We start from the raw sequence: 144,179 nt of genomic DNA on the forward strand, positions 1-144,179 counted from the left end.
TTGTTTTATACAAAACCAGTTTAGTCATTTTGTGTAAATTTGTCTTACGTTTTAACTGTTTTCTCTGTTGTAGTCTGTTTTTTTTCTGTTTTGCTAATTGTATAATAATAATAATAATAATAATAAGCTTTATTTAACCAGATTAAAAGCCCATCAAGATCAAACCCTCTTTTAAAAAAGTGACCTGGCCAAGAAAGGCAGCAGCACACATCATAAAGGACAGTTTAACATCATCAGGAGAACAATAGAAACAAATAAAATATAAAGCAACATAAAGAAAACCAATCAGTTTTGTCACACTAACAATACGAGGTCTGTCAATAAAGTAAGGGTCCTTTTTATTTTTTCAAAAACTATATGGATTTCATTCATATGTTTTTACGTCAGACATGCTTGAACCCTCGTGCGCATGCGTGAGTTTTTCCACGCCTGTCGGTGACGTCATTCGCCTGTGAGCACTCCTTGTGGGAGGAGTTGTCCAGCCCCTCGTCAGAATTCCTTTGTCTGAGAAGTTGCTGAGAGACTGGCGCTTTGTTTGATCAAAATTTTTTCTAAACCTGTGAGACACATCGAAGTGGACACGGTTCGAAAAATTAAGCTGGTTTTCAGTGAAAATTTTAACGGCTGATGAGAGATTTTGAGGTGATTCTGTCGCTTTAAGGACTTCCCACGGAGCGAGACGTCGCTCAGCGCTCTCAGCCGCCGTCGTCAGCCTGTTCAAGCTGAAAACCTCCACATTTCAGGCTCTATTGATCCAGGACGTCGTGAGAGAACAGAGAAGTTTCAGAAGAAGTCGGTTTCAGCATTTTATCCGGATATTCCACTGTTAAAGGAGATTTTTTTTAATGAAAGACGTGCGGACGGATCCGCGCGTCGGGACGCAGCCGACGCGGTGCGGCGGCACAGGAAAAACACCTCTGTTGAAAGCCTTAAGGACAAGTTGGAACATGTCCTGCCTGTTAAACAATTTCTCATATACTCACTCCACTGAAAGCCATCAAAAGCCGCCTGGATTTTACAAATGGTTATCAACACGGAGGTGTTTTTCCTTTGCCGCCGCACCGCGCCGGCTGCGTCCCGACGCGCGGATCCGTCCACACGTCTTTCATTAAAAAAATCTCCTTTAACAATGGAATATCCGGATAAAATGCTGAAACCGACTTCTTCTGAAACTTCTCTGTTCTCTCACGACGTCCTGGATCAATAGAGCCTGAAATGTGGAGGTTTTCAGCTTGAACAGGCTGACGACGGCGGATGAGAGCACAGCGCGACGTCTCGCACCGTGGGAAGTCCTTAAAGCGACAGAATCACCTCAAAATCTCTCATCAGCCGTTAAAATTTTCACTGAAAACCAACTTAATTTTTCGAACCGTGTCCACTTCGATGTGTCTCACAGGTTTAGAAAAAAGTTTGATCAAACAACGCGCCAGTCTCTCAGCAACTTCTCAGACAAAGGAATTCCGACGAGGGGCTGGACGACTCCTCCCACAAGGAGTGCTCACAGGCGAATGACGTCACCGACAGGTGTGGAAAAACTCACGCATGCGCACGAGGGTTCAAGCATGTCTGACGTAAAAACATATGAATGAAATCCATATAGTTTTTGAAAAAAATAAGGACCGTTACTTTATTGACAGCCCTCGTATATAAGATCAAACAATTTAAGATTTAGAAACATCGGCATTGTGCAGAAGAATTCCGGTCGTGGAAGACAGAAATCAACCAGATAGTTTGAACTCTGATTGGAGGACACTTTGAGCTCTGATTGGAGGACAGTCTGAGCTCAGATTGGAGGACACTTTGAGCTCTGATTGGAGGACACTTTGAGCTCAGATTGGAGGACACTTTGAGCTCAGATTGGAGGACACTTTGAGCTCTGATTGGAGGACACTTTGAGCTCTGATTGGAGGACATTTTGAGCTCAGATTGAAGGACAGTTTGAGCTCTGATTGGAGGACACTTTGAGCTCTGATTGGAGGACATTTTGAGCTCTGATTGAAGGACACTTTGAGCTCTGATTGGAGGATAGTTTGAGCTCAGATTGGAGGACACTTTGAGCTCTGATTGGAGGACACTTTGAGCTCTGATTGGAGGACAGTCTGAGCTCAGATTGGAGGACACTTTGAGCTCTGATTGGAGGACACTTTGAGCTCAGATTGGAGGACACTTTGAGCTCAGATTGGAGGACACTTTGAGCTCTGATTGGAGGACACTTTGAGCTCTGATTGGAGGACATTTTGAGCTCAGATTGAAGGACAGTTTGAGCTCTGATTGGAGGACACTTTGAGCTCTGATTGGAGGACATTTTGAGCTCTGATTGAAGGACACTTTGAGCTCTGATTGGAGGACACTTGGAGCTCTGATTGGAGGATAGTTTGAGCTCAGATTGGAGGACACTTTGAGCTCTGATTGGAGGACACTTTGAGCTCTGATTGGAGGACAGTCTGAGCTCAGATTGGAGGACACTTTGAGCTCAGATTGGAGGACATTTTGAGCTCTGATTGGAGGACACTTTGAGCTCTGATTGGAGGGCACTTTGAGCTCTGATTGGAGGACACTTTGAGCTCAGATTGAAGGACAGTTTGAGCTCTGATTGGAGGACAGTTTGAGCTCTGATTGGAGGACACTTTGAGCTCTGATTGGAGGACACTTTGAGCTCAGATTGGAGGATAGTTTGAGCTCTGATTGGAGGGCACTTTGAGCTCTGATTGGAGGACATTTTGAGCTCAGATTGAAGGACAGTTTGAGCTCTGATTGGAGGACAGTTTGAGCTCTGATTGGAGGACACTTTGAGCTCTGATTGGAGGACACTTTGAGCTCAGATTGGAGGATAGTTTGAGCTCTGATTGGAGGACACTTTGAGCTCTGATTGGAGGACACTTTGAGCTCTGATTGGAGGACACTTTGAGCTCTGATTGGAGGGCACTTTGAGCTCTGATTAGAGGACACTTTGGGCTTTGATTGGAGGGCAGTTTCCAATCAGAGGGAGTAGAGAAAGTGAAAGCTTTGTTTCCAGTTTCCGGTGTCACAGACTGAATGGTCCTCCCTAAAAATCGGTCTGCCCTGCATTCACTGCGCATACATACTTAGCCGCGGTTCACCGATTATCACCTCGTTTCTGCTTCAGACTGCCTCCAGTCATCGTCTATCTCAAGGACAGATATCTGAAGCTTTTATACAACAATCTTTTCCTCATAAATTCAATAAAAGACAGAGGAAACGATCAGAGCCAAGCTGCTGGTGCTGCTTTCACTGCGCCTCCGTCATTTCAAAGCGTCAGTAGCGACTCACTGATTATCACCTCTTTTCTGCTTAAAACTTATTTTAGGATGATTTAAGAGGTTTTACTTGGTCATGGTTAATAATCACATTATTCCCTTTGATCACTTTGGGGGTAGAGAGTCAGACTCAGAGGGTGTCAGCGCGGGCGGCTACCCGACAACCGTAGCGGCTGGACCTGCAATGCAGACTCCCAAACAAGGCTTTGGTGTAAAAGAAATCTTAGTCTTTATTCTAGGCTTAGGTTCGGTGCACAGGCAATCAAGCAGCAGAGCAGAGGTACAAACAGGATCAGGCATAAACATTAGGGGTCTCCAATTGGTTCAAAATGCTGCAGCCAGACTTTTGACACAAAGCAGAAAGTTTGACCACATTACACCCATTTTGGCATCTCTTCACTGGTTCTGCTACTAGTCTATAAAATTGTTTACGGACTGGCACCTCCCTACCTAGCTGACCTAATTAAACCTTACGTACTGGCCCGGGCTTTGCATTCTCAGGGTGCAGGACTACTTAGTGTCCCTAAGGTGAATAAAAAGTCTGCGGGTCACAGAGCTTTCTCTTATTGTGCCCCTGTTCTGTGGAATGATCTCCCTGTGTCAATAAAACAATCAGATTCTGTGGAGACTTTCAAGTCCAGACTTAAGATGCACTTATTTTCTCTAATTTCCTGCTTTTAAACTCAGATAAAACTGAAGTTATTGTACTTGGCCCCACAAATCTTAGAAACATGGTGTCTAACCAGATCCTTACTCTGGATGGCATTACCCTGACCTCTAGTAATACTGTGAGAAATCTTGGAGTCATTTTTGATCAGGATATGTCCTTCAATGCGCATATTAAGCAAATATGTAGGACTGCTTTTTTGCATTTGCGCAATATCTGTAAAATTACAAAGGTCTTGTCTCAGAGTGATGCTGAAAAACTAATTCATGCATTTATTTCCTCTAGGCTGGACTATTGTAATTCATTATTATCAGGTTGTCCTAAAAGTTCCCTGAAAAGACTTCAGTTAATTCAAAATGCTGCAGCTAGAGTACTGACAGGGACTAGAAGGAGAGAGCATATCTCACCCATATTGGCCTCTCTTCATTGGCTTCCTGTTAATTCTAGAATAGAATTTAAAATTCTTCTTCTTACTTATAAGGTTTTGAATAATCAGGTCCCATCTTATCTTAGGGACCTCATAGTACCATATCACCCCAATAGAGCGCTTCGCTCTCAGACTGCAGGCTTACTTGTAGTTCCTAGGGTTTGTAAGAGTAGAATGGGAGGCAGAGCCTTCAGCTTTCAGGGTCCTCTCCTGTGGAACCAGCTCCCAATTCAGATCAGGGAGACAGACACCCTCTCTACTTTTAAGATTAGGCTTAAAACTTTCCTTTTTGCTAAAGCTTATAGTTAGGGCTGGATCAGGTGACCCTGAACCATCCCTTAGTTATGCTGCTATAGACTTAGACTGCTGGGGGGTTCCCATGATGCACTGAGTGTTTCTTTCTCTTTTTGCTCTGTATGCACCACTCTGCATTTAATCATTAGTGATCGATCTCTGCTCCCCTCCACAGCATGTCTTTTTCCTGGTTCTCTCCCTCAGCCCCAACCAGTCCCAGCAGAAGACTGCCCCTCCCTGAGCCTGGTTCTGCTGGAGGTTTCTTCCTGTTAAAAGGGAGTTTTTCCTTGCCACTGTCGCCAAGTGCTTGCTCACAGGGGGTTGTTTTGACCGTTGGGGTTTTTACGTAATTATTGTATGGCCTTGCCTTACAATATAAAGTGCCTTGGGGCAACTGTTTGTTGTGATTTGGCGCTATATAAATAAATTTGATTTGATTTATTTTCCCTTTCATATGTCTTGCATACTGGCATAGTTTTGTTTTACACTTTTTACTCTTTTAATTCATTTTATTAGTAAACTGAGCGTGCCGCGGCCTCAACTTTACCTAAATTCTGGGTCGTTTAGTGAAGTTTAGGGCTAGTGGCCGGCGATCACCTTAGTATTTCTTCTGTTTTTCTTGTTGTTTAATGCTGACAAATTATACTGTTTGTTGTCTTTCTGATGCCTGATTCTGTTTTTTTCCTCTCTGTTTAAGGTGCAGCTCCATCCAGAGATGGGTGTGGTATTTGTGCTGGAGACCCTCCTGTCCTGTGCACCAACAGCATTTCCTGTATATTCGTTTTTGTGAATTGTTCTGTAATTTATGTCTGTAGCATGGCCCAAGCAGAGGGTCACCCCTTTGAGTCTGGTCTGCTTGAGGTTTCTTCCTCAGAGGGAGTTTTTCTTACTGCTGTTACTCTGGGGGTTAGTAAGGTTAGACCTTACTTGTGTGAAGCGCCTTGAGGAAACTCTGTTCTGATTTGGTGCTATATAAATGAAAATAAATTGAAATTGAAAATTGAAATTGTCGTCAAGGAATACAGAGCAAAAGACGGTACATGGCAAGGCAAGAAATCAGGACTAAATACAAAGGCTGGGATGTGTGCACGAAGTGACAACAAACTGGCGCTGGTGTGGTGACTGGGAGGAGATAAAAGAAGCAGGAGTTAACAAGGTGCACATGAGGTGAACGATTGAGAAAGGAGGTGTGGCGAGTGAACAAAGATAATGCATGGTGCAAGAAGGTGAGGAGGGACAACACAAAGTGGAGTGAGGTAATATACAAGATGCGTGACCAGGTGCCAAGAATGTGAGTGGATGGAAATACTAATCAGACTGAATCAAAGTGAGGTACAAAGACATAATGGCAGGCAGGTGCAGTGGAGTGAGAACATAATCAGAGGGGCGTGAGGTGAGGGAAACAGGAAACTAGGAGAAAACAGAGACCAAGGGCAGAATACAATATTACTATGAATCGGAATGAACTGAGTATGAACATGAGGACAGAAAAAAAAAACACTAGGACAAAACTAAGCTGGAACTGATGAAGAAAACAAAGTGGCTAAACAAACTATAAATAAAACAGAGACCGTGATTAACAAAACCCGACACTAAAGCAGAACAGATAATATAACAAATGAGAAGAACAAAATAAACAAGTGATAAACAATGAAAACACAAACTGGCTGAACAAAACAAGAACAATGGACAATGGCGAAAGTATGAAAAGAAACAAAGAAACAAAACAAAATATAACCGAGAATAAACACACAATGAAGACAAACAACTAATAAATCAAAGCTGGGGCAAACGATGGGCAAAAGAAGGAGGGAACAAAAGAGCCAAAACCCTAATCAGGGCCAAAACGTGACAGAGTCAGATTCAGATGAGCTGCTGTGGTCCCAAATGACAGTGAAGGCAGGGCGGATCAATTTTAGTGGGGGACTGTTCAGTCTACTACACCAGTACACGGACGCACAAGATGTGATTCTAGCACAAAGCATAACAGCTTTCAGATTTTAATCTTTTATTGCTTATTTATGTTCAATTTATCGAGATTTTATCAGTCGTTGCCACCCATTTTGTACTTGTTTTATGTAAAGGACCACAATGGAAAAAAGTGTTTTGACTTTTTTGTGTTATCCCTGAAATTCCATTGTAATTTATAATATATGCAAATGCTTTATCAAATTGTATATTATTGTGCGACTTATGTGGAATTTCTAAATAATTTGCTGTGAATGGAGAGCTGCTTTATTTTGAAGGGGGACTGTCGGTGATGCGCGCAGACATGACGTCAGCTTGACGCACTCGGTGCAGTCGCGGACAGACGCGCGCTCTGGAACAATCGCAGGTCGGCGGATTGGCGCGAGGATGGATCCAAAAAATGCTCAGTAACGGGAGCAGCGGACAGACCGGGACCGGGGCGGGGAGCTGCTCGGTCCAGCTGCCGGCTATGGAGAGACCCAGGCCGGGGACGGTGACGGTGTCCGCGGTGAGCCTGGTTCTCAGCTCGCTGTCCCTCCTGCTGCTGGTCACCGCCATCAGCACCGACCACTGGTACGAGACCGACACCCGGCGCCACAAGGACAACTGCGACCGCTACGGCTCCGACTCCAACGACCAGAAGAACCGGGAGATGCCCATCTACCATCTGCCGCTGGTGGACACGGGCCACCGGGACGTGGCGCTGATGAAGCCGGTTCATGTGGGCAGCAGAGAGGAGGAGCTTCTGGAGAACTGGCGGGCGATCCTGGGGATGGGAATCCTGGAGACGGAGTGCGGCAGGCCGCTGTTCTCCACGCACTCCGGCCTGTGGAGCAAGTGCTACTTCAAGGGCAAGGACCGGGACATCGACAAGCTGATCGACCGCGGTGAGCCCGCCCCCAAACAAACAAACAAACAAACAAACTAAAACAATAACAACATAAATCAACAAACACCACATCAGTATTTAGTCTGTAACAATAAGGACCGGGACATCGACAAGCTGATCGACCGCGGTGAGCCCGCCCCCAAACAAACAAACAAACAAACAAACAAACTAAAACAATAACAACATAAATCAACAAACACCACATCAGTATTTAGTCTGTAACAATAAGGACCGGGACATCGACAAGCTGATCGACCGCGGTGAGCCCGCCCCCAAACAAACAAACAAACAAACAAACTAAAACAATAACAACATAAATCAACAAACACCACATCAGTATTTAGTCTGTAACAATAAGGACCGGGACATCGACAAGCTGATCGACCGCGGTGAGCCCGCCCCCAAACAAACAAACAAAAACAATAACAACATAAATCAACAAACACCACATCAGTATTTAGTCTGTAACAATAAGGACCGGGACATCGACAAGCTGATCGACCGCGGTGAGCCCGCCCCCAAACAAACAAACAAACAAAAACAATAACAACATAAATCAACAAACACCACATCAGTATTTAGTCTGTAACAATAACGACCGGGACATTGACAAGCTGATCAACCGCGGTGAGCCCGCCCCCAAACATACAAACAAACAAACAAACAAAAACAATAACAACATAAATCAACAAACACCACATCAGTATTTAGTCTGTAACAATAAGGACCGGGACATCGACAAGCTGATCGACCGCGGTGAGCCCGCCCCCAAACAAACAAACAAACAAACACACAAACAAAAACAATAACAACATAAATCAACAAACACCACATCAGTATTTAGTCTGTAACAATAAGGACCGGGACATCGACAAGCTGATCGACCGCGGTGAGCCCGCCCCCAAACATACAAACAAACAAACAAACAAAAACAATAACAACATAAATCAACAAACACCACATCAGTATTTAGTCTGTAACAATAAGGACCGGGACATCGACAAGCTGATCGACCGCGGTGAGCCCGCCCCCAAACAAACAAACAAACAAACAAAAACAATAACAACATAAATCAACAAACACCACATCAGTATTTAGTCTGTAACAATAAGGACCGGGACATCGACAAGCTGATCGACCGCGGTGAGCCCGCCCCCAAACAAACAAACAAACAAACTAAAACAATAACAACATAAATCAACAAACACCACATCAGTATTTAGTCTGTAACAATAAGGACCGGGACATCGACAAGCTGATCGACCGCGGTGAGCCCGCCCCCAAACAAACAAACAAACAAACTAAAACAATAACAACATAAATCAACAAACACCACATCAGTATTTAGTCTGTAACAATAAGGACCGGGACATCGACAAGCTGATCGACCGCGGTGAGCCCGCCCCCAAACAAACAAACAAACAAACAAACTAAAACAATAACAACATAAATCAACAAACACCACATCAGTATTTAGTCTGTAACAATAAGGACCGGGACATCGACAAGCTGATCGACCGCGGTGAGCCCGCCCCCAAACATACAAACAAACAAACAAACTAAAACAATAACAACATAAATCAACAAGCACCACATCAGTATTTAGTCTGTAACAATAAGGACCGGGATATCGACAAGCTGATCGACCGCGGTGAGCCCGCCCCCAAACAAACAAACAAACAAACAAAAACAATAACATAAATCAACAAACACCACATCAGTATTTAGTCTGTAACAATAAGGACCGGGACATCGACAAGCTGATCGACCGCGGTGAGCCCGCCCCCAAACAAACAAACAAACAAAAACAATAACAACATAAATCAACAAACACCACATCAGTATTTAGTCTGTAACAATAAGGACCGGGACATCGACAAGCTGATCGACCGCGGTGAGCCCGCCCCCAAACAAACAAACAAACAAACAAACTAAACAATAACAACATAAATCAACAAGCACCACATCAGTATTTAGTCTGTAACAATAAGGACCGGGACATCGACAAGCTGATCGACCGCGGTGAGCCCGCCCCCAAACATACAAACAAACAAAAACAATAATAACATAAATCAACAAACACCACATCAGTATTTAGTCTGTAACAATAAGGACCGGGACATCGACAAGCTGATCGACCGCGGTGAGCCCGCCCCCAAACAAACAAACAAACAAACAAACTAAAACAATAACAACATAAATCAACAAACACCACATCAGTATTTAGTCTGTAACAATAAGGACCGGGACATCGACAAGCTGATCGACCGCGGTGAGCCCGCCCCCAAACAAACAAACAAAAACAATAACAACATAAATCAACAAACACCACATCAGTATTTAGTCTGTAACAATAAGGACCGGGACATCGACAAGCTGATCGACCGCGGTGAGCCCGCCCCCAAACAAACAAACAAACAAAAACAATAACAACATAAATCAACAAACACCACATCAGTATTTAGTCTGTAACAATAACGACCGGGACATTGACAAGCTGATCAACCGCGGTGAGCCCGCCCCCAAACATACAAACAAACAAACAAACAAAAACAATAACAACATAAATCAACAAACACCACATCAGTATTTAGTCTGTAACAATAAGGACCGGGACATCGACAAGCTGATCGACCGCGGTGAGCCCGCCCCCAAACAAACAAACAAACAAACACACAAACAAAAACAATAACAACATAAATCAACAAACACCACATCAGTATTTAGTCTGTAACAATAAGGACCGGGACATCGACAAGCTGATCGACCGCGGTGAGCCCGCCCCCAAACATACAAACAAACAAACAAACAAAAACAATAACAACATAAATCAACAAACACCACATCAGTATTTAGTCTGTAACAATAAGGACCGGGACATCGACAAGCTGATCGACCGCGGTGAGCCCGCCCCCAAACAAACAAACAAACAAACAAAAACAATAACAACATAAATCAACAAACACCACATCAGTATTTAGTCTGTAACAATAAGGACCGGGACATCGACAAGCTGATCGACCGCGGTGAGCCCGCCCCCAAACAAACAAACAAACAAACTAAAACAATAACAACATAAATCAACAAACACCACATCAGTATTTAGTCTGTAACAATAAGGACCGGGACATCGACAAGCTGATCGACCGCGGTGAGCCCGCCCCCAAACAAACAAACAAACAAACTAAAACAATAACAACATAAATCAACAAACACCACATCAGTATTTAGTCTGTAACAATAAGGACCGGGACATCGACAAGCTGATCGACCGCGGTGAGCCCGCCCCCAAACAAACAAACAAACAAACAAACTAAAACAATAACAACATAAATCAACAAACACCACATCAGTATTTAGTCTGTAACAATAAGGACCGGGACATCGACAAGCTGATCGACCGCGGTGAGCCCGCCCCCAAACATACAAACAAACAAACAAACTAAAACAATAACAACATAAATCAACAAGCACCACATCAGTATTTAGTCTGTAACAATAAGGACCGGGATATCGACAAGCTGATCGACCGCGGTGAGCCCGCCCCCAAACAAACAAACAAACAAACAAAAACAATAACATAAATCAACAAACACCACATCAGTATTTAGTCTGTAACAATAAGGACCGGGACATCGACAAGCTGATCGACCGCGGTGAGCCCGCCCCCAAACAAACAAACAAACAAAAACAATAACAACATAAATCAACAAACACCACATCAGTATTTAGTCTGTAACAATAAGGACCGGGACATCGACAAGCTGATCGACCGCGGTGAGCCCGCCCCCAAACAAACAAACAAACAAACAAACTAAAACAATAACAACATAAATCAACAAGCACCACATCAGTATTTAGTCTGTAACAATAAGGACCGGGACATCGACAAGCTGATCGACCGCGGTGAGCCCGCCCCCAAACATACAAACAAACAAAAACAATAATAACATAAATCAACAAACACCACATCAGTATTTAGTCTGTAACAATAAGGACCGGGACATCGACAAGCTGATCGACCGCGGTGAGCCCGCCCCCAAACATACAAACAAACAAACAAACAAAAACAATAACAACATAAATCAACAAACACCACATCAGTATTTAGTCTGTAACAATAAGGACCGGGACATCGACAAGCTGATCGACCGCGGTGAGCCCGCCCCCAAACAAACAAACAAACAAAAACAACAACATAAATCAACAAACACCACATCAGTATTTACTCTGTAACAATAAGGACCGGGACATCGACAGGCTGATCGACCGCGGTGAGCCCGCCCCCAAACAAACAAACAAACAAAAACAATAACAACATAAATCAACAAACACCACATCAGTATTTAGTCTGTAACAATAAGGACCGGGACATCGACAAGCTGATCGACCGCGGTGAGCCCGCCCCCAAACAAACAAACAAACAAACAAACAAAAACAACAACATAAATCAACAAACACCACATCAGTATTTAGTCTGTAACAACAAGGACTGGGACATCGACAAGCTGATCAACAGCGGTGAGCCCGCCCCCAAACAAACAAACCAACAAAAACAATAACAACATAAATCAACAAACACCACATCAGTATTTAGTCTGTAACAATAAGGACCGGGACATCGACAAGCTGATCGACCGCGGTGAGCCCGCCCCCAAACATACAAACAAACAAACAAACAAACTAAAACAATAACAACATAAATCAACAAGCACCACATCAGTATTTAGTCTGTAACAATAAGGACCGGGACATCGACAAGCTGATCGACCGCGGTGAGCCCGCCCCCAAACATACAAACAAACAAACTAAAACAATAACAACATAAATCAACAAACACCACATCAGTATTTAGTCTGTAACAATAAGGACCGGGACATCGACAAGCTGATCGACCGCGGTGAGCCCGCCCCCAAACAAACAAACAAACAAAAACAATAACAACATAAATCAACAAACACCACATCAGTATTTAGTCTGTAACAATAAGGACCGGGACATCGACAAGCTGATCGACCGCGGTGAGCCCGCCCCCAAACAAACAAACAAACAAACAAAAACAACAACATAAATCAACAAACACCACATCAGTATTTAGTCTGTAACAACAAGGACCGGGACATCGACAAGCTGATCAACCGCGGTGAGCCCGCCCCCAAACATACAAACAAACAAACAAACAAAAACAATAACAACATAAATCAACAAACACCACATCAGTATTTAGTCTGTAACAATAAGGACCGGGACATTGACAAGCTGATCGACCGCGGTGAGCCCGCCCCCAAACATACAAACAAACAAACAAACTAAAACAATAACAACATAAATCAACAAACACCACATCAGTATTTAGTCTGTAACAATAAGGACCGGGACATCGACAAGCTGATCGACCGCGGTGAGCCCGCCCCCAAACATACAAACAAACAAACAAACTAAAACAATAACAACATAAATCAACAAACACCACATCAGTATTTAGTCTGTAACAATAAGGACCGGGACATCGACAAGCTGATCGACCGCGGTGAGCCCGCCCCCAAACAAACAAACAAACAAAAACAATAACAACATAAATCAACAAACACCACATCAGTATTTAGTCTGTAACAATAAGGACCGGGACATCGACAAGCTGATCGACCGCGGTGAGCCCGCCCCCAAACATACAAACAAACTAAAACAATAACAACATAAATCAACAAACACCACATCAGTATTTAGTCTGTAACAATAAGGACCGGGACATCGACAAGCTGATCGACCGCGGTGAGCCCGCCCCCAACCAAACAAACAAACAAAAACAACAACATAAATCAACAAACACCACATCAGTATTTAGTCTGTAACAATAAGGACCGGGACATCGACAAGCTGATCGACCGCGGTGAGCCCGCCCCCAAACAAACAAACAAACAAAAACAGCAACATAAATCAACAAACACCACATCAGTATTTAGTCTGTAACAATAAGGACCGGGACATTGACAAGCTGATCGACCGCGGTGAGCCCGCCCCCAAACATACAAACAAACAAACAAACAAAAACAATAACAACATAAATCAACAAACACCACATCAGTATTTAGTCTGTAACAATAAGGACCGGGACATCGACAAGCTGATCGACCGCGGTGAGCCCGCCCCCAAACAAACAAACAAACAAAAACAATAACAACATAAATCAACAAACACCACATCAGTATTTAGTCTGTAACAATAAGGACCGGGACATCGACAAGCTGATCGACCGCGGTGAGCCCGCCCCCAAACAAACTAAAACAATAACAACATAAATCAACAAACACCACATCAGTATTTAGTCTGTAACAATAAGGACCGGGACATCGACAAGCTGATCGACCGCGGTGAGCCCGCCCCCCAAACAAACAAACAAACAAACTAAAACAATAACAACATAAATCAACAAACACCACATCAGTATTTAGTCTGTAACAATAAGGACCGGGACATCGACAAGCTGATCGACCGCGGTGAGCCCGCCCCCAAACAAACAAACAAACTAAAACAATAACAACATAAATCAACAAACACCACATCAGTATTTAGTCTGTAACAATAAGGACCGGGACATCGACAAGCTGATCGACCGCGGTGAGCCCGCCCCCAAACAAACAAACAAACAAACAAACCAAACAATAACAACATAAATCAACAAACACCACATCAGTATTTAGTCTGTAACAATAAGGACCGGGACATCGACAAGCTGATCGACCGCGGTGAGCCCGCCCCCAAACATACAAACAAACAAACAAACTAAAACAATAACAACATAAATCAACAAGCACCACATCAGTATTTAGTCTGTAACAATAAGGACCGGGATATCGACAAGCTGATCGACCGCGGTGAGCCCGCCCCCAAACAAACAAACAAACAAACAAAAACAATAACATAAATCAACAAACACCACATCAGTATTTAGTCTGTAACAATAAGGACCGGGACATCGACAAGCTGATCGACCGCGGTGAGCCCGCCCCCAAACAAACAAACAAACAAAAACAATAACAACATAAATCAACAAACACCACATCAGTATTTAGTCTGTAACAATAAGGACCGGGACATCGACAAGCTGATCGACCGCGGTGAGCCCGCCCCCAAACAAACAAACAAACAAACAACTAAAACAATAACAACATAAATCAACAAGCACCACATCAGTATTTAGTCTGTAACAATAAGGACCGGGACATCAACAAGCTGATCGACCGCGGTGAGCCCGCCCCCAAACAAACAAACAAACAAACAAAAACAATAATAACATAAATCAACAAACACCACATCAGTATTTAGTCTGTAACAATAAGGACCGGGACATCGACAAGCTGATCGACCGCGGTGAGCCCGCCCCCCAAACATACAAACAAACAAAAACAACAACATAAATCAACAAACACCACATCAGTATTTAGTCTGTAACAATAAGGACCGGGACATCGACAAGCTGATCGACCGCGGTGAGCCCGCCCCCAAACATACAAACAAACAAACAAACAAAAACAATAACAACATAAATCAACAAACACCACATCAGTATTTAGTCTGTAACAATAAGGACCGGGACATCGACAAGCTGATCGACCGCGGTGAGCCCGCCCCCAAACAAACAAACAAACAAAAACAACAACATAAATCAACAAACACCACATCAGTATTTACTCTGTAACAATAAGGACCGGGACATCGACAGGCTGATCGACCGCGGTGAGCCCGCCCCCAAACAAACAAACAAACAAAAACAATAACAACATAAATCAACAAACACCACATCAGTATTTAGTCTGTAACAATAAGGACCGGGACATCGACAAGCTGATCGACCGCGGTGAGCCCGCCCCCAAACAAACAAACAAACAAACAAACAAAAACAACAACATAAATCAACAAACACCACATCAGTATTTAGTCTGTAACAACAAGGACCGGGACATCGACAAGCTGATCAACAGCGGTGAGCCCGCCCCCAAACAAACAAACAAACAAACTAAAACAATAACAACATAAATCAACAAACACCACATCAGTATTTAGTCTGTAACAATAAGGACCGGGACATCGACAAGCTGATCGACCGCGGTGAGCCCGCCCCCAAACAAACAAACAAACAAACTAAAACAATAACAACATAAATCAACAAACACCACATCAGTATTTAGTCTGTAACAATAAGGACCGGGACATCGACAAGCTGATCGACCGCGGTGAGCCCGCCCCCAAACAAACAAACAAACTAAAACAATAACAACATAAATCAACAAACACCACATCAGTATTTAGTCTGTAACAATAAGGACCGGGACATCGACAAGCTGATCGACCGCGGTGAGCCCGCCCCCAAACAAACAAACAAACAAACAAACTAAAACAATAACAACATAAATCAACAAACACCACATCAGTATTTAGTCTGTAACAATAAGGACCGGGACATCGACAAGCTGATCGACCGCGGTGAGCCCGCCCCCAAACATACAAACAAACAAACAAACTAAAACAATAACAACATAAATCAACAAGCACCACATCAGTATTTAGTCTGTAACAATAAGGACCGGGATATCGACAAGCTGATCGACCGCGGTGAGCCCGCCCCCAAACAAACAAACAAACAAACAAAAACAATAACATAAATCAACAAACACCACATCAGTATTTAGTCTGTAACAATAAGGACCGGGACATCGACAAGCTGATCGACCGCGGTGAGCCCGCCCCCAAACAAACAAACAAACAAAAACAATAACAACATAAATCAACAAACACCACATCAGTATTTAGTCTGTAACAATAAGGACCGGGACATCGACAAGCTGATCGACCGCGGTGAGCCCGCCCCCAAACAAACAAACAAACAAACAAACTAAAACAATAACAACATAAATCAACAAGCACCACATCAGTATTTAGTCTGTAACAATAAGGACCGGGACATCAACAAGCTGATCGACCGCGGTGAGCCCGCCCCCAAACAAACAAACAAACAAACAAAAACAATAATAACATAAATCAACAAACACCACATCAGTATTTAGTCTGTAACAATAAGGACCGGGACATCGACAAGCTGATCGACCGCGGTGAGCCCGCCCCCAAACATACAAACAAACAAAAACAACAACATAAATCAACAAACACCACATCAGTATTTAGTCTGTAACAATAAGGACCGGGACATCGACAAGCTGATCGACCGCGGTGAGCCCGCCCCCAAACATACAAACAAACAAACAAACAAAAACAATAACAACATAAATCAACAAACACCACATCAGTATTTAGTCTGTAACAATAAGGACCGGGACATCGACAAGCTGATCGACCGCGGTGAGCCCGCCCCCAAACAAACAAACAAACAAAAACAACAACATAAATCAACAAACACCACATCAGTATTTACTCTGTAACAATAAGGACCGGGACATCGACAGGCTGATCGACCGCGGTGAGCCCGCCCCCAAACAAACAAACAAACAAAAACAATAACAACATAAATCAACAAACACCACATCAGTATTTAGTCTGTAACAATAAGGACCGGGACATCGACAAGCTGATCGACCGCGGTGAGCCCGCCCCCAAACAAACAAACAAACAAACAAACAAAAACAACAACATAAATCAACAAACACCACATCAGTATTTAGTCTGTAACAACAAGGACCGGGACATCGACAAGCTGATCAACAGCGGTGAGCCCGCCCCCAAACAAACAAACCAACAAAAACAATAACAACATAAATCAACAAACACCACATCAGTATTTAGTCTGTAACAATAAGGACCGGGACATCGACAAGCTGATCGACCGCGGTGAGCCCGCCCCCAAACATACAAACAAACAAACAAACAAACTAAAACAATAACAACATAAATCAACAAGCACCACATCAGTATTTAGTCTGTAACAATAAGGACCGGGACATCGACAAGCTGATCGACCGCGGTGAGCCCGCCCCCAAACATACAAACAAACAAACTAAAACAATAACAACATAAATCAACAAACACCACATCAGTATTTAGTCTGTAACAATAAGGACCGGGACATCGACAAGCTGATCGACCGCGGTGAGCCCGCCCCCAAACAAACAAACAAACAAAAACAATAACAACATAAATCAACAAACACCACATCAGTATTTAGTCTGTAACAATAAGGACCGGGACATCGACAAGCTGATCGACCGCGGTGAGCCCGCCCCCAAACAAACAAACAAACAAACAAAAACAACAACATAAATCAACAAACACCACATCAGTATTTAGTCTGTAACAACAAGGACCGGGACATCGACAAGCTGATCAACCGCGGTGAGCCCGCCCCCAAACATACAAACAAACAAACAAACAAACAAAAACAATAACAACATAAATCAACAAACACCACATCAGTATTTAGTCTGTAACAATAAGGACCGGGACATTGACAAGCTGATCGACCGCGGTGAGCCCGCCCCCAAACATACAAACAAACAAACAAACTAAAACAATAACAACATAAATCAACAAACACCACATCAGTATTTAGTCTGTAACAATAAGGACCGGGACATCGACAAGCTGATCGACCGCGGTGAGCCCGCCCCCAAACATACAAACAAACAAACAAACTAAAACAATAACAACATAAATCAACAAACACCACATCAGTATTTAGTCTGTAACAATAAGGACCGGGACATCGACAAGCTGATCGACCGCGGTGAGCCCGCCCCCAAACAAACAAACAAACAAAAACAATAACAACATAAATCAACAAACACCACATCAGTATTTAGTCTGTAACAATAAGGACCGGGACATCGACAAGCTGATCGACCGCGGTGAGCCCGCCCCCAAACATACAAACAAACTAAAACAATAACAACATAAATCAACAAACACCACATCAGTATTTAGTCTGTAACAATAAGGACCGGGACATCGACAAGCTGATCGACCGCGGTGAGCCCGCCCCCAACCAAACAAACAAACAAAAACAACAACATAAATCAACAAACACCACATCAGTATTTAGTCTGTAACAATAAGGACCGGGACATCGACAAGCTGATCGACCGCGGTGAGCCCGCCCCCAAACAAACAAACAAACAAAAACAGCAACATAAATCAACAAACACCACATCAGTATTTAGTCTGTAACAATAAGGACCGGGACATTGACAAGCTGATCGACCGCGGTGAGCCCGCCCCCAAACAAACAAACAAACAAAAACAATAACAACATAAATCAACAAACACCACATCAGTATTTAGTCTGTAACAATAAGGACCGGGACATCGACAAGCTGATCGACCGCGGTGAGCCCGCCCCCAAACAAACAAACAAACAAACAAAAACAATAACAACATAAATCAACAAACACCACATCAGTATTTAGTCTGTAACAATAAGGACCGGGACATCGACAAGCTGATCGACCGCGGTGAGCCCGCCCCCAAACAAACAAACAAACAAACAAACTAAAACAATAACAACATAAATCAACAAACACCACATCAGTATTTAGTCTGTAACAATAAGGACCGGGACATCGACAAGCTGATCGACCGCGGTGAGCCCGCCCCCAAACAAACAAACAAACAAACAAACTAAAACAATAACAACATAAATCAACAAACACCACATCAGTATTTAGTCTGTAACAATAAGGACCGGGACATCGACAAGCTGATCGACCGCGGTGAGCCCGCCCCCAAACATACAAACAAACAAACAAACTAAAACAATAACAACATAAATCAACAAGCACCACATCAGTATTTAGTCTGTAACAATAAGGACCGGGATATCGACAAGCTGATCGACCGCGGTGAGCCCGCCCCCAAACAAACAAACAAACAAACAAAAACAATAACATAAATCAACAAACACCACATCAGTATTTAGTCTGTAACAATAAGGACCGGGACATCGACAAGCTGATCGACCGCGGTGAGCCCGCCCCCAAACAAACAAACAAAAACAATAACAACATAAATCAACAAACACCACATCAGTATTTAGTCTGTAACAATAAGGACCGGGACATCGACAAGCTGATCGACCGCGGTGAGCCCGCCCCCAAACATACAAACAAACAAACAAACTAAAACAATAACAACATAAATCAACAAACACCACATCAGTATTTAGTCTGTAACAATAAGGACCGGGACATCGACAAGCTGATCGACCGCGGTGAGCCCGCCCCCAACCAAACAAACAAACAAAAACAACAACATAAATCAACAAACACCACATCAGTATTTAGTCTGTAACAATAACGACCGGGACATTGACAAGCTGATCGACCGCGGTGAGCCCGCCCCCAAACAAACAAACAAACAAAAACAATAACAACATAAATCAACAAACACCACATCAGTATTTAGTCTGTAACAATAAGGACCGGGACATCGACAAGCTGATCGACCGCGGTGAGCCCGCCCCCAAACAAACAAACAAACTAACAAAAACAATAACAACATAAATCAACAAACACCACATCAGTATTTAGTCTGTAACAATAAGGACCGGGACATCGACAAGCTGATCGACCGCGGTGAGCCCGCCCCCAAACAAACAAACAAACAAACTAAAACAATAACAACATAAATCAACAAACACCACATCAGTATTTAGTCTGTAACAATAAGGACCGGGACATCGACAAGCTGATCGACCGCGGTGAGCCCGCCCCCAAACAAACAAACAAACAAACAAACTAAAACAATAACAACATAAATCAACAAACACCACATCAGTATTTAGTCTGTAACAATAAGGACCGGGACATCGACAAGCTGATCGACCGCGGTGAGCCCGCCCCCAAACATACAAACAAACAAACAAACTAAAACAATAACAACATAAATCAACAAGCACCACATCAGTATTTAGTCTGTAACAATAAGGACCGGGATATCGACAAGCTGATCGACCGCGGTGAGCCCGCCCCCAAACAAACAAACAAACAAACAAAAACAATAACATAAATCAACAAACACCACATCAGTATTTAGTCTGTAACAATAAGGACCGGGACATCGACAAGCTGATCGACCGTGGTGAGCCCGCCCCCAAACAAACAAACAAACAAACAAAAACAATAACAACATAAATCAACAAACACCACATCAGTATTTAGTCTGTAACAATAAGGACCGGGACATCGACAAGCTGATCGACCGCGGTGAGCCCGCCCCCAAACATACAAACAAACAAACAAAAACAATAACAACATAAATCAACAAACACCACATCAGTATTTAGTCTGTAACAATAAGGACCGGGACATCGACAAGCTGATCGACCGCGGTGAGCCCGCCCCCAAACAAACAAACAAACAAACAAAAACAATAACAACATAAATCAACAAACACCACATCAGTATTTAGTCTGTAACAATAAGGACCGGGACATCGACAAGCTGATCGACCGCGGTGAGCCTGCCCCCAAACAAGCAAACACACAAACAAAAACAATAACAACATAAATCAACAAACACCACATCAGTATTTAGTCTGTAATAATAAGGACCGGGACATCGACAAGCTGATCGACCGCGGTGAGCCCGCCCCCAAACATACAAACAAACAAACAAACTAAAACAATAACAACATAAATCAACAAGCACCACATCAGTATTTAGTCTGTAACAATAAGGACCGGGACATCGACAAGCTGATCGACCGCGGTGAGCCCGCCCCCAAACATACAAACAAACAAAAACAACAACATAAATCAACAAACACCACATCAGTATTTAGTCTGTAACAATAAGGACCGGGACATCGACAAGCTGATCGACCGCGGTGAGCCCGCCCCCAAACAAACAAACAAACAAACAAAAACAATAACAACATAAATCAACAAACACCACATCAGTATTTAGTCTGTAACAATAAGGACCGGGACATCGACATGCTGATCGACCGCGGTGAGCCCTCCCCCAAACAAACAAACAAACAAGAACAACAACATAAATCAACAAACACCAGATCAATATTCGGCTGCTGTCACACCACAGCACACATGCACTGAGCTTTACAACAACATTTAAATTTTTTCTTCAAAACTCTGAGCCGCTCTGAGTGTCCTAGCTAAAAACAGCTAAAGATCTGCAACGCATTAACAGCAAATACTAACGCTCTTTTCCCACCCAAATGTGCCTAAAGTCTCTTTCTGAGAACGCTGATATAATTTTCTTTCCCGTCTATCTGGTTGTGCTTTCTTCATAAATCCTGCTCAAATGGCAAACCAGCGGCGAATCCAGATGGAAAGAGGGCGTGGTGGGACGCAGCCTCCCACAACACCCCAAGATTAAAGTTCCACTTTTGAAGACATTTTTTCCTGATACTACTGTCTATAATAATAATAATAATTTTAACAACTAAAATGTTTAGAAAGAATTTAATAGTTACATTTTTAAACAATGCAGGTTATACGAGGTCTGTTAGAAAAGTATCCAACCTTTTTATTTTTTTCAAAAACCTGATGGATTTGAATCACATGTGCTTGCATGAGCCAACCTTGAACCTTTGTGCGCATGCGTGATTTTTTTCACGCCTATTGATTGCGTCAGTTGCTGGTAAGCAGCCTTTGTGTGAGGTGTGTGTCGTGCGTTCAGCGTTTTTTTTTTTTCATTCCAAGGAAATTGTTATATGGCTGGGGGGGCCTGGCTGCCTTTTTGTTTCTGTCTTTTGTTTTTCCTTCCAGGTGGCTTGCATTTGGGACTGAGTGGCTGTGTAGCTGAGTTTATCAGGACCTCACCCTGATCACCTGCGGCTGATCACCTGCGGCTCGTCAGGACTCACAGCTGTGGTGCATCTTCATGGATTGGAACATGGTGGCATTTAAGACTGGAGTACACAGTGTGTATTTGCCAGAGACTCGACCTTGTGACCAGACGGGTGAGATCGTCGTCTCGGGAGCCATCTCATCATCAGTGGATGCAGAGAACGTCCAGGTTTGATGCATGGTCTGTGAAAGAGGAGGGGGTGAGGTCTCACGCTCGTCAGCACACTTCCTGAGGTACGTTAGATTTTGTGACTAACATTTATACAGTCAGTAAATGTGGTGTCCCTCACACCTTTATTATATTGAGCTGTATGTAGTCGTTTAATCAGCTTCCACTGCTGTGGAGTTTTGTGAACTGGATGTTCCATGCCTGCAGGGTGGGAAGCTGATTAGTAATTAAGCCAGGAGGTGTTTGCTGTTTGTACATCCTTTGAGCGTTCTCTCTGTGTGTTGAGTGTGGACTCACATAATGATTCCTTCTTTCACAGACTCGGTTTGTCGCGGCCACCTGGGGGGTGTCGGCGGGGTCCTTGGGTCCGAACCAGTTCTGGCTCCGGACCGTTGGCGCTGCTGGGAGCGCACCGCAATCCACCACGCCAGACCGCGCACTTTTATATTTTTCACATCACTGTTATGTTCATTAAACTCTGTCATCCTTTGTACCGTGCTCTGCTTATTTTATACTGGGTCCTTCAAACGCTGGTCGGTTCTCCGGGCTGCGTCCGACACATAACAGAAATGGTGGAATGACTATCCATCGTGTGACTATCCAAGAAATTGTGGAAGAGGTGAGCATGTCACAACATGTCCTGTGAGGCTTAAACACAGAGGCGCTTTTGTTCCGCCATCAGCTTCGTGCTGAAGCCATCGGCATGAATTTTGCTGCAACTCTTTCGTGGCAAAATCTTCTGTCACAGTGGAATGTGCCGAAAAAGTGCTGATGTCCACCTCTTCCACAATTTCTCGGATAGTCACACGACGGTCCCACATCACCACAGCGTTCACTTTGGAAATGATCTGGTCATTTCAGCATGTTGATGGCCGCCCAGAGCGCGGCTCACTCTCCACCGTTGTGCGGACATCTTTAAACCGGTTGTACCGCTCCTTAATCTGTGTGATGCCCAGAGGATCGTCACCGAAAGCCGTCTGAATAATCCGAATGGTTTTCACCTGGCTGTCGCCCAGTTTCTGGCAAAATCTGATGCGGCGCTGCTCCAGTTGTTCCGTCTTTTTCCTTGAAATGAAAATCCGCAGAGAGCTCTACACACGTCCCACACAAAGGCTGCTTACCAGAAAATGATGCAATCGACAGGCGTGAAAAAAATCACACATGCGCACGAAGGTTCAAGGTTGGCTCATGCAAACACACGTGATTCAAATCCATCAGGTTTTTGAAAAAATAAAAATGTCGGATACTTTTCTAACAGACCTTGTAAATGGTCATTTTTTTTCCATTACAGTGCTGTCAACAGTTAAATATGAGGTCAAGAAAGACAAAATTTATTTCATTTTTTATAAAACAAGTATTTATAGATAAATAGATCGATAAACACTTTATTAATCCCAAAGGAAATTACAAAAACACACATATTAAAAGTACATATAAAAAGCAGTAATAAATAATACAGCACAATTAAAATCAAGGTAAAAGTAAAAGGAGTTTAAGGCACTGCATGGGTCATTTCCCGTGTAACAGTTTATCTTCCCCTCTGGATATCTTACCCTGGGGGGTGGGGGGAAGATATCCATGGTAGGGTAAGAGATCTTCCCCCCACCCCGATATCTTACCAAAACATGTACGCATACACTGTATTTATAATCATTAATATTTTTAGTTTTTTTCTTTGTTTCCAACTGTTATAATAAAATGATTAACTATCACTTGAATCAGATTATCTTAAAATCAATTATATGCTATAAAATTGTATCAAAATATTTCGTACCATACATATTTTTATCTGTATAGTAATAAGATTTTACATTAGTACTAGCAGAATATAGTTATATGATTACAAATAGATAAAACTTAATCATAAGTAAAATGTTCATTACAGCAAACTATTTCTGTCATACTAGGTCTTGAAAAACTAACAAATGTATCATTTCTTTATTATCATACTGTCAGTATCATAAGAAGTAAAGTGATTTTTGCATGGTGGAGAAGAATCTGTTCCAGGGACGTCACTCTTTTGAATACATTTGATCTTCACTTATTGTGAGGTCATGTAGTTTCTGTGTAGTTCAACACCAGTTAGGACTCTAAAGTTTGACTCGTTCTTCATGCTACTAAAACCTGAAACCCCTTTGCTGTATTATTTAGTGGATAAAAATGATTTGAACACATCTTTATTAATTCTTACCCGTCGAGCTGCTCATCCAGTGAAAATCACACTGTTTCAAATAATAAGATTAGTCAATTTCATGCTACATTTATATTATTCTGTTGATTCCTGTCTGACTTTTTTATATTTATATTTATGACCTAGTTTGTACAAAAGAGAGTTGAGAAAGGTGGCAGACATTATAGGCCCCTCTTTTTCATTATGTTTCTTAAACATGTTTCTTTGCATACTATTGTGTGTGTGTGTGTGTGTGTGTGTGTGTGTGTGTGTGTGTGTGTGTGTGTGTGTGTGTGTGTGTGTGTGTGTGTGTGTGTGTGTGTGTGTGTGTGTGTGTGTGTGTGTGTGTGTGTGCGTGCGTGCGTGCGTGCATGTGTGTGTGTTTGGAGTATTTTCCATCACATCACATTTCTGGTTGTCAGTCAGGTCCATATGTTTGTAGAGTATATTTGGAAGGGGGACTTAAAGATACTTCAGAATAGGAAATGTTACTACTGTAGATATTTCTCTGTAGGCTGTCAGTTGTCCAGGTGGTTTCCATAGTAGAGAAGCTTGAATCTTCGACTGGACTGGGTTGCTTGACGCGAGGACGTTTCGCTTCAAATCGCAGAAGCTTCCTCAGCTAAAATTCTTGCTCTGGTAGTCTGACTTCTGTCTTGACTCTTGTAGAGAAGAATAATCAAGAAGCCACAAAAACTGGAGTTTTAAACCTAACCAGACCCCTCCTACCGAGAGGCAGATTGCTATAGGCTGGTGACTAAACAATAGCTCCAATTAGCACCTATTGTGCTCTAGTTAGCACCCTGTTAATGACAGGGCAGCTGTCCCTCCTAATGATGGACGCCTCTCCTGATGGCTCCCTTGACGACTCTCCTGATGACTGGAATGACTCATTACCATGAACAAAAGACTGAAACTGCTTTGACCTGAGTACCTCATTGTAAACAGGGGACAAAGTGTGTCTCAGACCCCCTCCCCGGTTAAGGCTGGGTTTCAACTGTTTCACATAGAATGCATCCTTGACCCCTCTCTCAAACCATTTCTTCTCTCTGGCTAAGATTTTAACTTCCTTGTCCTCAAACGTGTGGTTAGTGTCTTTATGGTGGAGATGAACTGCAGACTGAGGTCCACTGGCGCACTCTCTGCGGTGCTGGTATAGCCTTTTGTGTAACGGCTGCTTAGTCTCACCTATGTAGTGTTTGTTACAGTTTTCCTGACATCTGATAGAATACACTACATTGCTCTGTTTGTAACTAGGGATCCTGTCCTTAGGGTGAACTAATTTCTGTCTCAAGGTGTTAACCAGTTTAAAGTAAACTGGGATTTTGTGCTGTCTGAAGATCCTCTGTAGTTTTTCCCCTACTCCTGCTAAATAAGGGAGAGACACTCCTCTTCTTCTTGTCTCCTGTCTATCTGGTCTCTTTGTTCTCTGGGACTTCTGCACTTTGTCCAGGGACCATCGTGGGTACCCACATACTGTGAGGGCTTTCCGGACCAGTTGTTGTTCTTTAGCCCTTCCCTCTGCAGTTGTGGACACCTGTAGGGCTCTGTGTTGAAGAGTCCTGATCACCCCGAGCTTGTGTTCAAGGGGGTGGTTTGAGCCAAAGAACAGATATTGGTCAGTGTGAGTAAAAAGTAAGGAGTGGCAAATCAGGACGTTTCACAACCTATTAGTGCAGAAAAGGCGTACTTTCAGTGGGAGTAGTTTTAAAGATACACCCAGACAAATTAGTGACAACAGGGAAAATTAGGTAAAGATTCTCTCCGACAGGGTTCTTACACAGACAGAAAAGGATGTGCTCGCTAAAGGACTAAATTTCTCACTGACCCCTAAACATATACCGACAGTAGATTACATCACTGCAGTAGAGTCAGCCATTAAACATAACAGTTTGTCAGAGTCAGAAGCTGGGGTCCTCCGACTAAGAGTCACAGCAGTGCTGAACAGACAGCCTCCTCCGTCCAACATCACAGCAGAAGAACAAAAAGCTTTGGCAGCACTGCAGAAGGACCAAAGCATCCTTATCCTGCCAGCGGATAAAGGCAGATGCAGAGTGGTCCTGAACACATCAGACTATGAGGCCAAGATCAACAACTTGCTCAGTGACTCCGAGGCCAAGATCAACAACTTGCTCAGTGACTCCAACACATACGAACGTCTGAAGAGAGACCCCACGAGCGGGAGGAGCAGCGGCTCGACTCCGAGCTCCTCCCGAGTGACCGAGCTCCTCACCCTATCTCTAAGGGAGTGCCCAGCCACCCTGCGGAGGAAACTCATCTCGGCCGCTTGTACTCGCGATCTTGTTCTTTCTGTCATGAGCCAAATCTCATGACCATAGGTGAGGATCGGAACGTAGCTCGATCGGTAAATCGAGAGCTTTGCCCCCCTACTCAGCTCTCTCTTCACCACGACGGTCCGATACAGCGACCGCATCACGGCAGATGCTGCACCGATCCGTCTATCGATCTCACGCTCCATCCGTCCCTCACTCATGAACAAGACCCCGAGATACTTAAACTCCTCCACTTGGCAAGGACACTCCACCGACCTGAAGAGGGCAAAGCACCTTTTTCCGGTTGAGAACCATGGCCTCGGATTTGGAGGTGCTGATTTTCATCCCGGACGCTTCACACTCAGGTGCAAACCGCCCCAGTGCACGCTGAAGGTCCTGATCTGACAAAGCCAACAGGACCACATCGTCCGCAAACAGCAGAGACGAGATTCTGTGGTTCCCAAACCAGACCCCCTCTACACCCTGGCTGCACCTAGAAATTCTGCCCATAAAAATAATGAACAGAACCGGTGACAAAGGGCAGCCCTGGCGGAGGCCAATGTGCACTGGAAACAGGTTTGACTTACTACCGGCAATGCGAACCAAACTCCTGCTGCGTTCGTACAGAGACCGGATAGCGCTTAGCAAAGGACCCCGGACCCCGTACTCCCGGATCACTCCCCACAGGGTGCCCCGAGGGACACGGTCGAACGCCTTCTCCAGATCCACAAAACACATGTGGACTGGTTGGGCAAACTCCCATGAACCCTCGAGCACCCGATGGAGCGTGTAGAGCTGGTCCAGTGTGCCGCGACCAGGACGGAAACCACACTGCTCCTCCTGAATCCGAGGTTCGACCATCGGTCGAATTCTCCTCTCCAGTACTCTAGAATAGACCTTACCGGGGAGGCTGAGGAGTGTGATCCCCCTATAGTTGGAACACACCTTCTGGTCCCCCTTCTTAAACAGAGGGACCACCACCCCGGTCTGCTAATCCAGAGGCACTGTCCCCGATCGCCACGCAATGTTGCAGAGGCGTGTCAGCCAAGACAGCCCCACAACATCCAGAGACTTAAGGTAATCAGGACGGATTTCATCCACCCCAGGAGCCTTGCCACCGAGGAGCTTTCTAACCACCTCGGTGACTTCGGCCTGGGTAATGGATGAGTCTGCCTCTGAGTCCCCAGTCTCTGCTTCCTCTTCGGAAGACGTGACGATGGGATTGGGGAGATCCTCGAAGTACTCCTTCCACTGGACAAATAGGTGCACTACTGCTGCTCCTTCCTCCTTTGAAGTACTCCTTCGAAGGAGGAAGGAGCAGCAGTAACACACAAATAAATTATTTAAAAAAAATTACATTGTGATTTCCGGATTTTTTTTTTTTTTTTTTTTTTAGATTATGTCTCTCACAGGGGACATGCACCTAAGATGAAAATTTCAGACCCCTTTCTAAGTGGGAGAACTTGCAAAACCGCAGGGTGTTCAAATACTTATTTTCCTCACGGTAAATTAGATCTCTGCAATGCTTACCATCTTGTTCGGATCAGAGAAGGAGATAAGTGGAAAACAGCGTTCAATACACCCTCTAGACATTATGAATATTTAGTGATGCCATTTGGTCTCACCAAGCTGTGTTTCAAAAATTTGGTTAACGATGTACTGTGCAACTATTTGAATAAGTTTGTTTTTGTCTATTTGGATGATATCTTGATTTTCTCACCTGATCTGGAGTCTCACATCAAACATGTCCGCAACGTACGTCAGACGCTGCTAAGCCACAGCCTGTTTGTTAAAGCTGAAAAATGTGACTTTCTGTTATGTGTCGGACGCAGCTTGGAGAACCGACCAGCGTTTGAAGGACCCAGTATGAAATAAGCAGAGCACGGTACAAAGGCTAACTGAATTTAATACATAACAGTGATACAAAAAATAACAAAAGAAAGTGCGGTCTGGCGTGGTGCGCTCCCAGCAGCGCTAACGGTCCGGAGCCAGAAGCTGTTCGGACCCAAGGACCCCGCCGACACCCCCCAGGTGGCCGCAACAAACCGAGTCTGTGAAAGAAGGAACCATTATGTGAGTCCACACTCTACACACAGAGAGAACACTTAAAGGTGTACAAACAGCAAACACTTCCTGGCTTGATTACTAATCAGCTTCCCAACCTGCAGGCATGGAACATCCAGTTCACAAAACTCCACTGCAGTGGAAGCCGATACATGACTAACATACAGCTCAATATAATAAGGTGTGAGGGACACCACATTTACTGACTGTATAAATGTTAGTCACAAAATCTAACGTACCTCAGGAAGTGTGCTGACGAGCGTGAGACCTCACCCCCTCCTCTTTCACAGACCGTGCATCAAACCCTGGATGTTCTCTGCATCCACTGATGATGAGATGGCTCCCGAGACGACGATCTCACCCGTCTGGTCACAAGGTCGAGTCTCTGGCAAATACACACTGTATACTCCAGTCTTAAATGCCACCATGTTCCAATCCATATAGATGCACCTCAGCTGTGAGTCCTGACGAGCCGCAGGTGATCAGGGTGAGGTCCTGATAACCTCAGCAACACAGCCACTCAGTCCCAAATGCAAGCCACCTGGAAGGAAAAACAAAAGACAGAAACAAAAAGGCAGCCAGGCCCCCCAGCCATACAACAGTACCCCACCCTCACGGGAAGCCTCCCGGCGACCACACAAACCTGACCCAGGAGAAACACCCCCCTCCAGGGACCATGGCTGGAAACCGCATCTGCATTCGTCTTTCAACAGAATGGTTGATGTCCTCTCCTATGGCTGCATCCTTGCCTTTGTTTCAGTCAGTCACTTAGCACAGGTGTGGCCAGGAGTTCTTAAACCTGTGCGGTCAGCCTTTATCCAACCATGTGCGGTCATTAGTCATAAAACAAAAAAGACAAACACAAACAACCAAACCCCCCCCCCCCCCCCCCCCTCCCCAGGGGACCGTCCTATCAAACCCCGGGATGAGGAGAAAAGAAAAACCCCAAACTTAAGCTTACAAATAAAAGTGCTAAAACACCCCCCCCCCCCCCAAACGACATGTAGGGACCAACACCCCCCAGAGGACTTCCCGCCAGCTCCAGGAGTAATAACCACAGCCGAGGTCCCTCTGGGATCCAACGTCACCCACGGGGACTCCCAGCGCCTCCCAGAGGACCACTCGTCAACCCCAGGAGACGCCTCCCCTCACGACCAACGGACCCAGCCCCGGCCGTCTATGGCTAGATGGACCCACAGCCCTTTCCCCCCCAGAGGACACCACAGTCAAACCCTGAGGGCGGAAACTGGGGGGAAAACACCCCCCCCCCCCAGGTGCAGAGGTTACCTGGGAAACGCCCAGCATAACCACACTGCACCACTCCAGCAACGCCGACACTACGGCTCACACGGCTGGAGCCAGAGGAGAAGAGAGGGAACAAAAAGAAAATACCCCAAACCCCCCCTCCCCTCCCGGGTGCAGAGGTTACCTGGGAAACGCCCAGCACAACCTAACTGCACCACTCCAGCAACGCCGACACTACGGCTCACACGGCTGGAGTCAGAGGAGAAGAGAGGGCATAACAAAAAACAAAACAAAAAAAAGAAAGAAAAAACAACAACCCAAATACCCCCCCCCCCGTGACCCCCCAGGGGACCGTCCCATCAAACCCTGGGAGGTGAAACTGAAAAAAAAAAATAAAAAGAAAGACTAACAGACTGACATAAGGTTGCTCGGGTCCTTTTTTTTTTTTTTTTTTTTTTGGCAGAACTGCAGGGTCACGACCCCAGACACTAAATAGTGAAAAACAAAAAATAAAATCCCACACAAAAACCAACTCAAAAAACACCCACACAAAATGAACTAACACAAAACAAACAAGTGATTTATACCGTCAAGCTCCAACAAATGGAACACACCTGTTCCAACTTAAGAGCTTGACGGTAATGTGACTCAGTCACCAAAAGAGGGAGCCAAAGTGCTAAAAATGAAAAACCCCCTTTGGTAACTGAGAAAACAAACTCATGCTGCCTTTCTGTGAGCAGCACACAACCAAAAATGTGATTCAACTAAATAACACCGGAGCTGACACAACAGACGCAGTAGCTATCATTACCCGGGGAAACGGGGCTACGACTGTAACACAGGAAGCACCGCGACCCGTGCCACAGAGCTCCGCCGTGCGTGTTCACCCATTACAGACTCACTCCTGCAGCTCCCGTTCAAACCTCTTATTCGGTCGAAGTGCGACGCGAAGCCGTCGCCAGTCACACTCCACCACGACCCACGGATAAGGCACACACAGGAACACGGCTGCAAGAGAGCACGAATCATTATTCAGTAATGGGTTCTCAAACACGCACCATCCGGGCGGAGAGCACCCGCAACTGATCCGGATAACTTCTGAACGTCTGCTGCCGCCTTCCCGGCGCTTTACCGTCTCTGCTACTGCTGGGTCCATGATGTTAGGCCAGAGACTACTGTTATGTGTCGGACGCAGCTCGGAGAACCGACCAGCGTTTGAAGGACCCAGTATGAAATAAGCAGAGCACGGTACAAAGGCTAACTGAATTTAATACATAACAGTGATACAAAAAATAACAAAAGAAAGTGCGGTCTGGCGTGGTGCGCTCCCAGCAGCGCTAACGGTCCGGAGCCAGAAGCTGTTCGGACCCAAGGACCCCGCCGACACCCCCCAGGTGGCCGCAACAAACCGAGTCTGTGAAAGAAGGAACCATTATGTGAGTCCACACTCTACACACAGAGAGAACACTTAAAGGTGTACAAACAGCAAACACTTCCTGGCTTGATTACTAATCAGCTTCCCAACCTGCAGGCATGGAACATCCAGTTCACAAAACTCCACTGCAGTGGAAGCCGATACATGACTAACATACAGCTCAATATAATAAGGTGTGAGGGACACCACATTTACTGACTGTATAAATGTTAGTCACAAAATCTAACGTACCTCAGGAAGTGTGCTGACGAGCGTGAGACCTCACCCCCTCCTCTTTCACAGACCGTGCATCAAACCCTGGACGTTCTCTGCATCCACTGATGATGAGATGGCTCCCGAGACGACGATCTCACCCGTCTGGTCACAAGGTCGAGTCTCTGGCAAATACACACTGTATACTCCAGTCTTAAATGCCACCATGTTCCAATCCATATAGATGCACCTCAGCTGTGAGTCCTGACGAGCCGCAGGTGATCAGGGTGAGGTCCTGATAACCTCAGCAACACAGCCACTCAGTCCCAAATGCAAGCCACCTGGAAGGAAAAACAAAAGACAGAAACAAAAAGGCAGCCAGGCCCCCCAGCCATACAACAACTTTCATCAACCTTCCGTTTCTTTCTTGGGGTTTGTGATTGCAGAAGGGGAAATTAAAATGGATCCTGCCAAGGTGGCTGCAGTACGTGATTGGCCTGTCCCATCTTCCCGTAAGGAGGTCCAAAAATTCCTGGGCTTTGCCAATTTTTACCGCACATTCATTTGAAATTTCAATTCCGTTGCAGCTCCACTTCATGACGCCACATCATCCACCCGGTCGTTTGCCTGGACGCCAGAGTGCGATGAAGCTTTCAGGGTCTTAAAGAATTGCTTTACTGCAGCCCCCGTGCTGCTACTCCCTGACCCCACCCGACAGTTTGTGGTTCAGGTAGACGCTTCCTACATTGGGGTGGCTGCGGTACTGTCACAACGAAGTGCCAAAGACAATAGGCTGCATCCGTGCACCTATTTGTCCAAGAAATTGATACCCGCTGAGCGTAATTACAGCATCGGGAACCACGAGCTGTTGGTGGTAAAAGTGGCCTTGGACGAGTGGCACCACTGGCTGGAGGGGGCACAAACACCTCTTCTGGTTTATACCGACCACAAAAGGAGGTGGGTAGCGGTGGGGGTACTGTCAGTTTGAGTTTTGTTAGTTTTTTGGGGGATTTTTCTGCTTGGGTCTGTCTCTCTGTTTCTCTTGTCTCTCTCGTCTTTCTCTTGGTTCTTGGTGATGGGTGTTTCTCTCTCTCTCTGGCCACGCCCTGCTTCTGATGCTTTCCGTGTGCACCTGTTTCTGATTCGCTGATTACCACCTGGGGTTTTATAAGCTCAGTGGGTGGTTTTGTCCTTCGCCAGTTTGTCGTGCCTTATGCCCTCATTCCAGCTCTGTACCTGTGTTCTTGTTCCTGCCTGCCTCATAGTGTGTACCTGACCTCCTGCTTGTTGCTTTGACAATGCCATTTACCCTGATGATTTCTGTACTGCTGCTTTTGTTGGACTGCCTACTTGTGTACCAACCATTGCTATCCTCTTCAGAAAAGTTTACTAAAAACCAGAGCTGTCCACTGGAGCCGTGCATTTGTGTCCCACCATTCCTGAGCATCCCGCCTGTCAGAATCATAGATTAACGTCGGGTAACGTTGTATTGTGAGTGTGTGGCTTCCAGTTACGTTGAGTACCATCGTGTTGCCTTGACTTGTGCTGAACCCACTTAATTTCTGCGTCAAGCACAGGACGCAGAAAAAGTTAGGGTTAGGGTTTCCGGATTTTTTTTTTTTTTTTTTTTAGATTATCACTGATGAACTCTTCCCATCTGCTCAAAGTGATGTTCATCAGTGAAATCACCTGCTGGAGTTGGTGGTTACAAAGAAAACCTGCACCCTCTTGGCCCTTTCTGGAATCAGTTTCAAATCAAATCAATTTTATTTATATAGCGCCAAATCACAACAAACAGTTGCCCCAAGGAGCTTTATATTGTAAGGCAATGCCATACAATAATTACGGAAAAACCCCAACGGTCAAAACGACTCCCTGTGAGCAAGCACTTGGCAACAGTGGGAAGGAAAAACTCCCTTTTAACAGGAAGAAACCTCCAGCAGAACCAGGCTCAGGGAGGGGCAGTCTTCTGCTGGGACTGGTTGGGGCTGAGGGAGAGAACCAGGAAAAAGACATGCTGTGGAGGGGAGCAGAGATCAATCACTAATGATTAAATGCAGAGTGGTGCATACAGAGCAAAAAGAGAAAGAAACACTCAGTGCATCATGGGAACTCCCCAGCAGTCTAAGTCTATAGCAGCATAACTAAGGGATGGTTCAGGGTCACCTGATCCAGCCCTAACTATAAGCTTCTTCAAAAAGGAAAGTTTTAAGCCTAATCTTAAAAGTAGAGAGGGTGTCTGTCTCCCTGATCCGAATTGGGAGCTGGTTCCACAGGAGAGGAGCCTGAAAGCTGAAGGCTCTGCCTCCCATTCTACTCTTACAAACCCTAGGAACTACAAGTAAGCCTGCAGTCTGAGAGCAAAGCGCTCTATTGGGGTGATATGGTACTATGAGGTCCCTAAGATAAGATGGGACCTGATTATTCAAAACCTTATAAGTAAGAAGAAGAATTTTAAATTCTATTCTAGAATTAACAGGAAGCCAATGAAGAGAGGCCAATATGGGTGAGATATGCTCTCTCCTTCTAGTCCCCGTCAGTACTCTAGCTGCAGCATTTTGAATTTAGGACAACCTGATAATAATGAATTACAATAGGCCAGCCTAGAGGAAATAAATGCATGAATTAGTTTTTCAGCATCACTCTGAGACAAGACCTTTCTAATTTTAGAGATATTGCGCAAATGCAAAAAAGCAGTCCTACATATTTGTTTAATATGCGCATTGAATGACATATCCTGGTCAAAAATGACTCCAAGATTTCTCACAGTATTACTAGAGGTCAGGGTAATGCCATCCAGAGTAAGGATCTGGTTAGACACCATGTTTCTAAGATTTGTGGGGCCAAGTACAATAACTTCAGTTTTATCTGAGTTTAAAAGCAGGAAATTAGAGGTCATCCATGTCTTTATGTCTGTAAGACAATCCTGCAGTTTAGCTAGTTGGTGTGTGTCCTCTGGCTTCATGGATAGATAAAGCTGGGTATCATCTGCGTAACAATGAAAATTTAAGCAATGCTGTCTAATAATACTGCCTAAGGGAAGCATGTATAAAGTGAATAAAATTGGTCCTAGCACAGAACCTTGTGGAACTCCATAATGGTGTCATAGTTGGCATAGGTGGCATAGTGTCATAGTTTGACACCTATACTCTCGAGGGTCTCCCAGCTCAGCAGCACAGGACCTCAGGAGCTGTGGACAGATCCGGTCTGGACCTGCAGCTTTCCGAGGATGGAGACGTTGCAGCTCCTTAATCACCTGGTCTGCCATGATAGAGGGAGGAGTCGAGACGGGTGTGGCAGTCACTTGTGAGGGCAAGAGAGAGGCACATGGAGGAGAAGCAGGACAAAGGTGGTCAGAGGAGCCAGATAGAGACTGTGGGAGCAAGCAGGTTGGTCAGGGAGGAACTGAACCGGTTAAAAAAAAAAGAGTTCAGCAGCAGAGCAGACTGTCACGAGCACCACTAGCTTAGCTTATGACTAGCTAAAAGTGTATGCTTCTTGTTTTGGCCGAACAACTTTCCACAGTTTCTGGGGATTCTGTGTTAGTATGCGCCTGCGGCCAACGTGCTTGATGAATTCCTGTGCAAAAGTAGTTCCCAGATAATTCTAAATTAATTTTTAAATTTACCAGTAATAAAATTATGAAGATAACTGAATTTTTAAGAGTGGCTGTAATATATATTTACGAAATGTATATATATATATATATATATATATATATATAAATAAATAATTAATTTATATAGCGCCAATTCATGATGAAATCATCTCAAGGCACTTCACACAACATAAAAAAACCTGAATTAAAAATTTAAAACACAATAAAAAAACGACCATAAAAGAATACAAGAATAAATCACATCATAACACTAATGATAAAACAGGGAAAACAAATGAGTCTTTAAACGTGACTTAAAAGTCTCCACAGTATCCAACTGCCGAATGTGTGCCGGGAGATCGTTCCACAGAGCTGGGGAACGGTAGGATATATATATATATATGCATACATCAGAAATTGTATTTTTTTTTTTTTTAAATAGAGGATTGCTTCCTTTGGTATCTCAGACCTCTGAGTGGATTTCCAGTGTGGCTGGCAGCTGGAGGTCAAAGGTAACAAGCCTTTAAAACATGAATCACAAAGTTGTTCATAAAAAATTATATAAATATAAATATTATATACATCAATTTTGCCATCATAGATGATCCAATGGACTGTAGGAGCATTGAGGAGTGATTTTTGGATTTGCAGCTGTTTGAGTTGGGGTGAACATTGCTGCGACAGCCTCTAGTTCAGCTTGGGTGATCACAGATGCCTTTTTGTCAAAGTCATATCAACTCTGACCTTTTGTCTCCTCAGGGATTGCAGATCGCTGCACAGCTGTCAAGTATCATTTCTCACAACCAATCAGACTGAGGAACATCCCTTTGAACTTGACCCGGACCATCCAGCAGGACGAATGGCATCTGCTGCGTGAGTACAGATGGGTTCCTCATCGACTGAAGTAATCTGTGGTTTCTCATTTTAACACATTCCCAGTCCCCCCTCTGCTGGAGTATTCCCTGGTTGAGTTCTCCTCTGACGGAGTATACCCTGGTTTAGTTCCCCTCTGATGGAGTATTAACTGGTTTAGTTCCCCTCTGAGGGAGTATACCCTGGTTTAATTCCCCTCTGATGGAGTATTAACTGGTTTAGTTCCCCTCTGAGGGAGTATACCCTGGTTTAATTCCCCTCTGATGGAGTATTAACTGGTTTAGTTCCCCTCTGAGGGAGTATACCATGGTTTAATTCCCCTCTGATGGAGTATTAACTGGTTTAGTTCCCCTCTGAGGGAGTATACCCTGGTTTAATTCCCCTCTGATGGAGTATTAACTGGTTTAGTTCCCCTCTGATGGAGTATTAACTGGTTTAGTTCCCCTCTGAGGGAGTATACCCTGGTTTAATTCCCCTCTGATGGAGTATTAACTGGTTTAGTTCCCCTCTGATGGAGTATTAGTTGATTTAGTTCTTTGATGGAGTATTAACTGGTTTCCTTCTCTGATGGAGTATTAGCAGGCTTAATTCCCTGCTGATGGAGTATTCCTTGGTCGAGTTCCCCTCTGATGGAGTATTAACTGGTTTAGTTCTCTGATGGAGCATTCCCTGGTTTAGTTCCCCTCTGATGGAGTATTAACTGGTTAAGTTCTCTGATGGAGTATTCTCTAGTTTAGTTCCTCTGTGATGGAGTATTAACTGTTTAGTTCTCTGATGGAGTATTCCCTGCTTTAGTTCTTTGATGGCATATTAACTGGTTTACTTCCCCTCTGATGGAGTATTAACTGGTTTTGTTCTCTAATGGAGTATTAACAGTTTTAGTTCTGGAGTATTAACTGGTTTTGTTCTCTGATGGAGTATTAACGGGTTCAATTGTCCGATGGAGTATTAACTGGTTTAGTTCTGGAGTATTAACTTGTTTCATTCTCTGATGGAGTAGTAACTGGTTTAATTCTCTGATGGAGTATTAACTGGCTTAATTCTTTGATGGAGTATTAACTGGTTTAGTTCTCTGATGGAGTATTCCCTAGTTTAGTTCAGTTCTGATGAAATATTCCCTAGTTTAGTTCTCTGATAAAGTATTAGCTGGTTTCGTTCTCTGATGGAGTATTCCCTGATTTAATTCCCATCTGATGGCATATTAACTGGTTTAGTTCCCCTCTGATGGAGTATTAACTAGCTTAGTTCTTTGATGGAGTATTAACTGATTTCATTCTCTGATGGAGTATTCCCTGGTTTAGTTCCCCTCTGATGGAGTATCAACTGGTTTAGTTCTTTGATGGAGTATTAACTGGTTTAATTCTCCACTGACAGAGTATTCCCTGGTTGAGTTCCCCTCTGATGAAGTATTAACTGGTTTAGTCCTCTGATGGAGTATTCCCTAGTTTAGTTCGGTTCTGATGAAATATTCCCTGGTTTAGTTCTCTGATAGAGTATTAACTGGTTTCATTCTTTGATGGAGTAGTCCCTGGTTTAATTCCCCTCTGATGGAGTATTAACAGGTTTAGTTCCCCTCTGATGGAGTATAAACTGGTTTAGTTCTCTGATTTAGTATTCCCTGGTTTAGTTCAGGTCTGATGGAGTATTCCCTGGTTTAGTTTCCCTCTGATGAAGTATTAACTGCTTTAGTTCTCTGATGGAGTATTAACTGGTTTACTTCCCCTCTGATGGAGTATTCCCTGTTTTAGTTCCCCGCTGATGGAGTATTAACTGGTTTAGTTCTCTGATTGAGTATTCCCTGGTTTAGTTCAGGTCTGATGGAGTATTCCCTGGTTTAGTTTCCCTCTGATGAAGTATTAACTGCTTTAGTTCTCTGATGGAGTATTAACTGGTTTACTTCCCCTCTGATGGAGTATTAACTGGTTTTGTTCTCTGATGGAGTATTCCCTGGTTTAGTTCAGGTCTGATGGAGTATTCCTTGGTTGAGTTCCCCTCTGAGGGAGTATACCATGGTTTAATTCCCCTCTGATGGAGTATTAACTGGTTTACTTCCCCTCTGATGGAGTATTAACTGGTTTTGTTCTCTAATGGAGTATTAACTGGTTTAGTTGTGGAGTATTAACTGGTTTCTTTCTCTGATGGAGTAGTAACTGGTTTAATTCTCTGATGGGGTATTAACTGGCTTAATTCTTTGATGGAGTATTAACTGGTTTCATTCTCTGATGGAGTATTACCTGGTTTAGTTTCCCTCTGATGAAGTATTAACTGGTTTAGTTCTCTGATGGAGTATTCCCTAGAATCCATTCAGGACTCGATACACATTAGTGGAAATACTCTGGATTTGGTTCTCACACATGGTATTGCTGTCACAAATACTGACATCATGCTTCTTGCATCAGTGGTCTCTGATCACTCACTTATTAAGTTTACAGTTTTGCTGCTGTGTTTAGTGGAACAACAACCTTATTTATCACTATGGCGATGCATCAACTCCTCAACTACGACTGAACTCGAAGCTAGACTGCCTGATGTCTTAGCTTCACATTTGGAAAATACCCAGTCAGTAGACGGTCTTGTGGATAGTTTAAGCTCAGTGCTCAAAACTACACTCGACATGATTGCTCAACCTATATTAAAACCACGACCCCCAAGACACAGTCACCTTGGTTCAGTGACTACTTGCGTGGTCTCAAGCATAAGGCTAGAGGTCTAGAACGGAAATGGCATAGTTTGAAATTAGACGTATTCCACCTTCATCGTGTGATGCTATCTTAGACTATAAGCATGCACTACTGGCTACAAAGCGGACCTATTACTCTGATTTGATCAATAAAAACAACCATAACTCAAAGTGTTGTGAAAGTGTCGTGACACGGACCCACAACAGGGGGCGTAAATGAACGGACAATGGATAAGCCAAAAGTAACAATTTAATGTTGTGAATCACACAACGACGTACAGACAATAACAATATAGTGACTGTCAATCATACACCAGGTGACATGTGGGCAGGCTCGACGATAGAAGACGCCTGGCGAGAGAAGAGCCAGATCCACACAGCTTCCACTGCCAACGGAGCTGAAGAACACCGGAGCCGCCAAGCCCTGCGCCCCAGGTGGCCGCTGTCTTCAGCAGTCAGACGCGGTACTGCTGGCAGAGAACAGAGACAGTCCTGATGAGTGTGAGGTCGCACACTCAGTAATCCCACAGTCTGTATTCAGTTAGGATGGAGCACCTCCACCTCCAATCACACACTCGTGCAGCTCCTGTCTAACCACTTATCTGGTTGGGGTGTGAAGCGAAGCCGTCGCTGATCACACCAAACGCCAATCCCACAGATAAGGACACACCGCAGGAAAATGGCTGCAAAGAAGTTCAGATTATTACTCAATGTTTTGAGTCAGCAGAGAAAATTACCTGATTGGTAGTTGATTTCTCGGCGAGGAGGTGGAGTCGCAGTCCGGCCTTTATGGAGATGGTGATGAGTTGGCTGAGTGACAGCTGGTGCTGATGAAGAGTGACAGCTGTCACTCCCAGTGGCTCCGGAAGCTCACACTCCAAGCAGGGCGCCATCTGGTGGTGGTGGGCCAGCAGTACCTCCTCTTCAGCTGGCCCACACAACACAAAGTTCTTGTTCAACACAGTGGCAGCACTTATTCATGGACAACCACCTGTAGTTCAAGAAGACAGGTTAAACATATCCCAGCATGCCTTAACCCAGCCACTACACCCTGCTATTGAGGTGGGCGCCGTTACTTAGGTATTACCTAGATTTACAGAATTTGATAGTATCTCACTAGACATGCTGACAAAACTTGTAACGTCTACAAAAAGCACAACCTGCTTATTTGATCCTATACCAACAAAACTGTTTAAGGACCTGTGGCCCACTCTTGGGCCGACTGTGCTGGAAATTATTAATCTCTTATTAACCTCTGGATCTGTTCCTAAATGTTTCAAATCTGCAGTCATTAAACCATTACTTAAGAAACCTAATCTTGACCCTAGTGTATTGAAAATCTATCGGCCGATATCAAATCTATCATTTTGCTCTAAAATTCTGGAAAAGGTTGTGGACAGCTTGTGGACCACCTTACTGAGAATAATCTTTTTGAGCCACTGCAGTCTGCATTTAGAAAATATCATTCCACAGAGACGGCTCTCACTAAAGTGGTGAATGATATTCTGCTGGCAATGGATTCGGACACTACTACGGTTGTGGTGCTGTTAGATCTCAGTGCTGCATTTGATATTGTGGATCATCATATTCTACTTGATAGGCTGGAGAATCATTTTGGGATTACTGGGAGTGCCCTTGCATGGTTGACATCATACTTGACCGGTCGTTCTCACTGTGTTTTGTACAATAACACTACTTCTAACATTAGTGACATGAAATTTGGGGTCCCGCAGGGGTCCATCTTAGGCCCCCTGCTTTTCTCCTTTTATGTAGCACCCCTTGGGCACATATTGCGGCGTTTTGGGATTACCTTTCACTGCTCTGCTGATGATACTCAGTTATACATGCCGATAACTGCTGGTAATCTCGTTCACATAAAATCCTTAGAAGATTGCCTTGCATCACTGAGAAGCTGGATGTCTAGAAACGTCCTACTTTTAAACTATGATAAGACTGAAATGATGGTTCTTGGTCCAGTGAGACATCAGCATCAATTTCACCAGTTAACGCTTAGCCTAGGCTTGTGTGTCATACATCACACTGACAAAGTGAGAACCTTGTGGTAATTTTTGATCCTACACTGTCCTTTGACCTCCACATTAGAAATATTACTAGGACTGCTTTCTTTCACCTGTGAAATATAGCGAAGATTCGTCCCATCCTGTCTATGGCTGATGCTGAGACTCTGATCTATGTGTTTGTCTCTTCTAGATTGGACTACTGCAATGTTCTGTTTTCTGGTTTACTGCAGTCCAGTATTAGACGTCTCCAGTTGGTTCAAAATGCTGCTGCCAGACTTTTGACACGAAGCAGAAAGTTTGACCACATTACATCCATTTTGGCGTCTCTTCACTGGCTTCCTGTCCCTGTGAGATCAGATTTTAAGGTTCTGCTACGAGCCTACAAAATTGTTCACAGACTGGCACATCCCTACCTAGCTGACCTAATTAAACCCTGCGTACCGGCCCGGGCTTTACGTTCTCAGGGTGCAGGACTACTTTGTGTCCCTAGGGTGAATAAGAAGTCTGTGGGTCACAGAGCTTTCTCTTATCGTGCCCCTGTTCTGTGGAATGATCTCTCTGCATCAATAAAACAGTCAGATTCTGTAGAGACTTTCAAGTCCAGACTTAAGACGCACTTATTTTCCCTTTCGTATGGTGAGCATACTGACATAGTATGTTTCTATGCTTTTTACTCTTTGAAATTCATTATATTAGTAAACGGGGTGTACCGTGGCCTCAACTTTATCTAAATTCTGGGTCTTTTTGTCAGTGTTGAGTTTTGTATTATCAGGGTTTTGGTTTGTTTATTCTCTTGCTGGGATTTTTCTGCTTAGGTCTGTCTGTCTCTGTTTCTCTTGTCTCTCTCGTCTTTCTCTCGGTTCTTGGTGATGGGTGTTTCTCTCCCTCTCTGGCCACGCCCTGCTTCTGGTGCTTTCCGTGTGCACCTGTTCCTGATTCACTGATTACCACCTGGGGTTTTATAAGCTCACTTGTCCTTTGCCAGTTTGTCGTACCATGTGCCCTCATTCCAGCTCTGTATCTGTGTTCTTGTTCCTGCCTGCCTCATAGTGTGTACCTGACCTCCTGCCTGTTGCTTTGACCACGCCATTGAGCATGATGATTGCTGCTTTTGTTGCTGCTGCTTTTGTTGGACTGCCTTCTCATGTACCAACCACTGCTATCCTCTTCAGTAAAGTTTACTAAAAAACAGAGATGTCTGCTGTAGCCGTGCATTTGTGTCCTACCATTCCTGAGCATCCTGCCTGTCAGTAGAAACTGGCCAACGATGGACACAGCCGGCTCTGACCCGTTTCTGTTAGGATTCTTGTCTAGTTTGGTGTTCCCATGTCTTTAAATCTGTTTATCTGTCTGTCTTGTCTCCTCTTCTTTAGTTCTGCATTGTAGTTCCTGTTTTTGCCTTTTCACTCACCCTGCAGTCTAGTCTCTCCTCAGGTGTTTGCTTCTGTGTCTTTAGTGTCAATTGTGTCTGAGTCTTGTGTCACTTTGTATCTGCCTCCACGTCATGTTTATGTACTCGTATATTCTGATTCTTTGCTGCCCCCTGGTTCTAGTTAATTATTACATCCCTGTGTCAGTTTCTGTTTCATCCATATTCATGTATGGCCTGTTCCTCTGCTGCCCGCTGGTATCTTAGTTTAATCATTACATCACTTCAGTTTGGTTCCAGCTGTGTTGAATTTACTCATCAGACCTTTTGTACTGAGTCTCACCTGTGTTTGTGTTTCTTGGGGGTTCATTGTTTGTCTTTGTCTACATTAGCTGTTAGCTGGGGACTGATTCAAACATTCTGAGGACGTTCTCACAACCTTACAAAACCAGTGACATTCATGACCTTGTGAAAACCACAGGGTAACGTTATGATAACAGCTGTTAGCTGGGTGGTGACCACGAGAGGGCCCTGTTGCATGTTTGTGAAACTGAATAAAGCTGAAAGCCCACATGACACACACATCGATTGTGTCATGACGCCACCAGATGTGGGAATTGCACGTTCATGAGCCGGGATGTCAAGAGGCCCTTCCTCCTCCTCTCATGAAGGTGTGACTTGTTTTTGTGCATTTTTTTTGTGCACTTTCGAGCCAGCCATCCACCATCTTTGTACTCCTCATAGAAGCTGTGTGATGACGTGAGCAATGTCAGTGTCCAATTGGAATTGGTTCCGTCACATGGTTTTCCAAAATCTAATTGTAGGGCAGATTCACCTCACGTGACACACCAAAGATTGTTTTTAGGAGTGATGTGTTACTAGTTGGCCCATTGAATAGCCCCCTGGCTGCTCCAATGCGCCCTGCCCCATTACGCACAGCGAAAGTGAAAGTAAGCAGACAGAGAGCCTCTCATACAATCTCACATGCTCAAACAGTGTGTGAGTGTCAGGATTGCTTGACTAGTTTTCCTGTGAATGTTACTGGATAAGCCTGTGGCAAGCTCTATCGCTCCGGTGTAAAGCACTCTTTACCACATCAATGGAGCGAGGGGGAGGGACCGCTCCTCAAACTGAATGAGCCTCGAAGTGTGAATGTTGCTTTCAGAGCAGGAGAGAACAAACACACACTCAACTTCATAGTAGAAGTTTGTGATGTGACCTTTGTGTAAAAGCAGACAGAAATTGCTTTGAGATGAAGACAAACAAAACGCATAGACCATTTTGTATGTATTGTTCAAAATGGGCATTTGTGTTTATTGTTTGAACCTTTTTGTTGTACAGTCTTTCACACAAGAGCCCAAATTACCTTTATAAAGTGTCAAAACAGTTGTTTATTATAGTTTGCTGTGTGTTTTGAATAAATGTGTGTGGAAAATTATTTTCCGCTTTACTTTTTCCTTTCTTATTTCTGATTGTAAACCTTTATTACACTTATAAAACACTATAGCATATATATTCTGAAAGTACAGGTTGTCCTGAAAAAAAACAAAAAAACAGACATAAAACTTGATTGTGGGATGCAGAGAGAGCTGTTAACAGCAATAATAAAACATTTATGTCAGGCGAGTGAACTGTCCAAAAAATGCCCTCAGACACCAGAGGGCTAATAAAATCTTTTTGTTTAGTTCCAGATTTCTAAACTCTATCTTCCTGTTGGCTCTTCACAGAATAGTCCTTTATTGATCATCTCCTCACTGCTTGTCACTGGTTGCTATAGATACATCATTTTATATAACAGTGCAGAGAAAGCAGAGGTTAGTAGGAGGTGGTTGCCATGGAAATATTTTGTGTGTACTTCATCTCAGTCACTGCATTACCGTTTGTGTGTGTGTGTGTTGGTGTGTGTGTTGGTGTGCACAGACCTGCGTAGGATCACGGCGGGCTTCCTGGGCATGGCGGCAGCTGTCCTGCTGTGCGGCAGCATCGTGGCGTCAGTGGGGTTTTTCTGGGAAGAAAGTCTGACGCAGCACGTGTCCGGTCTCCTCTTCCTCATGGCAGGTAATACACAAGTGTGTGGCTGTATGTGTGTGTTTCTGCATGTGCGTGCATGTGTTTGTCTGCGTGTGTGTGTGTCTGTATGTGCATATGTGTGTGTTTCTGCATGTGTGTGTCTCTACATGTGCATGTGTGTGCATGTATATGTGCAAATGTGCATGTGTTTGTGTGTGTGTGTTTCTGTGCGTGTGTGTATCTGTGTTTGTTTCTGCATGTGTGTGTGTTTCTGCATATGTGTGTGCTTCTGTGTGTGTGTTTCTGCATGTATGTATTTGTTTCTGTGTGTGTGTTTCTGCATGTGTGTATTTGGTCTGTGTGTGTTTCTGCATGTATGTATTTGTTTCTGTGTGTTTCTGCATGTGTGTATTTGTTTCTGTGTGTTTCTGCATGTGTGTATTTGTTTCTGTGTGTGTGTTTCTGCATGTGTGTATTTGGTCTGTGTGTGTTTCTGCATGTATGTATTTGTTTCTGTGTGTTTCTGCATGTGTGTATTTGTTTCTGTGTGTGTTTTTCTGCATGTATGTATTTGTTTCTGTGTGTTTCTGCATGTGTGTATTTGTTTCTGTGTGTGTGTTTCTGCATGTATGTATTTGTTTCTGTGTGTGTGTTTCTGCATGTGTGTATTTGTTTCTGTGTGTGTTTCTGCATATGTGTGTGCTTCTGTGTATTTATTTCTGTGTGTTTGTTTCTACATGTGTGTGTTTCTGCATGTGTGTATTTGTTTCTGTGTGTGTGTTTCTGCGTGTGTGTGTGTGCTTCTGTGTGTGTTTCTGCATGTGTGTATTTGTTTCTGTGTGTGTGTTTCTGCATATGTGTGTGTGCTTCTGTGTGTGTGTTTCTGCATGTGTGTATTTGTTTCTGTGTGTTTGTTTCTGCATGTGTGTATTTTTTCTGTGTGTGTTTCTGCATGTGTGTATTTGTTTCTGTGTGTGTGTTTCTGCGTGTGTGTATTTGTTTCTGTGTGTGTTTCTGCATGTGTGTATTTGTTCTGTGTGTGTTTCTGCATGTATGTATTTGTTTCTGTGTGTGTGTTTCTGCATGTGTGTGTGCTTCTGTGTGTGTGTGTTTCTGCATGTATGTATTTGTTTCTGTGTGTGTGTTTCTGCATATGTGTGTGTGTTTCTGTGTGTGTGTGTTTCTGCATGTATGTATTTGTTTCTGTGTTTGTTTCTGCATGTGTGTATTTGTTTCTGTGTTTGTTTCTGCATGTGTGTATTTGTTCTGTGTGTGTGTTTCTGCATGTGTGTATTTGTTTCTGTGTGTGTGTTTCTGCATATGTGTGTGTGTTTCTGCGTGTGTGTATTTGTTTCTGTGTGTGTTTCTGCATGTGTATTTGTTCTGTGTGTGTGTGTGTTTCTGCATGTGTGTATTTGTTTTTGTGTGTGTTTCTGCATGTGTGTATTTTTTCTGTGTGTTTCTGCATGTGTGTATTTTTTCTTGTGTGTTTCTGCATGTGTGTATTTGTTTCTTTGTGTGTTTCTGCATGTGTGTATTTTTTCTGTGTGTTTCTGCATGTGTGTATTTTTTGTGTGTGTGTTTCTGCATGTGTGTATTTGGTCTGTGTGTGTTTCTGCATGTATGTATTTGTTTCTGTGTGTTTCTGCATGTGTGTATTTGTTTCTGTGTGTTTCTGCATGTGTGTATTTGTTTCTGTGTGTGTGTTTCTGCATGTGTGTATTTGGTCTGTGTGTGTTTCTGCATGTATGTATTTGTTTCTGTGTGTTTCTGCATGTGTGTATTTGTTTCTGTGTGTGTGTTTCTGCATGTATGTATTTGTTTCTGTGTGTGTGTTTCTGCATGTGTGTATTTGTTTCTGTGTGTGTTTCTGCATATGTGTGTGCTTCTGTGTGTTTGTTTCTGCATGTGTGTATTTATTTCTGTGTGTTTGTTTCTGCATGTGTGTATTTATTTCTGTGTGTTTGTTTCTACATGTGTGTGTTTCTGCATGTGTGTATTTGTTTCTGTGTGTGTGTTTCTGCGTGTGTGTGTGTGTGCTTCTGTGTGTGTTTCTGCATGTGTGTATTTGTTTCTGTGTGTGTGTTTCTGCATATGTGTGTGTGCTTCTGTGTATGTGTTTCTGCATGTGTGTATTTGTTTCTGTGTGTTTGTTTCTGCATGTGTGTATTTTTTCTGTGTGTGTTTCTGCATGTGTGTATTTGTTTCTGTGTGTGTGTTTCTGCGTGTGTGTATTTGTTCTGTGTGTGTTTCTGCATGTATGTATTTGTTTCTGTGTGTGTGTTTCTGCATATGTGTGTGTGCTTCTGTGTGTGTGTGTTTCTGCATGTATGTATTTGTTTCTGTGTGTGTGTTTCTGCATATGTGTGTGTGTTTCTGTGTGTGTGTGTTTCTGCATGTATGTATTTGTTTCTGTGTTTGTTTCTGCATGTGTGTATTTGTTTCTGTGTTTGTTTCTGCATGTGTGTATTTGTTCTGTGTGTGTGTTTCTGCATGTGTGTATTTGTTTCTGTGTGTGTGTTTCTGCATATGTGTGTGTGTTTCTGCGTGTGTGTATTTGTTTCTGTGTGTGTTTCTGCATGTGTATTTGTTCTGTGTGTGTGTGTGTTTCTGCATGTGTGTATTTGTTTTTGTGTGTGTTTCTGCATGTGTGTATTTTTTCTGTGTGTTTCTGCATGTGTGTATTTTTTCTGTGTGTGTTTCTGCATGTGTGTATTTGTTTCTTTGTGTGTTTCTGCATGTGTGTATTTTTTCTGTGTGTTTCTGCATGTGTGTATTTTTTGTGTGTGTGTTTCTGCATGTGTGTATTTTTTGTGTGTGTGTTTCTGCATGTGTGTATTTGTTTCTGTGTGTTTCTGCATGTGTGTATTTTTTCTGTGTGTTTCTGCATGTGTGTATTTGTTTCTGTGTGTGTTTCTGCATGTGTGTATTTTTTGTGTGTGTGTTTCTGCATGTGTGTATTTGTTTCTGTGTGTGTTTCTGCATGTGTGTATTTTTTCTGTGTGTGTGTTTGCATGTGTGTATTTGTTCTGTGTGTGTGTGTTTCTGCATGTGTGTATTTGTTTCTGTGTGTGTGTTGCTGCATATGTGTGTGTGCTTCTGTGTGTTTGTTTCTGCATGTGTGTATTTGTTTCTTTGTGTGTTTCTGCATGTGTGTATTTGTTTCTGTGTGTGTTTCTGCATGTGTGTATTTGTTTTTGTGTGTGTTTCTGCATGTGTGTATTTGTTCTGTGTGTGTGTTTCTGCATGTGTGTATTTGTTCTGTGTGTGTGTTTCTGCATGTATGTATTTATTCTCTCTGTGTGTGTTTCTGCATGTATGTATTTATTCTCTCTGTGTGTGTTTCTGCATGTGTGTATTTATTCTCTGTGTGTGTGTTTCTGCATGTGTGTATTTATTCTCTCTGTGTGTTTCTGCATGTATGTATTTATTCTCTGTGTGTGTTTCTGCATGTGTGTATTTATTCTCTCTGTGTGTTTCTGCATGTGTGTATTTATTCTCTCTGTGTGTTTCTGCATGTGTGTATTTATTCTCTGTGTGTGTGTTTCTGCATGTGTGTATTTATTCTCTGTGTGTGTGTTTCTGCATGTGTGTATTTATTCTCTGTGTGTGTGTTTCTGCATGTGTGTATTTATTCTCTGTGTGTGTGTTTCTGCATGTGTGTGTGTGCTTCTGTGTGTGTGTTTCTGCATGTGTGTATTTATTCTCTGTGTGTGTGTTTCTGCATGTGTGTGTGTGCTTCTATGTGTGTGTTTCTGCATGTACAACCCCTGGCAAAAATTATGGAATCACCGACCTCAGAGGATGTTCATTCAGTTGTTTAATTTTGTAGAAAAAAAGCAGATCACAGACATGACACAAAACTAAAGTCATTTCAAATGGCAACTTTCTGGCTTTAAGAAACACTATAAGAAATCAAGAAAAAGAGATTGTGGCAGTCAGTAACGGTTACTTTTTTAGACCAAGCAGAGGAAAAAAATATGGAATCACTCAATTCTGAGGAAAAAATTATGGAATCACCCTGTAAATTTTCATCCCCCAAATTAACACCTGCATCAAATCAGATCTGCTCATTGACATTGACCCTATGTGTCTTTTTGCAAGGAATGTTTTCACAGTTTTTGCTCTATGGCAAGATGCATTATCATCTTGAAAAATGATTTCATCATCCCCAAACATCCTTTCAATTGATGGGATAAGAAAAGTGTCCAAAATATCAACGTAAACTTGTGCATTTATTGATGATGTAATGACAGCCATCTCCCCAGTGCCTTTACCTGACATGCAGCCCCATATCATCAAGGACTGTGGAAATTTACATGTTCTCTTCAGGTAGTCATCTTTATAAATCTCATTGGAACGGCACCAAACAAAAGTTCCAGCATCATCACCTTGCCCAATGCAGATTCGAGATTCATCACTGAATATGACTTTCATCCAGTCATCCACAGTCCACGATTGCTTTTCCTTAGCCCATTGTAACCTTGTTATTTTCTGTTTAGGTGTTAATGATGCCTTTCGTTTAGTTTTTCTGTATGTAAATCCCATTTCCTTTAGGCGATTTCTTACAGTTCGGTCACAGACGTTGACTCCAGTTTCCTCCCATTCGTTCCTCATTTGTTTTGTTGTACATTTTCGATTTTTGAGACATATTGCTTTAAGTTTTCTGTCTTGATGCTTTGATGTCTTCCTTGGTCTACCAGTATGTTTGCCTTTAACAACCTTCCCATGTTGTTTGTATTTGGTCCAGAGTTTAGACACAGCTGACTGTGAACAACCAACATCTTTTGCAACATTGCGTGATGATTTACCCTCTTTTAAGAGTTTGATAATCCTCTCCTTTGTTTCAATTGACATCTCTCGTGTTGGAGCCATGATTCATGTCAGTCCACTTGGTGCAACAGCTCTCCAAGGTGTGATCACTCCTTTTTAGATGCAGACTAACGAGCAGATCTGATTTGATGCAGGTGTTAATTTGGGGGATGAAAATTTACAGGGTGATTCCATAATTTATTCCTCAGAATTGAGTGAGTCCATATTTTTTTCCCTCTGCTTGGTCTAAAAAAGTAACCGTTACTGACTGCCACAATTATTTTTCCTGATTTCTTATAGTGTTTCTTAAAGCCAGAAAGTTGCCATTTGAAATGACTTTAGTTTTGTGTCATGTCTGTGATCTGCTTTTTTTCTACAAAATTAAGCAACTGAATGAACATCCTCCGAGGCCGGTGATTCCATAATTATTGCCAGGGGTTGTAGAATGGAACTGAACTTATGGCCAAAGTAGAAAAGTAACAAAGAAACAAAGTAACAAAGCAAAGCTAGAACAGAGAATATCCACATCATGAAAATAACAATCAATAAAACAAAGTTGGGGCAGATGGAGATGAACTAAAGGAAGAGACAAAATAAGGATTAAAGCCTGGATCAGGGCCGGGCATGACAGTTTCTGTGTGTGTGTGTGTGTGTGTTTCTGCTATACACTACTTTTGAATTCATTTTTGGATTTTGCGTATAACAATGTGATTAATTGCAATTAAAATTTTTAATCGTTGCCCAGCTCTAGAAAAAACACAAATGAACTAAGACGACAGGAAAAAAAAGGGTTGAACACATCAACAAGGGACATGGGTGGGGCCATGTTTCACATAAATTACTGAATAAGACGAAAATACCACAAACTAACTCCAAGCGTTTGTACATGATTTTTTGTTCTTCTTGTCCTGTGTACCAGCATGGACTCCCTGTATATTTCCTGTATATATGTATTGTCATGTGTGTCTGTATCATGGCCCAAGCAGAGGGTCACCTCTTTGAGTCTGGTCTGCTTGAGGTTTCTTCCTCAGAGGGAGTTTTTCCTTACCACTGTTGCTCTGGGGGTTAGTAAGGTTAGACCTTACTTGTGTGAAGCGCCTTGAGGCAACTCTGTTGTGATTTGGCGCTATATAAATGAAAATAAATTGAATTCCTTTCAGTACTGTAGATGATGTTAACTTGGATTTTTTGTTGGTTTGAGTAAAAATCAACATACCTGGTTTTTAAATGAAAAAACCAGGTATGTTGTGTTTTTTCCAGGATTTACATGGACATCAGACTGACTGTCCTGACTATTGGGTTCATTATTGACAAACACTGGTTTTGAACTTCTGCTCACAATAAATTGAAATATATATTTAATTATGAGTTGTCGTTCACGGCCAAGATTTTAAATAGTTAAAGGTATAAATGAGAGCATTTTTTATCCACATAAAATCATCTTTTCATCTGTTAAAATTCACCAGATTAGCTCCTTTAAACCGTGAAAAATTCAAAATTTTCCCCCATCACAGTCACCCACCCCGTATCTGTCTGTCTGTGTGTGTGTGTGTGTGTGTGTGCATGTGTCTGTCTGTGTGTGTGTGTGTGTGTGCGCATGTGTCTGTGTGTGTGTGCATGTGTCTGTGTGTGTGCATGTGTCTGTCTGTGTGTGTGTGTGTGTGTGTGCATGTGTCTGTGTGTCTGTCTGTGCATGTGTCTGTCTGTCTGTGTGTGTGCATGTGTCTGTCTGTCTGTCTGTGCATGTGTCTGTCTGTCTGTGTGTGTGCATGTGTCTGTCTGTCTGTGTGTGTGCATGTGTGTGTCTCTGTGTCTGTCTGTCTGTCTGTGTGTGTGCATGTGTCTGTCTGTCTGTGTGTGTGTGTGTCTCTGTGTCTGTCTGTCTGTGTGTGTGTGTGTGTGCGCGCGTGTCTGTCTGTGTGCATGTGTCTGTGTGTCTGTCTGCGTCTGTGTGTGTGTGTGACACACACATGCACACAGGCACACAGACACAGACAGACAGACATGCACACACACACACACACACACACACAGGCAGACACACAGACACATGCACACAGAGACACATGCACACAGACACAGACAGACAGACAGACACACACAGACACTTGCACACACACACAGACAGACACACACAGACACTTGCACACACACACAGACAGACAGACACATGCACACACACACAGACACATGCACAGACAGACACACAGACACATGCACACACACACATAGTGCAGCAGATAACAGAATATTTACAGTGCAATCCTGCAAATGGTGATAGAAGCCAGTTTCGGCACAAATACACAGAAGACATTAACTCTTTTGAAATAGCTGGTTTGCTACCTGAATTTTCAATAGGCAGCCAGGTTGGGGTCGATTGAAGAATTACAAAGGGGTCAAAATGAAAAGATGCTCCAGTCATATTGCAAACTACACCACAATATTTGTCTGATCACAAAGATTCCAAAAAGGTGTAGTTTGGACTATCTGTGACTGAATGTTATGAAGTTGTGAGGTAAAAGCAGTAAGAATGGTGACAAAGGTCAGTTTCAGGTTGTACAGGGGTCAAAAGTTAAAGTTGCTCTAATTTTAGTAAAAAGTGATGCAAATGATAGGTTGAGTTAATTGGGTTTTAAAAAGGAACAGTTTGCACCATGGGTCATGCTTCGTTCTCACAGGTTAACATATAGAATCCAATGGACTTTGACATTGTTTGACATTTACTTTGCAAACCAAACGTTCAACACAGTCAAAACTATTCCATTTATCCAGGCAAGCAAAGCACAGTGACCGTGATATGGGCTGAGGTTGTGGCCCAAACTCTAAAAACTCGAAGCAGATGGAGGTTTGTTACTGGAAATGGATTCACACTGAAATCAAGGTGAAAGTGTCAATTTCATGCTGAGATGAGAGATTGCATGAAGCTGTGGCAGCCAGAGAAATCCAAAGTCTACTGAATTCTGGTGTTCCTCAGGGATGTGTTCTGGCTCCTGTTTAATGGATTGGGTCTTGGGTTGGGTTTTGGAAGCCAGTAACTTGGGTGCTTTGTTGGCGAGCAAAGGTTTAGTGACCTCGACTTCACTGATGATGCAGCGGCCCTTATGGAATCAAGAGTGAGGAGTAGGAGTGTCTGGGTTTGAGTCCCTGGAGCCAGACTAAGATCGAGGTGTTCAGTGACTTCCTGGACTTGGCTGTTCTTAGTGAGTGATGTTGATTTCTTTGGGGATGAAGGTCCTTGCTGAGCTTTGATTGTCTTGTCAGAATGAAAGGATTCAGGGTCAAAGTATCTTCCCCACAGTTGTATTCAATGAGGATATGCATGTGGATTTTGGCACAAGTTTTACACCGGATCCCCTTCCTGACAAAACTCCACATTACATGGAGAATGTGGCAGGGGTGGGCTCTGAACCAGGAACCTTCTGCACTGAAACCAAGCGTACCAACCACTTGGCCACCAGTCTGCAAAAACACAAACTTCAGTAAAGTTTTAAAAACCCTTTAGTGGAGAAGCTAACTGTTTCTTTAGCTCTAGGGAATTCTGGGAATGATGATGGACAGCATTTTTCTTTTTTCTTTCCCTGCAGGAATCTTCTGCACCATTTCTCTTTGTACATATGCAGCCAGTGTGACCTATGACCTCTCCAGGAACCCTCCCTTCATTTACGGGCTCCCAGCCGACGTGGACCACGGTTACGGCTGGTCCATTTGCTGCGCCTGGGCCAGCCTCGGCCTCACCGTGGCCTCGGGCTGTGTCAGCACCATCTACCCCTTCCTGAACCAGGCTCATGCGCTGCGTTCCAAGACTGCCTGCGAGTCGTCCGTCTGAGTGGCCGGCTGTTAATCAAACACGACGCCGCAGAGGAATGAACCGCCAAACGTACGGTGACCTCAGACAGCTCAACACAGATGACATTTATTTGTCCGTGTTAGTTACTGGCAAGGTGGAGGGCAGCCTGCGGGTGGCGCTGCAGACACTTGATCAATCACATGCACTGACCTCCAGCTGCGTCCTGTTGTGGGTGTTAAACGCAGCGTGGTGCTTTCACGTGTTCGTGGACTGTGCAGTGACACATCAGATGACATTAGTTCAGGCAGACATTCATCGGAGGATTATGCTCACTTGATCTCGACGATCGCGCCTGATCATCCGGGTTGGGTCGGGGTCGTTTGGCCCTGCTGCTGTAACGTTGTGGATCTTATCAGTTATCAACCAATAAATTGCTATTTGGTGGACACGTCATTCCCACATGTGGGCGGTACCATGTACCAAAGTGATGTCATTGAAGACAGATTTTGTACCATAGATTTGGGGGCAGGGCCTGAATGTGATACTAAGTGTTCGCATTAAGAGACACGTCAAATGTGTGAAAATGTCTTGTCATCATTTTAGTTTTGGCTTCCCAAATCTGTGTCAATTACCCAGAGCAGCTGTCAATCACAGGCTCCTCAGGTGTATGCGTTCCCTGCCCCTTTTTAATTTCAGCCAATGAAATGTTTTGTTATTCACAATCACCAATAGACAGGTTAAAGGTTAATGGAAAGTATCTGACGGCTGTTTTTCTGATCACTGTATTTTTGCTTCTGTGACTTCTTGCTTGTGACATCAGTGGGGATGTCACTGATAAGCTCCTCCCCTCTGATCAAATTGTGTAGTTAGAATGGAAACCAGTGTGAGGCCTGAGTGTGAACTGGGACAAAGAACGGGTTCAGTCAAACACGATGTTAATGACAATCATCTGGTGGCAATCAAACAGAAACTTCACAAGCAAAACAGGAAGATGTTGGCATTCGGCCTTTGACCAGTAGGAGGCAGCAGTGATACTCTTTGGCCACTTCATTAGGTAGGAAGGTGTTCCTAATAAAGTGGCCTCCAACAACAGCAGGTTTAATGTCGTTAATGTGATATTTTATGTCTTTGACGTTCATTGTTTGTGACAGATGTTCCATGAGGCAGAGTTAGATTTTACTGGTCAAACTTACAAATTAGGGTTTGTCTTTCAGGGTCAGTGAATCCACTACAGATCTGCATTAGGATTTGGCACAACTTTTACACCGGATGCTCTTCCTGACACAATTCCATTTCCACAAGGAAAAACATGCGGTATTCCCAAGCAGCCTCCCAGCTGAGCCTGAATCAGAACCAGGATCAGGACCTGGTCTGCTGGATGTCTGAGATCTGATGGAGCAGAAACCCGCTGAAATATTCATCTTATGTCACACAAACTAAAGACCAAGTCAGTAGTTTGTGTTTGACCTTTAATGAGTCTGTGTATTTAAAAGGACGTGGTGATGGTTCTGTCCTTTGGTTTGATGAGCTGGATTCAGCTCAGATCCAGAGGCGGGTTGGTTTCCTTCAGCTGACGCGTCACCGAAGCTGTAGGTGGGTTTCCATGACCACCAGCCCCCAGGCGCTTACTTGTCTGAAGCGCCTTGAGGCAACTCTGTTGTGATTTGGCACGATATAAATTGAAATTGAAAAAAATTGATAAGTAACTGACTGATCAGAGGTAATGAGTGTGTTTTGTGGTTTATCTTCAGTGACTGAAGTCCGGTAATAAATGGAGACCTCCCTGTGATCCACTCACACACTGAATGTGTGTGTGTGTGTTTTTTTTTGTTGTTTTTTTTTGTTTTTTGGTGCAGCTGAATCAAACTGTTGGACGCTTTGAGTGTTTGGGCCTCAGTCTGTGAGCTGAGCCATAAATGGAGGCCGAACCAACACAAGACATGCTGTGGATGTTGAACAAACATTTTGGCTGCATGCAATCAATCCCTTTACCAATGAATGATACAAACAGTGTAACTAAATGCTGCTTCCCCTGACAGGCTGCAAATCAAAAGTCTCGTGGATTTTGGGTTATTCAGCAGAAGGAAAATGTTTTTCTGTGTTTATTCAGGTGTTAAAAGCAACTTCTCTGCTTGGTGCTTTGATTATTTCTCGACTTGAAAGACCTTTGGTTCTGATGGTGCATAGGATGGACGCCATGTTTGTGCTCTTCTTTAACTTTAATATCCTCCTTCGACATCATAATATTGGTCATCACAGATTATATTCTATGACACCATGTAAGAGCCCAAACTCCAATTAGCCCCAACTAACACCCTCCTACATGTAATGATACCTTTTAATAAACCTCTGACACCCTCCTTAGACCCAGTGGTTTAAGAGGATGTCAGAACAGGGAATCACTGGGTTTAAGAGTATGTCAGTGGGTACCCTTTTAAACCCAGTGATTCCCTCCTTTGACGCCTTCTTAAACCAAGCGATTCCCTCCTTTGACATCCTCTTAAACACAGTGATTCCTTCCTTTGTGGCCCTCTTAAACCCAGTGATTCCCTCCTTTGATGCCCTCTTAAACCCAGTGTTTCTCTCTATTGACGCCCTCTTAAACCCAGTGATTCTCTCCATTGGCGCCCTGTTAAACCCAGTGATTCCCTCCTTTGACGTCCTCTTAAACACAGTGATTCCTTCCTTTGTGGCCCTCTTAAACTCAGTGATTCCCTCTATTGACACCTTCTTAAACCCAGTGATTCCCTCTATTGACACAGTCTTAAACCCAGTGATTCCCTCCTTTGATGCCCTCTTAAACCCAGTGTTTCTCTCTATTGACGCCCTCTTAAACCCAGTGATTCTCTCTATTGGCGCCCTGTTAAACCCATTGATTCCCTCCTTTGATGTCCTCTTAAACACAGTGATTCCCTACTTTGATGCCCTCTTAAACCCAGTGATTCCCTCTATTGACACCTTCTTAAACCCAGTGATTCCCTGTATTGACACAGTCTTAAACCCAGTGATTCCCTCCTTTGATGCCCTCTTAAGCCCAGTGTTTCTCTCTATTGACGCCCTCTTAAACCCAGTGATTCTCTCCATTGGCACCCTCTTAAACCCAGTGATTCCCTCCTTTGACGCCCTCTTAAACCCAGTGATTCCCTCTATTGATGTCCTCTTAAACCCAGTGATTCCCTCTATTGACACCCTCTTAAACCCAGTGATTCCCTCCTTTGACACTCTCTTAAACCCAGTGATTCCCTCCTTTAACGCCCTCTCAAACCCAGTGATTCCATCCTTTGATGCCCTCATAAACCCAGTGATTCCCTCCTTTGACGCCCTCTTAAACCCAGTGTTTCTGTTATGTGTCGACGCGGGTTGAGGAGCGGACCTGCGTCAGACGGAACACAGCGCTAAAAATAACCAGAAAAGCGGTTCCAAAAACAATATATTTATTACCCCCACTGTGCATAAAAGGTGTAAAAGCAAAAACAGCGTCCCTCTGGTGGAGTGACTGTTGGTACGCTCTCCAGCGCCCGCAAGGATCAAAGCCCGGCGTTCCTGGACTCACTACCACCACCAAACACCCCCCAGGTGGACACGACAAACTGACTCTCTGTGAAGCAAAGAAGAGGTGAGGTAAGTCAGCAGTTACAACAATATCTTTCAAAAGACACACACTATCAGCAACACATTCAGGTCTGTATCTTTTTTAACTTTATGCAAATGAGCAGCTTCTCACAACAAGTGGAGGATCACTTCCGCCACAGCAGTGAGAAGCAAACTGCACAATTCTCATCACAATTCCAGTATACTGTGTAACAAAACACCAAGTTACTATCAACAATTAGTCGAACACTTAATCACCTTTAATGTGTGCTGACAGCATGTGTCCTCACCCTTCCTTGCTTCACGGGCTCAATGTGTCAAACCCAGGCGCGGTCCTCAGCGTCTCACAAACGGACATCACAAGGTCGAGTTCCTGGCAGCTCTGCTTGAATCACACATGCCTTAAATGCAGAACGCCATCCAATTATCTGCTTCAGCTGAAAGTCTTTAAGGTTGCATGTGAGCACCAGTCACAGGTGCTTCACATGATGTTGATGAGGGTGAGGACTCTTCAGCCAGCACCTTCTCCACAGAAGAATCAGTTTCCATGCCACCTGAAGAGCAAAGAAAAGAAAAAAACACCAAAACATCCAGCCACACCCCCCAACACACAACAGTTTCTCTCTATTGACGCCCTCTTAAACCCAGTGATTCCCTCCATTGGCACCCTGTTAAACCCAGTGATTCCCTCCTTTGACGCCCTCTTAAACCCAGTGATTCCCTCCTTTGACGTCCTCTTAAACCCAGTGATTACCTCCTTTGACATCCTCTTAAACCCAGTGATTCCCTCCTTTGTGGCCCTTGTAAATCCAGTGATTCCCTCCATTGACGCACTCTTAAACCCAGTGATTCCCTCCTTTGATGCCCTCGTAAACCCAGTAATTCCCTCCTTTGACGCCCTCGTAAACCCAGTGATTCCCTCCTTTGACACGCTCTTAAACCCAGTGATTGCCTCCTTTGACGCCCTCTTAAACCCAGTGATTCCCGCCTTTCGTGCCATCTGAAACCCAGTGATTCCCTCCTTTGACACCCTCTTAAACCCAGTGATTGCCTCCTTTGACGCCCTCTTACACCCAGTGATTCCCTCCTTTGACGTCCTCTTAAACCCAGTGATTGCCTCCTTTGACGCCCTCTTAAACCCAGTGATTCCCTCCTTTGACGTCCTCTTAAACCCAGTGATTACCTCCTTTGATGCCCTCTTAAACCCATTGATTCCCTCCTTTGTGGCCCTCTTAAACCCAGTGATTCCCTCCTTTGAGGTCCTCTTAAATCCAGTGATCCCCTCCTTTTTGACCCTCGTAAACCCATTGATTCCCTCCTTTGTGGCACTCGTAAACCCAGTGATTCCCTCCTTTGACGCCCTCTTAAACCCAGTGATTCCCGCCTTTCGTGCCATCTGAAACCCAGTGATTCCCTCCTTTGACACCCTCTTAAACCCAGTGATTGCCTCCTTTGACGCCCTCTTACACCCAGTGATTCCCTCCTTTGACGTCCTCTTAAACCCAGTGATTGCCTCCTTTGACGCCCTCTTAAACCCAGTGATTCCCTCCTTTGACGTCCTCTTAAACCCAGTGATTACCTCCTTTGATGCCCTCTTAAACCCATTGATTCCCTCCTTTGTGGCCCTCTTAAACCCAGTGATTCCCTCCTTTGAGGTCCTCTTAAATCCAGTGATCCCCTCCTTTTTGACCCTCGTAAAGCCATTGATTCCCTCCTTTGTGGCACTCGTAAACCCAGTGATTCCCTCCTTTGACGCCCTCTTAAACCCAGTGATTCCCTCCTTTGTGGCCCTCTTAAACCCGTGATTCCCTCGTTTGACGCGCTTTTAAATGCAGTGATTCCCTCTACTGATGCCCTCTTAAACCCAGTGATTCCCTCTATTGACACCCTCTTAAACCCAGTGATTCCCTCCTTTGACAATCTCTTAAACCCAGTGATTCCCTCCTTTGACGCCCTCGTAAACCCAGTGATTCCCTCCTTTAACGCCCTCTCAAACCCAGTGATTCCCTCCTTTGACGTCCTCTTAAACCCAGTGTTTCTCTCTATTGACGGCCTCTTAAACCCAGTGATTCCCTCCATTGGCACCCTGTTAAACCCAGTGATTCCCACCTTTGACGCCCTTGTAAACCCAGTGAATCCCTCCTTTGATGCCCCCTTAAACCCAATGATTCCCTCCTTTGTGGCCCTCTTAAACCCAGTGATTCCCTCCTTTGACGTCCTCTTAAACCCAACGATTCCCTCCTTTGTGGCCCTCGTAAACCCAGTGATTGCCTCCTTTGACGCCCTCTTACACCCAGTGATTCCCTCCTTTGACGTCCTCTTAAACCCAGTGATTGCCTCCTTTGACGCCCTCTTAAACCCAGTGATTCCCTCCTTTGACGTCCTCTTAAACCCAGTGATTACCTCCTTTGATGCCCTCTTAAACCCATTGATTCCCTCCTTTGTGGCCCTCTTAAACCCAGTGATTCCCTCCTTTGAGGTCCTCTTAAATCCAGTGATCCCCTCCTTTTTGACCCTCGTAAACCCATTGATTCCCTCCTTTGTGGCACTCGTAAACCCAGTGATTCCCTCCTTTGACGCCCTCTTAAACCCAGTGATTCCTTCCTTTGTGGCCCTCTTAAACCCATGATTCCCTCGTTTGACGCGCTTTTAAATGCAGTGATTCCCTCTACTGATGCCCTCTTAAACCCAGTGATTCCCTCTATTGACACCCTCTTAAACCCAGTGATTCCCTCCTTTGACAATCTCTTAAACCCAGTGATTCCCTCCTTTGACGCCCTCGTAAACCCAGTGATTCCCTCCTTTAACGCCCTCTTAAACCCAGTGTTTCTCTCTATTGACGGCCTCTTAAACCCAGTGATTCCCTCCATTGGCACCCTGTTAAACCCAGTGATTCCCACCTTTGACGCCCTTGTAAACCCAGTGAATCCCTCCTTTGATGCCCCCTTAAACCCAATGATTCCCTCCTTTGTGGCCCTCTTAAACCCAGTGATTCCCTCCTTTGACGTCCTCTTAAACCCAGCGATTCCCTCCTTTGTGGCCCTCGTAAACCCAGTGATTCCCTCCTTTAACGCCCTCTTAAACCCAGTGTTTCCCTCCTTTGACACCCTCTTAAACCCAGTGTTTCTCTCGGTTGACGCCCTCTTAAACCCAGTGATTCCCACCATTGGCACCCTGTTAAACCCAGTGATTGCCTCCTTTGATGCCCTCTTAAACCCAGTGATTCCCTCCATTGGTGTCCTGTTAAACCCAGTGATTCCCTCCTTTGACGCCCTCGTAAATCCAGTGATTCCCTCCATTGACGCACTCTTAAACCCAGTGATTCCCTCCTTTGACGCCCTCGTAAACCCAGTGATTCCCTCCTTTGACGCCCTCTTAAACCCTGTGATTCCCTCCTTTGGCCCTCTCTTAAACCCAGTGATTGCCTCCTTTCATGCCTTCTTAAACCCAGTGATTCCCTCCTTTGTGGCCCTCGTGAACCCAGTGATTTCCTCCTTTAACATCCTCTAAAACCCAGTGATTCCCTCCTTTCATGCCTTCCTAAACCCCGTGATTCCCTCCTTTGACGCCCTCTTAAACCCAGTGATTTCCTCCTTTAACGCCCTCTTGAACCCAGTGATTCCCTCCTTTGACGCCCTCGTGAACCCAGTGATTTCCTCCTTTAACATCCTCTAAAACCCAGTGATTCCCTCCATTGTGGCCCTCGTAAACCCAGTGATTCCCTCCTTTAACGCCCTCTTGAACCCAGTGATTCCCTCCTCTGACGCCCTCTTAAACCCAGTGATTACCTCCTTTGACGTCCTCTAAAACCCAGTGATTCCCTCCTTTGTGGCCCTCTTAAACCCAGTGATTCCCTCCTTTAACGCCCTCTTGAACCCAGTGATTCCCTCCTTTGACGCCCCTCTTAAACCCAGTGATTCCCTCCTTTGATGCCCTCTTAAACCCAGTAATTCCCTCCTTTGTGGCCCTCGTAAACCCAGTGATTCCCTCCTTTGATACCCTCTTAAACCCAGTGTTTCTCTCTATTGAGGCCCTCTTAAACCCAGTGATTCCCTCCATTGGCGTCCTATTAAACCCAGTAATTCCCTCCTTTGACGCCCTCGTAAACCCAGTGATTCCCTCCTTTAACGCCCTCTCAAACCCAGTGATTCCCTCCTTTGACGTCCTCTTAAACCCAGTGTTTCTCTCTATTGACGGCCTCTTAAACCCAGTGATTCCCTCCATTGGCACCCTGTTAAACCCAGTGATTCCCTCCTTTGACGCCCTCTTAAACCCAGTGATTCCCACGTTTGACGCCCTTGTAAACCCAGTGAATCCCTCCTTTGATGCCCCCTTAAACCCAATGATTCCCTCCTTTGTGGCCCTCTTAAACCCAGTGATTCCCTCCTTTGACGTCCTCTTAAACCCAGCGATTCCCTCCTTTGTGGCCCTCGTAAACCCAGTGATTCCCTCCTTTAACGCCCTCTTAAACCCAGTGTTTCCCTCCTTTGACACCCTCTTAAACCCAGTGTTTCTCTCTGTTGACGCCCTCTTAAACCCAGTGATTCCCTCCATTGGCACCCTGTTAAACCCAGTGATTGCCTCCTTTGACGCCCTCTTAAACCCAGTGATTCCCTCCATTGGTGTCCTGTTAAACCCAGTGATTCCCTCCTTTGACGCCCTCGTAAATCCAGTGATTCCCTCCATTGACACACTCTTAAACCCAGTGATTCCCTCCTTTGACGCCCTCGTAAACCCAGTGATTCCCTCCTTTGACGCCCTCTTAAACCCCGTGATTCCCTCCTTTGACGCCCTCTTAAACCCAGTGATTGCCTCCTTTCATGCCTTCTTAAACCCAGTGATTCCCTCCTTTGTGGCCCTCGTGAACCCAGTGATTTCCTCCTTTAACATCCTCTAAAACCCAGTGATTCCCTCCTTTCATGCCTTCTTAAACCCCGTGATTCCCTCCTTTGACGCCCTCTTAAACCCAGTGATTTCCTCCTTTAACGCCCTCTTGAACCCAGTGATTCCCTCCTTTGACGCCCTCGTGAACCCAGTGATTTCCTCCTTTAACATCCTCTAAAACCCAGTGATTCCCTCCATTGTGGCCCTCGTAAACCCAGTGATTCCCTCCTTTAATGCCCTCTTGAACCCAGTGATTCCCTCCTCTGACGCCCTCTTAAACCCAGTGATTCCCTCCTTTGACGCCCTCTTAAACCCAGTAATTCCCTCCTTTGACGTCCTCTTAAACCCAGTGATTACCTCCTTTGACGTCCTCTAAAACCCAGTGATTCCCTCCTTTGTGGCCCTCTTAAACCCAGTGATTCCCTCCTTTAACGCCCTCTTGAACCCAGTGATTCCCTCCTTTGACGCCCTCTTAAACCCAGTGATTCCCTCCTTTGACGCCCTCCTAAACCCAGTAATTCCCTCCTTTGTGGCCCTCGTAAACCCAGTGATTCCCTCCTTTGATACCCTCTTAAACCCAGTGTTTCTCTCTATTGAGGCCCTCTTAAACCCAGTGATTCCCTCCATTGGCGTCCTGTTAAACCCAGTAATTCCCTCCTTTGACGCCCTCATAAATACAGTGATTCCCTCCATTGACGCACTCTTAAACCCAGTGAATCCCTCCTTTGACGCCCTCGTAAACCCAGTAATTCCCTCCTTTGACGCGCTCTTAAACCCAGTGATTGCCTCCTTTGACGCCCTCTTAAACCCAGTGATTCCCTCCTTTCGTGCCATCTGAAACCCAGTTTTTCCCTCCTTTGACGCCCTCTTAAACGCAGTGATTCCCTCCTTTGTGGCCCTCGTAAACCCAGTGATTCCCTCCTTTGACGCCCTCTTAAACCCAGTGATTCCCTCCTTTGTGGCCCTCTTAAACCCGTGATTCCCTCGTTTGACGCCCTTTTAAACCCAGTGATTCCCTCTATTGACACCCTCTTAAACCCAGCAATTCCCTCCTTTGACACTCACTTAAACCCAGTGATTCCCTCCTTTGACGCCCTCGTAAACCCAGTGATTCCCTCCTTTAACGCACTCTCAAACCCAGTGATTCCCTCATTTGACGTCCTCTTAAACCCAGTGTTTCTCTCTATTGACGGCCTCTTAAACCCAGTGATTCCCTCCTTTGACGCCCTCTTAAACCCAGTGATTCCCACCTTTGACGCCCTCGTAAACCCAGCGAATCCCTCCTTTGATGCCCCCTTAAACCCAATGATTCCCTCTTTGTGGCCCTCTTAAACCCAGTGATTCCCTCCTTTGACGTGCTCTTAAACCCAGCGATTCCCTCCTTTGTGGCCCTCGTAAACCCAGTGATTCCCTCCTTTAACGCCCTCTTAAACCCAGTGATTCCCTCCTTTGACACCCTCTTAAACCCAGTGTTTCTCTCTGTTGACGCCCTCTTAAACCCAGTGATTCCCTCCTTTGATGCCCTCGTAAACCCAGTGATTCCCTCCTTTGACATCCTCTTAATCCCAGTGATTCCCTCCTTTGTGGCTCTCGTAAACCCAGTGATTCCCTCCTTTAACGCCCTCTGGAACCCAGTGATTCCCTCCTTTGACGCCCTCTTAAACCCAGTGATTCCCTCCTTTGATGCCGTCTCAAACCCAGTGATTCCCTCCTTTAACGCCCTCTTAAACCCAGTAATTCCCTCCTTTGATGCCCTCGTAAACCCAGTGATTCCCTCCTTTGACGCGCTCTTAAACCTAGTAATTGCCTCCTTTGATGGTCTCTTAAACTCAGTGATTGCCTCCTTTCGTGCCGTCTTAAACCCAGTGATTCCCTCCTTTGTGGCCCTCTTAAACCCAGTGATTCCCTCCTTTGTGGCCCTCGTAAACCCAGTGATTACCTCTTTTGACGCCCTCTTAAACCCAGTGATTGCCTCCTTTGACGCCCTCTTAAACCCAGTGATTCCCTCCTTTGACGTCCTCTTAAACCCAGTGATTACCTCCTTTGTGACCCACGTAAACCCAGTGATTACCTCCTTTGATGCCATCTTAAACCCATTGATTCCCTCCTTTGTGGCCCTCCTAAACCCAGTGATTCCCTCCTTTGACGTCCTCTTAAACCCAGTGATTCCCTCCTTTGTGTTGTGTGGGCCGCTGAAGAGGAGGTACTGCTGGCCCACCACCACAAGATGGCGCCCGGCTTGAAGTGCAGGCTTCAAGCACGAGAGGGCGTCGGCTTTGATGGAGGTGACAGCTGTCATCAATCAACACAAGCTGTCACCCATCACCACCACTACAAAGACCGGACTGCAACTCCACCTCCTCGCCAAGAAATCAACTACCATTCAGGTAATTTCTCTGCTGACTGACACGTTGTGTAACAATCTGAATTTCTATTGCAGCCGTTTTCCTGGAGTGTTGCCTTATCTGGAGGATTGGCGTTTGGTGTGACAGCGACGGCTAGGCCTCACACCCCAACTCAGATAAGTGGTTGACCAGGAGCTGCACGAGTGTGTGTGATTGGAGGTGGAGGTTTTATGCAAATGAGCAGCTTCTCACAACAAGTGGAGGATCACTTACGCCACAGCAGTGAGAAGCAAACTGCACAGTTCTCATCACAATTCCAGTATACTGTGTAACAAAACACCAAGTTACTATCAACAATTAGTCGAACACGGACATCACAAGGTCGAGTTCCTGGCAGCTCTGCTTGAATCACACATGCCTTAAATGCAGAACGCCATCCAATTATCTGCTTCAGCTGAAAGTCTTTAAGGTTGCATGTGAGCACCAGTCACAGGTGCTTCACATGATGTTGATGAGGGTGAGGACTCTTCAGCTAGCACCTTCTCCACAGAAGAATCAGTTTCCATGCCACCTGAAGAGCAAAGAAAAGAAAAAAACACCAAAACATCCAGCCACACCCCCCAACACACAACAGTTTCTCTCTATTGACGCCCTCTTAAACCCAGTGATTCCCTCCATTGGCACCCTGTTAAACCCAGTGATTCCCTCCTTTGACGCCCTCTTAAACCCAGTGATTCCCTCCTTTGACGTCCTCTTAAACCCAGTGATTCCCTCCTTTGACATCCTCTTAAACCCAGTGATTCCCTCCTTTGTGGCCCTTGTAAATCCAGTGATTCCCTCCATTGACGCACTCTTAAACCCAGTGATTCCCTCCTTTGATGCCCTCGTAAACCCAGTAATTCCCTCCTTTGACGCCCTCATAAACCCAGTGATTCCCTCCTTTGACACGCTCTTAAACCCAGTGATTGCCTCCTTTGACGCCCTCTTAAACCCAGTGATTCCCGCCTTTCATGCCATCTGAAACCCAGTGATTCCCTCCTTTGACACCCTCTTAAACCCAGTGATTGCCTCCTTTGACGCCCTCTTACACCCAGTGATTCCCTCCTTTGACGTCCTCTTAAACCCAGTGATTGCCTCCTTTGATGCCCTCTTAAACCCATTGATTCCCTCCTTTGTGGCCCTCTTAAACCCAGTGATTCCCTCCTTTGAGGTCCTCTTAAATCCAGTGATCCCCTCCTTTTTGACCCTCGTAAACCCATTGATTCCCTCCTTTGTGGCACTCGTAAACCCAGTGATTCCCTCCTTTGATGCCCTCTTAAACCCAGTGATTCCCTCCTTTGTGGCCCTCTTAAACCCGTGATTCCCTCGTTTGACGCGCTTTTAAACGCAGTGATTCCCTCTACTGATGCCCTCTTAAACCCAGTGATTCCCTCTATTGACACCCTCTTAAACCCAGTGATTCCCTCCTTTGACAATCTCTTAAACCCAGTGATTCCCTCCTTTGACGCCCTCGTAAACCCAGTGATTCCCTCCTTTAACGCCCTCTCAAACCCAGTGATTCCCTCCATTGGCACCCTGTTAAACCCAGTGATTGCCTCCTTTGACGCCCTCTTAAACCCAGTGATTCCCTCCATTGGTGTCCTGTTAAACCCAGTGATTCCCTCCTTTGACGCCCTCGTAAATCCAGTGATTCCCTCCATTGACGCACTCTTAAACCCAGTGATTCCCTCGTTTGACGCCCTTTTAAACCCAGCGATTCCCTCTATTGACACCCTCTTAAACCCAGCAATTCCCTCCTTTGATGCCCTCGTAAACCCAGTGATTCCCTCCTTTAACGCACACTCAAACCCAGTGATTCCCTCCTTTGACGTCCTCTTAAACCCAGTGTTTCTCTCTATTGACGGCCTCTTAAACCCAGTGATTCCCTCCTTTGACGCCCTCTTAAACCCAGTGATTCCCACCTTTGACGCCCTCGTAAACCCAGCGAATCCCTCCTTTGATGCCCCCTTAAACCCAATGATTCCCTCTTTGTGGCCCTCTTAAACCCAGTGATTCCCTCCTTTGACGTGCTCTTAAACCCAGCGATTCCCTCCTTTGTGGCCCTCGTAAACCCAGTGATTCCCTCCTTTAACGCCCTCTTAAACCCAGTGATTCCCTCCTTTGACACCCTCTTAAACCCAGTGTTTCTCTCTGTTGACGCCCTCTTAAACCCAGTGATTCCCTCCTTTGACGCCCTCGTAAACCCAGTGATTCCCTCCTTTGACATCCTCTTAATCCCAGTGATTCCCTCCTTTGTGGCTCTCGTAAACCCAGTGATTCCCTCCTTTAACGCCCTCTGGAACCCAGTGATTCCCTCCTTTGACACCCTCTTAAACCCAGTGATTCCCTCCTTTGACGCCCTCTCAAACCCAGTGATTCCCTCCTTTAACGCCCTCTTAAACCCAGTAATTCCCTCCTTTGATGCCCTCGTAAACCCAGTGATTCCCTCCTTTGACGCGCTCTTAAACCTAGTAATTGCCTCCTTTGATGCCCTCTTAAACACAGTGATTGCCTCCTTTCGTGCTGTCTTAAACCCAGTGATTCCCTCCTTTGTGGCCCTCTTAAACCCAGTGATTCCCTCCTTTGTGGCCCTCGTAAACCCAGTGATTACCTCTTTTGACGCCCTCTTAAACCCAGTGATTGCCTCCTTTGACGCCCTCTTAAACCCAGTGATTCCCTCCTTTGACGTCCTCTTAAACCCAGTGATTACCTCCTTTGTGACCCACGTAAACCCAGTGATTACCTCCTTTGACGCCCTCTTAAACCCAGTGATTACCTCCTTTGATGCCATCTTAAACCCATTGATTCCCTCCTTTGTGGCCCTCCTAAACCCAGTGATTCCCTCCTTTGACGTCCTCTTAAACCCAGTGATTCCCTCCTTTGTGTTGTGTGGGCCGCTGAAGAGGAGGTACTGCTGGCCCACCACCACAAGATGGCGCCCGGCTTGAAGTGCGGGCTTCAAGCACGAGAGGGCGTCGGCTTTGATGGAGGTGACAGCTGTCATCAATCAACACAAGCTGTCACCCATCACCACCACTACAAAGACCGGACTGCAACTCCACCTCCTCGCCGAGAAATCAACTACCATTCAGGTAATTTCTCTGCTGACTGACACGTTGTGTAACAATCTGAATTTCTATTGCAGCCGTTTTCCTGGAGTGTTGCCTTATCTGGAGGATTGGCGTTTGGTGTGACAGCGACGGCTTCGCCTCACACCCCAACTCAGATAAGTGGTTGACCAGGAGCTGCACGAGTGTGTGTGATTGGAGGTGGAGGTTTTCCCTCCTTTACTTAATACAGACTGTGGGATTACTGAGTGTGCGAACTCACACTCATCTGGACTGTCTCTGTTCTCTGCCAGCAGTACCGGGTCTGACTGCTGAAGACAGCGGCCACCTGGGGCGCAGGGCTTGGCGGCTCCGGTGTTCTTCAGCTCCGTTGGTGGTGGAAGCTGTGTGGGGATCCAGCTCTTCTCTCTCCAGGCGTCTTCTATCGTCGAGCCTGCCCACACGTGACCTGGTGTATGATTGACAGTCCACCATATTGTTATTGTCTGTACGTTGTTGTGCGATTCACAACATTAAATTGTTACTTTTTGGCTTATCCATTGTCCGTTCATTAACGCCCCCTGTTGTGGGTCCGTGTCACGTCACTTTCACAACACTTTGTGACCCTCATAAACCCAGTGATTACCTCCTTTGACGCCCTCTTAAACCCAGTGATTACCTCCTTTGACGCCCTCTTAAACCCAGTGATTACCTCCTTTGACGTCCTCTTAAACCCAGTGTTTCTCTCTATTGATGCCCTCTTAAACCCAGTGATTCCCTCCATTGGTGTCCTGTTAAACCCAGTGATTCCCTCCTTTGACGCCCTCGTAAATCCAGTGATTCCCTCCTTTGATGCCCTCATAAACCCAGTGATTCCCTCCTTTGACGCCCTCTTAAACCCAGTGATTCTGTTATGTGTCGACGCGGGTTGAGGAGCGGACCTGCGTCAGACGGAACCCAGCGCTACAAATAACCAGAAAAGCGGTTCCAAAAACAATATATTTATTTCACCCGCTGTGCATAAAAAGTGTAAAACCAAAAATAGCGTCCTTCTGGTGGAGTGAAGGCTGGCACGCTCTCCAGCGCCCAAAAGGATCAAAGCCCGGCGCTCCTGGACCCACTACCACCGCCAAACACCCCCCAGGTGGACACGACAAACCGACTCTCTGCGAAGCATAGAAGAGGTGAGGTAAGTTAGCAATTACAACTAATATCCTTCAAAAGACACACACTATCAGCAACACATGCAGGTCTGTATTTTAAGCTTTATGCAAATGAGCAGCTTCTCACAACAGGTGGAGGACCACTTGTCCGCATGCCACAGCAGTGAGAAGCGAGCTGCACAATCCTCATCACAATTCAAGTATACTGCGTAACAAAATACCAAGTTACTATCAACAATTAGTCAAACACTTAATCACCTTTGATGTGTGCTGACAGCATGTGTCCCTCACCCTTCCTTGCTTCACGGGCTCGATGTGTCAAACCCAGGCGCGGTCCTCAGCGTCTCACAAACGAACATCACAAGGTCAAGTTCCCGGCAGTTCTGCTTGAATCACACATGACTTAAATGCAGAACGCCATCCAATTATCTGCTTCAGCTGAAAGTCTTTAAGGTTGCATGTGAGCACCATTCACAGGTGCTGCACATGATGTTGATGAGGGTGAAGGATTCTTCAGCCAGCACCTTCTCCACAGACAAATCAGCAAAGAAAAGAAAAAAAACACCAAAATATCCAGCCACACCCCCCAACACACAACAGATTCCCTCCTTTGATGCCCTCTTAAACCCAGTGATTCCCTCCTTTCGTGCCATCTTAAACCCAGTGATTCCCTCCTTTGACGCCCTTTTAAACCCAGTGATTCCCTCCTTTGTGGCCCTCTTAAACCCAGTGATTCCCTCCTTTGTGGCCCTCGTAAACCCAGTGATTACCTCCTTTGATGCCCTCTTAAACCCAGTGATTGCCTCCTTTGACGCCCTCTTAAACCCAGTGAGTCCGTCCTTTGACATCCTCTTAAACCCAGTGATTACCTCCTTTGTGACCCTCGTAAACCCAGTGATTACCTCCTTTGACGCCCTCTTAAACCCAGTGATTACCTCCTTTGACGCCCTCTTAAACCCATTGATTCCCTCCTTTGTGACCCTCGTAAACCCACTGATTCCCTCCTTTGACGCCCTCGTAAACCCAGTGATTCCCTCCTTTGACGCGCTCTTAAACCCAGTGATTGCCTCCTTTGACGCCCTCTTAAACCCAGTGATTCCCTCCTTTCGTGCTGTCTTAAACCCAGTGATTCCCTCCTTTGACGCCCTCTTAAATCCAGTGATTCCCTCCTTTGTGGCCCTCTTAAACCCAGTGATTCCCTCCTTTGTGGCCCTCTTAAAGCCAGTGACTCCCTCCTTTGACGCCGTCTTAAACCCAGTGATTCCCTCCTTTGTGGCCCTCGTAAACCCAGTGATTACCTCCTTTGATGCCCTCTTAAACCCAGTGATTCCCTCCTTTGACGTCCTCTTAAACCCAGTGATTCCCTCCTTTGTGACCCTCGTAAACCCAGTGATTACCTCCTTTGACGCCCTCTTAAACCCAGTGATTACCTCCTTTGACGCCTTCTTAAACCCATTGATTCCCTCCTTTGTGGCCCTTGTAAACCCAGTGATTCCCTCCTTTAACGCCCTCTTAAACATCTTAGCTGCACACAAGTGGACTTTATTCCATGGAGGAGATATAACCTTAAATAAATTGGAGACTGTGAGTTGGTGGCAGTGGAGAGTGTAGATACACAGCATCAGCTGGTGGTTTGTAGGATGGCTTTAGAGATGAGGAAGAGAGAGAGCTAAACTAAGATCAGACAGCCCAGTCTCACGTTTTTGTTTTTTTTTTTCCGTGCTCCTATCACGAAATTAGTCAAATTTTTGTGACAGGGTTTTTTAAACTTGCTAATACTAACCCTACTCCTTCCCCCCACTCTAACCTTAACCATAACCTAACCCTAATCCTTCCCCCCACCCTAACCATAACAACCCCCGCTTCACTTTTAATTTCGTGCAGCCATCACGGAATGAATTACAATTAATTTTGTGCTGCCGTGACGAAAATGAGGTGGTTTTCATCACAATATCACAAATGAATAGATTAATATATATTACGTGCTGCTGAATCACGACTTGCCGTGAGACCAGGTTGGATCAGATGGTGAAAGCTCAAGGAGAATGACTGTTGTGTGAAATTCGGGGAAGCGGTGAGACTGCCACTGATTTGAGTTGAAGCGATTTTGGACAACTGGAAAACTACTGCAAATTTGGTGAGGGAGACAACTAGGACGGTACTTATTGGGACATAAGAAGGTCACAGTCTTGCTTGCAGTATGAAGATGTAAAGGAAAGTAAAAGGAGAAAGGCAATCGTGAAAAAAATTGGGAATGAAATGTCACCCTCCTGTGTGAAAGTAGATTTAAGTAGTAGTGGAGGCGAAGTGCCCTGGTTCTGATATTTAAGAACAAGGGTGCAGAGCTGCGCTAACTACTGAGGCATAACGTTGATTTGGCACAGCATGAAGTTATAGAGTAGTAGAAGCTTGGCTTAGAAAACAGGTGAATATCTGTGAGAAGCTATGTTGGATGGCTGAGAGCCAGAGTAACAGAAAGACAGGAGGCGGAGCTGAAGATGTTTTGAGTCTCTTTGGGATTGACAAGGATGGACAGGATTAGGAATGAACATATCAGAGGGACAGCTCAGGTGGGATGGTTTGGAGACAAAGTCAGGTGAGACTGAGATGGTTTGGACGTGCAGAGGAGGGACCCAGGGTACGGTGCAACTGGAAAGTATTCACAGCGCTTCACTTTTCCACATTTTGTTATGTTACAGCCTTATTTCAAAATGGAGTAAATCCATTTTCCCCTCTAAATTCTACTCACAACACCCCATAATGACAACATGACGAGAGTTAATTTTTTTGCAATTTATTAAAAAAAAATGAAATCACATATTCCCAGCCTTTGTTCAGTACTTTGTTGATGCACCTTTGGCAGCAATTCCAGCCTCAAATCTTCTTGAATATGATGCCTCAAGCTTGGTGAACCTATCTTTGGGCACTTTGGTCCATTCCTCTTTGCAGCACCTCTCAAGCTCCATCAGGTTGGATGGGGATCGTCGCACAGACATTTTCAGATCTCTCCAGAGATGTTAAGTCAGATTCAGGTCTGGGCTCTGGCTGGGCCACTCAAGGACAATCACAGAGTTGTCCTGAAGCCACTCCTTTCAGAATCACAATCAGAATCCTTTTATTGTCATTTTACAGTGTACGCAGTACAAAGTATAACGAGATTAAAAAGTAGCAGCTCTCTTTTCAGTGCAGTGGTTGATGATAAATAAAGAATAGAGTTGAAATAAAACAGAATACAATAATAAGAATGAAGGAAAGCAAAAAACTGTACACAATATACAAAATACGAGGAATGTGCAAAGATGTACAACACTAACTGGAATTATAAAGAAGAGTTCCATAGGAGAGGAACATTATATTGCACATGAGGGGGGAAAAAACTGATATCTTGGCTGTGTGCTTAGGATCACTGTCCTGCTGAAAGATGAACCGTTGCCCCAGTCTGAGGTCAAGAGCGCTCTGGAGCAGGTTTTCATCCAGGATGTCTCTGTACATTGCTGCATTCATCTTTCCCTCAATCCTGACTAGTCTCCCAGTTCCTGCTGCTGAAAAACATCCCCACCGCATGATGCTGCCACCACCATGCTTCACTGTAGGGATGGTGCCTGGTTTCCTCCAAATATGATGCCCAAGAGTTCAATCTTTGTCTCATCAAACCAGAGAATTTTGTTTCTCCTGGTCTGAGAGTCCTTCAGGTGCCTTTTGTCAAACTCCAGGTGGGCTGCCATGTGCTTTTTTTTTCCTAAGGAGTGGCTTCCATCTGGCCACTCTACCATACAGGCCTGATTGGTGGATTGCTGCAGAGACGGTTGTCCTTCTGGAAGGTTCTCCTCTCTCCACAGAGGAATGCTGGAGCTCTAACAGAGTGACCATCGGGTTCTTGGTCACCTCCCTGACTAAGGTCCTTCTCCCCCGATCGCTCAGTTTCAACAGGCGTCCAGCTCTAGGAAGACTCCTGGTGGATCTGAACTTCTTCCATTTACAGATGATGGGGGCCACTGTGCTTACTGGGACCTTCAAAGCAGCAGAAATATTTCTGTACCCTTCCCCAGATTTGTGCCTCCAGACATTTCTGTCTCAGAGGTCTACAGACAATTTCTTTGAGTTCATGCTTGGTTTGTGCTCTGACTGTCAACTGTGGGACCTTATACGAGGTCTGTCAATAAAGTAACAGACCTTTTTATTTTTTTTTTTTAAACTATATGGATTTGATTCATATGTTTTTACGTCAAACAAGCTTGAACCCTCGTGCGCACAGGTGTGTGTCATTATAAATCATGTCCAATCAACTGAATTTACCCCAGGTGGACTCCAATTAAGCTGTAGAAACATCTCAAGGATGATCAGCGGAAACAGGAGGCACCTGAGCTCAATGTTGAACTTTGTGGCAAAGACTGTGACTACTTTCTGGATGCAGTATATGTAGGGAGAAGGATGCTGAGGACAGGGTGAAATGGGGCTAACAATCTGCTGTGACGCCCCCTAATGGGTGCAGCTGAAGTAAGATGATGCCACTAACCCATTTTGTGTGCCCTCTGACACCCCTACAAACTGTACATGTTTCATAATAAAGCCCTGCAACACCTCCTGCTTAGCTGTTCCTTCTTGGTTTCATTCCTTTGTGTTCCGTCTGTTCGGTGTCTGTTTTCACTGTTGTGCAGACAATGCAGAAATGTATCTCCCGTTGAAATTGAATCATGAGGACTCCTTCCAGACTTTATCGGGCTGTCTGCAAGATTAAAATACAAACAAACTCAATGTTGTGCCTTCTGAAGCTGAATTGAATTAATAAGCGAAGTGCACAACACATCTGCGCATGCGTGGGCCAAACGGGGGCAAAAATTCCAACTACCAAACTCACACCGCTCCCATTGAATTTCGTATACAGTAGCATTAGCGGACTGTAAAAGTTAAGGCTTACAGGGATTGTTTCAAAGGCTTTAAGTCTTAAGCGACACATACAATAATGACAGGGGCACATTGTGCTGTTTTCAAATGCTCGAACGGAATTTATAGGCTTGAAAGTTGGCTGAAAACACACGATTGCAAAGCTCCGCCGAGTCCACACAAAGACGGAAAGAAGAAGAAATGTGGTCGTAAACCTCCATTCATTCTACACAATTTCCCCACAGAAAAGAAAGATCCAGACAGACGTAAAAGTCGGACTAAAATTGTAAGTTTCTTGCACATTTATTTTGTCAATATCCTGAAACCGTGATGAATTATGTGGCTGATGACGCCGTTTTCGTGCATCATCTTATGACTGTAATGTTGCTCCATGAATGACATGGCGCATAATATTGTAATATTGACATGTTCTATAAACAAACTGCATGCACATATTGTATGTCTGTCAACTTAACAAACATGACACCAAAGAGGTTATATGTGAGACCCACCATCACTGTAGTCATTACGAAGCCAACGGAATCGTGATTTCTCATCCCTGCTTAGCAAATATTCTGCCATATCCACAGTTTCAGACTCTGGACTTCGTCTAACCATCCGTCGGTTGCCTTCAAGGGGTCAGAAATTTGTTTGTCTCCAACTATCAACAAGGACCAGTCATTTTTGACAGCGGCTGTCTCTTCCTCCTTCATCGGCACCAACGGTAGTTTCTGTAACAATGCAGCGTAGGCAAGGGCAGCAGCTCTTCTTTCCGTTTCTGTCCACTGCCGTACGTAGTCCTGGTTGTAACAGGCAATCCGCAGAGCTTACAAAAATGCTTTAAATCGTCAACTTACCAGCGGTTGAAATGATCCAAATCACAGCACTCCTCGCTGCTTTCCGCCGTCATAGCATGTGGGTTGGTAGTCGAATAATTTAGCGTACCCATAATGCACAGTGCGGCCCAAGATTTGCACTTCACTTATTCTGACATGATGGGTTCCATCAGAAATTGTCTGATCTTTATGACTTTGAGGTCTTTTGTATTGTCTTATGTTGGCCAGCAGATACTGGAGAGCGACTCATCCCTCATTTGTGTGCAGATTATCAAAAATGCTGCTGCATGCCAACAAGCCCATATTTACATCCTATTCATGTTCTTGTTTTGGAATCCTTCAAGGGATCATACTGTTCTCCATGTCTGAGGTTTCCTGTGAAATGGTCATGTGATGCAGAGGTAAACAGGCAAGCAGGGCTGTGATGGCAAATTATGAGGTTTGGACTTTTGGGTTCGACCAGCAGGAGGAGAGAAAGCTCCACCGTGGACATGAAATTATGTCACAGTCCATGACCTGTGGGGGAAAAAACAGGGACAAAGAGCGAGGCCAGATGGAGACCGCTCAAGAACATGCACACTGAATATGTTAAAAAAAAAACCCTTTATAGTTGTATTTTTGACAAAAAATAAAAACCTGAAGGATGGGTTTCTGCAGGCTCAAGAGCCTGATCCTCTTTCTGCTGCAACACTGCTTGAATCAAACCTGGAACTCGGGTTGTGTGCATGTTGTTGCGCACGACCACTGGAACCCATCGTCACATGAGCATCAACTAAAGCTCAGAACCGTGGGGAGAAACATAACACTATGTAACAAATTATTTTTGTTTTGTTCCTGGGTACACAGTGTGTTTTCCTAACCTGTTATGCCTTAAATAAATAGAAAATAGCTGTTATTCCACAGAAACTTTGCTTCTGTGATCAGGACAATGATATTTTGAAATTTGTCTGTTTTCAAGAATATTCTCGATTCGCCTTCACTACTGAGTAGTCTTCTAGAATATTCTTTAACTGATAGAACTGTCCAGAATTTTCTAGAAGTTTCCAGAATTGTCTAGAAATTTCAAGAAACTTTTAGAACTTTCTAGAACGTTAAAAAAATAAAATCAAAGTTTGTGCTGAATGTAGTCATTTTTCCATAGACTTTAGACATAAGCAGTTGAAATATAACACTGAACAATGGATGTTGATTTAATTCTGGATTCACACGCCATTCCAGCAGGGGGCAGTAAATCATCTATATATTAAAAGCATTCGTGCTTTTATTTCTGAAGCATACATGTCAACCTATATGGATTGTCCGTAAATTATACAGATTTTTCCGAGTTTCAGAGACATACAGACGTACAAATAAAGTCTTACGGATATTCAGGGTTTGGTCTGCAGCAGCTCTGTCAACAAATGTTTCTAAAGTGCGACTCCACTTTGAAGCGTGAGCCATTGAAGCAATGCTTCGATCCACGAGTTTGCTGGTTCTTTGATTCGCTGCTCTTCAGAAACGGTAAGTCCGCTTCTTAACTCCTCTCAAAGCCATTAAAATATCATGAGTCACTTTTGTGTGGATTAAAGTCACTAACTGGGACTCTTGTTGTAGTCAAGAAACAAGAATCGTCCTCCGTTCCGTTGTCACAGCTTCAAACGCTGTGCGGCTCTGCTGAGGCAGAGTCCGGTCGGAATTAATAACTTCAAAACGAATTGCCTGTTGTGGCTGGCTTTTGTTTGTCTTCTGTTTCTGTCTTTTGGTTTTCCTTTCAGGTGGTACGCGTTTAGGACTGAGTGGCTGTGTGGCTGAGTTATCAGGACCTCACCCTGATCACCTGAGGCTCGTCAGGACTCACAGCTGTGGTGCATCTACACGGATTGGAACATGGTGGCATTTAAGTCTGGAGTACACAGTGTGTATTTGCCAGAGACTCGACCTTGTGACCAGACGGGTGAGATCGTCGTCTCGAGAGCCATCTCATCATCAGTGGATGCAGAGAACGTCCAGGTTTGATGCATGGTCTGTGAAAGAGGAGGGGGTGAGGTCTCACGCTCGTCAGCACACTTCCTGAGGTACGTTAGGTTTTGTGACTAACATTTATACAGTCAGTAAATGTGGTGTCCCTCACACCTTATTATATTGAGCTGTTATGTTAGTCGTTTAATCAGCTTCCACTGCAGTGGAGTTTGTGAACAGGGTGTTCCATGCCTGCAGGGTGGGAGCTGATTAGTAATTAAGCCAGGAAGTGTTTGCTGTTTGTACACCTTTGAGCGGTCTCTCTGTGTGTGGAGTGTGGACTCACATAATGATTTCTTCTTTCACAGACTCGGTTTGTCGCGGCCACCTGGGGGGTGTCGGCGGGGTCCTTGGGTCCGAACTGGTTCTGGCTCTGGACCGTTAGTGCTGCTGGGAGCGCACCGCTTTCCTACCACGCCAGACCGCGCACTTATTTGTTAGATCTTTTATCACATCACTGTTATGTATTAAATTTAGTTATCCTTTGTACCGTGCTCTGCTTATTTTATACTGGGTCCTTCAAACGCTGGTCGGTTCTCCGGGCTGCGTCCTACACATAACATTGCCGCTTTAAATAAAATGACACCTCTTACAAACACTGTAATACAGACAAGAAACTACAATCGACTAAAACGTTTTTTTCCTCCCAAAATGAGACGTCCTGCATTCTTTATAAATTACATCCTGACCTGCAGCACAGCAGCTGTAAGAGCTCAGCTCAGATGTATGGAAAGACATTCATGCCAATAATGTCTGAAAGGAAATGCTTTTGACAAAAACTACAGATTTTGTTTATTCCTATTTATGTCCAGAGATCAAGGATCCACCATGTAGAGTTTATTATGTCCAAAGTTTAAGGACCCAGTGACCAATTTCATATTTATTGACTTTAAGACTCAAAATGTTGTTCAATTTCAATTCAATCGGCTTATAAAGCACCAAATCACAACAAAAGCCGTCTCAAGGCGCCTCACATAGAACAGTTCAATATAAAATAATTAAAATAAACAAATAAAAATTAAAAAATTCAAATAATTAAAAACAAGTAAAAGAATAAAACAGATTAAAAAAATAAAAACTATTCATAAGAAAGAGAATAAAATAGGCTTTAAGGCTTAAAAATGTCCACAGACTCCAACTGTCTCATGGATGCAGAAAGACCGTTCCACAGAGCGGGTGCATGATAAGAAAAAGCGCTTTGACCTGCTGACACAGAAAACCTGTAAAGCCTACTTTTAATACACAAAAAATTCACAAGAGGTATCAAGGGAATTGATAAGGAATCGGATCGATAATGGTATCGATATTGATAAAATCTTATCGATACCCATCCCTAATAAACACACGGGGCGAAGTCGAGGATCATCGACATGCCAGTCTGCAACATCGGCACTGGCGAGACGATTTTCGATACACTTGAAGTTCTGAGGTATGTCTTATTTTGTTCATTATATTCAATTTATTTTTCATGATTTTATTAATGCATTTCCATTAGTGACACACAGTTCTTATTTCTGTAAAAAAAAAAACTAAATTTGACACATTCAGTTCTATAAAATTCAGCTTGATGCATGAATACTAGATCTCTATTGTTTGAAATTCAACTGTGGAGGAAAAACTAATGATCCTGACTTTAATGTCATTGCGGCAACTCATAATTTGTGGACAAAAACCCAGTTATGTGATACCACTATGCGGTTGTGTGTACTGTAATAAAACTGATTTTGGTACCATTTGGAGGTTATAAGGACTTTGTGTTGATTTTATGGATTTTCTCACTTGGTTATAGAGGTGGACCATCAAAGGGGTTGACATGTATGCAGAAGTTCAGTGTAAGTGTTGCGTGGGCCGCCAAAGAGGAGGTACTGCTGGCCCACCACCAGAGGGCGCCCTGCCTGTTGGCACTTTTCGGGCTCCAGAGGGCGCACTGGCCAGGTGGATCCTCCAGGTGCACCGTTTGGCTGTCAGCTGTCTGACATCACTCATCACCTCATTCCATAAAAGCCTGGGAGAGACACCATAACTCTGCCGAGTTATCAGCTTACCATGCAGGTAAACCTACTCAGCCGTTTTGTGCCGTACGCACATTCATTGTTACTGAAGTCTTTGCAGTTGTGACTTATACTTGCAGCTTGTAGCCGAGTTTGTGGAAGTTTGAGGAGTTGGCGTCTCCACTCCTCACTTCTGACTTACTAAGTATAACAATTGACACTGCACGTCCTCCAGTTTTCCTCTGCACTCTGGGAGTATTTGGATTTATTCCTCCAAGAGGATTTCTGTGAGTTGCTGACTGTTTGCTGGGTGTTCACACACCCACCCTAACCTGTTTTTGTTCCTGCCAGCAGTACCGGGTCTGACAGCCACGAGCGGTGGCCACCTGGGGGAATCAGGACTTGGCGGCTCTGGTGTGTTACAGGTCTCCGTTGGCGGTGGGGCTTCGTGGGTTCCGGCTCTTCTCTGGATAGGCGTCTCCTACCCTCGGGCCTGCCCACGCGTCACCTTTTTGGTTATTGATTGACTTTAGCATATTTGGTTTTGTTGCACATTTACATAATAAATTGTTATTTATTTGAATTCCTATTGGCCGTTCATTTACGCCCCCTGGTGTGGGTCCGTGCATTTCACTTTCCCAACAGTAAGTACGTAATATAATTGTAAATATGTTAAAATACATGAATGACACAAGAATGTGAAACCACTGACATCCATTCTGGTCCATTTAAAAATCAAATGACAAAATAGAAGTAAAAATAAATTAATAATACTGATGATAATAATAGTGTGAATATGATAACAAGAACCTAAACAATTTATAAAGACATTAAGATAGTAAGTGAACATTAAAAATTACGTAATTGACAGGAAATAAGGGTTGAGTTCTTTTTCTATTCTGGACTCACACATCATTCCAACTCAGAGAGACTTTGCTTAATTTTTTTCCCACCCTTGAAAAATGTCAGCTACCTATTTTATAAACACAACCCAATCTACAATCTGTGTATCCCCACGGGCAACAAGCTACTTTAAGGCCCTGTCACACCTTGACGATTTAGGCAGCATATGCCGACCGTAGAAAAAACGCTGGCGCACGCTGACAGTGTTTGTTTTTCACCGTTGGATGCACACATACACTCAACAAAAATATAAAAGCAACACTTTTGGTTTTGCTCCCATTTTGTATGAGATGAACTCAAAGATCTAAAACTTTTTCCACATACACAATATCACCATTTCCCTCAAATATTGTTCACAAACCAGTCGAAATCTGTGATAGTGAGCACTTCTCCTTTGCTGAGATAATCCATCCCACCTCACAGGTGTGCCATATCAAGATGCTGATTAGACACCATGATTAGTGCACAGGTGTGCCTTAGACTGCCCACAATAAAAGGCCACTCTGAAAGATGCAGTTTTGTTTTATTGGGGGGGATACCAGTCAGTATCTGGTGTGACCACCATTTGCCTCATGCAGTGCAACACATCTCCTTCGCATAGAGTTGATCAGGTTGTCAATTGTGGCCTGTGGAATGTTTGTCCACTCCTCTTCAATGGCTGTGCAAAGTTGCTGGATATTGGCAGGAACTGGTACACGCTGTCGTATACGCCGGTCCAGAGCATCCCAAACATGCTCAATGGGTGACATGTCCGGTGAGTATGCCGGCCATGCAAGAACTGGGACATTTTCAGCTTCCAAGAATTGTGTACAGATCCTTGCAACATGGGGCCGTGCATTATCCTGCTGCAACATGAGGTGATGTTCTTGGATGTATGGCACAACAATGGGCCTCAGGATCTCGTCACGGTATCTCTGTGCATTCAAAATGCCATCAATAAAATGCACCTGTGTTCTTCGTCCATAACAGACGCCTGCCCATACCATAACCCCACCGCCACCATGGGCCACTCAAGCCACAACATTGACATCAGAAAACCGCTCACCCACACGACGCCACACACGCTGTCTGCCATCTGCCCTGGACAGTGTGAACCGGGATTCATCCATGAAGAGAACACCTCTCCAACGTGCCAAACGCCAGCAAATGTGAGCATTTGCCCACTCAAGTCGGTTACGACGACGAACTGGAGTCAGGTCGAGACTCCGATGAGGACGACGAGCATGCAGATGAGCTTCCCTGAGACGGTTTCTGACAGTTTGTGCAGAAATTCTTTGGTTATGCAAACCGATTGTTTCAGCAGCTGTCTGAGTGGCTGGTCTCAGATGACCTTGGAGGTGAACATGCTGGATGTGGAGGTCCTGGGCTGGTGTGGTTACACGTGGTCTGCGGTTGTGAGGCTGGTTGGATGTACTGCCAAATTCTCTGAAACGCCTTTGGAGCTGGCTTATGGTAGAGAAATGAACATTCAATACACAAGCAACAGCTCTGGTTGACATTCCTGCTGTCAGCATGCCAATTGCACGCTCCCTCAAATCTTGCGACATCTGTGGCATTGTGCTGTGTGATAAAACTGCACCTTTCAGAGTGGCCTTTTATTGTGGGCAGTCTAAGGCACATCTGTGCACTAATTATGGTGTCTAATCAGCATCTTGATATGGCACATCTGTGAGGTGGGATGGATTATCTCAGCAAAGGAGAAGTGCTCACTATCACAGATTTAGACTGGTTTGTGAACAATATTTGAGGGAAATGGTGATATTGTGTATGTGGAAAAAGTTTTAGATCTTTGAGTTCATCTCATACAAAATGGGAGCAAAACCAAAAGTGTTGCGTTTATATTTTTGTTGAGTGTAGCATGTTGGACATATACGTATCTTAATCATAACTTGTGTATAACATTTTGATTAATTTTCACTGACAACTAAGTAACATGTTGCTGGCTTACACAACGTCTGCCCAACAACACTCCCACATGTCATTGTGCAGCAGCGCATCACAGCTACGCAACTATGATCACTTAGCACTATAAATAGCTGTCGCTTCACGATCACCGCAGTAGAAGTCAGATGAAGATGTCAAAACATTTTGGAAAGAAGTCTGCTGGTCGTGGTCGTCCACCATCACCGTCACCCTCCCGCTCAACATCGGGAGAAGAAGTGGGCTCCAACTTGTCTCGGGGTTTGTCTGTGGCCTCGGTAGCTGCAGCCATGGCCTTGGGAGCTGTGCCTGTGGCCTCAGTAGCGGTGCCCGTGGCAGACCTGCCAACCCCTACAAAGAAGCGGAGAACCAAGAAGACGCTTTTTTGTCTGAATGTCCAGGAGGAGTAATTCATGTGCGAGTTTATTTGCGAAAATGCCTGCCTGTGGAACATAAAAATGATGGACTACAAACGAATAGATAAGAAGGCAAAGCTGTGGCAGGATCAAGCAGCAGCAATGGAGAGAACAGTTGACCATCACCAAGGGTGGTTCAAGTCCTTACGGGACACCCACCCACAAGAAGAGTGGAGATGCAGCCTCAGAGATGACTGAAAGGGAACAGTGGGTGAAATCCAACTTCACCTTCCTGGAAAAATGTTGTCCACCATCAAGCTGAGCCATCAGCAGTGTATAAAGTAATATGCAGTGGTGGGCACAGATAACAAAAAAATTAACTTCGATAACAGATAATCAGATAACTGAAAAGTTATGTTTGATAAAGATAAACCGATAAACCACCCAAAAATGTATTGGAAGTTACAGATAACCGATAAATTCCAGTATTGTCTCTTGGACACTTGCAACTACTAACAAGCTGATTTTGAGTTTTAACGCCACGATCACTTCTGGAAGCATCGAAAAGGATGACAGACCCAAACAATGAGTCAGCACTTTTGTCTTTGAGCGTCCTGCCCCCTGCTGGAAGCTCCAGTTTACTACATGGCTTCCAGCACAAAAGCAGCTGAGAGAAGCCACGAAGCTCAACTCTCTACTTAATAACAGCACTGCCATCAGGCCGAGGTCTTGGAAAATAAAGCAGTGCTTGTTGTATGGCTGGCGTGCCTGGCTGGCTTTTGTTTGTCTTCTGTTTTCTGTCTTTTGTTTTTCCTTCCAGGTGGCATGCGTTCAGGACTGAGTGGCTGTGTGGCTGAGTTATTAGGACCTCACCCTGATCACCTGAGGCTGGTCACGTGCAGCTCGTCAGGACTCACAGCTGTGGTGCATCTTTATGGATTGGGGCATGGTTGCATTTAAGTCTGGAGTACACAGTGTGTATTGGCCAGAGACTCGACCTTGTGACCAGACGGATGAGATCGTCGTCTAGAGAGCCATCTCATCATCATGGATGCAGAGACCGTACCAGGTTTGATGCCATGGTCTGTGAAAGAGGAGGGGGTGAGGTCTCACGCTCGTCAGCACACTTCCTGAGGTACTTTAGGTTTTGTGACTAACATGAGTACAGTCAGTAGATATGGTGTCCCTCACACCTTATTATATTGAGCTGTTATGTTAGTCATTTAATCAGCTTCCACTGCAGTGGAGAATTGAACTGGGTGTTCCATGCCTGCAGGGTGGGAAGCTGATTGGTAATTAAGCCAGGAAGTGTTTGCTGTTTATGTACACCTTTGAGTGGTCTCTCTGTGTGTGAAGTGGTGGACTCACATGATGGTTTCTTCTTTCACAGACTCGGTTGGTCGCGGCCACCTGGGGGGTGTCGGCGGGGTCCTTGGGTCCGAACTGTTCTGGCTCCGGACCGTTTGTGCTGCTGGGAGCGCACCGTAATTCCACCTCGCCAGACCGCGCACTCATTTGTGATTATTCAGCACTCACTGTTATGTTATTAAATTGTTATCCTTTGTACCGTGCTCTGCTTATTTTATACTGGGTCCTTCAAACGCTGGTCGGTTCTCCGCCTGCGTCCGACACATAACAGTGCTGACTTATGGTTTGGTGTAAATAAAATGAATACTGATAGAATAACTCCATTAATGTCAATTCTGTCATTTGTACAAAGTTAAAATATAACATATATCTTTTAATCTTGAATAATGCACTAATTCTGAGGTTTTGCAACAAACACAGACAGATCGCAAATGATTCTGGGTAAAATGTGCCTCCGCTAATACTGATTGGTTGACTCATTCATTATGTGTCATGTGTTGGTGTTTACAGATAAATGTGGTTTTGTAAAATATTCCATTTTTTCCATCCATCCATCCATTTTCTTCCGCTTTATCCGGAGTCGGGTCGCGGGGGCAGCAGCTCAAGCAAAGCCGCCCAGACCTCCGGATCCACACACACCTCCCCCAGCTCCTCCGGGGGAACCCCAAGGCGTTCCCAAGCCAGCCGAGAGATGTAGTCCCTCCAGCATGTCCTGGATCTTCCCCAGGGCCTCCTCCCAATGGGACGTGTAATTAGATAACTGTCTGATATAACCAGTGAAAAAATAAATAAAAGAACACTGCCGTGATCTACTGGTGCCAGACATTCAGTACTTAAGCTGGGTTTACACTGTGTGAGTTTTGGCCCTTTTTCAGCTGATTTTTCATTCGTGCGAGAATTTTTTGGATCGCACTGAGTTTCAGGTTAATCATGCGTCCTGCATCATGTAGTATACATGGAGTAACGAGCTGCGTTTAACATCTCATGACCATCTCCTGATCGGCAGTCGTATGGTCAGATGAAAATCAAACCTGTTTGATATTCTGGTCGGCAGTCGTGAGGGTATCCCACTGCTGAAGAGCGACAAGCATCCAACCGCTCGCACTGTGCCTGTGCAAACACCGCAGACCTGTCTTGTAATTTTTTTTTTTTTTTACTTTGATGTCTCCCATCAAGAGTTTTTGTAAAAAATAAGAAATGTAAATTAAATTTGAAAAAAAAGCATCTGTTTACGTTTTGCTTCTGGAAACATGATGTTGTGAAAGTGTAAGTACACGGACCCACAACAGGGGGCGCAAATGAACGGACAATGGAATAGGTCAAATAACACACTTTACTGTTGTGAATATGCACAACAAGTACAACAGATTACAATAATAGACAAAGTCGAATTCACACAGCTGTCGTGTGGGCAGGCTCGAAGATAGGAGACGCCTCTCCAAAGTAGAACCGGAACCACACGGTTTCCTCCGCCACCAGACCCCGGGAATACTGGAGCCGCCAAGTCCCGAACTCCCAGGTGGCCACTGCCTCTGCGTGTCGGACCTGGTACTGCTGGCGAGGAACAAAGGACAATTAAAGGAGGGCGCGTTCGCACCCAGGAATCCGAACGGCAGGTAAGTTACCTCCACCTCTCGTTGGAAAATACTCAGAGCAAAACACAAAAGTCACAAAGATCACTGTTAAACAGTCAGCTGAGCACGTTACCTTCTCAGTAGAAACGATATCTCGGCGATGAGGTGGAGATGCCGTCCTGCTGATATACCCCTGCAGATCCGATGATTGATGACAGCTGTCGCAGGTGATGGGTGACAGCTGTCACTCTGGCTGCTCCTGCAAGGCGGCAGCGCCCTCTAGTGCCTGGAGCCCGCACTCCAGGCAGGGCGCCCTCTGGTGGTGGTGGGCCAGCAGTACCTCCTCTTCAGCGGCCCACACAACACATGAGTCCGACGTGTGGTTTTTGAATGTACAATGTGTGTGAGAACATAAATCGTGCACTCTGAACTTTTACACCATGCGGTTCTGTGGTACAGTTTGAGCTGGAACCGAGTACAGTGATTGAAAATATCAGCCCAGCTTCAGTTTGAATACTGCCATGAACACTACTGGCCAGTAGATGGCAGTAGAGACCGTGAAACCTTGCCAAAACAAAATTCCAGATAATCTGTGTTTGCTACATTTAAGATGCGTGGGATTTAATAAACGCAAACACAATAACGACGTTTATAAACCCAGAGAATATATTCACGAGCGTTTTGGGCACTAGAGTTTAACCCTCTGGGGCCGACGCTGTCGAATACGACGGTTAAGACCAAGATTTACTAAATTATAAATAACGTTTTAATATGAGATACAAACTTACTTTTTTTTTGCTGAAAAGTTAACTCCGTGGACTTTCGAGCCAGCCATCTTTGTACTCCTCATAGAAGCTGTGTGATTACATGCGCAATGTGAGTGTCCAGTCAGAATTGGTTCAGCGTCACATGGTTTTCCAAAATCCAGTCGTGGGACAGATTCACCTCACGTGAAAAGCCAAAGATCGTTTTCAGGAGTGATATGTTACTAGTTGGCCCGTCTGAATAGCACCCTGGGTGCTCCAATGAATACATACTATTGGGCTCCAAATGCACCCTGCACCATTATGCACAGCGATCACTGAAAGCAGACAGGGCAGATGGAGAGCCTCTGATGACAATCTCATGTGCTCAAACAAAGAGTGTGTAACTATCAGGATTGCTCCACTAGTTTGCATGTGAATGTTACTGGATAACTCTGTTGCTTTTACCATGAAGACAAAAAACGCATAGACCATTTTGTATATATTGTTCAAAATGTTCATTTGTGTTTATTGTTTGAACCTTTTGTTGTACAGTCTTTCACACAAGATCTCAAATTACCTTTATAACATGTCAAAACAGTTGTTTATTATAGTTTGCTGTGTGTTTTGAATAAATGTGTGTGGAAAAAAGTATATATATTATGAAAGCACAGGTTGTCCTGAAAAAAAGAGACATAAAATGTGATTGTGGGATGCAGGGAGAGCTTTTCACAACAATAATAAACTATTTATGCCAGGCGAGTGAACTGTCCAAAAAATGCCCTCGGACCCCAGAGGGTTAATGCTGTTGTTTGTGGAGCCTGAACAGAGTGTCTGAAATGCATTTGTCCTGTCGTGAACGTACTGAGATTAACCTATCATACCCATAATGCACTGGGCACAGCATGTCCACACTAAAACCTTAAAAAAATTGTGCATTACTTTAAAACTAAAACATATATCTGATATTTTCACTTTATAAAACTTCAGACATGACGGTAATTTTAAATAACTTGTCCTAAATTAGTTTGGTTACAATTTGAACCATAAGTTAAAAATGTATGCCTCTGAATGACTTAGGTGATATTGCCCGCATATCAGTATCCTTTGACTGCAGTGGATAGAGGGGTTTCTCCTAAAAGCCTCTCCTCTGTGCCTTTGTGGGCCGTGTGGGATCATGTGCTTTGTGGGCCGTATGGGATCATGTGCCTTTGTGGGCAGTTTGGGACCATGTGCCTTTGTGGGCAGTGTGGGACCATGTGCGTTTGTGGGCCGTATGGGACCATGTGCCTTTGTGGGCCGTATGGGACCATGTGCCTTTGTGGGCCGTATGGGACCATGTGCCTTTGTGGTTCGCGCTGGAGCATGTGCCTTTGTGGGTCGCGCTGGAGCGTGTGCCTTTGTGGGCTGCACAGGAGCGTGTGCCTTCTTGGGCCGCGTGGGACCATGTGCTTTTGTGAGACATGTGGGACCATGTGCCTTTGTGGGCTGCGTGGGACCATGTGCCTTTGTAGGTCACGCGGGACCATCTGCCTTTGTGGCCCGTGTGGGAGCATGTGCCTTTGTGGGTCGCGTGGGACCATCTGCCTTTGTGGGCACGCGGGAGCATGTGTGTTTGTAGGCTGCATAGGACCATGTGCCGTTGTGGGCCGTGTGAGACCATGTGCCTTTGTGGTTCTCGCTGGAGCATGTGCCTTTGTGGGTCGCGCTGGAGCATGTGCCTTTGTGGGCTGTGTGGGACCTTGGGCCTTGTGGGACCATGTGCCTTTGTGGGCAGTGTGGGACCATGTGCCTTTGTGGGCAGTGTGGGACCATGTGCGTTTGTGGGCTGTATGGGACCATGTGCGTTTGTGGGCTGTATGGGACCATGTGCCTTTGTGGGCAGTGTGGGACCATGTGCTTTTGTGGGCCATGTGGGCGCATGTGTGCGTGTTGGGAGCGATGTGTGGGTGCATGTGCGTTTGTGGGCTGCATAGGACCATATGCCCTTGTGGGCCATGTGAGACCATGTGCCTTTGTGGTTCGCGCTGGAGCATGTGCCTTTGTGGGTCGCGCTGGAGCGTGTGCCTTTGTGGGCTGCACAGGAGTGTGTGCCTTTGTGGGCTGCGTGGGACCTTGGGCCTTGTGGGACCATGTGCCTTTGTGGGCCGCATGGGATCATGTGCTTTGTGGGCAGTGTGGGACCATGTGCCTTTGTGGGCAGTGTGGGACCATGTGCGTTTGTGGGCCGTATGGGACCATGTGCCTTTGTGGGCCGTATGGGACCATGTGCCTTTGTGGGCCGTATGGAACCATGTGCCTTTTTGGGCCGTATGGGACCATGTGCCTTTGTGGGCAGTGTGGGACCATGTGCGTTTGTGGGCTGTATGGGACCATGTGCCTTTGTGGGCAATATGGGACCATGTGCCTTTGTGGGCAGTGTGGGACCATGTGCGTTTGTGGGCTGTATGGGACCATGTGCCTTTGTGGGCAGTGTGGGACCATGTGCTTTTGTGGGCCATGTGGGCGCATGTGTGCGTGCTGGGAGCGATGTGTGGGTGCATGTGCCTTTGTGGTTCGCGCTGGAGCATGTGCCTTTGTGGGTCGCGCTGGAGCGTGTGCCTTTGTGGGCTGCAGAGGAACGTGTGCCTTTGTGGGCTGCGTGGGACCTTGGGCCTTGTGGGACCATGTGCCTTTGTGGGCCGCGTGGGATCATGTGCTTTGTGGGCCGTATGGGACCATGTGCCTTTGTGGGCAGTGTGGGACCATGTGCCTTTGTGGGCCGTATGGGACCATGTGCCTTTGTGGGCAGTGTGGGACCATGTGCCTTTTTGGGCCGTATGGGACCATGTGCCTTTGTGGGCAGTGTGGGATCATGTGCGTTTGTGGGCTGTATGGGACCATGTGCCTTTGTGGGCAGTGTGGGACCATGTGCCTTTGTGGGCAGTGTGGGACCATGTGCGTTTGTGGGCTGTATGGGACCATGTGCCTTTGTGGGCAGTGTGGGACCATGTGCTTTTGTGGGCCATGTGGGCGCATGTGTGCGTGTTGGGAGCGATGTGTGGGTGCATGTGCGTTTGTGGGCTGCATAGGACCATATGCCCTTGTGGGCCATGTGAGACCATGTGCCTTTGTGATTCGCGCTGGAGCATGTGCCTTTGTGGGTCTCGCTGGAGCGTGTGCCTTTGTGGGTCTCGCTGGAGCGTGTGCCTTTGTGGGCTGCACAGGAGTGTGTGCCTTTGTGGGCTGCATGGGACCTTGGGCCTTGTGGGACCATGTGCCTTTGTGGGCCGCGTGGGATCATGTGCTTTGTGGGCCGTATGGGATCATGTGCCTTTGTGGGCCGTATGGGATCATGTGCCTTTGTGGGCCGTATGGGACCATGTGCCTTTGTGGGCAGTGTGGGACCATGTGCCTTTTTGGGCAGTGTGGGACCATGTGCGTTTGTGGGCAGTGTGGGACCATGTGCCTTTGTGGGCAGTGTGGGACCATGTGCCTTTGTGGGCAGTGTGGGACCATGTGCGTTTGTGGGCCGTATGGGACCATGTGCCTTTGTGGGCCGTATGGGACCATGTGCCTTTGTGGGCAGTGTGGGACCATGTGCCTTTGTGGGCCGTATGGGACCATGTGCCTTTGTGGGCAGTGTGGGACCATGTGCCTTTTTGGGCCGTATGGGACCATGTGCCTTTGTGGGCAGTGTGGGATCATGTGCGTTTGTGGGCCATGTGGGCGCATGTGTGCGTGTTGGGAGCGATGTGTGGGTGCATGAGCGTTTGTGGGCTGCATAGGACCATATGCCCTTGTGGGCCATGTGAGACCATGTGCCTTTGTGGTTCGCGCTGGAGCATGTGCCTTTGTGGGCTGCACAGGAACGTGTGCCTTTGTGGGCTGCGTGGGACCTTGGGCCTTGTGGGACCATGTGCCTTTGTGGGCCGCATGGGATCATGTGCTTTGTGGGCCGTATGGGACCATGTGCCTTTGTGGGCAATGTGGGACCATGTGCCTTTGTGGGCCGTATGGGACCATGTGCCTTTGTGGGCAGTGTGGGACCATGTGCCTTTTTGGGCCGTATGGGACCATGTGCCTTTGTGGGCAGTGTGGGATCATGTGCGTTTGTGGGCTGTATGGGACCATGTGCCTTTGTGGGCAGTGTGGGACCATGTGCCTTTGTGGGCAGTGTGGGACCATGTGCGTTTGTGGGCTGTATGGGACCATGTGCCTTTGTGGGCAGTGTGGGACCATGTGCTTTTGTGGGCCATGTGGGCGCATGTGAGACCATGTGCCTTTGTGATTCGCGCTGGAGCATGTGCCTTTGTGGGTCTCGCTGGAGCGTGTGCCTTTGTGGGCTGCACAGGAGTGTGTGCCTTTGTGGGCTGCATGGGACCTTGGGCCTTGTGGGACCATGTGCCTTTGTGGGCCATGTGAGACCATGTGCCTTTGTGATTCGCGCTGGAGCATGTGCCTTTGTGGGTCTCGCTGGAGCGTGTGCCTTTGTGGGCTGCACAGGAGTGTGTGCCTTTGTGGGCTGCATGGGACCTTGGGCCTTGTGGGACCATGTGCCTTTGTGGGCCGCGTGGGATCATGTGCTTTGTGGGCCGTATGGGATCATGTGCCTTTGTGGGCCGTATGGGATCATGTGCCTTTGTGGGCCGTATGGGACCATGTGCCTTTGTGGGCAGTGTGGGACCATGTGCCTTTTTGGGCAGTGTGGGACCATGTGCGTTTGTGGGCAGTGTGGGACCATGTGCCTTTGTGGGCAGTGTGGGACCATGTGCTTTTGTGGGCCATGTGGGCGCATGTGTGCGTGTTGGGAGCGATGTGTGGGTGCATGTGTGTTTGTGGGCTGCATAGGACCATATGCCCTTATGGGCCATGTGAGACCATGTGCCTTTGTGGTTCGCGCTGGAGCATGTGCCTTTGTGGGTCGCGCTGGAGCGTGTGCCTTTGTGGGCTGCACAGGAGTGTGTGCCTTTATGGGCTGCGTGGGACCTTGAGCCTTGTGGGACCATGTGCCTTTGTGGGCCGCGTGGGATCATGTGCTTTGTGGGCCGTATGGGATCATGTGCCTTTGTCGGCAGTTTGGGACCATGTGCCTTTGTGGGCAGTGTGGGACCATGTGCGTTTGTGGGCCGTATGGGACCATGTGCCTTTGTGGGCCGTATGGGACCATGTGCCTTTGTGGGCAGTGTGGGACCATGTGCCTTTGTGGGCCGTATGGGACCATGTGCCTTTGTGGGCAGTGTGGGACCATGTGCCTTTTTGGGCCGTATGGGATCATGTGCCTTTGTGGGCAGTGTGGGATCATGTGCGTTTGTGGGCTGTATGGGACCATGTGCCTTTGTGGGCAGTGTGGGACCATGTGCCTTTGTGGGCAGTGTGGGACCATGTGCCTTTGTGGGCAGTGTGGGACCATGTGCGTTTGTGGGCTGTATGGGCGCATGTGTGCGTGTTGGGAGCGATGTGTGGGTGCATGTGCGTTTGTGGGCTGCATAGGACCATATGCCCTTGTGGGCCATGTGAGACCATGTGCCTTTGTGGTTCGCGCTGGAGCGTGTGCCTTTGTGGGCTGCACAGGAGTGTGTGCCTTTGTGGGCTGCGTGGGACCTTGGGCCTTGTGGGACCATGTGCCTTTGTGGGCCGCATGGGATCATGTGCTTTGTGGGCAGTGTGGGACCATGTGCCTTTGTGGGCAGTGTGGGACCATGTGCGTTTGTGGGCCGTATGGGACCATGTGCCTTTGTGGGCCGTATGGGACCATGTGCCTTTGTGGGCCGTATGGAACCATGTGCCTTTTTGGGCCGTATGGGACCATGTGCCTTTGTGGGCAGTGTGGGATCATGTGCGTTTGTGGGCTGTATGGGACCATGTGCCTTTGTGGGCAATGTGGGACCATGTGCCTTTGTGGGCAGTGTGGGACCATGTGCGTTTGTGGGCTGTATGGGACCATGTGCCTTTGTGGGCAGTGTGGGACCATGTGCTTTTGTGGGCCATGTGGGCGCATGTGTGCGTGCTGGGAGCGATGTGTGGGTGCATGTGCCTTTGTGGTTCGCGCTGGAGCATGTGCCTTTGTGGGTCGCGCTGGAGCGTGTGCCTTTGTGGGCTGCAGAGGAACGTGTGCCTTTGTGGGCTGCGTGGGACCTTGGGCCTTGTGGGACCATGTGCCTTTGTGGGCCGCGTGGGATCATGTGCTTTGTGGGCCGTATGGGACCATGTGCCTTTGTGGGCAGTGTGGGACCATGTGCCTTTGTGGGCCGTATGGGACCATGTGCCTTTGTGGGCAGTGTGGGACCATGTGCCTTTTTGGGCCGTATGGGACCATGTGCCTTTGTGGGCAGTGTGGGATCATGTGCGTTTGTGGGCTGTATGGGACCATGTGCCTTTGTGGGCAGTGTGGGACCATGTGCCTTTGTGGGCAGTGTGGGACCATGTGCGTTTGTGGGCTGTATGGGACCATGTGCCTTTGTGGGCAGTGTGGGACCATGTGCTTTTGTGGGCCATGTGGGCGCATGTGTGCGTGTTGGGAGCGATGTGTGGGTGCATGTGCGTTTGTGGGCTGCATAGGACCATATGCCCTTGTGGGCCATGTGAGACCATGTGCCTTTGTGATTCGCGCTGGAGCATGTGCCTTTGTGGGTCTCGCTGGAGCGTGTGCCTTTGTGGGTCTCGCTGGAGCGTGTGCCTTTGTGGGCTGCACAGGAGTGTGTGCCTTTGTGGGCTGCATGGGACCTTGGGCCTTGTGGGACCATGTGCCTTTGTGGGCCGCGTGGGATCATGTGCTTTGTGGGCCGTATGGGATCATGTGCCTTTGTGGGCCGTATGGGATCATGTGCCTTTGTGGGCCGTATGGGACCATGTGCCTTTGTGGGCAGTGTGGGACCATGTGCCTTTTTGGGCAGTGTGGGACCATGTGCGTTTGTGGGCAGTGTGGGACCATGTGCCTTTGTGGGCAGTGTGGGACCATGTGCCTTTGTGGGCAGTGTGGGACCATGTGCGTTTGTGGGCCGTATGGGACCATGTGCCTTTGTGGGCCGTATGGGACCATGTACCTTTGTGGGCAGTGTGGGACCATGTGCCTTTGTGGGCCGTATGGGACCATGTGCCTTTGTGGGCAGTGTGGGACCATGTGCCTTTTTGGGCCGTATGGGACCATGTGCCTTTGTGGGCAGTGTGGGATCATGTGCGTTTGTGGGCCATGTGGGCGCATGTGTGCGTGTTGGGAGCGATGTGTGGGTGCATGAGCGTTTGTGGGCTGCATAGGACCATATGCCCTTGTGGGCCATGTGAGACCATGTGCCTTTGTGGTTCGCGCTGGAGCATGTGCCTTTGTGGGCTGCACAGGAACGTGTGCCTTTGTGGGCTGCGTGGGACCTTGGGCCTTGTGGGACCATGTGCCTTTGTGGGCCGCATGGGATCATGTGCTTTGTGGGCCGTATGGGACCATGTGCCTTTGTGGGCAATGTGGGACCATGTGCCTTTGTGGGCCGTATGGGACCATGTGCCTTTGTGGGCAGTGTGGGACCATGTGCCTTTTTGGGCCGTATGGGACCATGTGCCTTTGTGGGCAGTGTGGGATCATGTGCGTTTGTGGGCTGTATGGGACCATGTGCCTTTGTGGGCAGTGTGGGACCATGTGCCTTTGTGGGCAGTGTGGGACCATGTGCGTTTGTGGGCTGTATGGGACCATGTGCCTTTGTGGGCAGTGTGGGACCATGTGCTTTTGTGGGCCATGTGGGCGCATGTGTGCGTGTTGGGAGCGATGTGTGGGTGCATGTGCGTTTGTGGGCTGCATAGGACCATATGCCCTTGTGGGCCATGTGAGACCATGTGCCTTTGTGATTCGCGCTGGAGCATGTGCCTTTGTGGGTCTCGCTGGAGCGTGTGCCTTTGTGGGCTGCACAGGAGTGTGTGCCTTTGTGGGCTGCATGGGACCTTGGGCCTTGTGGGACCATGTGCCTTTGTGGGCCGCGTGGGATCATGTGCTTTGTGGGCCGTATGGGATCATGTGCCTTTGTGGGCCGTATGGGATCATGTGCCTTTGTGGGCCGTATGGGACCATGTGCGTTTGTGGGCAGTGTGGGACCATGTGCCTTTTTGGGCAGTGTGGGACCATGTGCGTTTGTGGGCAGTGTGGGACCATGTGCCTTTGTGGGCAGTGTGGGACCATGTGCTTTTGTGGGCCATGTGGGCGCATGTGTGCGTGTTGGGAGCGATGTGTGGGTGCATGTGCGTTTGTGGGCTGCATAGGACCATATGCCCTTATGGGCCATGTGAGACCATGTGCCTTTGTGGTTCGCGCTGGAGCATGTGCCTTTGTGGGTCGCGCTGGAGCGTGTGCCTTTGTGGGCTGCACAGGAGTGTGTGCCTTTATGGGCTGCGTGGGACCTTGAGCCTTGTGGGACCATGTGCCTTTGTGGGCCGCGTGGGATCATGTGCTTTGTGGGCCGTATGGGATCATGTGCCTTTGTCGGCAGTTTGGGACCATGTGCCTTTGTGGGCAGTGTGGGACCATGTGCGTTTGTGGGCCGTATGGGACCATGTGCCTTTGTGGGCCGTATGGGACCATGTGCCTTTGTGGGCAGTGTGGGACCATGTGCCTTTGTGGGCCGTATGGGACCATGTGCCTTTGTGGGCAGTGTGGGACCATGTGCCTTTTTGGGCCGTATGGGATCATGTGCCTTTGTGGGCAGTGTGGGATCATGTGCGTTTGTGGGCTGTATGGGACCATGTGCCTTTGTGGGCAGTGTGGGACCATGTGCCTTTGTGGGCAGTGTGGGACCATGTGCCTTTGTGGGCAGTGTGGGACCATGTGCGTTTGTGGGCTGTATGGGACCATGTGTGCGTGTTGGGAACGATGTGTGGGTGCATGTGCGTTTGTGGGCTGCATAGGACCATATGCCCTTGTGGGCCATGTGAGACCATGTGCCTTTGTGGTTCGCGCTGGAGCGTGTGCCTTTGTGGGCTGCACAGGAACGTGTGCCTTTGTGGGCTGCATGGGACCTTGGGCCTTGTGGGACCATGTGCCTTTGTGGGCCGCGTGGGATCATGTGCTTTGTGGGCCGTATGGGATCATGTGCCTTTGTCGGCAGTTTGGGACCATGTGCCTTTGTGGGCAGTGTGGGACCATGTGCCTTTGTGGGCCGTATGGGACCATGTGCCTTTGTGGGCCGTATGGGACCATGTGCCTTTGTGGGCCGCATAGGACCATGTGCCTTTGTGGGCCATGTGGACCATGTGCCTTTGTGGGCCATGTGGGACCATCTGCCTTTGTGGGCTGCGCAGGAATGTGTGCCTTTGTGGGCCACGTGAGACCATGTGCCTTTGTGGGGCCGTGTGGGACGATGTGCCTTTGTGGGCAGTGTGGGACCATGTGTCTCTGTGGGCTGCATGGGAGCATGTGCATTTGTGGGCTGCATGAGACCATGTGCCTTTGTGGCCTGTGTGGGAGCATGTGCCTTTGTGGGTCACGCGGGACCATCTGCCTTTGTGGCCCGTGTGGGAGCATGTGCCTTTGTGGGCGCGGGGGAGCATGTGTGTTTGTGGGCTGCATAGGACCATGTGCCGTTGTGGGCCATGTGGGAGCATGTGCCTTTGTGGTTCGCGCTGGAGCATGTGCCTTTGTGGGTCGCGCTGGAGCGTGTGCCTTTATGGGCTGCACAGGAGTGTGTGCCTATGTGGGCTTGCTGTTTATGTACACCTTTGAGTGGTCTCTCTGTGTGTGAAGTGGTGGACTCACATGATGGTTTCTTCTTTCACAGACTCGGTTGGTCGCGGCCACCTGGGGGGTGTCGGCGGGGTCCTTGGGTCCGAACTGTTCTGGCTCCGGACCGTTTGTGCTGCTGGGAGCGCACCGTAATTCCACCTCGCCAGACCGCGCACTCATTTGTGATTATTCAGCACTCACTGTTATGTTATTAAATTGTTATCCTTTGTACCGTGCTCTGCTTATTTTATACTGGGTCCTTCAAACGCTGGTCGGTTCTCCGCCTGCGTCCGACACATAACAGTGCTGACTTATGGTTTGGTGTAAATAAAATGAATACTGATAGAATAACTCCATTAATGTCAATTCTGTCATTTGTACAAAGTTAAAATATAACATATATCTTTTAATCTTGAATAATGCACTAATTCTGAGGTTTTGCAACAAACACAGACAGATCGCAAATGATTCTGGGTAAAATGTGCCTCCGCTAATACTGATTGGTTGACTCATTCATTATGTGTCATGTGTTGGTGTTTACAGATAAATGTGGTTTTGTAAAATATTCCATTTTTTCCATCCATCCATCCATTTTCTTCCGCTTTATCCGGAGTCGGGTCGCGGGGGCAGCAGCTCAAGCAAAGCCGCCCAGACCTCCGGATCCACACACACCTCCCCCAGCTCCTCCGGGGGAACCCCAAGGCGTTCCCAAGCCAGCCGAGAGATGTAGTCCCTCCAGCATGTCCTGGATCTTCCCCAGGGCCTCCTCCCAATGGGACGTGCCCGGAACACCTCTCCAGCGAGGCGTCCAGGGGGCATCCGGAAAAGATGCCCGAGCCACCTCAACTAACTCCTTTCGACGTGGAGGAGCAGCGGCTCGACTCCAAGCTCCTCCCGAGTATTCCATTTTTTTATTTGTAAAAAAAAAAGGCATTTAAAAAAAAAAAAAGCCAAGTTGTAATTAGATAACTGTCTGATATAACCAGTGAAAAAATAAATAAAAGAACACTGCCGTGATCTACTGGTGCCAGACATTCAGTACTTAAGCTGGGTTTACACTGTGTGAGTTTTGGCCCTTTTTCAGCTGATTTTTCATTCGTGCGAGAATTTTTTGGATCGCACTGAGTTTCAGGTTAATCATGCGTCCTGCATCATGTAGTATACATGGAGTAACGAGCTGCGTTTAACATCTCATGACCATCTCCTGATCGGCAGTCGTATGGTCAGATGAAAATCAAACCTGTTTGATATTCTGGTCGGCAGTCGTGAGGGTATCCCACTGCTGAAGAGCGACAAGCATCCAACCGCTCGCACTGTGCCTGTGCAAACACCGCAGACCTGTCTTGTAATTTTTTTTTTTTTTTTACTTTGATGTCTCCCATCAAGAGTTTTTGTAAAAAATAAGAAATGTAAATTAAATTTGAAAAAAAAGCATCTGTTTACGTTTTGCTTCTGGAAACATGATGTTGTGAAAGTGTAAGTACACGGACCCACAACAGGGGGCGCAAATGAACGGACAATGGAATAGGTCAAATAACACACCTTACTGTTGTGAATATGCACAACAAGTACAACAGATTACAATAATAGACAAAGTCGAATTCACACAGCTGTCGTGTGGGCAGGCTCGAAGATAGGAGACGCCTCTCCAAAGTAGAACCGGAACCACATGGTTTCCTCCGCCACCAGACCCCGGGAATACTGGAGCCGCCAAGTCCCGAACTCCCAGGTGGCCACTGCCTCCGCGTGTCGGACCTGGTACTGCTGGCGAGGAACAAAGGACAATTAAAGGAGGGCGCGTTCGCACCCAGGAATCCGAACGGCAGGTAAGTTACCTCCACCTCTCGTTGGAAAATACTCAGAGCAAAACACAAAAGTCACAAAGATCACTGTTAAACAGTCAGCTGAGCACGTTACCTTCTCAGTAGAAACGATATCTCGGCGATGAGGTGGAGATGCCGTCCTGCTGATATACCCCTGCAGATCCGATGATTGATGACAGCTGTCGCAGGTGATGGGTGACAGCTGTCACTCTGGCTGCTCCTGCAAGGCGGCAGCGCCCTCTAGTGCCTGGAGCCCGCACTCCAGGCAGGGCGCCCTCTGGTGGTGGTGGGCCAGCAGTACCTCCTCTTCAGCGGCCCACACAACACATGAGTCTGACGTGTGGTTTTTGAATGTACAATGTGTGTGAGAACATAAATCGTGCACTCTGAACTTTTACACCATGCGGTTCTGTGGTACAGTTTGAGCTGGAACCGAGTACAGTGATTGAAAATATCAGCCCAGCTTCAGTTTGAATACTGCCATGAACACTACTGGCCAGTAGATGGCAGTAGAGACCGTGAAACCTTGCCAAAACAAAATTCCAGATAATCTGTGTTTGCTACATTTAAGATGCGTGGGATTTAATAAACGCAAACACAATAACGACGTTTATAAACCCAGAGAATATATTCACGAGCGTTTTGGGCACTAGAGTTTAACCCTCTGGGGCCGACGCTGTCGAATACGACGGTTAAGACCAAGATTTACTAAATTATAAATAACGTTTTAATATGAGATACAAACTTACTTTTTTTTGCTGAAAAGTTAACTCCGTGGACTTTCGAGCCAGCCATCTTTGTACTCCTCATAGAAGCTGTGTGATTACATGCGCAATGTGAGTGTCCAGTCAGAATTGGTTCAGCGTCACATGGTTTTCCAAAATCCAGTCGTGGGACAGATTCACCTCACGTGAAAAGCCAAAGATCGTTTTCAGGAGTGATATGTTACTAGTTGGCCCGTCTGAATAGCACCCTGGGTGCTCCAATGAATACATACTATTGGGCTCCAAATGCACCCTGCACCATTATGCACAGCGATCACTGAAAGCAGACAGGGCAGATGGAGAGCCTCTGATGACAATCTCATGTGCTCAAACAAAGAGTGTGTAACTATCAGGATTGCTCCACTAGTTTGCATGTGAATGTTACTGGATAACTCTGTTGCTTTTACCATGAAGACAAAAAACGCATAGACCATTTTGTATATATTGTTCAAAATGTTCATTTGTGTTTATTGTTTGAACCTTTTGTTGTACAGTCTTTCACACAAGACCTCAAATTACCTTTATAACATGTCAAAACAGTTGTTTATTATAGTTTGCTGTGTGTTTTGAATAAATGTGTGTGGAAAAAAGTATATATATTATGAAAGCACAGGTTGTCCTGAAAAAAAGAGACATAAAATGTGATTGTGGGATGCAGGGAGAGCTTTTCACAACAATAATAAACTATTTATGCCAGGCGAGTGAACTGTCCAAAAAATGCCCTCGGACCCCAGAGGGTTAATGCTGTTGTTTGTGGAGCCTGAACAGAGTGTCTGAAATGCATTTGTCCTGTCGTGAACGTACTGAGATTAACCTATCATACCAATAATGCACTGGGCACAGCATGTCCACACTAAAACCTTAAAAAAATTGTGCATTACTTTAAAACTAAAACATATATCTGATATTTTCACTTTATAAAACTTCAGACATGACGGTAATTTTAAATAACTTGTCCTAAATTAGTTTGGTTACAATTTGAACCATAAGTTAAAAATGTATGCCTCTGAATGACTTAGGTGATATTGCCCGCATATCAGTATCCTTTGACTGCAGTGGATAGAGGGGTTTCTCCTAAAAGCCTCTCCTCTGTGCCTTTGTGGGCCGTGTGGGATCATGTGCTTTGTGGGCCGTATGGGATCATGTGCCTTTGTGGGCAGTTTGGGACCATGTGCCTTTGTGGGCAGTGTGGGACCATGTGCGTTTGTGGGCCGTATGGGACCATGTGCCTTTGTGGGCCGTATGGGACCATGTGCCTTTGTGGGCCATGTGAGACCATGTGCCTTTGTGGTTCGCGCTGGAGCATGTGCCTTTGTGGGTCGCGCTGGAGCGTGTGCCTTTGTGGGCTGCACAGGAGCGTGTGCCTTCTTGGGCCGCGTGGGACCATGTGCTTTTGTGAGACATGTGGGACCATGTGCCTTTGTGGGCTGCGTGGGACCATGTGCCTTTGTAGGTCACGCGGGACCATCTGCCTTTGTGGCCCGTGTGGGAGCATGTGCCTTTGTGGGTCGCGTGGGACCATCTGCCTTTGTGGGCGCGCGGGAGCATGTGTGTTTGTAGGCTGCATAGGACCATGTGCCGTTGTGGGCCGTGTGAGACCATGTGCCTTTGTGGTTCTCGCTGGAGCATGTGCCTTTGTGGGTCGCGCTGGAGCATGTGCCTTTGTGGGCTGTGTGGGACCTTGGGCCTTGTGGGACCATGTGCCTTTGTGGGCAGTGTGGGACCATGTGCCTTTGTGGGCAGTGTGGGACCATGTGCGTTTGTGGGCTGTATGGGACCATGTGCCTTTGTGGGCAGTGTGGGACCATGTGCTTTTGTGGGCCATGTGGGCGCATGTGTGCGTGTTGGAAGCGATGTGTGGGTGCATGTGCGTTTGTGGGCTGCATAGGACCATATGCCCTTGTGGGCCATGTGAGACCATGTGCCTTTGTGGTTCGCGCTGGAGCATGTGCCTTTGTGGGTCGCGCTGGAGCGTGTGCCTTTGTGGGCTGCACAGGAGTGTGTGCCTTTGTGGGCTGCGTGGGACCTTGGGCCTTGTGGGACCATGTGCCTTTGTGGGCCGCATGGGATCATGTGCTTTGTGGGCAGTGTGGGACCATGTGCCTTTGTGGGCTGCATGGGACCTTGGGCCTTGTGGGACCATGTGCCTTTGTGGGCCGCGTGGGATCATGTGCTTTGTGGGCCGTATGGGATCATGTGCCTTTGTCGGCAGTTTGGGACCATGTGCCTTTGTGGGCAGTGTGGGACCATGTGCCTTTGTGGGCCGCATAGGACCATGTGCCTTTGTGGGCCATGTGGACCATGTGCCTTTGTGGGCCATGTGGGACCATCTGCCTTTGTGGGCTGCGCAGGAATGTGTGCCTTTGTGGGCCACGTGAGACCATGTGCCTTTGTGGGACCGTGGGCCGTGTGGGACGATGTGCCTTTGTGGGCAGTGTGGGACCATGTGTCTCTGTGGGCTGCATGGGAGCATGTGCATTTGTGGGCTGCATGAGACCATGTGCCTTTGTGGCCTGTGTGGGAGCATGTGCCTTTGTGGGTCACGCGGGACCATCTGCCTTTGTGGCCCGTGTGGGAGCATGTGCCTTTGTGGGCGCGGGGGAGCATGTGTGTTTGTGGGCTGCATAGGACCATGTGCCGTTGTGGGCCATGTGGGAGCATGTGCCTTTGTGGTTCGCGCTGGAGCATGTGCCTTTGTGGGTCGCGCTGGAGCGTGTGCCTTTATGGGCTGCACAGGAGTGTGTGCCTATGTGGGCTTGCTGTTTATGTACACCTTTGAGTGGTCTCTCTGTGTGTGAAGTGGTGGACTCACATGATGGTTTCTTCTTTCACAGACTCGGTTGGTCGCGGCCACCTGGGGGGTGTCGGCGGGGTCCTTGGGTCCGAACTGTTCTGGCTCCGGACCGTTTGTGCTGCTGGGAGCGCACCGTAATTCCACCTCGCCAGACCGCGCACTCATTTGTGATTATTCAGCACTCACTGTTATGTTATTAAATTGTTATCCTTTGTACCGTGCTCTGCTTATTTTATACTGGGTCCTTCAAACGCTGGTCGGTTCTCCGCCTGCGTCCGACACATAACAGTGCTGACTTATGGTTTGGTGTAAATAAAATGAATACTGATAGAATAACTCCATTAATGTCAATTCTGTCATTTGTACAAAGTTAAAATATAACATATATCTTTTAATCTTGAATAATGCACTAATTCTGAGGTTTTGCAACAAACACAGACAGATCGCAAATGATTCTGGGTAAAATGTGCCTCCGCTAATACTGATTGGTTGACTCATTCATTATGTGTCATGTGTTGGTGTTTACAGATAAATGTGGTTTTGTAAAATATTCCATTTTTTCCATCCATCCATCCATTTTCTTCCGCTTTATCCGGAGTCGGGTCGCGGGGGCAGCAGCTCAAGCAAAGCCGCCCAGACCTCCGGATCCACACACACCTCCCCCAGCTCCTCCGGGGGAACCCCAAGGCGTTCCCAAGCCAGCCGAGAGATGTAGTCCCTCCAGCATGTCCTGGATCTTCCCCAGGGCCTCCTCCCAATGGGACGTGCCCGGAACACCTCTCCAGCGAGGCGTCCAGGGGGCATCCGGAAAAGATGCCCGAGCCACCTCAACTAACTCCTTTCGACGTGGAGGAGCAGCGGCTCGACTCCAAGCTCCTCCCGAGTATTCCATTTTTTTATTTGTAAAAAAAAAAAGGCATTTAAAAAAAAAAAAAAGCCAAGTTGTAATTAGATAACTGTCTGATATAACCAGTGAAAAAATAAATAAAAGAACACTGCCGTGATCTACTGGTGCCAGACATTCAGTACTTAAGCTGGGTTTACACTGTGTGAGTTTTGGCCCTTTTTCAGCTGATTTTTCATTCGTGCGAGAATTTTTTGGATCGCACTGAGTTTCAGGTTAATCATGCGTCCTGCATCATGTAGTATACATGGAGTAACGAGCTGCGTTTAACATCTCATGACCATCTCCTGATCGGCAGTCGTATGGTCAGATGAAAATCAAACCTGTTTGATATTCTGGTCGGCAGTCGTGAGGGTATCCCACTGCTGAAGAGCGACAAGCATCCAACCGCTCGCACTGTGCCTGTGCAAACACCGCAGACCTGTCTTGTAATTTTTTTTTTTTTTTACTTTGATGTCTCCCATCAAGAGTTTTTGTAAAAAATAAGAAATGTAAATTAAATTTGAAAAAAAAGCATCTGTTTACGTTTTGCTTCTGGAAACATGATGTTGTGAAAGTGTAAGTACACGGACCCACAACAGGGGGCGCAAATGAACGGACAATGGAATAGGTCAAATAACACACTTTACTGTTGTGAATATGCACAACAAGTACAACAGATTACAATAATAGACAAAGTCGAATTCACACAGCTGTCGTGTGGGCAGGCTCGAAGATAGGAGACGCCTCTCCAAAGTAGAACCGAACCACACGGTTTCCTCCGCCACCAGACCCCGGGAATACTGGAGCCGCCAAGTCCCGAACTCCCAGGTGGCCACTGCCTCCGCGTGTCGGACCTGGTACTGCTGGCGAGGAACAAAGGACAATTAAAGGAGGGCGCGTTCGCACCCAGGAATCCGAACGGCAGGTAAGTTACCTCCACCTCTCGTTGGAAAATACTCAGAGCAAAACACAAAAGTCACAAAGATCACTGTTAAACAGTCAGCTGAGCACGTTACCTTCTCAGTAGAAACGATATCTCGGCGATGAGGTGGAGATGCCGTCCTGCTGATATACCCCTGCAGATCCGATGATTGATGACAGCTGTCGCAGGTGATGGGTGACAGCTGTCACTCTGGCTGCTCCTGCAAGGCGGCAGCGCCCTCTAGTGCCTGGAGCCCGCACTCCAGGCAGGGCGCCCTCTGGTGGTGGTGGGCCAGCAGTACCTCCTCTTCAGCGGCCCACACAACACATGAGTCCGACGTGTGGTTTTGAATGTACAATGTGTGTGAGAACATAAATCGTGCACTCTGAACTTTTACACCATGCGGTTCTGTGGTACAGTTTGAGCTGGAACCGAGTACAGTGATTGAAAATATCAGCCCAGCTTCAGTTTGAATACTGCCATGAACACTACTGGCCAGTAGATGGCAGTAGAGACCGTGAAACCTTGCCAAAACAAAATTCCAGATAATCTGTGTTTGCTACATTTAAGATGCGTGGGATTTAATAAACGCAAACACAATAACGACGTTTATAAACCCAGAGAATATATTCACGAGCGTTTTGGGCACTAGAGTTTAACCCTCTGGGGCCGACGCTGTCGAATACGACGGTTAAGACCAAGATTTACTAAATTATAAATAACGTTTTAATATGAGATACAAACTTACTTTTTTTTGCTGAAAAGTTAACTCCGTGGACTTTCGAGCCAGCCATCTTTGTACTCCTCATAGAAGCTGTGTGATTACATGCGCAATGTGAGTGTCCAGTCAGAATTGGTTCAGCGTCACATGGTTTTCCAAAATCCAGTCGTGGGACAGATTCACCTCACGTGAAAAGCCAAAGATCGTTTTCAGGAGTGATATGTTACTAGTTGGCCCGTCTGAATAGCACCCTGGGTGCTCCAATGAATACATACTATTGGGCTCCAAATGCACCCTGCACCATTATGCACAGTGATCACTGAAAGCAGACAGGGCAGATGGAGAGCCTCTGATGACAATCTCATGTGCTCAAACAAAGAGTGTGTAACTATCAGGATTGCTCCACTAGTTTGCATGTGAATGTTACTGGATAACTCTGTTGCTTTTACCATGAAGACAAAAAACGCATAGACCATTTTGTATATATTGTTCAAAATGTTCATTTGTGTTTATTGTTTGAACCTTTTGTTGTACAGTCTTTCACACAAGACCTCAAATTACCTTTATAACATGTCAAAACAGTTGTTTATTATAGTTTGCTGTGTGTTTTGAATAAATGTGTGTGGAAAAAAGTATATATATTATGAAAGCACAGGTTGTCCTGAAAAAAAGAGACATAAAATGTGATTGTGGGATGCAGGGAGAGCTTTTCACAACAATAATAAACTATTTATGCCAGGCGAGTGAACTGTCCAAAAAATGCCCTCGGACCCCAGAGGGTTAATGCTGTTGTTTGTGGAGCCTGAACAGAGTGTCTGAAATGCATTTGTCCTGTCGTGAACGTACTGAGATTAACCTATCATACCCATAATGCACTGGGCACAGCATGTCCACACTAAAACCTTAAAAAAATTGTGCATTACTTTAAAACTAAAACATATATCTGATATTTTCACTTTATAAAACTTCAGACATGACGGTAATTTTAAATAACTTGTCCTAAATTAGTTTGGTTACAATTTGAACCATAAGTTAAAAATGTATGCCTCTGAATGACTTAGGTGATATTGCCCGCATATCAGTATCCTTTGACTGCAGTGGATAGAGGGGTTTCTCCTAAAAGCCTCTCCTCTGTGCCTTTGTGGGCCGTGTGGGATCATGTGCTTTGTGGGCCGTATGGGATCATGTGCCTTTGTGGGCAGTTTGGGACCATGTGCCTTTGTGGGCAGTGTGGGACCATGTGCGTTTGTGGGCCGTATGGGACCATGTGCCTTTGTGGGCCGTATGGGACCATGTGCCTTTGTGGGCCGTATGGGACCATGTGCCTTTGTGGGCCATGTGAGACCATGTGCCTTTGTGGTTCGCGCTGGAGCATGTGCCTTTGTGGGTCGCGCTGGAGCGTGTGCCTTTGTGGGCTGCACAGGAGCGTGTGCCTTCTTGGGCCGCGTGGGACCATGTGCTTTTGTGAGACATGTGGGACCATGTGCCTTTGTGGGCTGCGTGGGACCATGTGCCTTTGTAGGTCACGCGGGACCATCTGCCTTTGTGGCCCGTGTGGGAGCATGTGCCTTTGTGGGTCGCGTGGGACCATCTGCCTTTGTGGGCGCGCGGGAGCATGTGTGTTTGTAGGCTGCATAGGACCATGTGCCGTTGTGGGCCGTGTGAGACCATGTGCCTTTGTGGTTCTCGCTGGAGCATGTGCCTTTGTGGGTCGCGCTGGAGCATGTGCCTTTGTGGGCTGTGTGGGACCTTGGGCCTTGTGGGACCATGTGCCTTTGTGGGCAGTGTGGGACCATGTGCCTTTGTGGGCAGTGTGGGACCATGTGCGTTTGTGGGCCATGTGGGCGCATGTGTGCGTGTTGGAAGCGATGTGTGGGTGCATGTGCGTTTGTGGGCTGCATAGGACCATATGCCCTTGTGGGCCATGTGAGACCATGTGCCTTTGTGGTTCGCGCTGGAGCATGTGCCTTTGTGGGTCGCGCTGGAGCGTGTGCCTTTGTGGGCTGCACAGGAGTGTGTGCCTTTGTGGGCTGCGTGGGACCTTGGGCCTTGTGGGACCATGTGCCTTTGTGGGCCGCATGGGATCATGTGCTTTGTGGGCAGTGTGGGACCATGTGCCTTTGTGGGCAGTGTGGGACCATGTGCGTTTGTGGGCCGTATGGGACCATGTGCCTTTGTGGGCCGTATGGGACCATGTGCCTTTGTGGGCCGTATGGAACCATGTGCCTTTTTGGGCCGTATGGGACCATGTGCCTTTGTGGGCAGTGTGGGATCATGTGCGTTTGTGGGCTGTATGGGACCATGTGCCTTTGTGGGCAATGTGGGACCATGTGCCTTTGTGGGCAGTGTGGGACCATGTGCGTTTGTGGGCTGTATGGGACCATGTGCCTTTGTGGGCAGTGTGGGACCATGTGCTTTTGTGGGCCATGTGGGCGCATGTGTGCGTGCTGGGAGCGATGTGTGGGTGCATGTGCCTTTGTGGTTCGCGCTGGAGCATGTGCCTTTGTGGGTCGCGCTGGAGCGTGTGCCTTTGTGGGCTGCAGAGGAACGTGTGCCTTTGTGGGCTGCGTGGGACCTTGGGCCTTGTGGGACCATGTGCCTTTGTGGGCCGCGTGGGATCATGTGCTTTGTGGGCCGTATGGGACCATGTGCCTTTGTGGGCAGTGTGGGACCATGTGCCTTTGTGGGCCGTATGGGACCATGTGCCTTTGTGGGCAGTGTGGGACCATGTGCCTTTTTGGGCCGTATGGGACCATGTGCCTTTGTGGGCAGTGTGGGATCATGTGCGTTTGTGGGCTGTATGGGACCATGTGCCTTTGTGGGCAGTGTGGGACCATGTGCCTTTGTGGGCAGTGTGGGACCATGTGCGTTTGTGGGCTGTATGGGACCATGTGCCTTTGTGGGCAGTGTGGGACCATGTGCTTTTGTGGGCCATGTGGGCGCATGTGTGCGTGTTGGGAGCGATGTGTGGGTGCATGTGCGTTTGTGGGCTGCATAGGACCATATGCCCTTGTGGGCCATGTGAGACCATGTGCCTTTGTGATTCGCGCTGGAGCATGTGCCTTTGTGGGTCTCGCTGGAGCGTGTGCCTTTGTGGGTCTCGCTGGAGCGTGTGCCTTTGTGGGCTGCACAGGAGTGTGTGCCTTTGTGGGCTGCATGGGACCTTGGGCCTTGTGGGACCATGTGCCTTTGTGGGCCGCGTGGGATCATGTGCTTTGTGGGCCGTATGGGATCATGTGCCTTTGTGGGCCGTATGGGATCATGTGCCTTTGTGGGCCGTATGGGACCATGTGCCTTTGTGGGCAGTGTGGGACCATGTGCCTTTTTGGGCAGTGTGGGACCATGTGCGTTTGTGGGCAGTGTGGGACCATGTGCCTTTGTGGGCAGTGTGGGACCATGTGCCTTTGTGGGCAGTGTGGGACCATGTGCGTTTGTGGGCCGTGTGGGACCATGTGCCTTTGTGGGCCGTATGGGACCATGTGCCTTTGTGGGCAGTGTGGGACCATGTGCCTTTGTGGGCCGTATGGGACCATGTGCCTTTGTGGGCAGTGTGGGACCATGTGCCTTTTTGGGCCGTATGGGACCATGTGCCTTTGTGGGCAGTGTGGGATCATGTGCGTTTGTGGGCCATGTGGGCGCATGTGTGCGTGTTGGGAGCGATGTGTGGGTGCATGAGCGTTTGTGGGCTGCATAGGACCATATGCCCTTGTGGGCCATGTGAGACCATGTGCCTTTGTGGTTCGCGCTGGAGCATGTGCCTTTGTGGGCTGCACAGGAACGTGTGCCTTTGTGGGCTGCGTGGGACCTTGGGCCTTGTGGGACCATGTGCCTTTGTGGGCCGCATGGGATCATGTGCTTTGTGGGCCGTATGGGACCATGTGCCTTTGTGGGCAATGTGGGACCATGTGCCTTTGTGGGCCGTATGGGACCATGTGCCTTTGTGGGCAGTGTGGGACCATGTGCCTTTTTGGGCCGTATGGGACCATGTGCGTTTGTGGGCAGTGTGGGACCATGTGCCTTTGTGGGCAGTGTGGGACCATGTGCCTTTGTGGGCTGCATGGGAGCATGTGCCTTTGTGGGCTGCATGGGAGCATGTGCCTTTGTGGGCTGCATGGGACCATGTGCCTTTGTGGGCCGCGTGGGACCATGTGCCTTTGTGGGCTGCATGGGAGCATGTGCATTTGTGGGCTGCGTGAGACCATGTGCCTTTCTGGCCCACGCAGGTTTTTGTGGGTTGTGTGGGAGCATGTGTGTTTGTGGGCCGCATGGGACCATCTGCCTTTGTGGGCTGCGTGAGACCATGTGCCTTTGTAGGTCGCATGGGACCGTGGCCCGCGTGGGTGCATGTCCATTTGTGGGCCGTGTGGGACCATGTGCCTTTGTGGGCTGCATGAGACCATGTGCCTTTGTGGACTGCGTGGGGCCATGTGTGTTTGTGGGCCGCATGGGACCGTGGGTCACATGGGAGCATGTGCATTTGTGGGCTGCGTGAGACCATGTGCCTTTCTGGCCCACGCGGGTTTTTGTGGGTTGTGTGGCAGCATGTGTGTTTGTGGGCCGCATGGGACCATCTGCCTTTGTGGGCTGCGTGAGACCATGTGCCTTTGTAGGTCGCATGGGACCGTGGCCCGCGTGGGTGCATGTCCATTTGTGGGCCGTGTGGGACCATGTGCCTTTGTGGGCTGCATGAGACCATGTGCCTTTGTGGACTGCGTGGGGCCATGTGTGTTTGTGGGCCGCATGGGACCGTGGGTCACATGGGAGCATGTGCGTTTGTGGGCCGGGTGGGACCATGCCCCTTTGTGGGCCGGGTTGGACCATGTGTCTTGGTGGGCTCCGTGAGACCATGTGCCTGTGTGGCCCCTGTGAGAACACGTGCCTTTGTGGGCCATGTGGACCATGTGCCTTTGTGGGCCGTGTGGGACCATGTGCCTTTGTGGGCTGCGCAGGAATGTGTGCCTTTGTGGGCCGCGTGGGACCATGTGCCTTCGTGGGCCGCGTGGGACCATGTGCCTTTCTGGGCTGCATGGGAGCATGTGCATTTGTGGGCTGCGTGAGACCATGTGCCTTTCTGGCCCACGCAGGTTTTTGTGGGTTGTGTGGGAGCGTGTGTGTTTGTGGGCCGCATGAGGCCCCTGTGAGAACATGTGCCTTTGTGGGCCATGTGGACCATGTGCCTTTGTGGGCCATGTGGGACCATCTGCCTTTGTGGGCTGCGCAGGAATGTGTGCCTTTGTGGGCCACGTGAGACCATGTGCCTTTGTGGGACCGTGGGCCGTGTGGGACCATGTGCCTTTGTGGGCAGTGTGGGACCATGTGCCTCTGTGGGCTGCATGGGAGCATGTGCATTTGTGGGCTGCATGAGACCATGTGCCTTTCTGGCCCACGCCGGAGACCATGTGCCTTTTTGGCCCGTGTGGGAGCATGTGCCTTTGTGGGTCACGCGGGACCATCTGCCTTTGTGGCCCGTGTGGGAGCATGTGCCTTTGTGGGTCGCGCGGGACCATCTGCCTTTGTGGGCGCGCGGGAGCATGTGTGTTTGTGGACTGCATAGGACCATGTGCTGTTGTGGGCCGTGTGGGAGCATGTGCCTTTGTGGTTCGCGCTGGAGCATGTGCCTTTGTGGGTCGCGCTGGAACGTGTGCCTTTATGGGCTGCACAGGAGCGTGTGCCTATGTGGGCTGCACAGGAGCGTGTGCCTTTGTGGGCTGCATGGGACCTTGGGCCTTGTGGGACCATGTGCCTTTGTGGGCCGTGTGGGATAATGTGCTTTGGGGGCCGTATGGGATCATGTGCCTTTGTGGGCAGTGTGGGACCATGTGCATTTGTGGGCCGTATGGGACCATGTGCCTTTGTGGGCCGTGTGGGACCATGTGCGTTTGTGGGCTGTATGGGACCATGTGCCTTTGTGGGCCGTATGGGACCATGTGCCTTTGTGGGCAGTGTGGGACCATGTGCCTTTGTGGGCCGCATGGGACCATGTGCCTTTGTGGGCCACATGGGACCATGTGCCTTTGTGGGCAGTGTGGGACCATGTGCGTTTGTGGGCCATGTGGGCGCATGTGTGCGTGTCGGGAGCGATGTGTGGGTGCATGTGCGTTTGTGGGCTGCATGGGAGCATGTGAAAAGTTATTAGTATTATTATTATTAGTATTATATATATATTTATATATTTTTATTATGTCTGGGTTAACTTTTTGCTTGTATTTTAATCAGTTTTCATAATTTTGGTAATTATGTACATGACTACCTGGTCACAATGTGAAACGCACAATTCAGAAAGGTGAGGTCACGTATAACCACCATCCTCACTGAAGTCATAGATGCTGACACTGATGAGGAACTGTGCAGCCAGCATCCCCAGCTTCCTACACCCCCAACCACCTCTCCAAATGTGGAGGCATGGTGCCCATCCACATCCACTGCATTTCATCCACATTCTGAGTACATGGACATGTTCATGCCGCAGCACCATGTACAACCGCCACCACCTCATCCCATTTTTCGCCCACCACATTCACTCACGCAGCAGACTTGCAGAGCTGTGTCTGCTGCGTTGAGTTCTGCAGCACAAGTGCTTCATCCACCCACCAACACCATGGATGCAAGCAGTCACAATATTTCAGGTCTGTCTGCACTTTTTAACCTGTCTGGTCCTTCAGCTATAAGAGAAGTGTGCATCGCATCTGTGCATGCGTGGGTCAAACGGGGGCAAAAATCCCAGCTACCACACTCACAGTGCTCCCATTGAATTTCGTATACAGTAGCATTAGCGGAGTGTAAAACTTAAGGCTTACAGGGATTGTTTCAAAGGCTTTAAGCCTTAAGCGACACAGACAATAATGACAGGGGCGCATTGTGCTGTTTTCAAATGCTCGAACGTTGGCTGAAAACACACAATTGCAAACCTCCGCCGAGTCCAAACAAAGACGGAAAGAAGAAGAAATGTGGTCGTAAACCTCCGTTCATTCTACACAATTTCGCCACAGAAAACAAAGATCCAGATGGACGTAAAAGTCGGACTAAAATTGTAAGTTTCTTGCACACATTTATTTTGTCAATATCCTGAAACCGCGCCACCATTTTCGTGCATCGGTGTATGACTGTAATGTCTCGCCATGAATGACGTGGCGTGTAATATTGTAATATTGACATGTTCTATAAACAAACTGCATGCATGCACATATCATTGTATGTCTGTCAACTTATCAAAACAAACGTGACACCAAAGAGGTTATATGTGAGACTCACCGTCATTGTCGTCATTATGAAGCCGGTGGAGTCGCGATTTCTCATCCCTGCTTAGCAAATATTCTGCAATATCCACAGTTTCAGTCTCTGGACTTCGTCTAACCATCCGTCAGTTGCCTTCAAGGGGTCAGAAATTTGTTTTTCTCCAACTATCAACAAGCATGGGTCATTTTCGACAGCAGCGCGCTCTTCCTCCTTTGTCCGCACTAACGGTACTTTCTGTACAGATGCAGCACACGCAAGCACAACCAGCTCTTCTTTCCATTTCTGTCCACTGCTGTACGTAGTCCTGGTTGTAACAGGCAATCCGCAGAGCTTACAAAAACGCTTTAAATCGTCAACTTTCCAGCGGTTGAAATGATCCAAATCACAGCACTCCTCGCTGCTTTCCGCCGGCATAGCTTGGTTGGTCGCTGAAAACTTTAGCCTGCCCATAATGTACCGCGTGGCCTGAGATGCGCACTTCGCTTATTAGCACCCCATCCATTGAGCTGGCTTCACCTCCACCGCCACCACATGGACAGTTTTCCTTACATATTTTTTCCTGCCATTTTTGTTTGTACATAGTTTTTAAATTTTAATATATGTATATATATTTTTTAATCGTTGCAGATATTTATTGGTAATTTCATTGTTTCATGGTTTTGAACATTTTTTTTTGCTCCTTTTTGTTAAAAATGTCAGGATTTGAGTTTGGTTTGCTTTTATTTCTTTGTTTTGTTTTTTGGTTACTTTCTAATTGTTCTCTTGTTGTTGTTGCTGGGGTTTTCCTGTTTGGGTCTGTCTGTCCCTTTCTCTCTTGTCTGTCTCTGCTGGCTCTTGGTGGTGGGTGTTTCCCCTCTCTCTGGCCACACCCCCTTTCTGGTGCATTCCACGTACACCTGCTGGCAATCAGCACCTCATCACCTGGGTGTATTTAAGCTCCTCTGTTTGCCTTATTCCTTTGCCAGATTGATGTGCCTTTGTGCCTTCTCTCCAGCTCTGTTTTGTGTGTTCTCAACCTGCTTGCCTCACGTGTGTTACGATTACCCGCCTGTATCCTCAACCACGCCTTTTGACTGATGATGCTGATATTGTTATTCTTGCTGGACTGCCTTGCTGTGTACCAGACCCCGTTTACTGTTTCAGTAAACTGCTTTTACTTACACCCAGACCCGATAAAAAGTTTCTTTTTCTGTCATTTTTGTGTACATAATTATTTTTTGGTTTATTTTACTTCTTTATTCCTTTTTGATGGTTTTTGGAAATGTTATGATTGTGTTGCTAATTATCTGCCATTTTGAACATTTTTTTTTTCATTTTTTGTGTATATCATCACTTTTTAGTTTAGTTTTTCCAGGCTTTTTTTGGGTAAAGTTTCTTAAAGTTTTTTCAGGTACTGCAGTGCAATTCTGTACACTTGTTTTTTTATGACCTTGATTTTGTCCAATTTGCTGCTGTGTAAATAAAGTTTACATTTTATAAGGATTGTAAAACTGTTTTGGTGCCTTTTTTAAAATTTTGTTTTGCAAAACAGCTGCTGTGCAATTATGTACAGTTTTTCCTTTTTTTCATGTAATGCTGCACTATTTGGTGTTTCGCAGTTGTGAATCTGGTGCCGTCTCGCGGTCCGTAACTCACTTGAGAGGTCGGTTTCAGCAGAGTTCCCGTGTCAGGAGCTCAGCACTCACAGTGTAAACTCATCTCGTGAAGTACGGACAATAAATAACATCAAGGCACAGCAGAAGTCCATCACAGGTGCTGCACTTCCTCTAGAATTTCACAAAAGCAGCTGTATTGTTAAACCAAATACAAAAAAAAAGGCAACTTGAGAGAACGTGTCATCATCATAATCGCCCGTGGACTTGCTGAATCAACACCATCCACATCCTCGCTTTGCCATTGTTTACATGCGCTGTGAGATGGTGGAACTCTGCTGGCACCGCGGTGCACTCTGGGAAGCGCAGGGGCATTATGGGAAACGCTGAAGCACAGTCTCCACTGAATCTTTATAGACTAGAAGCAGAACCTTAAAATCTGATCTCACCGGGACAGGAAGCCAACATTTATGCGCAGATGTTTTTACAAGTGGAAAAAGTACCTTTGAGATTTTTTATTGTGAGTAGAAAATGACAGTGATACACTTCGGCAACAATTGTTGCCAGTGGGGCAAAATGGGTTAAGTTGCAAATAGGTTCACAGCACGTTACTCACTGGTACTTTTTGGGTAACCTACACGTTGTCTCAACATATTAGACTTGTGAGGATCTTACCAGAAACTTGTGTCAACAACAGCTGAACTTACCTACAACTTATGTCGTGTGTGTGCGGTACGTATGAGTGATACGCTTGCGTGCATTGGAAATTTTCAGCATGCCCAAATTTTTTCGAGCTACTGGCCGTATGCCGACGTATTGCACTGTGCTTTAACATGCGCAGACCTTACACAGAAGTTACCCACTTATTAAACGTATGCCAGCGTTTTGAACACACTCGGCACACGCTGCCTTAAGGTCAAGGTGTGACCGGGCCTTAACGTTTCAGTAATAATCTGACTATCAGATAGAAATGTGCTGTAGAAATGCAGCCCATTTAACATGGCTGCACATTTACTGAAGAACAAAGCAGACTTGGTCAAAGACATTGCAGCACTATTTTTTTCCAGGGAAAACTGAAGATTTTACGTCATTTGTTTGAATTTGAGTGCTTAACACAACGGGAGTGGTAACATGGCGGCTGTTCGGCCTCAGCAGCGTCGATCCGCGATCCGCCTGCAGTCACGCCCACTGAGGCGTCTCGCTCATGTACGTCAGGCGCAGCTCTTTGCGCATGCGCGGTGATCTGCAGAGGGTAGCGCGCAGCGCAGCAACAACAAGCCGACAAACAGGCGCTACGAGGCGGCCGTTATCCCGCTGAGTGCCTGCTGTTCGGTCCGGAGGACGAGAGGCCGCCGAGCGGACAGTTTCCGCACTAAGAGCGACCGTCAGAGCGTGAAGGAGGCAGATATCGTCCCGCTGGACCGTCAGCGAGTTCAGGGAAAATGGAGGTCTGGGACTGAAACACCATCCGGATCAGCCGCTGGAGTCGGAACCGCCGCCCGCTCCGTCCCGTCAGCCGGTTCTGATGGAGCTTTCGGGACTGTTCGAGGTGCTGCTCAAACCCACCAGCTAGCCAGCACTCAGCCAGTTCGGGGAACCCGGTCCGATACCGGCAAGTGCCCGGTTCTGTTAGCACGCAGCGGCTAACGGGTCGGTGCACAGAACAGCCCGGGTTGCTAACAGATAGCTTCAGGCTAACTCCTTAACAGATAGCGGCAGCAGAGCTAATGCCATGGTGGCAGAACCAGCTGCTGTTCTGGTGGACCGAACCGTCTGTGTTTCTTCTGCTGCTCTCCAGGCAGCTCGCAGCGTTCATGTAAGCCGGTGAGGCGGTCCGGTGCCCGCAGAGCAGCAGCCATGCAGGCGGTACCGCTGCAGTATGACTTCTTCAGCGAGGACAACGCTCCGAAATGGCGAGGCCTGCTGGTTCCGAGCCTGCACAAGGTGAGACACAGTCCACCCCGGTTCTGGTAGAGTACAATCTGAGACACAAAAATCACGGTTCGGTACGTACCTCCGTTCTGAGGTCAGGGTTCGGTTCATTTTTGGTCCAGTATGGGAACAAAATGCAAAACCTAAATTTGCTTGTTGTTTGATCATGGTGTCGCCCCCTGCCAGGTAAGTATTTGCTTGTTGTTTAAACCAACAATGTATTGTAACATACAAACAGGAAAATAAAATAATTGCAAAGTGCTGCCTGGTAATAAGTTAAAACAAAACGTTCTCAAATAAACGACAAATGTATGCAATATTATAAAAAATAAATTCCTAGTAAACAGCTTTAGTAAAGAGCAGCACAATGGTTCCAGCAGGAAGCCCTGTTCAATTTTATTTAACCTTCATATTTTTTTTGCCAGAAAAATTAACTTGTCCAAAACTCACACTCTGCGTATAAGGGATTTTTTAAAGAGTATTAATGTTAAAGAATCCCTTTACTTTTGTACAATTTATTTTCTTTTCTATCTCTTTCTGTTTATAATAATACTATGAATGTTACTGTGGCCTCAACTAACATTTCTTCTTCTTTGTCTTTCGGCTGTTCCCGTTAGGGGTCGCCACAGCAGATCAATCGTTTCCATCTCACCCTGTCCTCTGTATCTTCCTCTGTCACACCAACCACCTGCATGTCCTCTCTCAGCACATCCATGAACCTCCTCTTTGGTCTCCCTCTTCTCCTCCTGCCTGGTGGCTCCATCCTCAGCATCCTTCTCCCTATATATCCTGGGTCCCTCCTCTGCACATGTCCAAAACATCTCAATCTCGCCTCTCTGACTTTGTCTCCAAACCGTCCCACCTGAGCTGTCCCTCTGATATGTTTATTCCTAATCTTGTCCATTCTTGTCACTCCCAAAGAGAACCTCAACATCTTCAGCTCTGCCACCTCCAGCTCTGCCTCCTGTCTTTTTGTTAGTGCCACTGTCTCTAAACCATACAACATAGCTGGTCTCACTACTGTTTTGTAAACTTTCCCCTTCACTCTTGCTGATATTCTTCGGTCACAAATCACTCCTGCCACCTTTCTCCACCCACTCCACCCTGCCTGCACTCTCTTCTTCACCTCTCTACCACACTCTCCATTACTTTGAACAGTTGACCCCAAATATTTAAACTCATCTACTTTCACCACTTCTACTCCTTGTAACTGCACTATTCCACTGGGCTCCCTCTCATTCACACACATGTACTCAGTCTTGCTTCTACTGACTTTCATTCCCCTTCTCTCCAAAGCATATCTCCACTTCTCCAGACTAGACTCATCTTGCTCTCTACTCTCACTACAGATCACAATGTCATCTGCAAACATCATAGTCCATGGGGACTCCTGTCTGATCTCATCCGTCAACCTGTCCATCATCACTGCAAACAAGAAAGGACTCAGAGCTGATCCTTGGTGTAATCCCACCTCCACCTTGAATGAGTCTGTCATTCCGACTGCGCATCTCACCGCTGTCACACTATTCTTGTACATGTCCTGCACTACCCTAACATACTTCTCTGCCACTCCAGACTTCCTCATACAATACCACAACTCTTCTCCTGGCACCCTATCATAAGCTTTATCTAAGTCCACAAACACACAATGTAACTCTTTCTGTCCTTCTCTGTACTTTTCCAACTGTATTCTCAGAGCAAACATTGCATCTGTAGTGCTCTTTCTCGGCATGAAACCATATTGCTGCTCACAGATCTTCACCTGTTTTCTAAGCCTAGCTTCTACTACTCTTTCCCATAACTTCATGCTGTGGCTGATCAGCTTTATGCCTCTGTAGTTACTGCAGCTCTGCACATCACCCTTGTTCTTGAAAATAGGAACCAGCACACTTCGTCTACACTCCTCAGGCATGCTCTCACTTTCCAACATTTTATTAAACAATCTGGTTAGAAACTCTACTGCCATCTCTCCTAGACATTTCCATGCCTCCACTGGAATGTCATCTGGACCGACTGCCTTTCCACTCTTCATCCTCTTCATAGCAGCCCTCACTTCTTCCTTGCTAATCTCTTGTACTTCCTGATTTACTCTCACTACATCATCCAGCCTTTTCTCTCGCTCATTTTCTTTATTCAAAAACTCTTCAAAATATTCCCTCCACCTTCTCAGCACACACTCCTCACTTGTCAGCACATTACCATGTGCATCTTTTACCACCCTAACCTGCTGCACATCCTTTCTAGCTCTGTCCCTTTGTCTGGCCAATCGGTACAAGTCCTTTTCTCCTTCCTTACTATTCAACTTCTTGTACAGCTCGCAATATACCTTTTCCTTTGTTTTTGCCACTTCTCTTCTCGCCTTACGCCACACCTCCTTGTACTCCTGTCTACTTTCTTCATCTCTCCGACTATCCCAAAACGTTTTCGCCAACCTCTTTCTCCTTATGCTTTCCTGGACCTCTTCATTCCACCACCAAGTCTCCTTGTCTTCCTTCCACTGTCCAGATGTCATACCCAGTACTGTCCTAGCTGTCTCCCTCACCACATCTGCAGTACTTTTCCAGTTGTCCAAAATTGCTTCTCCTCCAACCAGTGCTTCTCTCACCTGCTCGCTAAATTTCACACAACAGTCTTCCTCCTTCAGCTTCCACCGTCTGATCCTTTGTTGAGCTCTCACTCTCTTCTTCTTCTTTACCTCTAAAGTCATCCTACAAACAACCATCCTGTGCTGTCTAGTGACACTCTCTCCTGCTACCACCTTATAGTCTGTGATTTCTTTTAGCTTGCATCTCCTATAAAGAATGTAGTCCACCTGTGTGTACCTTCCTCCACTCTTATATGTTACCCTGTGCTCCTCCCATTTCTTAAAGTAGGTATTCACCACAGCCATTTCCATCCTTTTTGCAAAATCAACTACCATCTGTCCTTCCCCATTCCTATCCTTGATACCATATCTACCCATTACTTCCTCATCACCTCTGTTCCCTTCACCAACATGCCCATTGAAGTCTGCTCCTATCACCACTCTTTCATGCTTGGGCACACTCTCCACCACCTCATCTAACACACTCCAGAAATCTTCTTTCTCCTTCATCTCACAACCAACCTGTGGGGCATATGCACTGATGATATTCATCATCACCCCTTCAATTTCCAACTTCACCCTCATCACCCTGTCAGGCACTCACTTAACCTCCAACACACTTTTAACATACTCTTCCTTTAAAATGACCCCAACACCATTTCTCTTCCTGTCCTCATCATGGTACAACAACTTGTACCCACCGCCAATGCTCCTGCTCTTACTTCCCTTCCACTTGGTCTCTTGCACACACAGTATGTCTACCTTTCTCCTCTCCATCATATCAGCCAGCTCTCTCCCTTTACCAGTCATACTACCAACATTCAAAGTCCCCACTCTCATTTCCACCCTTCTAGTTTTCTTCTTCTCCCGCTGTTCGTGGCAACGTTTTCCTCCTCTTCTTCATCGTCTTTGCCCAGCAGTAGCCCAATTTCCACCGGCACCCTGTTGGGCAATAGCACCGGTGGCGGACGTTGTTGACCCGGGCCGCGACTGATCCGGTATGGGAATTCGATTCTGAGTCTGCATAGTTGGGTTGGCTTGTTTTACGCCGGATGCCCTTCCTGACGCAACCCTCCTCATTTATCCAGGCTTGGGACCGGCACTCAGAATGTACTGGCTGCACACCCATGTGGCTGAGTTCTCAACTAACATTTAATGTTTGTTAATATATCTTTGTTAATAAAGTTTTGACACATTTTGGGAGAGGCAAAAAAAAGTGAGTAAAACCACCTTAAAAATATTTAGAACCACAAATAAACTTGATTCTTGGTTTGTTTATTTATTTTTGCCATTAAAATTGGCCATCACTTATTAAAATAAAATAACTTCTCAAGTCCAGGGCTTCTCAAAGTCTGTGGACTATTTAATCACAGCGCAGCAAATGAGGTCAGCAGGCTAAGTGAGTCTGAGTGAGGTTTGTGAGTGGAGGTATCCCTCCGCTCAGCGCTTTACAGGCTGCTGCAGGCAGCAGAGGAGGGGGAGACCCGCTGATACTTGGTGACAACAGAGACTTTCACTTTCAGCCACCAAACATTAGAAAAGTCTCCGGTAACTCCAGGAAAAGTAGTTAGATTTGTCGCTAGCCACTTTTGAGAAAATAAGTCATCAAGAGGGTTTGGAAAGTCACCAGATTTAGCAAGAAAGTCACCAAGTTGGCAGCACTGAATGTAAACACACTCAACACGAACTCACCTGTGAACACCCCTGTACTGAACTGAACGTCCCGTACCAAAACGGTTCAGTACAAATACATGTATTGTTACAGCCTTAGTCACCACCAGTTCTGGTAGAGTACAAGGTGAGACACAGTCGCTGCCAATTGTGGTAGAGTACGAGGTGAGTTACAGTCTGCACCAGTACCATCAGCGTAGAAGGTGAGGCACAGCCACCACCGGTACAATCAGAGTACAAGGTGAGACACAGTGGATGCCAGTTCTGGTAGAGTACAAGGTGAGACACAGCCACCACCAGTACAATCACAGTACAAGGTGAGACACAGTCGATGCCAGTTCTGGTAGAGTACCAGGTGAGACAAGTTCCAGTGGAGTACAAGGTGAGACATTGTTGCTGCCGGCTCTGTTCAAGTACAAGGTGAGACACTGTTGCCACCAGTACCATCAGAGTACAAGGTGAGACACTGTCGCCACCAGTACCATCAGAGTACAAAGTGAGACAGGCAACCCTAACATGCAAGTTCAGCACGTTAGGGTTGGTAAAAATGTTAGGAGTGGGGGGTAGTCTCTGAAGAGCTGAATTTCAGGACCTTCTTGAAGGTGGAGTGTGATGCCCCTACTCTAACAGTGTTTGGTAGGTTGTTCCACAAATTACAACAGTCTGGATTATCTAGTGATGGCAATTTCGAGGCCTCATGAACCAATGAGCCACTTCAACACAACTGGCTGAAAATTGACACACTGCTTCGAGGCGTTTGATACAGTTTGAAGGGTGACATCTGCTGCATTGTTTTGAGAATTACCCTGAGCGAGTGCTGTGACAAATGCTTGCAGTAATTCATGACTGATGTGGTTTGTCCTTGAAAAATACTAATAAAAAATGTCATCTTCATTATTGTGTCTGTCTTAATGTAATAAATAGTCCCTACAGATCAATCAATCAATCAATTTTTTTTATATAGCGCCAAATCACAACAAACAGTTGCCCCAAGGCGCTTTATATTGTAAGGCAAGGCCATACAATAATTATGTAAAACCCCAACGGTCAAAACGACCCCCTGTGAGCAAGCACTTGGCTACAGTGGGAAGGAAAAACTCCCTTTTAACAGGAAGAAACCTCCAGCAGAACCAGGCTCAGAGAGGGGCAGTCTTCTGCTGGGACTGGTTGGGGCTGAGGGAGAGAACCAGGAAAAAGACATGATGTGGAGGGGAGCAGAGATCGATCACTAATGATTAAATGCAGAGTGGTGCATACAGAGCAAAAAGAGAAAGAAACAGTGCATCATGGGAACCCCCCAGCAGTCTACGTCTATAGCAGCATAACCAAGGGATAGTCCAGGGTCACCCGATCCAGCCCTAACTATAAGCCTTAGCGAAAAGGAAAGTTTTAAGCCTAATCTTAAAAGTAGAGAGGGTATCTGTCTCCCTGATCTGAATTGGGAGCTGGTTCCACAGGAGAGGAGCCTGAAAGCTGAAGGCTCTGCCTCCCATTCTACTCTTACAAACCCTAGGAACTACAAGTAAGCCTGCAGTCTGAGAGCGAAGCGCTCTATTGGGGTGATATGGTACTACGAGGTCCCTAAGATAACATGGGACCTGATTATTCAAAACCTTATAAGTAAGAAGAAGAATTTTAAATTCTATTCTAGAATTAACAGGAAGCCAATGAAGAGAGGTCAATATGGGTGCAGATCAATCAATCAATCAACTTTTTTCTTATATAGCGCCAAATCACAACAAACAGATGCACACATACTGGTTATGAAAGCCTTTATTGTAGACTATATGTAGATTCATCAGTCCTCAAATAATATTTGGATGCAATGTGACGGGAAAAGTGAGAAAGACATGTGCTTCTGCAACTTGTGCTTATGATACTGTAATTTGTAAATTAGAATAGAGGGGATAGGAGACGGTGATTGTGCAACAATCAATTTTTATTCAAAAAAATCATTTCAACAGTGCTGGGCTTTAATTGGCTCCTCTTCTGCCTCACCACGTCTCCAGCTTTGGAGAAGACCCGCTCGCCAAAATCACAGCTCTTCAGTCACTCAGCTCAGTCTCTGATCTACCTATGAATATATAGTCTAACCTATAACTTGTGTTGATGTACTGTGTGGATAAATGTTGTATATGAATGGATGCCTGTTGTGTGTGGTTAGGTCCTATGTGTATGTAGTTAACTATACTAAATGAACTCTAAACTAGACCTAAATATAAACTAACGCTGTCCCTGTCATGTAGTAATTGGCAATAACACTGTCGCTAGCAGTCTCCTCCTCTCACAAACCCACAGTTTGTGCCGTGATTCAGATCTCATTTAAATACTTGGCGGGTCGTATTGACACGGCCAGATTATTCGACTTTCCCGCGAAGCTCGACACGTGGTGTGACGTAACGAGGCCTCGCTCGCAGTGGTCACGTGATGGGGGCGTGCTCGAAACGCTGCCCACCGACACTTCTGGTTCACAAAGCTCGATGCTGTGTCGAGCAGCCTGACTCGAGCTTAACATCACTAGGATTATCTTGTGTTTGGGGATGGCTTTGCCAGGAGCGCGGCAGTGGTGGCACAATCCTTCATGAGATCATTTAGGTAGACTGGTGCAAACCCAGTCGTCAGTTTACAGGCAAGCATTAGTAACCTAAATTTGATGCAGGCAGCCAGTGGAATTTGGTCAAGAGCATGGTAACATCTGGCATTTTGGGTTGGATCATCTGTAAGGGCTTCAGTGTGCAAGGCAGGCGGCCAGTTAGGACCCTGTGAGCAGCATCAAGGGTTTCCAACCAACTTTGTAGGTCTGTGTGTTTGTATTTTGTGGTAAAAGTTGCCAACATTTGTCTGAAATAGGAGATTGACTGGTCCTGTCTTGGCTCCATCAGAACCCAAAATGTCAGAGTTAAATTTTTGCACATCCAGTGAATGAATCCTAAATAATCTGCTTTAAACTGGTGTTAAACCAGTTTAAAGTGGTTCAGACAGGTTAATTTGTAAGGTGAACACATGAGAAGACAGAGGGGTCACCAGCCCTGCTCCTGTAGATGGCAACCTGCACGTTTGCCAAATCTCCCTGTTCCATCTTCTGCTAATTAACTAAATCAGGTGTGCTCGGCCAGTCAGGAGCTGGGAAACACCAGACTTGACTAATCAGCTGTGGTTGTAGACCTGGTTTTAGGGCATATGTTGGAGATGTCACCTGTCACGTCTGGGTCAAAGGACGGGCAGTGACGTAGTATATCTGAATTGTGTCCCTACTACTCGCTCGCTTACTTGTAGTAGGTACTGCAGTGGCAGTTGCGTACTATATTAAGTACATACTCAGTATTTGGGAGGATGGAAAAGGGGCCGGGTTGGTGACCTCTAGGACCAGGGCGGGTGACCCTTGTTTTAGAATGTCTGCTTTTCTTTACTGGCATTTACATCTAAATGTGTGAAACAATATAGCAGAAAAAGTTCTGCACGTCAGTCATTTTTCTGTTATGGCCCAGTCACACGGCACTTAACGAAGGGCAAAGAAGCCCTGACGAAACAAGAAATCTGGACTTTCGTTGACATGGTTTAACCTTCGCGCAGCTTCGTTCCTGCAGCTGGCACTTCGTCAGGATTTTTAAACTGTTGAAAAATTTGAACGAAGGGCAACGAAAACCTCAGTTCGTCTGTTTTGTTTTGCTGTCGTTCTTGATGTTTTTTAATTGTTTGTTTAGTTTTTCTCATGTTATTGTTTAATTTGACTTCGTTGGAGCAGCTGAATGTTTTCACACAGTGCAGAAGCCGGTTTGTGAGCGTTGAGGCTGCTGCTGCTTCATGTACCGTTGGAAATTACAGGACAAACTCAGCCTGCTTGCTTGGAGTTTTTTTTATCTGTGTGGGGGGGCAGCTTCAATGGTCTCAGGCACCTTACATAGGGAAGAATTAATCTTTTGTGTGGATATAATTAATTATTTTGCCACAAGCAACTGTTGAATTTGAAACAACAAAACAGTGGTGTAATTTCTGACGGTACTTGAATGCAGCAGCAGCAGCTCCTGCGTGTGCTTATTATTTTATATTAAATATAACAATATGAGTGTAGGAATGATCCAGTCCTTCTGTACATGTGGCAACAGGTAGATGAATCAAAATGATATAAAGAGCTGTTCTGGAAGGAAGAATTCACGGTGTGGATCAGTGATCAGCTGGTGGAAATAACCGCACATGTGAGTCAATGCGCGCGTTCACACGCACTGATTAATTTACTGCTCTGATATAGTCAATCATCTTTACACTTATATTTATATTTATTCCCTCTTTTGACAGTTTTCTGTTATAAATCAATGTATATGGCTTAAATACAGTGATAGAGCAGTGACCACAGCACACTTTTTTTTTTTAATTGGAGCAAGACGGAGCGCGCAGCGTGTCGACAGACAGTGTGGATTCTGATGATGATGGAGATGATCCCTCTTTTGTTCTGGACGAGGAACCAGAGCAGGTGGTCCATCGACATGCACACAGATCTCCACAGCTTCTGTTTGCAGTTTCTCCAGGACTCAGGCACTATGAGCTCTGTTCCAGCGCCGAGTCCTGGAACTCAGAGATGCAGACACACACTGCTGCAGCTGTGGCTCCAGGTGCGTTTCGCTTAAAGCATCAAGATTGTGAGCTTCAGTTTTGTTAAGTTCCTCTTTCGTCCCTTTTGCGCTCTTGCTTCGCAGATTGTTCGGTGATAAAAGCTCTTTCGTCCACCTTTTCTCAACGAATTGTGACTTTTTTTTAACTTTTTCCCTTCGTTCAGGAATCGTCGTGTGCCATGTGACTGGGCCTTTACATACTCAGCTTCGTGGTGAAATGGAACACGGTTATATTTTCTACAAGAAGACATTAGGAGACTCGAGCCTCGATTTGATCCGTTTTCTTGTGTGAAAATCCTTCTTTTTTTCACCATGAAGCTGGATAAAGCCTGGTTCACACGACAGGATTTTAAAATTATCTTTAGGTTTCCAAAACCTGAGAGACCACACACGTGAAGATAAAAAATCATGGATCTAACAGGTTTGGTCGTACAGTGTGTGGTGTTCAGCCACACGGTAATAACAACAACACCACACACAAACAGATTTAACACACGAACATTTACAGTTCAGACAGGAAATCTCGCCAAAATCTCTCGAGAGTAAACGTGACATCAGAGTAAACAAACGGAGGTACTTTGTGGACTATTTAAAACGGAGGGAAAAACGATTAAAAAAGGAAAAGGAAAGGCGTTCTTTAAAGAAGTGGAGACAGCGCGACCACCTGACTTTCTGGTACGGACTTTTCCGCTCCGTACGTCCGTCACCTCGCTTTCTGATTGGCTGCACATCACATTCAGCAGGCTGTGAGCTCGTTTGTGGTCGGAGGACACAACACACGCTGCGATATTGGGCCAAAAAAAAACATGTTGAATATCCCCGATTTGCAATCAGAGTGCTCCTGATGCCCTTCCGAGCAGATCAGAGCGCTCTGAACCCACCACACACGACAGGAATATCTGATAAGATTATCTTTGATGTCATCACGATTGTCGGAAGGGGAAGATCGGGTCCGATATCGGCCTAATTATCCTGCCGTGTGAACCCAGCTTAAGAGATGATGAAACAGAAAAAGGCGAGGTTAATTCAGGTATTTCCTCACAAAATATTATGACCGGCGTGTGATATGTGCACGGGGCGGGGTCACTTTGATTGAAGATCTTAGCGGGGGCCCATACTTTAGCACAGTGTTCTTTTTGATTTGATTTTTATTTAACTCAGACCATATTGTAGAGATTTGATTTTGCTGTCCAGGGATACATTTAAAAACTTAAGTATGAAGAAGTCCATTTTTTTATTTTTTTATTTTTATTTTAAATGTCATTTAAAATGATCAGTGAGCCCCAAATGTTTTCATAACTAAAATTCCAAAGCTAAAATTCAAACATGTCAAAGGAACTCATCAGAACAGGATCATTGAAAAGGAAGTTGGTCACCGGGTGCCGGTGTCGCAGACCGAACGGTCCACCCCTAAAAATTGGTCCACCTTTTGCATCTGCGCATGTGTCATTTCAGACCACAGCAGCACTTCTGAGATGGAGTCTCTTCACCCAAAGCAATCAAATGGATTAATGTGATTGTTAACCAACAGACGATGAAGGCAAAACCTCTTAAATCATTCTAAAGTCAGTTTTAAGTGAAACGAGGTGAAATTGAAATGTCCGACACGCAGTGAATGCATCAGCTAGCAGCTCGTTTAGCTGCGGCGCTCTGATCACTTCCGCCGCCTTTTGTTCTGAAATAATGATGAATTTATGTGGAAATGAGTGTCGTACTAAAGCTTCAGATTTCTGTCGCTGAGATAAATGATGACTGGAGGCAGTTTGAAGCAGAAACGAGGTGAAAATCCGTGAAAGGCGCCATCACCACGTCATCGAGGGGGCCGATTTTTAGGGGGACCGTTCTGTCGGCGACACCGGACTGTGACTGTTCCTAATGGTTGAATTGTGTCTAACAGTAATTAGGATGGTTAAAGGCGGAGGATAAATTTAGTTGCTGTACAATGATAATAAAGTTAATCAGATATTTTTAGGCAGATTCAGCTCAGTGATCTCACACATAGTTTTGTATTTTGGCAGAACAGTGCCCCCAACCTGCTAAAGGGCAGAGCACGTGTTGGTCATAAGGAAAATGGATCCAGCAAAGATTATTGACAGCAGTTAAGTTGAAAAGAAAATGTTATTGTTTTCAAGAAGCTGAGCTGAGAACTTCAGACCTCTGTCCTGTGGAACGTGCCAAAGGAAACATCTGGTGAATATCTGTAACCTTTACAGAATGTTCAAAAACTCTTTCGTGTCTGTGCACGCTGCAGGTACTGCACCAGGTGCATCCAAACCTGGTGTCCCAGCAGGAGGCGCTGCAGTACATAGAGGAGCTGATCCTACTGCTGCTGAGCATGTTGTGTCAGGCTCAGCCACGCAGCGTGCAGGATGTGGAGGTGACACGCACACACGCATTCCATCTAAAACCTTATCGTGTTTCACCACGTTGCATCACAGTGTTACACTCCAGAATTCAACCTCATGTCTCACCTACTCAAGTCACAAACATGTGCTCGATAAATCACTCTCAGCTGTTGCTGCGTCAAGCTGCAATGTTACGCTCCGTAAATTCCGCTTGCATTTTGCCTGTTATATTTGTGTCAATTCCACACACATAACATGAGTCCTTTTCACACTTTGTTGGATTGTCACATTTCTGCTGAAACCTTTCAAGCAGGGATAGGGCCGAACCGATCCAGTGTCTGTATCGGGTTCTGATACCAATGTAATTCACGGATCAAAAATTTCCGATACAACAACCTGCAGAGTTTTTCGATCCAGGAGGTGTGCGCGCGCTGAAACATCTTGCTGGCTGCTCTGCTCGGCTGACTGCGGAGTGTGTGGGAGCTTCCTGAACAGAGGCATGTCTCAATGAAATGTGGACTAATGAGACACACCTCCGTTAAGAAAATCCCTTCCACAGTTTGGAGCCTGCTAGCAGGTGAGCATTGAGGAGCACTGATGGTTGCTGACCAACTTTTCATCACAACTAGGAAGAAGGGTTCAATGATTTACCCAGACTGACTCCAAATATGAGTAAATTAAATACTTTATTTATTTATTGGTTGTTTTTGTGGCATTTTGGAGATGTGCTCTGTCTTTAAAATGGTACATGTACTCAGGGAGGGTGTGCCATCTGGTGTTCAAGAAACTTCAGCCACTGACCCAACAATGGTGCCGTATACATGTACGTAAACATGTATGCCATTAATCAGATTTATTTCATTCTTTTACATTTGCACGTTTCAGCATTCTACAGAGCTAATTTCTTGATGCAAGAGAGAGACAGAGAAGGGGGAGAGAGAATTGCAGAATTCTGTAAATCCATCCTCTGTGTCCAACGGAAAACACCAAACAGCGCACACTGAGCAGAATTAGGATGATACCCACTAATTATTAAAGTTCAAAAGAGAGCAGTGAGCAAATTAAAACAGTGACCCCAGTCTGCTCCATAACAAAGCCCTGATCCACGGAGCCCCCTCAGCCCGCTGGTTCTGGGACTCTACATAAACACAAACAGAGCCCCCAAACACAAACCCTGTTAGACTAAACCAGATTATAAGAAAACACAAAGAAAACGCATTGCAAAAAAAATCAACCAAAACCAGAGTAAACTGTAATGCTGTTTGTCCCTAAACAGACAGAACTCAGTGGCAGAATACCTGAGCACTGTGACCAACCCAAAGCTCAGGAAATCCTTGACCACGTACAGACTCAGTGAGCACAGCCTGGCCGTGGAGAAAGACTGCCACAGACAGACCTGGCTCCCCAGAGAAGACAGACTGTGACAGACCCACTGCTCACAACACCAGGTGGACAGCGACTGCACTTCATGACCACCTGCCCGCTGCACCAAGACATCAGAGACACAGATCACAAACACCCAAACAGCCTCTGAGACCAACATCGACAAACTTCACTATCTGCTGGCTGAAGGACAACAAACACAGCAGCAAGGTTTGAGACACGAAAAGAAGGAACAACGGACACAAACCACCGTAAACCCAAAACAGGACATTAAACTGCTACGTCACTTTATCTACGTATCATATAACACACTATATAGGACAGAATATTTTTACACAGAAAACACAAATTTTACTGTTATTTCAATCCCACATCTCCTGTTTACACATTTATTTACTGTAGAATATTAACTGGATGTAGATCAACTTCATTTGTATTTAACACTTGATTTGATGATGTAAACGTATGTTTCCCATGTCAGTAAAACTCCACTGAAATGAAATTAAATGTCTTTTCTCTATAAAGTCTTTGCTTTTTTTCCAAGACCTGCTATTTCTCATCAATCTAGATTTGGTTGATTTGATTTATTTTTTTTTTCTTGATTTGATTTGATTTTTGTTTCTTCACCCCAGCAATTGCATATGAGTACATGTACCATCTTGAGAAAGGAGTGCATTTCCAAAATGCCACAAGAAACCACCAAAAAAATAAATAAAGGTACTTAATTCTTTCACCAAAACATCAAATCTATGTTTGTATCTTAGATGTTCTTTCTGGCAAATTGTAGCTGAACTTTCAGGTCTTCTTTTTCAGAAAATCGTCCTCTACGCCACTTCCTCATAAAGCTGTATAACTGGGGATACAAAATATCCTCATATAAAATCAACAATAATGATAATAATAATATTAAAGTAAACAGGGCTCTGGTATTGGAATAGTATCGGTTTCGGCAGATATCCATATAGGGATTGGATTGGAAGTGGGGAAAAAATGTGGATCGGTGCATCCCTATTTTCAAGGCACTATTTTGTATCTGTTTTTTACTTCAGTATGGATGAAGATTATATTCAGTACTTTAATGTTTCCCATAATCCCCTTGGCGGCACCCGTGCTTCCCAGAATGCACCGTGGCACCAGAAGAGTTCCAGCGTCTCACAGCACATCTAAACAATGGCTAGTGAGGACGTGGATGGCGTTGATCCAGCGAGTTCATGGGCGATGATGATGATGATGATGACACGTTCTCCCAAGTTGAGAGGGTTGTCTAGAGGAGGTGCAGCACCTGTGATGGACTTCTGCTGTGCCCCTATTTTGTCTTGTTGTCCAAACTGCACAAGGTGTGTTTACATTGTGCCCTGAACTGGAACTCTGCTGAAACCGACCTCTTGTGTGAGTCACAGACCATGAGACGGCGCAGGATTCACACAACTGCGAAACATTGAATGGGCTTTTGGAGTCTGTGTGTTTGGTAAGAACCAATTGAGATTTGCCACCATGAAGTCAGAATGTTCAGTTTGCATCTCTGGAACAGTTGATTAAAATGAACCACACCACAGCCTTTAGCGGTAATTAATGCTAGCTCGCATCTAAAGCTAATTGTAATAGGCAAATGGGTTGATGTCACATATGATGCACACATAAAAAGAGGCGGCGGTAAGAACAGGTTGATGTTTGTGAGACTCGTGGCATTGTTGGAACAGTTACTGAGTGTTGACGTGTATGCTGTACCGTCTGTCTGCTGTCCACCTCAGGAGCGAGTTCAGAAGAGTTTCCCTCATCCCATTGACAAGTGGGCGATCGCCGATGCTCAGGCTGCCATTGAGAAGAGGAAGAGGAGGAACCCGCTGTCTTTGCCCGTTGACAAAATACACCCACTGCTTAAGGTTTAGCAGCTGCTTAGCAACGCGCCACTGCAGCACCTCACACAAACTACATTTCCCATGGTACCTTGTGTTTCAGGAAGTGCTGGGCTATAAGATCGATCATCAGGTGTCGGTGTACATGGTGGCTGTGCTGGAGTACATCTCTGCAGACATTTTGAAGCTTGCTGGAAACTATGTGAGGAACATTCGCCACTATGAAATCTCGCAGCAGGACATCACTGTGGCCATGTGCGCCGACAAGGTATTGTTCGTTTCCCTTCCATCCGCTGTTAATGACATCTGGCTTCACATGTGGCATCACAATGTGTTCATCCATCAGAGGCACCAGCCACCACTGAGGTTTCAGTGGTGGCTCATTTCTGTTAGCTACGTAGGCCTAGCTAGTTTACAGTTTTCCAAATAAAAATAGTAATAAAATTTAAATATTTAAACCAGAAACTTGCTAACCTTAACCAAAATGTCTGTTTGAAATAATCATAGCTGGATGAAAACATTATTTATGCGCTTATTGTTTTCTGCTTGCAGTACCTTGATGGTGATGTCACTTCCTGTCTTCCTCTGCACATCGTTCACTTCTTTGAGTGGCAGTTAAACTAAAATGTGGTGTTTCCTCTTTTGACTAATGATTGTTATCTGTTGTCTGATGGACAGGCCGACATGGAAAGAGGAATAATGTTTGAAATAGTTATCTAGCTACAGGAAGTCTAAACAATGCGCTTAGTATTTCTTAGCCTGTTAACTGCAGCATTCAAATTATATCACAATTTAGTGATGTCAGGCCATCAAAACAAACAAATATTTCAGTTTCAATTTATTTTCATTTATATAGCGACAAATCACAACAGAGTTGCCTCAAGGCGCTTCACATAGTTAAGGTCTAACCTTACTAACCCCCAGAGCAAGAGTGGTAAGGAAAAACTCCCTCTGAGGAAGAAACCTCAAGCAGAACAGACTCAAAGGGGTGACCCTCTGTTTGGGCCATGATACAGACATAAATTACAGAACAATTCACAGAACAATTCATGGACAAATGTACAAAAAATGCTATTGGCGCACAGGACAGGAGGATCGCCAACATGAATACATCTCCCATCTCTGGATGGAGCTGCACCTTAAACAGAGAGAAAAAACAGAATCAGGGCTCAGAAAGACAAAAAATACAGTATAATTTGCCAGCATTAAACAACAAGAAAAACAGAGAAATACTAAGGTGATCGCCGGCCACTAGCCCTAAGCTTCACTAAAAGACCCTGAATTTAGGTAAAGTTGAGGCCGCGGCACACTCCGTTTACTAATAAAATGAATTAAAAGAGTAAAAAGCGTAAAACAAAACTGTACCAGTATGCTGCCATATGAAAGGGAAAATAAGTGCGTCTTAAGTCTGGACTTGAAAGTCTCCACAGAATCTGACTGTTTTATTGACACAAGGAGATCATTCCACAGAACAGAGGCACGATAAGAGAAAGCTCTGTGACCCACAGACTTCTTATTCACCTTAGGGACACAAAGTAGTCCTGCATCCTGAGAACATAAAGCCCGGGCCGGTACGTAAGGTCTAAATAGGTCAGCTAGGTAGGGAGGTACCAGTCCATGAATAATTTTATAGGTTAGTAGCAGATTCTAAAAATCTGATCTCACTGGGACAGGAAGCCAGTGAAGAGACGCCAAAATGGGTGTAATGTGGTCAAACTTTCTGCTTCGTGTCAAAAGTCTGGCAGCAGCATTTTGAACCAATTGGAGACCCCTAATGCTAGACTGCGGTAAACCAGAAAATAGAACATTGCAGTAGTCCAGTCTAGAAGAGATAAATACTTGGATCAGGGTCTCAGCATCAGCCATAGACAGGATGGGACGAATCTTCACTATATTTCGCAGGTGGAAGAAAGCAGTCCTAGTAATATTTCTAATGTGGAGGCCAAAGGACAACGAAGGATCAAAAATTACCCCAGGGTTCCTCACTTTGTCAGTGTGATGTATGACACACGAGCCAAGGCTGAGCGTTAACTGGTCAAATTGATGCCGATGTCTCACTGGACCAAGAACCATCATTTCAGTCTTATAGACATCCAACTTCTCACTGCTGCAAGGCAATCTTCTAAGGATTTTATGTGAAAGAGATTACCAGCAGTTACCGGCATGTATAACTGAGTATCATCTGCATAGCAGTGAAAGGTAACCCCAAAACGCTGCAATATGTGCCCAAGGGGTGCTATATAAAGGGAGAAAAGCAGGGGGCCTAAGACAGACCCCTGTGGAACCCCAAATTTCATGTCATTAAGGTTAGCGGTAGTGTTACTGTACAAAACACAGTGAGAACGACTGGTCAAGTATGACATCAGCCATGCAAGGGCACTCCCAGTAATCCCAAAGTGATTTTCCAGCCTGTCAAGTAGAATATGATGATCCACGGTATCAAATGCAGCACTGACATCTAACAGCAACAGAACCGTAGTGATGTCCGAATCCATTGTAAGCAGAAGATCATTCACCACTTTAGTGAGAGCTGTCTCTGTGGAATGATATTTCCTAAAAGCAGACTGCAGTGGCTCAAAGAGATTATTCTCAGTAAGATAGTCTACGAGCTGCCGTGACACCACTTTTTCCAGAATTTTAGAGAAAAATGATAGATTTGATATCGGCCAATAGTTTGTCAATACACTAGGGTCAAGATTAGGTTTCTTAAGTAATGGTTTAATCACTGCAGATTTGAAACATTTAGGAACAGATCCAGAAGTTAAAGAAAGATTAATAATTTCCAGCACAGTCGGCCCAAGAGTGGGCCACAGGTCCTTAAACAGTTTTGTTGGTATAGGATCAAATAAACAGGTTGTGCTTTTTATTGACATTACGAGATTTGTCAGCATGCCTAGTGAGATACTATCAAATTCTGTAAATCTAGGTAATACCTCAGTAGTGGCGCCCACCTCAATAGCAGGGTGTAGTGGCTGGATTAAGGCATGCTGGGATATGTTTAACCTGATGTCTTCTATTTTCTTCCCAAAGTAATCCAGGAAATCTTGTGCTGTAAAAGGACAGTGAACTACAGGTGGTTGTCCATGAATAAGTGTTGCCACCGTGTCGAATAAGAACTTTGAGTTATGCTTGTTTTTGTTGATCAAATCAGAGTAGTAAGTCCGCTTTGTGGCCAATAATGCATGCTTATAGTCTAAGACAGCATCACGCCACGCAAGGTGAAATACTTCTAATTTTGAACGACGCCATTTCTGTTCTAGACCTCTTGCTTTATGTTTGAGGTCACGCAGATAATCATTGAACCAAGGTGACTGTGATTTGGGGGAGCGCGGTTTTAACACAGATGGTGCAATCATGTCGAGTGTAGTTTTTAGCACTGAGTTTAAACTATTCACAAGTCTGTCTACTGACTGGGTATTTGTCAAATGTGAAGCTAAGACATCAGGCAGTCTAGCTTCTAGTTCAGTCTTAGTTGAGGAGTTGATGCATCGCCGTAATGATATATAAGGTTGTTGTTCCACTAAACACGGCAGCGAAACTGTAAACTTAATAAGTGAATGATCAGACACCACTGATGTAAGAGGCATGATGTCAATATTCATGACAGCAATACCACGTGCGAGAACCACATCCAGGGTATTTCCACTAATGTGCGTCGAATCCCGAATGCATTGCCGAAATCCTAATGCATCCACAATTTCCATAAATGATTTGCAGAGGGGATCAGAAGGCTTATTTATATGAATGTTAAAGTCACCAATGATCAGAATGTTATCTACACTAGGTGACAAGTTAGAGATGAACGCACCAAATTAATCTAAGAATTCAGAATATGGGCCAGGAGGTCTATATACAGTGACAACGTAATACGACTGATTTTTATTCTTCTGACCTTGGCAATGTGTAATATCCTGAGCAGAGCGGAGAATCAGATGCTCAAACGAGTGATATTTGTAACCCCCAACAGCTAATACGCTAAACCTAGATTTATAAATAAGAGCAACACCCCCGTCTTGCTTCGCATCACGAGGGACGTGACTAAATGTATATGCTGGGGGGCAGGCCTCATTTAAGGGGAGGACAGCTGTAGGTTTAAGCCAGGTTTCACATAACCCAATCATATCTAAGTGATGATCAATAATTAGACCATTGATCAACAATGATTTTGAGGACAGTGATCTTATGTTGATGAGACCCAGTCTAAGGACCTCAGTGGGGTTGACAGTTGAACTGTTTGGGTTTAGGGGTGGTTCCAGAGTAGCATATATAAGATACCTAGAAGTAGGTTTAGGTTTAAGACATTCCATGTGCATTGTAGGTAGCAGACACGAAATCTTTGCTATTGCTGGAACAACCACTGGGCCATCCTCAATTTCAGCATCGTCCGATATAGTAATGGGTATTAAGTTTGGAAAGTATATCCCTCTATGATTTTTATGGACACGACTACGGAAGCAGGCCACAGTCTCAACTTGTTGAAATTCCTTCCCTGGCAAATAAACTGCACTATCACCATAGTGGATTTTCTGCACTAAATTCCCCGCTAAGATAATGGATTCCACACCCATATTTGTCATAAGCCTTGCAGGGTCTCTAATCACCTGCTCCGTGGCCTGCTGTAGATTCCTAATGTTACCCTCCCTGTAGAGCTCTATCTATTTTCGCAGACAAGATGGCAGCGGCTTCCCCAGTAGGGTGGAGGCCGACTGGCATCAGCAGGCCATGTCGGCCCCAGAACGAAGGCCAGTTATCAATAAAGCTAAAGCCTTGCTGTCTACAAAACTGCGCCAGCCACCTATTTAACGATGTCAGCCTGCTAAAGGCTTCATCAGTACCCCGGGAGGGGAGGGGACCAGAGACTATTGATGCCGACACATCTTTCTGGCAAGGTCACAAATCCTCTCTATGTCCATTTTTGTGACCTCTGAGTGCGTCATCCTGATATCATTGGTGCGAACGTGAATAACTGTGACTATATCTCATGTCATGTTCCTTCGTCTGTCTTCCCTTCTGCAGCGTCAGCACCTTAAGATGAGATGCAGTGTCAGGAGCTCTGGCCCCAGGAATACATTTAACGTCAGCCGGCATCTGTAACCTGACTTTGCGGGTGATAGAATCCCATATCACTAAAGTCTGGTGTTTCGGCCTGGAGACAGGAGTGGTCACTTGTTGGCTCAGAGAATTCACGTCTGGCAAATCCAAGGGGGAGAACTGATTCACAGTTCGCACTGGCGAGTGTGATCGGGGTGCCACAACCGGGCACCAAGCCCTACGGGGCTTCCTCCGCCTAGCCACAGTCCGAAAGCCGTCCTCCACAGCCGATGATGCTAATGGGCTCGCTAGCTGGCCCAACACTAACATCATCTGGAATGCCCGTAACATCTAACTCCACTGCGCTAAGAAGCTGCTCTAACTTACGGACACGGCTCTCTAAGAGAGCCACCCTATCTTCCAACATCACGCAGGATTTACGGAGGGTGTAAAGTAGAATTAGTAGTGTACACTAAACAGTTAATTAACTAACAGGAGTGTAAAAAAATGAAATGAAAAAATGATGACGGGGGTCCGAAATAGCTAACGCAAGCTAACCGCTAGCGAAAATGCTAGCCGCTCCTAAGATTTTACACAGGAGTAAAATAATTACCGTATTTTCCGGACTATAAGTCGCACCGGAGTATAAGTCGCACCAGCCACTTTATCCATTATAAAGAAAAATAAACCATAAATAAGTCGCACCGGAGTATAAGTCGCACCAGCCACTTTATCCATTATAAAGAAAAATAAACCATAAATAAGGTCCACTGGACTATAAGTCCCATGGACATACAGGTATGTTAACATGAAAAGTTCAGATGATAATATTGTGACGGCTACCGTTTTCGGATGCATATTTCACCAGTCGCAACTTGTAATCTGCAGAGTATGATTTTCTTTTTGGTGGCATTTTTTCGGGCCTTCTCCGTTGTCTTGTTATGTTATCAGTAACGTTAAAATTTTTATTTTTCTATGGTAGTCAGAAGTCGCAGGAACAGTCACACAAGCCTCGAGTGCCCTCTCGTGAGCTGCATTTTACCTACGGATATGTTTGTATTTTGCGGACCACATTGCGAGCCGAACCATGCAGCACCTACCTGCGCAGCTCATGACCACCCAGCGGTGTCGATCCAGCTCCTTCCAAGTGCAGACGCTAATCCTCCGCCGTCGCTCAGTGCTCCCATGCAGCTCTCAGCGTCAACTCTGCTCACACTGATATCCAAGGGTTGAAGCTGTTTTGTTAGCCGTCCCGGAATAAACACCATGTTCGTCTGCTTCAAACGCTTTTCACAATCATCGACGCCAGCTCCTTCCAAGTGCACACGCTAATCCTCCGCCGTCGCTCACCCAATGCTCCCACGCAGGTCTCAGCGTCAACTTAAACACTCTGCTCACATTGATATCCAAGGGTTGAAGCTGTTCTGTTCGCCATGCCGGAATAACAGCAAGCACCGTGTTCGTCAGCTTCACACGCTGTGGGTGAGGTGAGGAATACGCATCCAAAGTTCTGTTCTCTGATTGGTTATCGCGACCAGCGTGAACTATAGGATGGCCGTCATACTACAGTGCCCATGATGCATTGCATTTCCTTTTCCGGTGGCCATTTTAAAACATAGATCGACTCTGTCACGTAAAATTGTTTTGTTACAGTAAATTAATTGAGATCCTACCGGTATATTTTTCATTTATAGGTCGCACCCCCGGCCAAAACATGTAAAAAAGTGCGACTTATAGTCCGGAAAATACGGTACTTAAAATTCACAGCAGTTCAACTGAAAAATGAACAGAAGTATTAAACAGGTAGAAAAGAAACAGCTATAAAAGTAACCATGGAGAGGGGAGGGGTCGACCTAGCTAGCGAATGCTAACTGCTAGCGAATGCTAACTGCTAGCGAATGCTAACTGCTAGCGATTCACAACAGGACGGTTGTTAAATAATGTTCAGAGTAGATACAATTAATAACTAGAAGAGTGCTAAACAGAAATAAAAAGCGTATACAACCGTGTGAAGTTCAGAGTGGCATCACAGCAACAAACAATCCATCAGAAGCAAGTTGCCAGATCTGTGAAAATACTCTGTGGGGAAAAAATAAAAATCATCTAACTAATTACAAGGTGTTTGATTAATCTGAATGAGTCACATGTATAATTTTTTTTGAAAATATAAACCCTTCAAATTACAAAACAAATACAGAAAAACAAACAATGAAGAACAAAATTCACTCAAAAAAATGAGAATCAGAATTGAATTACAGAAATATTTTAATATATAAAAATAAACTTCAGTCAGTGAGCTTCCCCCTCCCCCCCAAGTTGACCCTGGTGCATAGTTCACTGACCCGACCTGGCTGCAGCTGCTGCCCTGGGATGGCTGTCATACTTCAACATGAAGTACTGAGATACATATCTTTTAAATTATGGGTGGTCATGACATGCCCACTGTCAGGGGTGTGGCCTCAGGCTGCCATGTTGCAGTCTCACTGAGGCAGCAAGCTGTGGCGGGAAAGCAGTGGCGGTGTGTTTCAGCATGTTGGTGTTTGAGGCATGTACTGTTTATTTGTTACAGCCAATCAGGAAACATTTTGTCAGTTGTTTTTCATGTCTCACCTGTGCAGGTGCTGATGGACATGTTTCACCAGGACGAGGAAGACATCAGCGGCTTCCCTCTGATGGACGAGGAGCCGTCGGCCAGTGAGGAGCAAAGCTACTACGAGCTGGTGAGGAGCTTCATGGCCGATGGCCGACAGTTCCTGAGACAGCTCAACCTGCTGATCAAGGTGTTCAGGGAGCCGTTTGCCTCTAACGCCATGCTGTTCTCCCAACATGTACGCCAGCCCTCAGACCTGCTGTGTGTCCCTCTGTCTGTCTGTGTTTGTGTCTTGCGGTGACGCTCATGTCTCTTCCTGTGTGTCCTTCAGGATGTGGACAGTATCTTCAGTCGGATCGTAGACATCCACGAGGTGACAGTGAAACTTTTGGGTTTGATTGAGGACACTGTGGAGATGACTGATGAGGGAAGTCCACATCCGTTGGTGGGCAGCTGCTTTGAGGACCTGGCTGAGGTCAGTGTGGGTGTGTCACGAGTCAGCACTGCTTCCTTCTGACAGGCATGAAAATTTTCAGCAGATTCACACATTTCTGAGTTTTTCTGGATTTCTGGGCCATTCTTGAGATCAGTGTAAATCCATTGAAAAAAGTTTTTTGGGGGGGGTCGCCCCGCCATTCTTGTTGATGTCTCTATGCTCAAGATGCAGCGGGAGCCATCCGTGCGAGTTCAACCTTTCCGCATATGCACAGGACCCAGAATAGCATTGCTGTACTGCAAGCTGAAATGTGTGATGTCATTGGTTACTTTTTCTAGAACAGTGAACTTTCAGCCAGTCAGAATCTCTGTAATATTGAAAGTCACTGAAAGTACCTGGATGTGGCCATTGTGATTTTCTGAAAGTTTTGGCCTGTCAACCTGCGTCTTTAACATGGCCAAGATTATCATTAGAAAGTACAAAGGTCGCGTTATGAGATCAGTTGTATAAAAAACAAATTTAAGTAGACATGTTTGGAGCGGGAGGTGGACGGGACAAAGGCAAGACTCTGTGAATTCATCCTCAAGGTTGAGCTCTCTGGTAAAGCCCTATGCACGCTATGGTCTTACTTCCTCAACTAAGCATCTAGAGGGGTAAAAACTGTGGAAGAACAAGGCAAGACCAAGAAACATGAACAAAGTGAAAATTTAAATGAACTAATCATGCGCTGCCCGGGTCGAGTGTTCCAAGCGAACCAACGTATGGATTACATCTGATCAAGAGTGTGGAAGAGGCACAGCCAACCTCAAAGCCCACTCCACTTGTACCAGTCAGCGACTGAACATCCAGTGCTCAGGTGCATGTCCAATAATTCTATTCATGCAGTTAAAATGTGTTTACAATCACTGAAACTTTTAAGTGTGGTGCAGTTATTTATACTGTGCACCAGGGGTGCCCAGCCTTTTTTGAACCAAGATCTACTTTTAAACTTGACAGTGTATCAAGATCGACCAAGCCATATCAAACGCCATAGCGTATCCACAATATATTGTGCACCAATATAATAACACAATTTTCTGGCACAAAGATAAAGTTTTAAACAATAATAATACATTATTGAAGTAAATGTGCATGGTGCAAGGAATAAGCACAAGTAGGCCTCAGACTGGCCCAAAACAGCAAACAACCAAAATAATGCAACGCCTAATTCAAGTTGGAAAAGTTGTTCCCTACCTTAGTGGGACTGCTGGCACTGAGAGGAGGCAGCTGGTCTCTCATAGTCCGGACAGCAGGAGCCGAGTGCAGCTGTAAGCAGGCCGCACGTGGTCATCAGTCATGGCAGATCTGTATTTAGACTTGATGTTTTTCATGTGTGAAAAGGCAGACTCACACATACACGTTGGTCCAAAGAGTGCAGTCAAACTCAGTGCAGTTTGTCTGAGGTTGAGGGTTAGGGTTAGAACGCGTATTCTTGTTCACCGCATCCATCATACCTACGGACCGTTTAGCGCTTGCCAACTTTTCAGTTCCTGGACTTTTTGGGTGTGTAGAGGTGATTTAGTTGTGAAGTTTGTGGCTCATTTTGAAATGCCACTCTAAATTCCCTCTCTTTGGTACAGCCACATTTGCATTGCAGATAAGACAAATGGATTTGTTATTCGAATAAATGAAAAAAAAAATCCTCCCACTCTGAATGGAAAATAAGTTGTCCACTTTTTAGCATTACCTCGCTCTTCTTCCTATTCTATGGCGTTTCTTCTTCTTTGGCGTTTAACCCGTTTATGGCCAGATTTTTTTTTTCATAAGTGGAAAAAGTTGTATTAGTACCTTTTAGACTGTTTTTATTGTGAGTAGAAAATGACAGTTATACACTTCAGCAACAATTGTTGCCAGTGGAACAAAATGGGTTAATGGTAGCCGGCATTCTTATTGGCGCATTGCTGCCACCTTCTGCATCAGTCTGTTATAGCAGCACTAAGTCCTCTCGAGTCCAGATTTTTTTTTTTTTTTTTCTGAGGACTGACTTGTCTTTGCTTTACAGGAGCTGGCCTTTGACCCCTATGAGACATACACTCAAGATGTCCTGCGTTCTGGTTTCCATGAACATTTTTTGGGTCAAGTCTCCAAACCAGGTGCAGCCTTCCACTTGCAGGTAAACCTCACCTGTTGTTCTGCTGCACACCAACTTGGCATAGATCATAATGTAGTAGTCCCATAATGCATTGCTTCTGTGTTTGACATTTTGTTGGCAGCTGGCCGTCAATAGCACATGTTGTCTGTAATGTGTTTCAGACGTTTACACACACCGTGCGCGTTAAACCTTAACTCGTATGCACTCGAAGTGAACCTAAAATGTGCGATGCCATTGGTTATGTTTTCGACAACAGCAAACTTTCAGCCAATCAGAATCTTGGCATAGTGTGTTACTATGCTTCCTACCCTTTTAAATTCATTTCATTAGTAAACGGAGCGTGCCGCGGCCTCAACTTTATCTAAAGTCTGGGTCTTTGAGTGAAGCTTAGGGCTAGTGGCTGGCGATCAGCTTAGTATTTCTTATGTTTTTCTTGTTGCTAAACGCTGACAAATTATACTGTATTTGTTGTCTTTCTGATGCCTGATTCTGTTTTTTTGCTCTGTTTGAGGTGTGGCTCCAGCCAGAGATGGGTGTGGTGTCTGTTTCTGAAACCCTCCTGTCCTGTGTACCAGCATGGACTCCCAAAATTTCCTGTATATTTGTATTGTTATGTTTGTCTGTATCATGGCCCAAGCAGAGGGTCACCCCTTTGAGTCTTTGTCTGCTTGAGGTTTCTTCCTCAGAGGGAGTTTTTTCTTACTACTGTCGCCTGTGTTCTTGCTCTGGAGGTTAGTAAGGTTAGGCCTTACTTGTGTGAAGTGCCTTGAGGCAACTTTGTTGTGATTTGGCGCTTTATAAATGAAAATAAATTGAAATTAATAGCAGAACCTTAAAATCTGATCTCACTGGGACAGGAAGCCAGTGAAGAGACGCCAAAATGGGTGTAATGTGGTCAGACTTTCTGCTTTCTGTCAAAAGTCTGGCTGCAGCATTTTCAACCAAATGCATGGATGCTTATTCGCCATCTTTGGACGGATTTCCGTCTTTTTACAAAATCTCGCTGTCCAAAAGAACTAGCAAAACATTAATTTTTATTTCCTCAAATCCGTGAAATTGTATTTTAGTGGAAAAACTCCAAATCGCTGAGAAATTTATCATAAAATAGTGGTGTGTTCAGGGTTCTAGCTAGCGCAAACTTGCGTTACGGCCTGTTACGCTATAATTTTGGACCGTTACGATTTTCAATACAGCGTCTGTAATCAACCGTTTCTGCAGCGTGACTCCAGTTTGAAGTGTGAATCGAAGCAATGCTTCGAGTCAGTGGCTCTTCGCTGCTTTTCAGAAGCGGTAAGTCTGCTTCTTAACCCCTGTGAAAGCCATTAAAATATCATGCGTCACTTTTGTGTGGATTAAAGTCACTAACTGGGACTCTTGTTGCAGTCGAGAAACGAGCTTCAAGGTGCCTCACACAGACCAGTTCAACATAAAAAATTAAAATAAATAAATAAAAATAAAAAATTCTAATACATAATTAAAAACAGAAATAAAAGAATAAATCAGATAAAAAAAATAAAAACTATTCATAAGAAAGAGAATAAAAATAGGCTTTAAGGCTTGACTTCAAGTACAGTAGATATTTTCTATTGATATTCATGTTTTGTACATCCATATTAATTTAGTCAGTGTGATATTCAAATATGATTTTCCACAGGAGAGAAACCAGGATGTGGAACATTGGTTGATGTGTTTATACTGTGTTTATGTAGTTCTGTAAGAAGAAAATGTGACACTCTGAGTATAGAATGACTGATTAGATGCCATGTCAGTGTTCAGAGCAGACAAACAGGCTGACTGTATGTATTTACTATAATAGTATGTATATATGGTAATGTCATCTGTGATGGCATACAAAAGTCAACTGATCCTAAGCAGAATCTCATCAGTATTATGTTGTTGTGTATCTTTATCTAGTCTGAAAGCATTATGAAGTTAACTAGTTCTTTGAATGTTAAGATTTTAATTGCCTTGTTTTTGAGCCCAATCAAAAACAAACTAAATCAATAAAGTTTTTTGCATGAGTTAGCTATATTTGTAAGCTATTGTGTTGTTATATTCTGTATTTACTCCTACAAGTTAGGAGTTATTGGCATGTATAACTGAGTATCATCAGCATAGCAGTGAATGGTAATCCCACAAAGCTGCAATACGAGGTCTCTTAGAAAAGTATCGGACCTTTTTTTTTTTTGCAATAACCTTATGGATTTGAATCATGTGTGATTGCATCAGCCAAGCTTGAACCTTCATGCGCATGCGTGAGTTTTTTCACGCCTGTCGGTTGCGTCATTTGCCTTTGAGCACGCTTTGTGGGAGGAGTGGTCCAACTCCCTCGTCGGATTTTCATTGTCAGGAAAATGGCCGAGCGAATTCCGCTTTGCTGCATCACAATTTTTTCAGAAACTGTGAGAGACAGCCAGGTGGAAACCATTCGGAAACTTCAGATGGCTTTTGGTGAAGATCTTATGGGCATCACACAGATTAAGGAGCATTACAACTGGATTAAAGACGGCCCACAGTGGCTGAGGGCGCGCCGCGCTTCGAGCGGCCATCGACAGGCTGAAACGACCAGATCATTTCCAAAGTGAAGGCTGTGTTGATCCGGGACGTCGTCTGACTACCAGAGAAATGGCAAGAGAGGTGGACATAGCACTTTTTTGGCACATTACACTGTTAAAGGAGATTTTGTCATGAAAGACGTGCATCGGAATTCGCGCGTCAGGACGGAGCCGCTAATGGCGCAGAACAAAAAGCACCTCCGTGTTGGAAGTCTCACGGGACATGCCCAGCTCTTCCACCATTCGGAAGATTCAGATGGCTTTGGGTTGCTTTTCAGTCAGTGAGTATCCAAGAAATTATCAAAGAGCTGAGCATGTCACAACATGTCCTGTGAGACCAACACGGAGGTGCTTTAATTCCGCGCCATTAACGACTCCGTGGCGAATTCCTCCGCTCCTGTTTTCGTGACAAAATCTCCTTTAACAGTGGAATGTGCCGGGAAAGTGCTATGTCCACCTTTTCTACCATTTCTCTGGTAGTCAGACGACGTCCCGGATCAACACAGCATTCAGTTTGGAAATGATCTGGTCGTTTCAGCCTGTCGATCGCCGCTCGGAGCGTGGCGCGCCCTCCGCCATTGTGTGCCGTCTTTAAACCGGCTGTACCACTCCTTAATCTGTGTGATGCCCGTAAAATCGTCCCTGAAAGCCATCTGAATTTTCCGAATGGTGTCCACCTGCCTGTCTCTCACAGTTTCTGGAAAAATTTGATGCAGCACTGCTCCAGCCGTTCAGACATTTTCCTCACAATGAAAATCCGACGAGGGGGAGGACCAGTGCTCACTCAAAGCCTGCTCACAGGTGAATGACGCAACCGACAAGCGTGAAAAAACTCACGCATGCGCACGAATGTTCAACCTTGGCTGATGCAATCACACGATTCAAATCCATAAGGTTATTGCAAAAAATAAAAAGGTCCGATACTTTTCTAACAGATCTCGTATATGCCCAAGGGGTGCTAAAGCTGGTCTTGTTAGGAGAGACGGCATCCATCCCACTTTGGATGGAGCAGCTCTCATTTCTAGAAATCTGGCCAATTTTATTAAACCCTCCAAACCGTGACTATCCAGGGTTGGGACCAGGAAGCAGAGTTGTAGTCTTACACACCTCCTGTAGCTTCTCTCCCCCTGCCACCCCCCCCAATACCCCATCCCCGTAGAGACGGTGCCTGCTCCCAGACCACCAACAACCAGTAAAAATCTATTTAAGCATAAAAATTCAAAAAGAAAAAATAATATAGCACCTTCAACTGCACCACAGACTAAAACAGTTAAATGTGGTCTATTAAACATTAGGTCTCTCTCTTCTAAGTCCCTGTTAGTAAATGATATAATAATTGATCAACATATTGATTTATTCTGCCTTACAGAAACCTGGTTACAGCAGGATGAATATGTTAGTTTAAATGAGTCAACACCCCCGAGTCACACTAACTGCCAGAACGCTCATAGCACGGGCCGAGGGGGAGGATTAGCAGCAATCTTCCATTCCAGCTTATTAATTAATCAAAAACCCAGACAGAGCTTTAATTCATTTGAAAGCTTGACTCTTAGTCTTGTCCATCCAAATTGGAAGTCCCAAAAACCAGTTTTATTTGTTGTTATCTATCGTCCACCTGGTCGTTACTGTGAGTTTCTCTGTGAATTTTCAGACCTTTTGTCTGACTTAGTGCTTAGCTCAGATAAGATAATTATAGTGGGCGATTTTAACATCCACACAGATGCTGAGAATGACAGCCTCAACACTGCATTTAATCTATTATTAGACTCAATTGGCTTTGCTCAAAATGTAAATGAGTCCATCCACCACTTTAATCATACTTTAGATCTTGTTTTGACTTATGGTATGGAAATAGAAGACTTAACAGTATTCCCTGAAAACTCCCTTCTGTCTGATCATTTCTTAATAACATTTACATTTACTCTGATGGACTACCCAGCAGTGGGGAATAAGTTTCATTACACTAGAAGTCTTTCAGAAAGTGCTGTAACTAGGTTTAAGGATATGATTCCTTCTTTATGTTCTCCAGTGCCATATACCAACACAGTGCAGAGTAGCTACCTAAACTCTGTGAGTGAGATAGATTATCTTGTCAATAGTTTTACATCCTCATTGAGCACAATTTTGGATGCTGTAGCTCCTCTGAAAAAGAGAGCCTTAAATCAGAAGTGCCTGACTCCGTGGTATAACTCACAAACTCGCAGCTTAAAGCAGATAACCCGTAAGTTGGAGAGGAAATGGCGTCTCACTAATTTAGAAGATCTTCACTTAGCCTGGAAAAAGAGCCTGTTGCTCTATAAAGAAGCCCTCTGTAAAGCTAGGACATCTTACTACTCATCACTAATTGAAGAAAATAAGAACAACCCCAGGTTTCTTTTCAGCACTGTAGCCAGGCTGACAAAGAGTCAGAGCTCTATTGAGCCGAGTATTCCTTTAACTTTAACTAGTAATGACTTCATGACTTTCTTTGCTAATAAAATTTTAACTATTAGAGAAAAAATTACTCATAACCATCCGAAAGACATATCGTTATCTTTGGCTGCTTTCAGTAATGCTGGTATTTGGTTAGACTCTTTCTCTCCGATTGTTCTGTCTGAGTTATTTTCATTAGTTACTTCCTCCAAACCATCAACATGTCTATTAGACCCCATTCCTACCAGGCTGCTCAAGGAAGCCCTACCATTAATTAATGCTTCGATCTTAAATATGATCAATCTATCTTTATTAATTGGCTATGTGCCACTTTTGCTTTTAAGGTGGCAGTAATTAAACCATTACTTAAAAAGCCATCACTTGACCCAGCTATCTTAGCTAATTATAGGCCAATCTCCAACCTTCCTTTTCTCTCAAAAATTCTTGAAAGGGTAGTTGTAAAACAGCTAACTGATCATCTGCAGAGGAATGGTCTATTTGAAGAGTTTCAGTCAGGTTTTAGAATTCATCATAGTACAGAAACAGCATTAGTGAAGGTTACAAATGATCTTCTTATGGCCTCAGACAGTGGACTCATCTCTGTGCTTGTTCTGTTAGACCTCAGTGCTGCTTTTGATACTGTTGACCATAAAATTTTATTACAGAGATTAGAGCATGCCATAGGTATTAAAGGCACTGCACTGTGGTGGTTTGAATAATATTTATCTAATAGATTACAGTTTGTTCATGTAAATGGTGAGTCTTCTTCACAGACTAAAGTTAATTATGGAGTTCCACAAGGTTCTGTGCTAGGACCAATTTTATTCACTTTATACATGCTTCCCTTGGGCAGTATTATGAGAAAGCATTGCTTAAATTTTCATTGTTACGCAGATGATACCCAGCTTTATCTATCCATGAAGCCAGAGGACACACACACCAATTAGTTAAACTGCAGGATTGTCTTACAGACATAAAGACATGGATGACCTCTAATTTCCTGCTTTTAAATTCAGATAAAACTGAAGTTATTGTACTTGGCCCCACAAATCTTAGAAACATGGTGTCTAACCAGGTCCTTACTCTGGATGGCATTACCCTGACCTCTAGTAATACTGTGAGAAATCTTGGAGTCATTTTTGATCAGGATATGTCCTTCAGTGCGCATATTAAGCAAATATGTAGGACTGCTTTTTTGCATTTGCGCAATATCTCTAAAATTAGAAAGGTCTTGTGTCAGAGTGATGCTGAAAAACTAATTCATGCATTTATTTCCTCTAGGCTGGACTGTGGTAATTCATTATTATCAGGTTGTCCTAAAAGTTTCCTGAAAAGCCTTCAGTTAATTCAAAATGCTGCAGCTAGAGTACTGACGGGGACTAGAAGGAGATAGCATATTTCACCCATATTGGCCTCTTTTCATTGGCTTCCTGTTAATTCTACAATAGAATTTAAGATTCTTCTTCTTACTTATAAGGTTTTGAATAATCAGGTCCCATCTTATCTTAGGGACCTCATAGTACCATATCACCCCAATAGAGCTCTTCG

At 45.7% G+C, this 144,179-nt stretch overlaps 2 protein-coding genes across 2 annotated transcripts in view; both read left to right on the top strand.

Moving 5' to 3' along the window:
- Positions 1-6,925: 6,925 nt before the first annotated feature.
- tmem178 (transmembrane protein 178) lies at positions 6,926-54,352 on the top strand. The gene is made up of 4 exons (XM_034188756.1): positions 6,926-7,521; positions 36,244-36,357; positions 44,348-44,485; positions 52,834-54,352. Exons 1-4 carry the CDS (start codon positions 7,035-7,037, stop codon positions 53,073-53,075), a joined length of 981 nt encoding a protein of 326 aa, XP_034044647.1. The 5' UTR covers positions 6,926-7,034; the 3' UTR covers positions 53,076-54,352.
- A 57,966-nt stretch (positions 54,353-112,318) lies between these two features.
- Positions 112,319-144,179, top strand: part of LOC117527118 (son of sevenless homolog 1-like) — a 204,337-nt gene continuing 172,476 nt past the window's right edge. Inside the window, 7 exon segments of the mRNA XM_034189297.1 lie at positions 112,319-113,039; positions 124,144-124,269; positions 127,372-127,503; positions 127,580-127,744; positions 135,126-135,335; positions 135,429-135,572; positions 137,575-137,685. Of these exon segments, the coding sequence (XP_034045188.1) occupies positions 112,953-113,039; positions 124,144-124,269; positions 127,372-127,503; positions 127,580-127,744; positions 135,126-135,335; positions 135,429-135,572; positions 137,575-137,685 (975 nt within the window). The 5' untranslated portion in view covers positions 112,319-112,952.

The sequence above is a fragment of the Thalassophryne amazonica genome, chromosome 15, assembly GCF_902500255.1.
Source record: "Thalassophryne amazonica chromosome 15, fThaAma1.1, whole genome shotgun sequence".
Lineage (NCBI taxonomy): Eukaryota > Metazoa > Chordata > Actinopteri > Batrachoidiformes > Batrachoididae > Thalassophryne > Thalassophryne amazonica.

Excerpts from the sequence above, each read along its gene's own strand:
- tmem178 (XM_034188756.1), top strand. The coding sequence starts at position 7,035 with ATGCTCAGTAACGGGAGCAGCGGACAGACCGGGACCGGGGCGGGGAGC. Across the intron at positions 7,522-36,243 it reads CGACAAGCTGATCGACCGCG|GGATTGCAGATCGCTGCACA; the intron begins GTGAGCCCGCCC and ends TTGTCTCCTCAG. Across the intron at positions 36,358-44,347 it reads GGACGAATGGCATCTGCTGC|ACCTGCGTAGGATCACGGCG; the intron begins GTGAGTACAGAT and ends TGGTGTGCACAG.